We start from the raw sequence: 144179 nt of genomic DNA, 5'->3' as shown, positions 1-144179 counted from the left end.
ATATAAATAAAAATTTAACGTGGTTCGACACCTCAAAGCCTACATCCACAAACACTCAACAAGAAGTATTATCACCCAAGTGCAATTTTTCAGGCAAAAATTGCAAACCTTCTTACAATTTTTTACGGACGAAAATTGCAAACCCTTCATAATACAATTTTTTTGTGGACCAAAATTGCAAACCTTTCGTAGTGCAATTTTTCTAGCAAAAATTGTAAACTTTCCAATGACACCCAACTACTCAAGCCCCCCATATATCTAAGAGACCTATTGAGTTGTGGTGACAACTCCAAAACCAACATTTTACTTTTATAATACTTTTCTGTTGCTCTCTTATTTTCACATTACTCAATGTGGAACTTTGGTGAATACTCACTTGAGAACCAATATATATATATATATATATATATATATATATATATATATATATATATATATATATATACTTGCTTATCTATTATACCTAATTGTTGTGGGAAATTAACATGATTTAATTATTCTAGAATTTTCCTTTTTATCACTAGCTTACCTTGTTATATGTTTGTGTTGCTTGTGTTTTGATTTACTCTTTTGCAATGATCACTACAGGTGGGCAGACGAGGATACACCCATAGTGGAGAGTGTTATGATGTTGAGTAATGTTTTGACTCCTAGTTGTTGGTGTATAGGTGTTGTTTCTTTTTTTGAAAACTCTTAGTTATCCATAGTGGTATGTGTATTTTATATTATTATAATTATTATTTTGGATAACTGTATTAATATTTTATATATGCTTATAAGCATATGTTTCATTTCATCAAATTTTAAATGTTTTATTTAATAGTTTTATACAATTAAATGAGATGTCACAATCCTCATCCTCGTTTAAATTATTAAAATACTCATGGCCTATTAAGTAACCTCGCACACAGCCACACACACACATGCATACACACTACACACTTCCTATTTTTTACACTACATACTTTTTATTTTTTATTTTTTTAATTGTTTTGTTTGTGATGAAATTTATTCGCATCTCCATAATATTTTTCTTCCCCTTATTACAACCTTTATGCAATTATGTTCAAATCATGTATGTCAATTAAGTATTTTTTATTTCTCACATTTGAATATTTCTACTCTTTTTTAATACTTTTATTTATTGTATATTTTCTTTTCACATGAGAATGTTTTGATATTCTCAATTTAAGTGTTTAATATCACAAATATTTCTACTCTTTTTAAATACTTTTATTTATTGTATAAAAAAATTATTTTCTTTATTCTATTATTATTAATTTATATGTTTCATTTAAATAACTTTTTTGTTTCACTAAAACAATTTTTATTATTTCTCAAGTGTTCGACTAGGTTGATATTTGGAAAGTTTCTTAGATCTATAAGGTTTTTTTAATCTTATCATACCTTAACTCTACATTGGTTTTTCCTTTGTGGGATTTCATTCAATAATCTATCAAATTATTTTCATTTGATCATTTTTTAGTATTTTTATTTTTTATTTATTTTTATCATGTAGAATACTATTTTGACATAATAATTTAATGTAATTGTCATAAATATTTTTATCACCATCCAACATATATTGAAGTTCAAAAGATGAAATATGTATGTTAATTTTTTTTCACTTATTATTATTTTAATCTATGTTCTTTGTGTCAAGTGAAGTATTATAATTTTTATTAGTGTACAAAAAAAGATTTCATTATAATTTAAAAAATTGAAGTAAGCAAACTTTTAAAAATTTTAATATAAATATTTGTTTTCTTTTTATATTTTTTATAAAATATTTTTAAATTTTATCAACTAGGTAACATTAACATTCGCAAATTTAATAAATATTTTAGATCATAAAATTTTATTTGATATATTAATTTGAAATATATACAATTATAATTTCTTTTTTAAATAGATAATGAAGAAACAAGAATACACTATTTTTAATATTGAATATTAGATAATATTATATTTTTTTTACCGTAATCTTTTATTATTTTATAAAATTTAATTAATTGATATTAAAATAGTAAGTAAGTGAGTACAAGTATGAACATATACTATTATCTCTGGAGGAATTGGAAACAAAAATTTGATACCTGCCCACATTTAAAAGTAAAAATAAGGATACTGTTTTTTTAGATAAAAATTTAAGATGATAAAATCCGTCACCATCATAAACTACTTACAAGTCATAGTTTCATAAACACATTATCCCTACTCATAATTAATAAGTAAATAAATTATTAACTTAATAAAAACTCGATTTTAGCCTTACATTATTCATAACAACTTTTCTAACAAACAATGTGTTCAGTTACTACTAAAAATGTGGCCGGCAAACCTTGATGAGAAATAAGGTAAGATACTTTTTCCGAAAACTATTCAATATTCGTTTTAGAAATAAAAGTTAAAATGAGTATTTGTAATTTTATTTCTTTTTAGCGAACCATGTGAGATAAGTAAATTCACCAGCTCTTCAAAAATGTTTAATATATATATATATATATATATATATATATATATAAAATATAATATAATATAAAATAACTATAATTATTTTTAAGAAATAGCAAATAATTTAAAAATAAAAACTTTTTAAATTTCTAGATATTTGAAAACTTAAAACTAAAAATAACTCCAATAGAGTATAAAAATAAAAGAAAGAGGTAAAATTTCCTCTTCAAACTTTCATTAACTAAGACATACAAGCTGTTTTTACATATTTTTTTTTACAAACTTATTGTGTAATATATTAATATATTTGAAGATTATATGTTAATTAGATCATTTTTTGGTTGTGTATACTTTTATTATACCAGTTTACAATAAATGGAAACAAGATTTAGTATAATGAGAAAGAAACTGATAATATTCTATCAATATTGTAAGATAACAGTAGAAAATTTCTTTTTCTATAATTAGAAACTATTTCTTACAAAAAGAAGTCAGCTAAAACGAGGGATAAAAAATATATATCAGTGCTGATTAATTAATCCATAACTTATAAATTTATATCATACTATCATTCATTTGAAGAAGTTAAAAGAAAGGTGATAAAGAAGAGAAGGTTAGAATTAGAAAATTCGTTAGGAAGAAAAACAAAAAGAGAATTTTACAATGGCGTGAAAGATACGTTCGGAACATTCCATTACACAGGGTTTGGAATTACGTTGAAGCCACGCGCACATAAACAATAGGATTTGAGTTGAAACCACCACGCGCAGGGAAGCGATTGGTTGGAAGGCGAACAAAACGATGTAAAATTTCTCCAATAACCATCAATTCCGCGAGACGCGGCGATCGGATAAGGTGGGATCCACATTTTCTATTCGGTTTATCCATCGCCTTCATCACGTGCTTGCTCATGCTCTCCTTTTTTACCATATCAAACTTTGAGTTTAAATAATTTTTTTTAACAATACATGTATGTGTTCATAAGGTTAGGTTGTCATCATGATACATATTTTGTTAACAAAGATATAAAATTTAGATTATTAGTGTATATAAATTAATAATAAAAACTATATATTTTAGATTTTTCATAAATAAATTTTAAAACTGTCAAATATATATATATATATATATATATATATTTATAAAGCTATATTAATCTATGTATTATAAAATTCAATATAATTTTATAGAATAATTTAATTATCACATATTTTCTACAATTACAAAATGAAAAATATTGTATTGAAAATTAAAAATGTATTTTGATTTTTTTTTCCAACAAATAATCCTTAGTTAGATGGGGGTAGATTCCTTCTGTGACTACTCAGCAGCTCTAAAGTAGCTCTCGTATTACAAATAAATTTTGATTATAATATATTATTGATTGTTTCATAAATAATAAAAAAGATAAATTAATTTTTTTAACCTAAAATGATATTATTTCTTATAAGATTTCCTGAATGTGGATATAATTAATTATAATTTTTATTAGCGTTAATACTGACTGAGATTATTTCTAATAAGATTTCCTCAATGCTGAAATGATTTTATTGAATATTTTTATCTTAAAATTAAAATTAATTAACTGGCAAACCAATAAGTAGGTGGCTTAGTTAAAGTGAAATAGTGTTACACATGAACCTTTTTGAAAACTAACTATTATCTTAAACCTTTTGTTTTAATATATTTTTTTCTGTTTGCTCTATGGTCCCCTACCAGGCATGGTAGTCCATCAACTTCTTATCATTATGGTACAATTATGAAAATGCTTTTTGCAGGTGAGGACTAGAGGCAATAAAATTACAAGAGAAAAGTGAAAATTTTGCCAGCCACCACCCACACTGCCACAAGGATTTATCAGAGAGCCCTCTGTATAGAATATTTAGCAAGATGACACTGTTCACTATAGGACCAAAATTTTGTTTTCAGAAATCCAATTTCTGATCTCTATTTTGTCTTTTTCACACCGAAAACCGATCAAAATTTAGTTTCTAGATAATTGAGATGTAAACTAGTTTTTCTTTTAAAGAAAAAAAAAAGTAAATTAAAAAATTAAATAAACAAATAAATATACACAAATTAATATAAGATTAAGTTTATTTGTCAAGTTATTTATATAGCTGGAATGACAAGTTGATCATGTCCTTTTATATAAATGATTAATTAAACAAACTACTTCTATTCATAACATTTAACTAAATAGTACAATAGTGTTATTAATAACAATCTGTACATATACTTTTATAATAAAATAAAAATAAACTTAAATATTTTAAATGAATAATTCATATTCAATATCATCTACTCAAATTTATTTTTGTATATAAATCATTTTTGTATATAAATAATTGTTAATAAAATAGTTTGTATTAAAAAAGAATTTTAAAATAATATTATATTAATTTTGATTATTGTAAAATTATATTAAAATTTATTCAAATGTTTTTTCTAAAGGGACAATCAGTAGCTTAATTCTTAATGATTTTTTTAGTGCAGAAGGATAAAGCTGTAGTTTAATTTCTTAACAATTAATTTTTGTGTATTCTTGATAAAAAGTGAACTCTATTGCTTTATTATTTTGTGTGTAATGATATATGTATACTCAACTTTTTAATTTATCCTACTCAACATCAATAAACTATATCTTTTTATTAGGTATTGGATATAGGTGAGGTGTATGTATAATTTTTCTATTGCTTTACCAAGTATATATATATATATATATATATATATATATATATATATATATATATATATATATATATATATATATATATTTTAGAATCTGTTGTTCATTTGACAAACAAATATTTTTTACAACCTGTTATTTATTACAAACGTGTCCATTATTAACTAATATTGTGCACAGTTTGTTATTCAACAAATATGTGGTATGTGTCGAATGTTATTTTGAAAATATCTAATAAGAAAAAAGTAATGGAAGACATTTTTCATAAATAAAGACATGAACAAATTGATTTTTATGTGTATACACCAATCATTTGATACTAGAATACTCTTACAAGTGAGGGTTATGTATGTATCTATCATTTAATAAAACTAATTAGTTGAACATAAGAATGGTTGTACAATCCTTACATAAACAGATAGAATATATATAATCTTGTAATTTAATGGTAATTATGAAAAAAAGAAGGTGAAACTAAACTAATGTGTTAGTAGTTTTGTTCAAATATTGAAGTATTAGGGGATGTGCTTGATCAAACAATTATTATTAATTAATTAGTTAACTACGTGCATCTAAACTTTTTTTTTTCACTTCCATTAACTTATTGTTTTTTTTTTGAAAAAATAAAGTACTCTAATAGTTAAAATTTTCCTAAAGTTTATAAATCAGCGTGTTTATAAGATAAAGTGTTAATAAAGATCAAGAATGTACATGCATATAAATATAATATTTTGATAAGTCAATAAAAAAAATCAAAGCATATAAAATATAATTTAATTTCTCATAGTAAAAACGTAAAATAGACATAAAATATTTTTTAACAATCACTGTGTAAAGAGAACTTTCATCAAAATAATAAATAATAAATATCATACAAAAATAGTAAATATCATACAAAAGCGTATAAATTTAAATTTATATCATCACCATCAAATGTCAACCTAGAAGATTATGAAGTAACTTTTGAAGGAATAAATTTGTATGATTAAAATCGGATGAGATCTTCTCAAATTAAGATTTTGATTTAATCTTGTTAAGTAAACAGATTGAATTTTTCTTATAAGCATGATTTATGATATTATTATTATTATTATTATATGTTCATTTATTAGTATAGTTGTGGTGGATTTGAACGGAGTGTGGGAAGTACGTGGAGCTGAGTCAGCTAGGCACGCTCTTTTCTTCTTTTGCGTGTTGATTCCTCGTTGCAAGAGCTTCTTCGATTTCGAGCTTTGCAAACGCAATTGCAACAGATCCAAACGCGTACCTTATCCTCTTCTTTCTTTTCTTTTCTTTTCACCTTTAGCTGCCACTTACTTCCCACCACCCCCATATCTTTCCCCTTCCAATTCTCATTTTCTCCAACAACACCACTACCATTCATTTCACTTCCAATTATACCCTTTCTCACTCACATTCATGAACCAAAAAATCTTGCTTCTTACTAGGGTTCATCATTTTCTTATCCTCTACACCCACAGAATTGACCATACATTATCCATATGCACAAACAAAGCCAGATCCACTTACATCAAATGTATTTGCGTTTAGAGAAAACAAATAATAGATTCAGGATTAATTAATTAAGTAGTACTTGCTTGCCACCATGATTATGATTTGAGAGAAAAGATTGTTTATCCGAAATAAAATAGAAAGGGCAACACCTATCACCCAAAGGTTGTTAAAATTCGGGACACAACATGAGCCTTTTTGTGTCTTCAAGAATCGGAATTATGAAAGGTCATTTATGATGTGTGAGATAAAGAATATATATATTTTTTAAATTACTGGTTTTTTTTTTTTCTCCAGATAAAAAGGACCTGGTTGACAAAAGGACGGTAACGTGTTAAAAAAAACCCCATTAATTAATGAATTTGAAAAAGGGGTTTGCAAGATGTATGAATTTGACCATAATTGGATATTAATAAATTAAGAAAGAAAGAGGGTCTGAATTGTGAAATGTTTAAATTTTTAGATGAGAGAGAGAGAGAGGAGTAGGTGTTTGGTTTTGGTAAAATGAACTGTACTGTACTTGAAAACTTAGAATAAGATATTCAACCACACTTAATGATAAGGATGTGGATAAAGGATTCCCACTTCCCCATTAAATATCTAATATTTTAAACCAAATACCCACATGGCTGTATAAAAAGGGATAAATTAAAATACTCACAAAAAGGCAACAATAAAAAAATAAAGATAAAGCATAATTTAAGTTAGCATGGTCTTTAATTTTTAAAAAGTTGATAAAAGAAAAACTGGGTAGTGCAAGAGAGAGTTAACAGAAGAGAAGGGTATAATGGTGAAAGGGGAGAAAGTGAAAATGAATAAAAAATGGGGAAAAGTGAACCATGGTTAGAAAAGGGAACTGCAGTGAAGGTTGTTGTTAATGGACACATGAGTCTCTATCCATCTATATTTATATTCTATCCAACTTGTCAAGCAGACACAAATTAATTAAATAATTTAAAAAAAAAAATTATAATCCAGTGCCTTGTTCTACCGCAACAACAACTCAGAGATATAAATAAAAGAGAAAAAAAGAAAAGAAAAGAAAAATCTAGCAGTTGCCGTTCGCGTTTGTTCTTCCTTCTCCAAAACCGAAACCGAACTTCTCTCTCCAGAGTGTACTTTTGGATTTCTCTCTCATCGTTTTGCCGGAATCTCCTCTCCTCTCTGTAGCAGGAAAGGTGAGAGTCGGAGTTTGCGACTCGTGTGACCACTGGAGGTTATGCTGTTTGTTGTTAAGGATTTGGTCTGATCCCTGTTTTTTGAATTGATTTTCTTGGTCCTGGTTTTCTGAAGTGCTTGCAGTTGTGGTTTGATGGGGAACCGAAGGAGCCCGATCGTTCAATGTTTTGAATGCTCGTCTGCGTTTTTGTTTTGGTTTGTTTGAGTTTGGTGTTTCTAAGGGAATTGTGAAACGCGTCATTGACGGGATGTTTGAAAATGTGACTCTAGCTTGAATTTGATTATGAGTCTGGGAGTTCTGTTATCTTTGGGTTTTTCGTTATCTTGTTGGGATTTAACGTTGAGTCCAAATGGGTCTTTGATGGAATTTATTCTCGTCTGTAACAAGTTTTTTAAATTAAAAATTATGTTTTGAATTTTTTTTTTTAATTTCATGCTCCTTCTTTTCTTTGGTGCTTTGTTTGCTGTTATTTATTCACTTATTTATTTATTTCAATTTTTGGTGTTGGAAATGGAAATTTTTTCTCAAGAGATAAATCAAAACCAATTGATTTTCCTTTAAATGGATTTTGTTTGACACTTCGGCTAGACGAGGCTTCCAAGAACTTCTTCAAGAGGAAACTGATAGGATATAGTCCACCAATATATTTTGGTTGAAGTTTTGAGACCATTTGGTATTATTTTGATGTGGGGGTTATCATATTTGATCACTTGAAATCAAGGGATTGTGTTTCAGTGTTTCACAAATATTGTGAACTTGGATAATGATGCATGAAGTTGGATTTAGACTAGTTTTTTGTATTTTGAACTGTGGAATCAATTCCATAAAGATTAGTTAGTGCACGAGTATAGCATTATCTGTAATCTGTGCGGAATATAATCTGTTTGTATTTGGGTGTGTACCTATAGATAAGACAAAATGACATTATCATTTTTACAGGGAATCCATCTGCTTTTTCTGATATGGCGCCTCATGATTTGGGATGTACAGTTAAATCAAAAGAGATTTTTCTCAAACTGAATTGAAATTTTTTTGGTATATCTGGAAACTTTTTTGATGTACAATGCATTATGTTTCTTCTGTAGCGTTAGTATTAAATGCGCAATCTCTGCTCTCTCCTTCTGCATGTGGTACTGTTTGTCTTGTACCAAGATGGGAGAATAGCATAGTGAGGATGTGTATCTTCTGGAATAATTATATCATCTTGTGTGTTATTATAAGGGATTCATTTCACTTTTCATTTTTGGCCTTATTGTGCCTGATTCACAAGTATAATTACTTTTTTGCTGTTTTTTCTTTCTATACTATTTTTGAAGCCTGGGGAAAAATAAATGCTATCAAGAGTTTGCTGATGTTGATTACAGTAAATTTGTTTTGACAACAATGATGAACATCTCAATTCACATTAGCCTAACTGCTTTCTCCAGATAAATCCATGTGTCATAGAATTAGCATTCCTAGCTGACTTGTAACATCCTCGGGTTCTTGTTCAGCAGTTCACTTTTTAAACCACCTTGATGAATAAAGCTTTCATTAAAAGCTATTAATGAAGTAATTTGTGCTGGCAACTACGTTATAACCAAGCTAGTAAATGTTCCTGAAAGGAATTTGAAAGAGATTCTCATCAGATGTCTAGTGTTGTTGACACCATATGAATGCAGCCTTTTTCATTTAATTTACTTAGAGGCCATTGTAATATTATTTGTAGGATAGTTATTTGGAATCTTGCTTGATATTCATATTTATTATTGTTTATGGCAGAACTGATAGAAAGAATTGTAGAAAGGTACCCCTTGTCCCATATATGGCTTCAAGATCTTATGCTAATCTGTTAGGCTTGGCGAATGGGGACTGGCTTGATATTCCTCACACTCCAAGAGCTCTTCCAAGGGTTATGACGGTTCCTGGAATTATTTCTGATCTGGATGGTTATGGTTGTAATGATGGTGATTCAGATGTTAGCTCTTCTGGGTGTAGGGAGCGGAAAATCATTGTGGCAAACATGTTGCCATTGCAGGCTAAAAGAGATATAGAAACTGCTAAATGGGTTTTTAGTTGGGATGAGGATTCAATTTTATTACAATTAAAAGATGGTTTTTCTTCTGATACTGAAGTAATCTACGTGGGTTCTCTCAAGGTCGAAATAGATCTCTGTGAGCAGGATGCAGTTGCTCAGAGATTGCTGGATGAATTTAATTGTGTACCTACTTTCCTTCCCCATGATCTCCAGAAGAAGTTCTACCTTGGCTTCTGTAAGCAGCAACTTTGGCCTCTCTTTCATTATATGTTACCCATATGCCCAGATCATGGTGATCGCTTTGACAGAATACTTTGGCAGGCCTATGTTTCTGCAAACAAAATATTTGCAGACAAGGTCATGGAAGTAATTAATCCTGATGATGATTTTGTTTGGGTTCATGACTATCACTTAATGGTTTTGCCTACTTTCTTGAGGAAGCGATATAATCGGGTGAAGCTTGGATTCTTTCTGCATAGTCCTTTCCCTTCTTCTGAAATATACCGAACTTTACCTGTTAGGGATGAAATTTTGCGGGGATTGTTGAACTCTGATTTGATTGGCTTTCATACATTTGATTATGCTCGCCACTTTCTTTCTTGCTGCAGTAGAATGCTAGGTCTGGACTATGAATCTAAGCGAGGACATATAGGGCTTGATTACTTTGGTCGCACTATTTTTATTAAAATTTTGCCTGTAGGCATTCACATGGGTAGACTTGAATCTGTATTAAATCTTTCTTCTACATCTTCTAAACTGAAAGAGGTTCAGGAAGAGTTTAAGGGTAAGAAAGTAATTCTTGGTGTTGATGACATGGATATTTTTAAGGGCATTAGTCTGAAACTTCTAGCCGTTGAACATCTGCTGCAGCAGAATTCAGATTTGCAGGGCAAAGTTGTCCTAGTTCAAATTGTAAATCCTGCAAGGGGCTTAGGGAAGGATGTTCAAGAAGCAAAGAATGAAACATATTTAATTGCCAGGAGGATTAATGATACATATAGCAAAAATAATTATCAGCCAGTCATTCTCATTGACCGACATGTTCCTCGCTTTGAGAAGAGTGCATATTATGCTGTAGCAGAATGTTGCATTGTCAATGCTGTAAGGGATGGTATGAACTTAGTTCCATACAAATACATAGTCTGTAGACAGGGAACTGCACGACTGGATGAATCCTTGGGTAGAAAAAGTGATTCTCCTCGGACAAGCATGCTTGTTGTGTCTGAGTTCATTGGTTGTTCACCTTCTCTTAGTGGAGCAATAAGGGTCAATCCCTGGGACATAGATGCCGTGGCCGATGCTATGTATGCTGCCGTTACTATGAGTGATTCAGAGAAGCAGTTGCGCCATGAGAAGCACTATAGGTATGTCAGTTCTCATGATGTGGCATATTGGGCACATAGCTTTATGCAGGATCTGGAGAGAGCCTGCAAAGATCATTACACCAAAAGATGCTGGGGATTTGGTTTGGGCTTGGGGTTCAGAGTTGTTTCTCTCTCTCATGGTTTTAGGAAGTTGACGATTGACCATGTTGTTTCAGCATACAAGAGAACCAATAGAAGGGCCATCTTTCTTGATTATGATGGTACTGTTGTATCACAATCTTCCATAAGTAAAGTCCCCAGCCCTGAAGTCATCTCCGTCTTAAATGCTCTCTGTAATGATCCCAAGAATATAGTGTTCATTGTCAGTGGGAGGGGAAGGGATTCACTGAGTCAATGGTTTACTTCATGCCAAATGCTGGGACTTGCAGCAGAACATGGATACTTTTTACGGTATGTCATTTTAATGTTGGGATGATTGGGCAACTTTATATCTCGCTATCTGCCACCCTGTCCTTTCCCTCAAAAGAGCTTAACATGTTTTTCCCTCTTCTTTTATGGTTGCAGGTGGAACAAAGATTCAGAATGGGAATCAAGTCACTTGTCTGCAGACCTGGATTGGAAAAAGATAGTGGAACCTGTCATGCAATTGTATACAGAAGCAACTGATGGTTCTAATATTGAAATTAAGGAAAGTGCTTTGGTGTGGCATCATCAAGATGCAGACCCTGATTTTGGTTCTTGCCAAGCCAAAGAGTTGTTGAGTCACTTGGAAAGTGTGCTTGCTAATGAACCAGCAGTTGTTACGAGAGGCCAGCATATTGTTGAAGTTAAGCCACAGGTATTTTTCAAACTCTTTCCCCTGTATTCCTTAATCTTGAAACTCAGGCTGGAGTGGACAAAATAAAAAAATTTCTTTGCTCTCTGCAGGGAATAAGCAAGGGTTGGGTAGCTGAAGAGGTTATTCAGACCATGGTGAACGGCGGTAATCCACCAGATTTTGTACTGTGCATAGGGGATGATAGGTCTGACGAGGACATGTTTGAGACCATTTTGAGGACGGTATCACTGCCATCAGCTCCAGAGATCTTTGCCTGTACTGTAGGTAGGAAGCCTAGCAAGGCCAAGTATTTTCTTGATGATACTAGTGATGTGGTGAAGTTGCTTCAAAGCCTTGCTGCTTCATCCAATCCAAAACCCAGGCATCTTGCTCACTTTCAGGTCTCCTTTGAGAGCACAATTTGAGTTACAGACAGCATTATTGGTTCATTGTGCTACTCTTGCGAGGATTGTGAATCAATGAAATTTTTGGTTATTAATCTTAACCTGACAGACAAATGGTGCGACCGTGTTGTCCGGATCTAATTCTTTTTAGGGCTCCTGAACCGGTATGCGTGGCATGTGGAAGGCTTTTGTTTGATACTGCAATTCTTCTCTTGTACATGGTAACATCGACTGTTATATTTTCTGGTGCCATCGAGAGATTTAGTCGTGCTTAGAATGTTAGATCTTATGGCTGTCATCATGGACAATGGGGCACCGAAACTTGTATAGTTACAATACCTTTGTTGCAATACATAATACTTTTCTGGTTTGAGATCTCTTTAACTCGGTGGGTAGGGTAATCCATTTTTTCTGAAAAGTGAATGCAATAACTGATACCATCACTATCTTAACAAACTCTTTTGATCTTTTGATATACTTTAACGACAAAAGTTTGATTTTTACCAATTTTCAAGTAATAATACTGTTTAAAGCAGTGCGTCCGATTTCTTGAACGGATATTTATGGGCATGCAAGTTTAATCGTGAAGCAGTTCAATGAAGTGTTAATATGAATTCTTTCGACCATGTAAAGATTTTCTAAAGCTCAGAGGAAAATCTATTGTGATTAAGTTTATCGTGTTTCAGATATTCAATTTTATAGTTCTCAACTTAGAAATATCTCTGGGTAATGGTAGGATACAAAAGTTTGGTATACCTTAAGAATTTATACCATCACATAAAGGTTAATTAAAGAAAAGATAAATGTGTTAATTAAAGAAAAAATTAATATAATAATGCAATTAACCTATGTGATTAAAGTTGCAATTAACCTAACCTTGGATGGAGTATTTTACCGTTTGTTTAATGCTAACTTTTTCTTTAATATACACAATTAACAACTACTAAATACCATGTATGTACTCAATTATATTAATCATTAACGGGATTTTAAACAAAATTAATAAATTAAAGTTTACGTACAAAGTCTAAGTTTGTGATTTTTTTTATTGTACTAAAAATAACATACGGTAATATCTATTGTATTGAACAAATTATTTATCGTAATAAAATTTATTGTTTTAATAAATAAAATAATATTTTTAACTTGGTTATTCAATTTTTAAGAGATTTTGGAATGTTAAATGATAATATTTTTTATATGAATACTTTTCTTTTTAGACTAGATTCATTTTTCTTTAAAAATATTTTGATATTGCCTTTTGCTTATCTTAGAACATGTTACTTTCTCAACCAATTTAGTGTTTGTCTGGAATTTGATTGCTTTCTATTTGTATTGTTTAAATCTCTAGAATTTTAAAGTTTTCAAACTTTCTTTTTCTTGGTATTTCTAGAAGATCTAGTTACAAGTAAGAAAAACTATTCCAGATAACTTTTGTATTTGAGCTAGAAAGCTATGTTTAATTTCATGCATATATCGTCCTAAGGAGTGACTACTCTTTGAAAATGGTTTGGTGGAAATGATTTGTAGGTTAATATAGAAACTTAGGTACATGATATTTTAGAGTTATCTTTAGTTGATTTGTGAAAATTGAGGTAGATGAATCAAATTTTAAGTTGATGAAATTGAATATAAAATTTGTTGCTAAGAATATGCATGTATGAAGTTGGTGATCATTTTGACCATGTTTATGCATATATGAAAATTGTGAATTTTTTCGATTGAACTTGGCAAGTTTTGTTAAAATGAGATATGTACTTATATTTTTGGCAGGGTTGTGAATTGTTGAAAAGGGTTCTTACATTTTTTTTTTCTTATACTCGAATTAACAAAGTATTAATAGAGTAAAATAACAATAACAAAATCCTTCTTTTGATCTTGTGAGGTCCATTATATTATATATATATATATATATATATATATATATATATATATATATATGGATCACGCAACATTATTCAATTGGGTCAAAAATCTAAATCTTTCAATCTCTTTGATATTATATAACTCAATATCCACGTTGACATACCCTCCAATATCTTCTCTTCCTTTTTTAATAAACTAAATCAAATAATTTATCTTTTGGACTTGTCTTTTGTTTTTGTTTTTTTAAAATATTTTTTCTGAACTATTTTAGAAGAAATCATGAGAACAAAATAAGCTAAATAACGTTATATTACATATAGTTTTAAAAAGATTGAATAAATTTGCACTAAAAATCTTTGAAAGAAAATTGGATCAATTATAAAGCGGTTGTTGAATTTAAATTATTCAGGTTATACATGAGAAGGAGGTTAAATTGTATACCTATAGGATGAGATTAAAGAAATTTAATTTTTTTTTTTGCACATAACGGCACCAATACTAACATCATTGTGGTAGCTTGAAGACTCTGAGTATATACCATATCGAGTTAGGGGCTAATGTACTATGTATGTCCAACGACCACTTGGACCAAGATATACTCAGTCCACTTGTTATAAAGATATGCGATGTGTCTTGGTGTCACCATAACAACTTGACCGACACCATATCAGTTGAATCAACCTATATGGCAAATATTGCTAAGTTAATATTACAATCAAGGCATGACTATCCAAAGATTAATCAAGGTAATTACACTATACGAGGTAAATTAATTAAATTCATTATTATCACATTTAATATCATCTAACGCATTTGACTGACTTGAGTGTCAGAGTTTCTTTTGTAGGCACACCCTCATTGGGTTAAAAGGAAAAATGACCTAAGATATCTCAACCCAAAGGTGTGAAATTAGAGTTAGAAGCACATGTGTGTTAGTTAAACTTGAAAATTTTTTGTAAGTGAAATTAAGTGTAAAAAAGGTATTGCAAATATAAATAGATTAGAGATATAAAGTAGTGATTCAAAGTGTTTCAAAAATCAACTTTAATACTTTGTTTGAATTGAGAGATGTACTTGAGGAAGTGAAAAATGATGAATTTGAGACAAAAGAGAGGTGTAAGTGAGGTTGTTTAAATTAAGAAAAAGATAGTAGAAAATGTAAGAAAATTTTGTAAGTGATTTGATTTATGTGAATGATAAAACATGTTTTAATAGGAAAATTTTTGAATTGACCAAATTATCCCTTTGATAGAAATTATTATTATTGTTATTTATTATTAGGTTTAATTATGCCTTTGGTCCCCATTTTGGACTGGAAATCTCAAATTGGTACCTGTATTTTCGGAAATCTCAAAATGGTCCCCTTTTAACTTTAAAAGTCTCACTTTTGCCCTTTCCATCAAGTCTGGGCAAACGGCGTTAGGTGAACAGTGACATGGCAAGGTTGACCATTTGTTGAACAGTGACTTGGCAGGAAAACGTTGACGTGGAATGGGCAGCTGTAATTATATTATGTTTTGGGTAAGAAAAAATGTTAAATTAAATTAGGGTTTAGGGTTTTTATAATTTAAGGTGGGATAATTATTTTTCAAAAAAAACCCTAAACCTAATTTAAGGCGAAATTAGGTTTAGGGTTTTTAAAAAAGAAAGTTGGGGTGAAATTGGGGAAACTGTGGTGGAAGCTGTGGAGTGCGATCGCTGTCCTTGTCCATCGTCATCACGCGTGCAATCTGTGGATATTGAGTTCATCGCATTCATCTCAAACGCTGGAGCAATCTCAGGTTAGTGACTTTCCCTATTTTGGTTCGGTGCTTTTGTTGGGTGCATTTGTTCGGTGCCTTTTGTTTGTCGGTTGAAAAGTTTGCTTTTTGGAAAGGAAATGGTAGTGTTGTCGGTGAAATGCAGTGTATTATTGAATAGTGTGCTTATTTGAGCATGGGTCTGTGTCATAGCATGTGGTCCTTTATTTTTTCGTTGTGGTCCCCCTTTTTTGAAAGTGATATCGTGTATTTCTGTACTTTGTATTTTTTAATTTTTTTAATGTTTGTCTGTATATGAATATTATATAGGTGTAGTTGGTGAGTATTATAAATGGATGAGGAAAAGTTTGATGTAGTGTTCCATCACGGAGGGAAATTTGTGAATGAGGGGAAACTTATATATGCTTATGGGGAAAGTAGAACGCTTTCTTGTGACCCGGATCGTTGGAGATATTTTGAGGTCTTAAGTATCTTGAAAGAGATGGGATATGTTGGGGGGAATGATTTGTGGTATTGTGTGGGAGGTGGTTCGGTTTTGGAGGATAGGTTAGAGCTCCTAAGTGATGATCATGGGGCCATGCACATGGTAACCATTGCTAGGATACTTGGTGAGGTTCATCTTTTTGTTGTTCATAGGATGTGTGACGAACCACAAATAATAGAAATGTTGGAGTATAATGTTGGAACAACAGATGGTGGTCAGGTGGACGAAGTTGGTGAGTTGGGTGGTGAAAAAGTGGATGTTGTGGATAAGATGGGAGATGCAGGTCATGTTGAAGCTGAACCTGAAGGTGTTCATACTGTACTTGTTGAAGATGAACTTGTTGGAGGTGAACCTGAAAGAGGTGAAGGTGTTGAAGGTGACCCTGTTGAAGGTGAAACTATTCAACCTAAACCTTTAGAAGCTGAACCTTTAGAACCTCAAGGTTTAGAACCTGAACCTTTAGAAGCTGAAGTTGAAGAACCTCAAGGTTTAGAACCTGAACCTTTACAAGCTGAACCTCATAGGGAACATACTGTTGGTACAAGTGATAGAGTTGCTCATGTGGACAGTTGGAGTGATTCTGGCCATCATGGAAGTACTCAAGAGAGTGTTCATGGTATTCATGATGAAGGATTAGTAGATGTCTCCGTTAGAGATGGCAAACAAACCCGTCCCCGTGGGTATTGTCCGAACCCGTCCCCGTTTTAACGGGGAATCCCCGCATTGACTGGGTATGGGTATGGGTATGGGGAATCCCCGATTTTTTCAATTGGGTATGGGGATGGGGATGGGGATGAATATATCCCCGCCATAATACCCGTCCCCGCCATATCCTCATCCTCATTTAAATTATTAAAATATTTACAATTAATTAAGTAACCCTATATATATATATATATATATATATAGGGTTACTTAATTAATTGTAAATATTTTAATAATTTAAATGAGGATGATTTTTATTTTTTATTTCTTTTAAATATTTGGTTTGTCATGAAAATCATTTCGCATCTCCAATATATTTTTTATTTTATCACAACATTTATGTAATTATGTTAAAATGATGTATGTCAATTAAAAAAAATTATGTCTAACATTTGAATATTTCTATTATTTTTTAATATTTTTTTTATTGTATATTTTCCTTTCACATGAGAATATTTAATACTCTCACTTTAAGTGTTTAATAGCATAAACATTTCATTTACTATGTAATATAAAAAAAATTATTTACTTATTATTATTAATTTTTGTTTCATTTGAAGAACTCTTTTGTTTCGCTAAAATAATTTTTGTTATTTCTCGACCATTGAGTATATATGTTGATATTTGAAAAGTTTTCTTAGATCTCTAAGATGTTTTTCGTCTTATCATACCCTTAATTATACATTTGTTTTTCTTTGTGCAATTCCTTCCAATAATCTCCAAATTATTTATAAGACACACATTTGTTAATTTTTTAATATTTTTATTTTTGTTTATTTTCATCATATAGAATACTATTTCGATAAATTTTATCTAATTATTTTTTATTTTCTAACTCATTACAATCATACTTTAATATTTTCAATATAATTGTATAAATAATTTTTATTTACTACAATATAAAAATTTAATGTAATTGTCATGAATATTTTTTTATCACCATCCAACATATATTGGAGTTTAAAAAATACCAGATCTATGATAAAATTTTATTATGTTTATTATTTGTTCTTTGCGTCATTTTTTTTATCAAACATTGAGTATATATGTTGATATTTGAAAAGTTTTCTTAGATCTCTAAGATATTTTCATCTTATCATACCTTTAATTATATATTTATTTTTATTTGTGTGATTCCTTCCAATAGTCTCCAAATTGTTTATAAGACACACATTTGTTAATTTTTTTATATTTTTATTTTTTGTTTATTTTCATCATGTAGAATACTATTTCGATAAATTTTATCTAATTATTTTTTATTTTCTAACTCATTACAATCATGCTTTAATTTTTTCACTATAATTGTATAAATAATTTTTATTTACTACAATATAAAAATTTAATGTAATTGCCATGAATATTTTTTTACCACCATCCAACATATATTGTGGTTTAAAATATACAAGATTTATGTTAAAATTTTATTATTATATTTATTATTTGTTCTTTGCGTTATTTTAATCAAGTGATGTATTATAACTTTTATTAGTGTATAAAAAATAGATTCATTATAATTTAAAAAACTGAAGTAAACAAACATTTAAAATATATTTTAATTTAAATATTTTTTTCCTTTTATATTTTTTTAAGAATTTTTTTTCCTTTTATATTTTTTTAAAAATATTTTTAAAATTTATCAACTAGGTTTCATTAATGTTTGTAAATTTAATAAATGTTTTGGTTCTCATTAAATTTTATTTGGTATTCTAATATAAAATGTAAACAATTATAATTTATTTCAAAGTATTTGATATCGAAAAAATAACCATACTCCTAATATTGAATATTTGATAATATTATGTTTCCTTTACCGTAATTTTTTATTATTTTATAAAAATAATTAAAATTAATATTAAAGTAGTAAGAAAACGGGTACGGGTATGGGTACAAGATTATACCCGTTACCCGGTGGGGATGGGGATGGGATAAAAGTTTGATACCCGTTGGGTTTGGGTATGGGGATGGGGATGAACTTTTTTTACGGGGATGGGTATGGGATAGTGAAACTCGTCCCCGCCCCGCCCCGTTGCCATCCCTAGTCTCCGTTGATGCGGATGTGGAACACGAACCTCATAAATGGCAGGGTACTGTACCTGTTGAGGTGGGAAGCATTGGAGAGGAATTGGATGGTCTATCCACCAATAACATGGGTTCTGATTCAACAAGTGAGGAGAGTCACATCCCCCCTGTAATGGCAGATAGAGGTTTATCAGATAATGAGTGGCATTCAGAGGAATTGGACAGTGATGCACCTATTGGTGAAGGTGATCTTGATGACACAGATGATAGTGAGGAAGGTTATGGTAAATTTGATACATTTTCGATGCCCAAATCCATGAGTGAATATAAGTGGGAGGTTGGTACATATTTCGCTGAGAAGTCAGAATTTGTGGAAGCCATTAGGACCTATGCTTTGGAAAATGGAAGAAGTCTGAAAATTTTTAAAAGTGATAAAAGAAGAGTTAGAGTTAAATGTTTGGGTGCAGATGGAAAATGTCCGTGGTATGCATATTATGGATATATGAGTTCAATGAAGACGTGGCAATTGAGGATAATAATTGACCAACACACCTGCAGCAGAGAGTTCAACATTCGTTTAATTAATGCTAAATGGCTAAGTAAGAGATTGGAGAAGACTGTTAGATCCAATCCAAAAACCAAGGGTGTGGAAATTAGAGAAAAGGTTAGCAAGAAATATAACATAGGTATTTCTAGGTGTATGGCCTATAGGGCAAAAGCAATGGCTGAAGACAATGTTGAGGGGTCATTTGCAGAACAATACAAGAGGCTTTATGATTATGCACATGAACTTCTCAGAACTAATCCTGGATCAACAGTGAAATTAAAAGTGCATGAGAATGAAGGTCAACCTATGTTCTAAAGGTTTTACGCATGTTTCCAAGCTTGCAAAGACAGTTTTATGTCTTGCAGACCCATAATTGGACTAGATGGATGCTTTTTGAAAGGGAAGTATGGAGGAGAGTTATTAACTGCTGTTGGAAGAGATGGGAACGATCAAATGTTACCTATTGCTTTTGCTGTGGTGGAGGTGGAAAATAAGGATTCATGGACCTGGTTTCTGGAGCTCCTTATTGAGGACATAGGTGGGACACAATTGTGTACAGGATGTACTTGGATTTCAGACCAACAAAAGGTACATTGATATCTTCATTAAGCTTTTAGATCCAATTTTATAACTTAATTTCCTACTAACATTTATTTTCTGTCATTCAAACATCAGGGACTGTTACCATCTATTCAGGATCTACTGCCTGGAGTAGATCAAAGATTTTGTGTTAGGCACCTATATGCCAATTTTAGGAAAAAAATCCCAGGTAAAAATTTGAAGAGATTGATGTGGAAGGCAGCTGCATGCACACATCCAGAAGGTTGGGAGCAAGATATAAGGGACATCAAAGAGCTAAACGAAGATGCCTTCAAATACTTGCTGGCCATTCCACCCAGGTATGTTTTCAAAACTGTTATTGTGTGTAGTTGTCATTACAAACTGGGATAATATTAATGTAATTATTGTGCTCCAGGTTTTGGTCACGATCTAGATTCACAACAACTGCACAATCTGATACGTTGGTTAACAATATGTCTGAAGCCTTTAACAGTGTCTTAGTGGAATGTAGGGGCAAGCCAATAATCATCATGTTGGAGGAAATAAGGATGTACATGATGCATAGGTGGGCTAAGAACAGAAAGAAAGTTGCATCTTATGAGGGGAACATATGTCCCAAAATCCTGACAAGATATAACTTGGAAGCAAATTTGACAAGGCATTGGATTCCTAGGTAAACCTCTTTCTGTGGTTCTGATTTTGTTGTATGTACCCAGTTTTGTATAACCACTTATATCATCATATGCCAAAACCTTGCAGTTGGTCAGCAGACAAAATTTTTGAGGTGAGGCATGCATCACATGTTGGTGATAAGTTTGTGGTCAATATCGATGAAGCATCGTGCACATGCAGGAAGTGGAGCATCACTGGGATACCCTGCTGTCATGCCCTATCAGCCATGAGGTTTCTAAACATAGATGGAAAAGATTTCATCTCCACATGGTACAAGAAGTCCACCTACGAAGAGACATACACATCCATCATATACCCAATCAATGGCCAAAGGGTGTGGGAGGTTACACCATATCCAGATATTTTACCTCCTCCAAAAAGATCATTACCAGGCAGACCAAAAAAGAAGAGGAGATTGCAGGAATGGGAGCTACGCAAAGATGACACATAAATGACCAAAGCAGGCTTACGCAAGAGGTGTCGCATATGTAGGGAAATTTGCCATAATAGAAGACATTGCCCTTAAGCACCTGCAACTGAAGCACCTACTCAACCATCCCAGCCACAATCACAGCAACAAACCCCTGCAACTGAACCTGCAGCTCAACCATCCCAGCCACCATCACAGCAACCAACCCCTGCATTATCACAGCCAAGTTCACAACCTGCACAACCTTCTACTGCAGCACCAAGGAGTTCAGCTCAACATTCTCACCAAGGATCACGTGGGCGTGGAAGACCAATGATGAGACCAAAACTGAATGCAAGGAGGGGACGCATATGGAAACCCTGACTACATGTGCTTTCCATATTATAATGTTTTGTAGCTTTGGTCTGTAATTACCTTTTTGAAAAACAATTTAGGTACTACTGGATGAATATATTTTGTCAATCTGTGTAATTGGTATTTGGGGGACCACTTTTTTGTCCGTTTCAGTTATGTTGTAGTGGTCCACTTTATTCACAGATGTTAAACATTTGCTGCTGAAATCAAAATCTGACTACACCTTATTTATATATCAAAAGCTGTATTCATGTCCAATTATCATATTTAGTACTGGTGCATTAAAGGTTTCCTATCAATTTTAGTTAAACAGATACTGATATCATTCATTAGCTTTTTAAACCTTACATAAACAAAATCATCTACTACATTAAAGGTCTGCTTGAACAAGATACAACAAAATCTACCCCTGCTTCAAAAACATACAACAAAATCTACCCCTTTGGCAGGTCACACACTCATTCTAATTCACCAACAAAAATACACTAAAGATGTTCAATACAACGCAAAGACAGACCACTCCAATCAACAGTTTAACCCTTTTTTCTAATGAATTAATACATATTTTGATATCAGCAACTACTTCTTCAGACATCACGCAACTTCTTCTCATTTCTTGGGTATTCAAACTGCCACCAACAGCATGTTCTTCAATCTTCACATTGCCACCAAGCTTTTCTTCATTCTTCACATGTTTCCAAAGGTTTTCTTCAATCACTACAGTGCTTGCAGAACCCCCTTCTCCCATCCTATACTGATCAAACCAGCTGAAGTAATTGCACCCACCACACTCTTCACTTCCACTCTGATGCAAATATACCCTTAATGTCAGATTTTATCACAAAACACAAAAAATCAGACAAAAACAAAACACAAAATACAAACAACATTACCTTGAAGTTTGGACAGCCCCAAAACCTTTTTCCTTTGTTCTTGGCTGTTCTCACGGTTCTCAACATAGCCTTAGCACCACAATAACAATTGGGCGTCACATTGGAGCTTCTACACCCGCCTTCATTGCAATTGACGCTGCTCTTCTGCTTTCCTCCAACATCTGAACTTGAACAAGACCCACAAGACACACAACTGGCTACATTCATCACAGAAGAAGGGAGAAGATGACAACAAAATTAGGGATTCTACAATGCAATGCTGGTGGCTTAAATAAATAAACATTTCCACACCAATACACCTGTATTTGACACGTTTCAGTAACAAAAAGCCACCTCAGCAACCACAAACGCCGTTTGCCCAGACTTGACGGAAAGGGCAAAAGTGAGACTTTTAAAGTTAAAAGGGGACCATTTTGAGATTTCCGAAAATACAGGTACCAATTTGAGATTTCGAGACCAAAATGGGGACCAAATGCATAATTAAACCTTATTATTATTATGTTAATTATTACATTAGTATAATAATAATAATATTATTATTATTATTATTATTACGATAATAATTATGATTAATATTATTAGTAATAATGTTAGTATAAAATCAATTCGCCATGTATCACAAGCTCGAGAATCGATTACACTACCACAAAATTGATTCTCCACCAATTCTAAAAGGTTGAGAATAGATTCTCGACATATGAATGCCCGAGAATTGATTGTGTGGATCAGGAGAATCGATTCTCCTTTCACTGAAAATCTATAAGAATTGATTTTTTGTTAGAATTAATTGTTCAGCTTACTAATTAATCCTCAGATGAACTCCACTAACAATCAGCACACCAACTCCACCAACGACCACCACAGACATAACCATGTTCAACAAAAGTTTTCTCAAACACATCACCAACTTCAACTCTAGAGGAAGCACAACTTTCATAATGGGCACAAAGCTCTCATAACCTATGAAGCCCGGATATGGACAAAGATACAGACACAACACAGATATGGACATGGAAATACGACTAAATTGAAAAACATAGGACACAGGACACGACATGTATATACATATTAGTTTCAAATTTTCAACTAATACATCGTCAACTAACATAAAAATGAATCCAATTTATTTATCTAATATCCAAATAAGTGAAAAATAATGATCATATAAGATTTTTTTCCTTATTTTTTATAGTCATAATAGAAATTTATGTAAAAAATTTACAAGTTTTTGGGTTGTTTAGAAAATGATTGAATTTGTGGTTATAACATTGTGTTGGAGTCATGTCAAAGACAAAAAAAAAATCTTTCAAATTAGACATTTCACACTGACATGTGTGTGTCATACGAGACATATGAGTGTCGATGTCTGTTAGGGGTTTATATATACTTTCATATGAGTTATAGATAGTCATTGAGAGATTGTATATATATATATGACATTGTTTTTACACATATAGGACATTTGACACCACTTCTACCCCAAAACCTTAAGACTTTTATTATGAGCTTTTATTCTTATATAATGTTTAACTTTATTTATTATATCCGTTGTGAGACTTTGACTCATACTTGAATTATTCCCAACAGTATATGATATTTATCGTACACGAAATACGTCACTGGTATGGCTTGTCCGGGCTTCATAGCTCACAACCACCGTGTTTCATGGGTTTTTGCCACATTCATAAAAACATTATTTTACAACTTCCTCCTTGTTTCATGACAAGCCCCTAGAATAACATTCTTAGTAATCCTTTGCAAACTCCTCACATTATTTATCATCGACAGTAGTTAATTTCTTGTGAATCCCTAATATACCTATTACTGATCGTAATCATTCTTTTGTCAACCAATCACATTATGTGTATTGATGATTGTAGTTAACCATTCCCTTCCCAATATGTATATCATTATCCATAACCAATCCTACTTATCTAAATTTATAATATTATTGTTATTATTGAAAAAAAAATTGTAAATAAAAGATGTTTAAATTTTAATTTCTTATTGTTATGAAAAGTACATAATCTGGAAAGATAATTTGAAGAAAGTAAATATAAATTAAGAAATAATTTAAAACTATTATTGATTTGAAGTAGCTTACATTACCCATCACCATTAAAGGAGTTCTATGGCAATAGGTTAAGTGAATTTTGTAGTCTTTTATAATTAACTAAATCTGGTGCTCAAGAGTCATTCATAGAAGCCATACCTACCTAGTGTATACCAGTGATAGATTCTTGCCATTTTTTGTTTTCATGCAAAAAAAAGGATCGATAGTATGGAAAATGTAAAAAAAAAAAAACACAAAAAATAAGGTATGCAGTTCACCGTTTTCTTTCTTTACATTTGAATAGATTTGTGTAAAAAATAAATAAAATATCTTAAAAATCGTATTCATAATTTATTATATTATAAACTTTATACAATAATAATATAATTAATAATAATACTTAAAATAAAAATAAGAATAAATTATATTTTTGTAATATTTAATTGTAATTTCAATTTCATTTTAATATTATTTTTTTATTTATATTTAAATTTATATTACATTTATCATCAAGAGAAAAATAATAATCATATAATCATATAATTTGCTTTCAAATCTACTCAAATTTATCCCTTAATCCAAACTGAATGAGTCCATGGAAACCAAAGACATAATAACAAATTCCCTGACTCTTAACAATTTTTGGGAAAACAAATAAGCATTGCCTTTTTGTCTGCTACTCATTACAAGATTGAGCATTTGTACTTGAACATCTTTGTTTTTCCAAAATTCAGCAGCTGAATATATTAGACATAATGTGTTACAGTCTATAAGAAGGGATGAATGGTTGTGACAATGCAACCTAGCTAGTGCTATCTTGAGGCTCATCAAAACCTATTCAAGACAGGGCTGCATGTTTTATCACCTACAAATGCATCCAAAACCCCCATCAATTTTCTGTAGAAGAAAGACAATCACTTGTGTCCAAACATGATTTAGGAATGAGATAACCATTTGGTTTTTAATTAATACAAAAGACCTTCAAAGTTAAGGTTAAACTCATTTCCTTAATATAATATATGGTTTTTCCTTATATCTTCTGTTCTTATTTTAGCTGACATCTTAGTCCTGTTTTTGCATTCTGTTCTGCAGATACTATACTCTATTCAAAAGGAAAAATAACAAGCTTAATTTAGTTTAAACAAAAAAAGTGATTTATTTGATCTCGTTATTTCTTCTAAACAATTACCGTCATAATTAAGCAATGTAGAAACTTATCTGTACAAAACATGCAAACAGCTTTTTCTGTTTTGTTTTCTTCCATCTGATTCAATGGACATCCCTCAACTAACATGAAAGTTATGCTTTTGTGAGAGAAGAATATAAAATAGGGCATGTTATGGGTTTATGAAGACATGTGGTATAAAAATGTTTATGAAAAGTAAAGTAAAAATTAATGGAGATTAATCCAGAGTTGATGTTCCTTACCACTAAAATAAATATAAACAGTGTGAAACGTAGATATCACATGGCATGGCATCATTGCCAGCTTGCTCTGGTGAATAGAGTTAGATAATAAAGTTGCAGCCACTAACCAATACATAGTGTCAGGATGAGGTGCAGTCTGGGCATTCAAACAACAATAATGTTTCATGGATTTTTATTATTATCGTTGGTGTGTGTCGTAAACCAATGTGGTTGTTGTGGTTGTGGTTCTTTTGTTTGTGCTGATGATACCAGATTGTACCCTCTTACACACACCCACCACAGTGCAGAGGAATTTTGTTGCATCTTCATTTCATCTACAAATTAATCACTATGCTAATGATGTCACTCCTTGGCAAGAGATTTTTTAGTGGTCAATCCTGAAATAATCAGAGGGTGAAATTAATGAAGGACACTGACATTCATTGAATGTGTTGGCATGCAGGACCACTAATTTAACCAGTTTCATTTTACATTGAATCAACACTTGTCAGGTTGAAATGTGTGCTTAGATTGTGTTTTTCCCTGCATAAATATTGTCCACACGAACGTCATCGTATATCACACATGAAAATATTTTCATATACCATTTTGAGTGTTAGAATCAGGGCTTTGAATAATGGTTTGAAGTGCTGGTTCAACCATAATATCAATATGTTTGAGATCTTTGCAAGTGCAATTGTGGCCGCCACCATTTCTCTCCAACAATAGAAGATCCGAAAGAAATCATAACTATCCCTTCAATTTAAGTTGTTTGTTAAAATGCATTTATTGTACGAAAACAAGAATCGTTGTATAACTGAATGTAAGAAGCAATTTGTTTGAGTTTTAAAAAGATAGAGTTAAAATTGAGTGCAGAGAAAAAATGGCTCTAAAAAAAATTATAAATAGATTCGAAGTACGTTATTCTTTATTTATTATTACATTTTATTAAGACTGACGAATTAAATTGTTAATATAGATAAATATGTAGTTGGTTTAATCTCTTCTTGCCTTTTTTTTTTAAGTTAAATATGTTTTTGTCCTCAAGTGAATTTTGGAATTAATTTCTTTTTGGAACTTTATACCAATCTAACACTTTATCTTTAAAAATGTGTAGATTTAGTCCTTCTTACTAAATTTTGTAAATTTATTTGGACATTTTACACACATTTTATGATAATATTTGAGTTAATATTAAAGCGAAAATGTGTCGGTGTAAACAATTCAAATACTATAATGAAATGCGCTTAAAACGTCAAATAAACTTAATAAAATTTGGTTAAAAAGATTAATTCACGCATTTTAAAAGATGGAGGACCAAATTGGTCAAACATTTTGAAGAGAAACTAATTCCAAATTTCACTGAAACTTAAGGGACTAAAAACATATTTAACTTTTTTTTATAATATATTAATACAGTATCTATATGAATTAGTTAAAAAACAACTTCAAGCGCATAATTGGTTTGAAATAGTATATATGCAAGTTGGAGTGGAAAAAAGGTTTACGGTAGGGAGAATGCTTGGTCACTGATTAAGATATAATTAATAATTTTTTTATTTTATCATTTTTATATTGAGATTGAAATAATTAATTTTATTAATTAAAATAATATAAATTTATATAACAAATTTTATAAACACTTTAAAATTTATAAGGCTTTTACTAAAATATAAGAGAAAAATATCTTTCTGATACTTGATACTTGAAGAATATCTTGATAGAAGTTTGAAATGTTTGAAAAGTACAGTATTTAATTTTTGAAAAAAAAAAAGTCTTTTTGAAAATTATAATCTTTTTCAAAATCTTTTGTGATGAAAATATTGCATTCATTTGAAAAAATTTTCCTTTTCTTCATAATATATTGTCACCCGTTCAAATTAATTTTCTTTTTCATGTTTAATTACATTTTAAATTTTAATAATATTAAAATATAGTTATTTTATTATTTGATTATTTTTTTATTTTTTTATAGGTATGTATCAAATAAATTATTAATTAAAACTTTATATCACTTATGAATATTTTTATTCTTTAAATAAAGTAAAATGTGCACTTTTGTAAAATTTAAGATGTGCACTTTTGTAAAATTTAAGACATGTTATCAAAACACTGGTTAGCATAACCTTGTAGTAATGTTCTAAACTTATAACATGAATTAAAATCTTAATGTTTTGATGATACAATTCTCATTTGAATTTATTAGTTGTTGATTTTAAGATATAATGTGTATTTCGTTCTAGATTTCAGATAATTTTTCCTGTCATTTTATATGGGTCACGTTATCATATTGTTAGAAGTTTGATATTTATAATAATATATAAAAAAGATTTTTTCTTTTGTATTTATATTTAATAATACGAATTATATCTTTTAAAATATAATTATTTATTAATTTTTTTCAAAATTAACTGTTATTTTTATTTATTTTTTATAAAACAGATTTTTTTTTATTCATCAACAATTATTCTCTATTCATTTTATTTTATTTTTAATAAATATACATTTATTTTATATATTAACTTAATAACATTATACTGTTATCACTTATCAATATAATATCATTCATATCTAAAAAATATGTATACAAAGACACAATAGTGCCTGTATTTACGCTAATTCAATTAATAAGAATATAAATTATGCATAATTCTAAATTTTATGTCATTTATATGGACCACCGTATCATATTATTAAAACTTTGACATTCAGTTTATGGAAATGTAAAATGTATATAATTTTTTAACTTAGAAGATAAAATTCAATAATAAATTTTATAAATGTATATAATTTTTTAACTTAGAAGATAAAATTCAATAATAAATTTTACAAAAATATAAATAAGTACTCGAAAGAAAATATGTTACTGTTCCATACAAAAAACAGAGAAGGGCTCTTGTACCGACAAAAGTCAACAATTTGTTTTAACAAACACAACCTGGCATGGCATGTTACATATATCCTTGTATAGTTGTGCTTTTCAGTTCCCAATGATGTTGGTTTTTATTAACTATTCATCACGTTATTTCATAATTTCATTATTATAGTAACTTCATGCAACTAGTGTTTATTTAACAATTAATAAGTGAATTGTAAATAGAAGGCACAAACATTCTTACCAGAATAAAATTTGTGTAATAGTTATCGTTAATAAATATTTGCAAGTACTAAATACATATATTTGATTATTTGCTTGTAAATGGAGTATTATGGTATTTAACTAACGTTTACTTTTAATAATTATTAGTAAATCATATTTAAAAAAGAACAAACTAATTATAATAAATTTATTAGTGAAAAAAATAAATAAACGAATAATTGTTTAAAATTTGATATCATATATATATTTTTATTTAAATGTGTGAGAATCATATATTTTTCTCATAAATTTTTCCAAACTATATTATTCCTTTTTTTTAGAAAAAGAAAAACTTCTTTCTAAAAAACCTCCATTTTTATCTTCCAAATCTTTTATTAAGCTTTCATCTGTTATAAGATTCAACATCACATAATTAATCAGTGCCAAAAACTCTATTAAAGCTCCTTTTCAAATCTTCTTTTAGGTAAGTTTGAATTTTTGCTCTTTCCTTTATAAGAGGAATATGTTTCCCTAGCATGCAAGCTCATTCTTAGTTGCATGTTGTCTCTTTTAATTTTTAGTGAAACCCTCTCTCTTTATGATCTTAAAATTTTGTCTTCATCATTGATTAAGCTTTTGATTATGTAGATAGAATAACTTTTGCATGTGACACTGTTTTAGGGAGGAGAGCAAGGTTAGACAAACCTATTAGGTAAGAAAAGTTAATTTAATTGAAAATGTGAGATCTTATTGTTGAATTTTGATGAAAAATCTATTATATGAATATTGTAGTTATATGCTTGATGTATTTTGAGAGTAATTTTATGAGAAAGGTGATTTTGATGTACGCTGTTTGATTGTGATAATAATTTGAGTATTGGTGTGGTTAAGTAATTCTTGGCGGAAAGGTGATTTGATTTGAATTGTGAATTTCTTATAAATGTGATGAGAAAAATGTTGATTTGAACATCTTGATTGTGGTTGGTTTTGTTATTCAAAATGAAATGGGTATGACTGTGATCATAGGAAAGATTGACGTAAAAGAAAAAATACAAATGAGTGTGGTTTTAAGATGGTATGGTAGAACTGTTGATCTAGAAAAGTTAAAGAGTGGTTGTTAATGTATTCATATGAAATTGCATAAGTATGTAGGAAAGAGTTAGCCTATAAGATGGAAAAAATGAATGAACGTGACTTTGATGTTTGTATGGTAATATTATTGTTTGGATTTGTAGGAATGAATGTTTTTTATGTTATATGATGAGTTAGTTTCCTTACAAGCCTTATATTACTTAAGTACCTTAGTTTAAAAAGATTAAAAACATGTGAACTAGAAAGTGGAAACTTAGGGAGGATGAGAAAATACCCAAATTGCATAAAACAGGTTTGTTTGTTGCCTGATGTTGGGCAATAACTTTGACATTTTTCCATACTAGGAGTAGTTTATATCTTGCTAAAGGGTTTTCCTTGTATGCTACCTTTTATAATTATGATTATTTTCCATGTGTTTGACGATGGGTGTGTATGCATGACGATTTTTAGTGTGTCATGGTTATCAAATTGGTTATTTCCAAGGGAAAATGTGTTGGATCGAGCGCTTACCATGAAGCCAAAAACCATAGCTATTAGTTAGGGCGCAACTCTTTTTACTTAAGAGCATAACAGCCGAAGCGCCATAATTTGGTTGTGACTTGGCCCATTTGGCCTTACAACGGGACAATTAATGCCACATGCATCCAACAAACTCTCCATCAACAATTGTCCCCCTAGGGATTCCACACTTGGATTGTGACTTGGTCCACCTGACCTCCGCCATGGGATAATTGTGCAACCGACAACAAAATGCTAATTTAGGTTAAGTCCAAATGTATTAAAGGGGACTTGTTGTATGAGACTATCCTGACTTTACTAGTATCTAACTCACATATTGAAAGATCACTAGGTGGTGAGAGTTGAATGAGGCTTCACAAGGCAAACAGTGTGATATGAAATAGGATCATACTTAGGGAGCTAGTGAAGTTAACCTTGTCACTACTAGTTGAGATATATGATGTTTCACTTTAATTATTGTTGTAGAGAAGGAGGAGAGTCTAGATATTACTCTTTACTTTGATGATTGAACCTAGCTAAATGATTTTTTTATACATCTTAAGAAATTATTTTGACACACAAACACACACACACACTAAGCCAATTTGACCAAACTAATATATCCAACTAAAATACTAGTCACATCATATAAAAGTATCTCAAGTTAGCATCTAATTTTAATATTTAACAATTAGCAAACATTAAAAACCATCAAATAACATAATTCAAGTGTGATGATTGCAAAACTCTTAGAATCAAATTATCTAACTTATAATACCAATAGAAAATATAAGCTATCTTATCTTACCTAAACTAAGTTTCTTGATTCTGACAAAGTTCCAAGAGTTTTTACTCTCATATGATACTATGCCTATACAAAAAAACTCAAATCAATGATAGCATACTCTAACAATCCTATACAAACAGATATTCATCTTGAAACATTTTAAGTCACATGAAACGACTCTATACTCATTTATGTAGAACTTTACAAAATAAATAAATGTCTTATGAAGAAAAGTATAAAGGAACTTACTCAAATGAACTTTTGGTCGGCTATGATTTTTTTACCAGGCCTCATAATTCCTATAACAAACTCTAATTTTTAAATAGATAAACATGTCGATTATAAACTCAACGAGAAGTTGAAGAAAGAAAAGAGAGAAAAGTCTAAAGAGGTGATGGTATTTTAAAATGAACTTGAATAAACGATCTTTTATATTTATAACCTCTGCATTTTAATATTAAAAAATCAAGCTTCATAAAAATTACTTTTACTCCCAACTATTTTATGAGTTTTTACAATTTGGAAAAAATAATATACGATTTGTGGACTATTTAGTAATTTGTGAAGAATGTTGGAAAACTTGGATTACTAAATGGACTAATTGAAAATTGATGATATCTTAATTATTAAGTTAATTATAGCATAACTCACGTTGACTAGATTAATTTTTATCAAATTAGGTTATCCAATTCTTCTAACTTGGTTTAGATTAACTATTTACTTTTAGTATTTTAAATAAAGTTGTATAATGATTATGACTTATAATATTGTAAATTTTAATATCTTCTAGGATATTTTGGATATCAGGTAGATTATAATGAAAAAGCTCTTAAATTTTGAGCATACATTTATATTTTTATGAATTTTATTTGGTATATAACATATTAGGTAATTTGTTACGGTGATATGATTTTAAATATAGGACATGAATCAATTAAATTAGGCTAAAATCCTTATTTGATCCTTTAATTTGTTTCAAAAATTTAATTAGACCCCAACTTTTTATCTGGTTCAATTAAGTCTTTTAATTTTTTAAAATGATCCAATTTGGTCTTAATTGATGATGACGATAAATCATTAATGGTAAAGTGAAAAGGATTGCATAGGTGGCAGGTGTGTGCAACGTGGGAATGTAATTTGTTTTTTGATATGGATTTTTTATTTATAACTATTAGGGTAAGAATTGAGAATGAAAAGGGGGATTTTCTTTTATTAGGGCAAATCCTTCATTGTTGCACCTATGAAATCTTTCATGAGTTGGGGTTCAGATGTAATGATCCTTAAACCCTCCAACTCCACAAACAACTCAAATGCTCCCTGAAACCACTAATCATGTTCATTCAAGAAACCACATTTCTCTCACTCATTGATAGAAAAAACCTTCTAGCAACCTCAACTTCTCCATGCATAGCATATGCACTCACTAAAGAGTCCGGGGAGATGGGTGGGGAGGAAGAAAGCATTGACCTTAAGAGAACAAGGGAGTGGTGAGGAGTTTAGGAGAGAGAAAAGACTCTGATGAGGAAGTTGAGAGGAAGAGGTTATAGATGGGGATTTGGGAGAAGAGAAGGTGATAATGGTAGAGGTGGTTGGTGGCAAAGGAGATGAATGAGGTGATGAGGAACGGGTCATGGTGGCGCCTTGTAACCACTGTTTGAGCTTGATTTGAAGAGCTTGGTAAATGATTTTGCATGATGCTAACATTGCTTTCAAACTCCTCATTTTCAAGCATTTTGTTTGGGCCCAACAATGATCGACGACAAGCTCGTGGGGAGAAGAAATGGTGGACGACAAGCTTGTGTATCATTTTTAAAAACTATAGAACTTAATTGAATCAAATAAAAATTATGTAGCTAATTGAATTTTTCAAATGAATTAAAGGACTAAAAAGGACTTTAGCCATTAAATTACTTATGTATATAATTGGTATTTTTTAACATGTAATCAGTTAAAAATTAGTGACCCATTAGTATATCCATTAACCCATTATTATATTTATACTTGTATCTTCCTTGATTCAATGATTTTCTTTTCAAATCTCATTAAGAAAAAATTCTTTAAATTTTGAATTTATATCACAATAGATATTCTAATAAAATTAGAGCAAGATAAATATACATTAACAACTTTTCTTGCAAATAGAGATGTTAAGTATAATTCATGAGTTAGTTTCAACTCACTCCTAAATAAGTTCTTATTTTATTGACCCATTAAATGATTTTAAGTCTAACTTAATTCTACAAAATCAGCTTGTAAGGTAAGGTTTGTATCCACTTATGATATATTGTAAGTTGGCTTTATCTCTACTCAATGTGGGACTTCCAATACATCTTCCTTACATCGAGACATATACATTTCGAACATGGAACCATACATTAATGGGTGGTTCAATAGCGGATGGAATAATAGACCCAACAAACAAACAAAAATTTCACTATAGGATTGACTATAACACATGACTTTGATACTATGTTAAGAAGTAGACTTTAAACATAACTCACTCTTACAAAATCGACTTGTAAGGTGAGGCTTGCACCACTTATATATTGTGAATTGACCTATTGACCTTCTCTTTGTTGTATACAAACGTTATTATTCCATTTCAAAAGATGTGAAACGACATTTTAATGTTACGTTGCTGCACTCATAAATTTGCATTTTTCAGTTTGGATTTGGCCATAATGTTAAGAACCGTTTTGATTGTGGTTTTAAAAGATTACCGTTGCTTTCTCAATTGGCCATGGGTTTGCATGCTCCTCCCCCATCTATAAATAGATGTCATTTGCCTCTTCCAAAGACACACCACTTGAGCTTTCTTTCTTCTCTTCTATATCTTCTACTATATTTTCTAGTTCTTCTTTTCCCTCCTTATTTTGGGTCTAATTATTTACTCTTTCAAGAGTACTTTCTTGCTAGTTCTGAGATCCTCGGAAGATCCGAGAAGTTCCTGTTGTATCTTGGGGGGCTTGTGCAACACACCGTGGATAAGTCCTTAAGGGCATTGATTTTACACACCTCAGGAAGTACCTTTTGTTCATGATTTGTCTGTTATTTACAATAATCTTAAGGACTTATGGCTGACAACAACAACAACTCTACTACGTTGGAGAATCAAAATAGTTCCGGAACTCCGACCTTCTTTGCGAAACCATTTCCGAATGTATCAAAAATTGAGGTATTCTCTAGGCAGAACTTTCGACGCTGGCAAGAACGTGTGTCTACTCTTCTAGACATGTATGGAGTAGTTATGGCTCTCTCAACTTCAAAACTTGACGAATCCAGTGCCAAACAAGTTGAAGATTGGACTTATGCAAACAAGGTATGCCGACACACCTTACTTAGCACCTTGTCTAATGATTTGTTCGATGTGTATTGCTCATATAAGGAAGCGAAAGAAATTTGGGATTTGTTGATTCTCAAATATACTACTGAGTACGTCATCCGACAAAGGTTCGTCATAGGGAATTACTACCGTTGGGAGATGATCGAAGATAAAGACATAAAGATTCAAATCAACGAATATCACAAGTTACTTGAAGATATCAAAGCAGAGAACATACTTCTGCCTGATGAGTTTGTTTCAGAACTTTTGATAGAGAAATTGTCGTCATCCTAGAATGACTATAAACAACAGTTGAAACATAGACACAAGCAAATGACGCTTCAAGAGCTCATTACACACATCATAATAGAAGACACCAACAAGAAAGAGAGTGCTACTGCAAGGGCCAAAGCACCATCTGCAAAGGCAAACATGGTAGAAGACAAACCTACTTCAAAAAGGTACGAGAACAAACTTGATCACAAAAGAAAAAATAACTTTCGAAATTCCCGTCCCAATGGATCTAACCCCGTCTTTAAGAAAAAGGGTAATTGCTTCGTATGTGGGAAGTCAAGCCATCATGCACCTTAATGCAGGCGCAAAGCAAGAAACGACAATCCTTCTAAGGCAAATATAGCCCAAGGGGAAGATACTATAGTTGCGGTCGTTTCTCAAGTAAATCTGACGACCAATGTGAGCAAGTGGGTGGAAGACTCTGGTGCTACCAGGCACATCTGTGCAAACAGGAGTGCTTTTACCTCCTACATTAGTGTAGGGGATGGAGAAGAACATGTTTACCTTGGTGATTCCAGGACAACTCCAATCCTTGGAAAAGGAAAGGTTCTTCTAAAACTTACATCTTGGAAGACTCTGGCCTTGAGTGATGTTCTACATGTACCCTCTATCAGAGTTAATCTAATCTCTGTAGCATTACTGGGAAAAGTGGGGGTTAAAGTGTCATTCGAATCTGACAAGATTGTAATGACAAAAAAATAATGTTTTTGTGAGGAAGGGATATTGTGATCAAGGTCTTTTTGTACTCAATATTTCAGAAATTATAAATGAATCATGTTCTTCTGCTTATATCATTGACTCATATGATGTGTGACATGCTAGATTAGGACATGTGAATTCCTCGTATGTTATGAAATTGCAACGACTAGGATTAATTAATATGCATGATAAACAAAGTGGTAAATGTGATGTATGTGTAGAATCCAAAATAACTAAGAAAACATGTTATTCTGTAGAACGTCAAACAAAAATGTTAGGATTAATTCATACTGATCTAGCTAATTTAAAACAAACCATGTCTAGAGGTGGTAAAAATTATTTTGTAACCTTTATAGATGATTATTCTAGATACACAAAAGTGTACTTAATCAAACGTAAGGATGAAGCCTTTGATGTGTTTTTAACTTATAAAGCAGAAGTAGAAAATCAATTGAATAAGAAAATTAAGAGGATTAGATCAGATAGAGGTGGTGAATATGTTTTATTTAATGACTTTTATGTAAAAGAAGGTATTATCCATGAAGTAACCCCACCATATTCACCTGAGTCTAATGGAGTAGCTGAGAAGAAAAATAGAACTCTTAAGGAAATGATGAATGTCATGCTTATTAGTTCTAATGCACTAGATAACCTTTGAGGAGAAGCCCTTCTTACTGCATGTTTTTTACAAAATAGGATACCTCATAAGAAAACAGGTAAAACTCCCTATGAGTTGTGGAAAGGGTATCAACCTAATCTTAAATATCTGAGAGTGTGGGGGTGCCTAGCTAAAGTAATGTTACCCGATCCTAAGAAAAGGAAAATAGGCTCTAAAACCTCTGATTGTATGTTCTTGGGTTATGTTGAACATAGTGTTGCCTATAGGTTTCTTGTTCTTAAAAGTGATGTGATTGAACATAATACTATTGTGTAAACAAAAAATGTTGAGTTTTTTGAACATATATTTCCATTAAAGGTTAGTGATACATCTGAACAACCTATAGATACTTATAGTGATGCCATGAGTGAGGGTTTGAGAAGAAGTAAAAGGCAAAGGAAAGAAACTTCTTTTGGAGATGACTTTTATACTTTCTAGTTGAAAACGATCCAACAAGGTTTTTAGAGGCTACTAGTGCTCTTGATGCAAAACAATGGGATAAAGCTATTAAGACTGAAATTGAATAATACTTGGACCTTAGTAGATTTTCCTAAAGGAGCAAAACCCATTGGTTGTAAGTGGATCTTTAAGAAAAAGTATCACCTTGATGGATCTATAGATAAATATAAGGCAAGATTAGTAGCGAAAGGTTTCACTCAGAAAACCAACATAAGTTACTTTGATACCTTTGCCCCTGTGACTAGGATTTCCTCTATTCGAGTTTTGTTAGCTCTAGCAGCTACCCATAAGCTAGTGATACATCAGATGGATGTTAAGACTGCTTTTCTGAATGGTGAATTAGAGGAGGAAATTTATATGACTCAACCTGAAGGGTGTGTTGTCCCTAGTCAAGAAAATAAGGTGTGTAAACTTTTAAAATCTTTGTATGGGTTAAAACAAGCACCAAAACAATGGCATGGAAAACTAGATAATGTGTTACTTTGTGATGGTTTTTCACCTAATGATGTTAATAAATGTGTGTACTCTAAATCTGAAAATGGTGAATGTGTCATTATATGTTTGTATGTGGATGACATGTTAATTTTTGGTACATGCATTGATATAGTCTCTAGAACTAAATTGTTTCTAGGATCTAAGTTTGAAATGAAAGACATGGGTGAAGCCAATGTGATTTTAGGTGTTAGAATCATAAGGAAAGGAGATAGTATATTACTATCCCAGGAACAATACATTGAGAAACTTCTTAGGAATTTTGGATATTATGACTTTAAACATGTGAGTACCCCTTATGATGCTAACTCTAATTTAATGAAAAATAGAGGAGAATCTATTTCTCAACCTCAGTATGCCCAGATAATTCGGAGCTTACTGCATTTAATGAGCTTTTCAAGACCTGATATTGCTTATGCAGTAGGTAGACTGAGTAGATACACTCAATGTCCTAATCAAGAGCATTGGGATGCACTTGGAAGGCTTATGAGATACTTAAGAGGTTCAAAGTATGCCCAGATAATTGGGAGCTTACTGCATTTAACGAGCTTTTCAATACCTGATATTGCTTATGCAGTAGGTAGACTGAGTAGATACACTCAATGTCCTAATCAAAAGCATTGGGATGCACTTGGAAGGCTTATGAGATACTTAAGAGGTTCAATGGATTATGCCATTGAATATAGTGGATTTCTCGCTGTACTAGAAGGGTACAATGATGCTAACTGGATCTCTGATTCAGATGAGACAAAATCCACTAGTGGTTATGTATTCACACTTAGGGGTGGTGCGATTACATGGAGATCAGCCAAGCAAACAATTATTGCAAGATCAACAATGGAATCTGAGTTTGTTGCTCTCGAAATGGTTGGTAGTGAGGCTGAGTGGTTGGAAAACTTCTTAGCAAACATTCCTTTAGGAATGAAACCAACCCCATCTGTATCTATACATTGTGATTGCCAATCAGCAATAGTTATAGCTAAAAACAAAAACTATAATAGAAAGAATAGACATATACAATTGAGACATAATCTGGTTAAGCAACTGCTAAAGAGTAGAACTATTTCCATTGATTATGTGAATTCAAAACGGAATCTAGCAGATCCCTTGACAAAACCCCTGGGAAGAAATATGATTTTAGAAACATCGAGGGGAATGATACTTAAGTCACTTGCAAACAAACAAGTGATGGTAACCCAACCTTTGTGATTGGAGATCCCATGAATAAGGTTCATATGGGTAAAAACAAGTCACTTGTTAGTTCTGATAGCACTAAATTGAATTTTAAATCAATTATGTTCATTCCTATGGTGTGTGTGAAAGTGCTAAAAGCTGCATTTTTTAGAGGTTAAACTTTGTAAATTAAAATTCTATGTGGTGTAAGAATTTGAGTTTAAACAAAGTTTTAATGATTTTCATATCCCTTACGGGTAGTGTATGATTTGCAGCATACACTTGATGAAATCACCTATATGAATGTCAAGTATGGCCGTTTGTATGAGATCTTGGCATGATCTCTAGAGCACTCATGAATATCGGGCACACGCATGGCCTAATAAGCGCAACACAGTGTTAACAGCAAGGATTGTGGGGGTGTATTGTGATTAATAAACCACTAACACACATAAAGTGTTTTTGGTTCATATAGCTTGTTATACCATTTACACTGTGTGTTAAGTTTATATGTCTAGGACTGGTTCATATAGCTTGCTATACCAGCTCGGATGCATTAAGACCCATAATTTTCTTCTTCCAATCTTTCTTTTCTTATCTTTTGCAATGTGTGGGGGATTGCTGTATACAAACGTTATTATTCCATTTCAAAAGATGTGAAACATCATTTTAATGTTACGTTGCTGCACTCATAAATTTGCATTTTTCAGTTTAGATTTGGCCATAATGTTAAGAACCGTTTTGATTGTGGTTTTAAAAGATTACCGTTGCTTTCTCAGCTGGTCATAGGTTTGCATGCTCCTCCCCCATCTATAAATAGATGTCATTTGCCTCTTCCAAAGACACACCACTTGAGCTTTCTTTCTTCTCTTCTATATCTTCTACTATATTTTCTAGTTCTTCTTTTCCCTCCTTATTTTGGGTCTAATTATTTACTCTTTCAAGAGTACTTTCTTGCTAGTTCTGAGATCCTCGGAAGATCCGAGAAGTTCCTGTTGTATCTTGGGGGGCTTGCGCAACACACCGCGGATGAGTCCTTAAGGGCAGTGATTTTACACGCCTCAGGAAGTACCTTTTGTTCGTGATTTGTCAGTTATTTACAACAATCTCTAGTTAATGTGAGACTTCTAATACACTCCTTCACATTAAGGAATATACATGGGTGTGAGATTAAACATTAATTGATAGTCCAATAGTGATCTGATAGTAGGTGGAACAATAGACCAAACAAACAACAAACTTACTCATGACTTTAATACTATGTTAAAAAATGAACTTTAAACTTAACCCAATCCCACAATTCCTCTTAAAGTGGGTTAGAATCAGGGTCAAAATAGGTTTGACATCACTCCAAGACTTCAATTAATTCTTAAATACAAGACTTTTAGATTGGACCAAAAGTCAAATTGACTCTACTCGTATCAAAAGACAAATTGAATTAGTTTAAATTGATGAGTCGATCCAAATTAAAATTGAGACAAATTAACTAATTGAGACAAATTAACTATAACCAAAATTCAAGTCAAATCAATCATATACGTTAGAATGATAAATTAAACATGCTTTAATTTAATTTAAGCTCAATAAAACCATATTATGAAAATTAGGAGTGGGGGAAAAGTTTATTATAAAGATTTAACAATAGTAGCGTTCTTTATAGTAGTTATCATGTTAAGTATACGTTATTGGTTATTATAAACCGTTACAAAAGACAAACTTTTTTAATAAAAATAAATTGAATATAACATTTTACAATCTTAGAAAAAATCAAACAACAATTTTTTTTGTTAAAATATCTTTTTGGTCCCAATTTTCTTCAAGTTTTTTCAAATAAGTTCTAATTTTGGTTTTGTGTTCAAATAGGTCCCAATTTTTGTCAATTTTGTTCAATTGGGTCTTTTTTGCTAACACCGTTTAAATCATTAACGGCCATGAACAGTGACTGTCACGTGTCACTTTGTGGTTTTTTTGAATATTTTTATTTTTATTTTTATTTTTTTAAATTTTTTGAAATTTTTTTTAAATGTACACGTGTCAACCTAGGAGTGTGCCACGTGTCACTTCGTGGTTTTTTGAATTTTTTTAAAATTTTTTAAAATTTTTAAATTTTTTTTTAAATGTCCACGTGTCAACCCAGTAGCGTGCCACGTGTCAAAGTCTATGTTCTAAATTCAATTTGGTCCCTATATTTATTATTTATGTTCAATTAGGTCCCAATTTTTGTTAACATTAACCAATTTGGTCCCTCTCCAAATTAAAACCAAATTTAATTTTTATATTAAAATTCACATTTTTTATTAAATATTTTTATATAATATATTAAAATTCACATCATTATACCTTTGATATAAAAATTAAATTTGGTCACATCTTCTATAGGGACCAAATTGGTTAATCATAACAAAAATTAGGACTTAATTGAACAAAAATAACAAATATAGGGACGAAATTGAATATAGAATATTGATTTGACATTTGGCACACTACTGGATTGACACGTGGACATTTATAAAATAATTCAAAAAAATTAAAAAAATAAAATAAAATAAAATAAAAAATTCAAAAAAACCACAAAGTGACACGTGGCACGTTCATGGATTGACACGTGTACATTTAAAAAAAATTAAAAATTAAAAAAAAATTAAAAAAAAATTAAAAAAATTAAAAAAAATAAAAATAAAAATAAAAAAATTTAAAAAAACCACGAAATGACATGTGGCAGTCATTGTTCATGGCCGTTAGTGATTTAAACGGTGTTAGCAAAAAAGGACCCAATTGAACAAAATTGATGAAAATTGAAACTTATTTGAACACACAACCAAAACTAGGACTTATTTGAAAAAACTTGATCAAAATTGGGACAAAAAAAGTATTTTAACTATTTTTTTTTATAAAAACATATCCTTTTATAGACAATTCTGTCACATAGTATAATTGGTCAAACGCAGCTTAACTTCATGCAAATTTAATAAGTATTCACGTTTTGACGTTGTCCTAATAAGTTGATTTGAAACGTAAATTAATTTGTAATAATGACACCCAATTCTATGATTTGACAAATCAGAAGTCATGGTTTCTAATTATTTGTAGCTTTTGTTTTTCAACGGGATTCTTGTTAGACGCTGTATGTTTCGGGTTTAATATCGTGTATTAAGAAAGAAAGGTGAGTGTGATAGTAGTTTGGTTTAATTGATTTGCCCCGATTTAAGGGCACAAAATGGTAAAGAAATGGTTATGAGTGTATACGACTAATGGATTAAATTTAGAGATAAATTTTATGAAAATTAATAAATAATTTAATCATCTAATAGATTAAAAAAAATATTTTAATAAATAAAATTTGAAGATTATTAAAATATTTTTAATGATAAAAATAAAATAAAATAATTATTAAATAAATTAAAAATATTAAAATTTAACAAAATTTTAATTATTATATACATATATTTTCGTTATTATATATAAAATGTAAATAATAATTATTATTATATTAATATTTTATTAATTATTATTATATTTTATTATATATATATATATATATATAATTTATAACAATACATAATATTATATATATATATATATATAAAAGTTAATTAAATAATTAATTATTATTATTATTATTAATATATATATATATATATATATATATATATATATATATATATATATATAATTTGTGGATAAAAATGAGGAGACCATTATTATAGTGATAGAGCATAGAATTATCATGGAGAGACTATCACCTCATCAATTTTATTTTAAATGTTTTGGATTAATGGTAATGAAAGCTTAAAACGGTAAAATTAATGTAAATAATGGTAAATCTCAACCGTTTTGAAGAGATGATATTTGACCATTTAATCTCAAATTCATCATTGTTAATTTGCTCAAACTTTCTTGTGTCAACCTGTAATGAAAATTTGTCATCCCAAAATAGATTTACAAAATTTTGGATTAAATATGTTTTTGGTCCTTAACTTTCAATTAAGTAAATTTTGAAATTATTCAATTTCAAAATTTTAGATCAATTTAATGCTTCGTGTCTTCGAAATATGTGAATTTAGTTCTTTTAATCAAATTTATTAAGTTTATTTGACATCTCAAATGCGCGTTTCATAATCGTATTTATAAACAACTCAAATATAATCGTGAGATGCGTATGAAACATTAAATAAACCTCACAACATATTTGAGTAAAAGGACTAATTGCACGTATTTTGCCAGAGATGAATGACTAAATTGATCTAAAGTTTCAATATGGACTAATTCCACAATTTGTTGAAAGTTAAAGGACCAAAAACATATTTAACCATAAAATTTATGCATGTGAACATTGCTTTAATCCAAACAATATCATTTTTATCTTTTTTCCTTTTCAAATTCACTCAAATCCATTCTTCCAAATTCATCTTCAAATTCAAAGACATCCTTGAACTTGGTAAGTACCTTTTTCTGTTGTGCACATGCTATTTTTTTTTATCAAAATAAGATTTGATTTTATTAAATAATTTTGATCAAAACTTCTTAAAGTAAATACTAATGTTAATTATAAACGACAATAATAATGATAATCTATAATATACCTAGAACATCATGAACAATATTAGTGGTTTTATTTTGCTCTTTTAGGTTTCTTTTGCATTTCTATGAGGTCATATGAAAGATAAAAAATGTCATTTATTTTTATTATGTCCTTTTAGGTTATTGTTTACGTTTAGTCATCTCTCCAGTCTTGCCTTCTTTCAATCCTTGTCTACGTTCTACGCTTTCTCAAGAACTCAAAATTTCACATTGTATTATGATGAAAGTTCTTCCGGTATTCAACAATGACTTTCACGATTTTTAGATTTGTGTAATCCAAAAGTAACTCTTGAATTCTACAAAGGGGCAGTGGCGGTAATTTCAAAGGACAGGGTTCCCCAACGTTTTTAAATTTTTTTTATATATATTTTAAAAATATATTTATATATTATTTTATTATTTATATTAATTTAGTTTAATTTTATTTTTAAATTTGAAAATTACGTTTTTCTTTTTTTCTATTTATTTTTTATTTTTCTTTATTTGGTTTCCTTTTTTTATCTTTTTCACCTTTTTTTATATTAATTTTCGTCCTAAATTTCTTATATTTTCAAAATCAAATTACACCAAGGCAAAATTCAAGAATCAATAAACATTTTGGATTAAATATTTTTTTCGTTTGAATAAGTTGATTTTCTACCTTTTCTTTTTTGAAACCATTTCTTTTTCTCTTGTATGTGACTTTTCTACATTATAGGTAGATATATATTTGTTAGAGATAATAAAATCATGATCTAATTATCGATTGAACTCTTCTTTGTGTAGATAGAACTAGTTTTGACTTTAAAATTGAGTAAGGGAATAACATTATTAGAAATCTAATCATGTAGAAATTGTTAATTTTCTTAAAATATTGAGTCTTGGTTTTGATATTTAATTTGGGGTATTCATAATTTTATATATTCCAAAATAGGTGAGTGAAAAATTTATATTAGAAGAATCATAATGAAGAGTAAAAAAATTGTTTATTTGTTTAGAAAGAGGATTTCTGATAAAGATGAAAAAATGTATTTACGTGTCAACTAAATTGAACAACTTCATGAGAATCTAAAAATTGAAGGAAATGAAAAACAACTCTCTAAAGATTCTAGAATTACATATAATAAATTTTTAAAATTTTTAAGAATGTAATTTAGGGTAGCGTCCTGAAATTTGATAACATCCACCAAATTAAATTGAAGTATGACAGACTTCTATAAAATGGGGTCTATAAGATTTTTTTCTGTAATAAAAATAATTAATAACAGGTTGAAAAATAAGATAGAAGCTGAATTTTTAACAAGTAATATATGATTATTTATATTGAAAAGGGATATTGTAAGCTTTAGTTTTGATTCAATTATTTAAGATTTTAATTCATTGAAGTACTTTAAAGCATCAATCTAATTAAAGATAATTCTTTTTTTTTATTATTATTGTTGATGATAAACTTTATGTTTCACTTCTAATAATACCTTAGTGTCATTGAATTCTAATATCATATATGTTTGTTTTGAGTAGAGAAAATAATGTAAAAAAATGAATACTATTTCTTTTAATTAGAAAAAATAATTTATATATAAAAAATATATTTTGATTCTCTAAAATTTTTATTCAAGTTCTGTCATCACAAAAGAGCTTCTTTTACGAATGTATAAAAAATTATTATTATGTAACCCAAAATAAATTTTCCCATTTCTGAATTTAAAACAAGTTTTGAATTAGATAATTCAAAATAAAAAATATTTATAGGTCGTGCAATTCAAATTAAAAATTAACTTTTAAATATACGATCTAAAAATTTATTTATACGAAGAAATGACTTTTGGACTATGTAATATGAAAGTTAAAAAGATTACACACTTCGCATGTCACATAATTCCACTTTACAAGAAATTGATATTGTTTAAAAGAAAAGAAAATTAGACAATAAATTTAATAAACTTTTTTCTTATTTATGCTCAACTTTATATTTTTATTCAGAAGTTAAAATCACAATTTAATTTTCAACCTTTATTTATGTTACAAACATAACATTGTAATAATATCATTTTTGTTAACTATTACTGTCATTGTAAATATAATTTCTTTAATACTGTTGTCATCTATCATTTTATTATTGTAATCATTTTCACTACTCTTTATTACTACCAACAACATCACAATCTATTAATATTTATTATATGTATAAAACACCAACTTTGATTAATGTTTATTTTATTTTATTTTTCTATTGTGGTGTTATTTTACTTTTAATTTCTTAAAAAAATTATTACTTTCCTTTTTATACATACCATTTTAATCTTTCTAAATCTCTACAAATAAATTTTTAATTTATTCATTTCTAGCACCCTTTTATGTATTAACAGGACTTTTTCTAAAATATAGATTAAAAATGTAAAGTTTGCTATTTAAAGATCGAAAAAACTAATTTAACCATAAAAAGAATTAGAGGTACTATATAATCTGATAACTCAAATCAATTTGAATCTAAATCAAAATCCAAAACTCAAAACCCAGCAATAAGATGAAAGGTTCTCCAATCCAATCTAAATTAACAATCCAAACCAATTTAAAACTTTGTATTAAATTGGTAGAGATTCATTGATATTTATAATATTTATCCAATCCGTACCACCTATATCAAAATACTTTTTTTAATGAAGTTAAATAGACAAATTGTCTCTCATAAAAATATAAAGTGGTAAACTTTTCAACCAACACTTTAAAAAACCTGATGCTAAAAAACAGTGTATATTTAACACATCAAAATCAATGACCTTCTCTCTCTCCAACAGTGTCCCACTAATGCCTCTCCTTTGCTCTTATTTTATGCTCTGTACCTTTCATCTTCTCTCTCTTCAACCTTTTCTCCTTCACTCTTTTCATTCACTCAAAAACACACTCCCTTTCCTTTCCTCTCTTTTCTGTTAACACCAACATTACCCAAAAAAAAAAGAAGAAGAAACATTTCCATTTGCCTTCCTCTCTTCCCACTTCTCAATTAGGGTTCTTCCACCCATTTTCTTCACCACCATTGACAAACCTTGCATTCTCCGAACCCCTCAGCTTCGGATCAACTCAAATGGGTAAGTATCTTCTGTTATTAGCTCTCACTCTCCTCAACCTCGTACTATTCTCCACCCTTCATGTCTCAGCTGCACCTTCAACTACTTCTCCTGCAAGTAAGTCCCATTCATTTGTGCTCATTCTCGTGCTTCCATTCCATCCATGTTTTCTTATTTAGCTCATGAATAACTTTGTGTCTTCGCGGTTTCAGAAATTGTTAGTGGGTTTCTCTCCAATGCCGTGCCTGCCGTCACTAAGTGGGTGTGGTCGCTCAAGGCCACCACCAAAACGGGTATGGATCTGGCTCTGGTTTGGTTTTTGGTTATGGGTTTGTCCTTTTCTGCGGGTTTGGTCTTCTGGGTGGTCGTGGGTTATGTGGTATGAATGTGGGTTCTTTTGCAGCGGTCTCGAGCAGGTCGATGATGAAGTTCGAGGGTGGATTCAGTGTGGAGACTGTGTTCGATGGGAGCAAGCTTGGGATCGAGCCTTATGCTGTGGAGGTGTTGCCCAATGGAGAGCTTCTCATTCTTGATTCGGCTAATAGTAACATTTATAGGATTTCCTCCTCACTTTCTTTATGTAAGTGTCACAGTGTGGGTTTAATGATGACCTTTTGTTATAAGTGATTTCTGAAATTCACTTTATTATTCATTTGTGATATGATGGGGAAATGAAAAGTAATAGGTCTGTTTCTGTTATGGAGTAGGGAATTTTTACGTTAAGCTGCCTTTTGCTGGATTTGGAATGATTAGCTAGTTTAGGCATATCTAGCTTCTTTTCGTTTTGAATTCAATACCTTCTTTGCGTCATAAGGACTGTGTTTACTTAATGTGATTCTTAATGTCTAATGGTATAAGACATGTTCTCATGTCACTTCAGTTCATGATTATGAGCTGAATGAAGATGTATTACATGATTGTAATGCACTTTGAACACTGTTTCTATGGGGCTTGTCTTTTGTAATATAGTTGCTCTGTTATAGTTATAAACGCTTTGCATGTATGTATAATTGTACGGTTGTTCACTTGATGGAGATGGTGCCCATTGCTATGTGCAGATAGCAGGCCTAAGCTGGTGGCAGGGTCAGCTGAAGGGTATTCAGGACATGTTGATGGGAAGCTCAGGGAGGCCAGGATGAACCACCCTAAGGGGATAACTGTTGACGACCGAGGAAATATCTATGTTGCAGATACTACAAATATGGCAATTAGGAAAATTAGTGATTCAGGTAAAATAATTGTAGGTGATCCTTTTTGTTTGTTTGCTTGCTTATGAATGCTTGCACATAGTTAGTGTTTAGATAACTTTGAAGTCCTGTGTGTGTACTGTTATCATTGGTTCAGAATCTTTGGATTTAAAAAAGTGCAACATTAGAGTCAAACAAGGGAACCTCACAGTGAATCTTTCTGTTTCAGGGGTCACGACAATTGCTGGAGGAAAATGGAGCCGAGGAGGGGGGCATGTTGATGGACCAAGTGAAGAGGCTAAATTCTCTGATGACTTTGATGTGGTTTATGTTGGAAGTAGTTGTTCACTACTTGTCATAGACAGAGGAAACCGAGCCATCAGGGAGATCCAACTCCACTTTGACGATTGTGCCTATCAATATGGCAGTGGATTCCCACTTGGTAAGCTAACCCATACATGTTTTCTGTTGAAATTCTGTCAAGTGCTATTCAAATTTAGACTGATTATCTTCAATGTTTTACAGGGATTGCAATGCTTGTGGGGGCTGGCTTCTTTGGTTACATGCTGGCATTACTGCAGCGAAGGCTTGGTACAATTGTAGCATCCCAGGACGTTAGTGCTTAGTCTTGTCTTTTTCCTTCTCATGCTTTATCCTGAATGATACTCATGTAGACTTGTTTGGTAAAGAGAAAAAAATTGAGGGAGAGGAAGTGGAAGAGAATAGAAAGGAAAATAAATAGGTCAGAAATAGAGATCTTTTGGTTAAAGAGAAATGAAAAGGAAATAGAGCGGAAAATAATTTTTTTATATTATTTGGTTTAAAATAAAAATAAATAAACACATTATTTTATTATTCTTAATTAATATTAGCAATATTTATTTCATTATTAATATTTTTTGTTTTTATGATTGATTTTTTTATTTATTTGTCATTGTTAATATACTTGATTTATTTATTATAAATTTGTGGGGTCAAACTTTTTTTTTTCAATTCTTCAAATTTCTTTCCTATCAAAATATCCATTTTCCCTCTCATCTTTCCTCTTCCACACCATTCTCTCCTACCAAACTCGTAGTTATAGAACTTGATGAATGAATCTTAAACTCTGCAGTATTGTTTGAGGACTGCTGTTCTTAAACTATGCAATAAAAAGCATCATGTTGCTTCCACAGAGTTGCATAGAAGACCTATCTATAGTTTCAAGTTATTAATTTTCATTTGAACATTGCATTATTTGCATACTGATATAGCATACTATACTATAGATGCATGCTCTATAACCCATTTCTTGTTTCTTGTAGGCTCAGGTTCCGGTAATGGCAACATCTTCAGTTCCTTCAAGTCCATATCAAAAGCCGTTGAAATCTGTCAGGCCTCCTTTAATTCCATCATCAGAATATGAACCCGAGAAGCAGGAAGAGGGCTTCTTTGGATCCCTCGGGAAGCTTCTTGCGAATACTGGTGCATCAGTGGTGGAGATAATGGGAGGATTATTTCCTTCATTCAGACGAAAATCGCTAAGCCACCAGTTTCAAAGACAACCACTTCTCCAGCAACCTCAGAAGCAAGCAAATTCTTGGCCTGTGCAGGAAAGTTTCGTGATCCCTGATGAAGATGAACCTCCTTCAATCGACACAAGAGCTCCAACCCCTAGAAAAACCTATCCTTTCATGTCCAAGGATGCAGAGAAAATGCAACAACTTCGGCAAAGTCGTGCATTCTATAGTGGATGGGATGGAGATATGAATCAGCAGCAACAACAGTCACAACAGCAGCAACAGAAACACCATCATCGCCATCAGTACCGATCGGCAACCCCTCACACTTACTATGAGCAGAGCCATGAAACAACGAATGAGATAGTGTTTGGGGCAGTGCAGGAACAGGATAGGAGGCAGGAGTCTGTGGTTATCAAGCCTGTGAATTATGGGGAGCCACTGTATGACAGTCACAATGTTAGGTCCAGAATGAGTTTCATGGGCTATGGTGGCCACAGGTATTGAGTACATACAATTATTAGGAAGTTTAGATTTTAGAAGATGTGACCTAAATGGAGAGGGAAGAATGTAATGAGGTATAGGTAGTGGTATAATGATTTCTTTCAGTAAGGAGAAGTTGGTGATCATAATGTGAATTGTTTATTCAGTTTTGCCAAATGTTGGTTGCTATGGTGTCTAGTGTTAGCACCAACTCTGGCAATCATCATGAGGGGGGATGGGATCAAGAAATTTTGCATGCTATTTCTTCTAATCATCCTCGTCATGTTTAAATGTGCAATAGTTCTCTCAAAAAAGAAATATTGTGATTTCATTATTTCCGCTTTGTAATTGTTTTTCATTAAATATGTGCTTGTCATTTCCTATCACGGTTTACAATATTAACCAGATGTCCACTAAGTTCAACTACTTAGTAGAATATGACATGGTAAACAAGAACGTATTTATTTTTAAATTTCAGTGAGGCAAGATCGTAATATTCGTGGAATTGAGTTACTGAAGTGCTTTTAAGGATATTGGTTAATAAGTAAATAGTTAAAAGTTTTAGGAAGTATTTCAACCGTGTTTTTTAATTAATTTTTCTATAGGTTTGTTCTCAAATGAACATTGACTAATAAGGTTTCTAAATCAAACATCGTTAATTTAATTTTAGTTTCATTGATTCATTTTAGTGAAATTTACTTTAAAGTAAAATTTACCACAGTAAAATTAGAATATTATTTGCAATTGAAGTGAATTCGTTGTTGCTCTGTCTGAAAGCGTTGCTCAGCCAGCTAAAGTCTAAAGTTTGGTGACAAGAATTTTCAAAATCATTCCACACGGATTACGATATGTCGATGTGACACACACATAGAATTTCCCTGTGAAGTGAAAATGAAATCGTCACACGTCATTCAATTTTTAAAAAACAGGGTTAAGATACTGAGATTTTTTTGCGGAGAAAAAAGGCGCCTGAGAATACATTCAATTATAGCTTTTTCTAAGATCATTTTGATATTTATTTCAAAAGTTACATCTAAAATATTTTTTATTAATTATTAATAAAGTTCATGCTTATAATTTATAAAAAAATAAACGAAAAAATGTTTTATTCCAATTTAGAGTTGTTATTAAGCTCTCACAATAAACAATTTTCTCATAATCCGTGTGTAAACATCCTTAGAATACTTCCAGCTTTACACAATATTTTTGCTTGATTCTTGAACACAGTTTATCATCCTATAATTGACAAACTCAATAACTAATTGTTTTCCGTAGTAACTATACATTTGAGATTTCATTCCAAAGTTCAATGATATTTGAGAGGAGCAGAAATCCATAGTTTTCATGGTTACTGGCCATCATCACAAAGCACATAAGTAAAAAAAGATGGATGTTGCCATGTTGGTGAGAAAGTATATGCATGCTAGTTTCAAGATATAGAATTGTCATACAAAATAACTTCATCTACGCTTCACAATACCCATATTACAAACAGATGAGTCTGGATGGAGAACGTTATCATTAGGTGGCTCTACAATGCCCATGTTAGCCTTCACCAAGAGATCACCTTCATGGCACACATTCCTCCTTCCTATGCTATCATTTCCTCTGTTGAAGAATCCCTTGGTTGAATCTTCATCAAAACTCATCAAATCCTTCAATTGGTCATAGTACTTACCTGGTTTTGTTACCTCACCACTATTGCAGGCATCTAAATCTAGCAAAGACACAGACTCCAGATGTGGCCTTGGAGCAACTATGTTGATTCTAATTCTAGACAAGCAAACAAAATGTGAGAGGCTCAATCTCCAAAACCTCACCAAGATCGTGTAAACAGAGGAGCAACTACAGCTAGCAATTGCGCTTTTGGCGCCGTAGAAGAGCATCGGAGCTAGCTTCCCCAGACTGGTTAGGCAATGCTTCCATGTCTCTTTGCAACGGCAAGAATTGGGGCGTTTCTGTCTACACAGTTCAGTCGCAGAATGTGTAAGTAATTTTACTCTTTCACCATGCAACATCTTAACAAGTTGAGAGGAACTTACATTAGAGATGATGTAAGGGCGCACTGCAAACCCAATTACTAACCCAAGTAAACATGAAAGTCCTAATCCAAGAGTCCAAGTCATAACTGCACTTAGCCCTAAACAAAAGAGTTTTTTTTCCCAACATTAGAGTCAAATTAAAATATCTAGCTTAGAGAAGGCAAGGAGTGATTGAGCTAGGCAACACTTAATATAAAGCTCTTACTTTCAGATGGTTTAGATGAATTCTCACTCCAAATAGAAATGAAATCCAATTGGAAAAAAGAGAACATAACATATGAGTTGCTTTAAAATTACTGCCTCCATTTCAGATTGATTATTATTGTACTTGAAGAATTGTTTGGCATTTTCAGTTTTCAATGAGAATTAAAACTTTCATTCCAATTTTTCTCACAAATAAATACTGTTGTCTTCGAGTATTTAATAATCCACTCATAAAATTGAGACAGTAAGGATCTTTCAGTAAAATTGTTTTACTGATTTATTTATTCTTTTCTTAATCTGTGAAAAAAAAATTAAATGTCGATTAATTTGAAATGGAGAGGCTAGTGATCCTAAGAAAAATCTATCAGTAAAACAGTTGTGTATGACGGTAGTTGAATTTCAATAGAAAATATGCATGGGCAGGATAATTAAATTACCCATTTTTATAATGCTTTAGAGTTGAAGCAGCAAATACAGTAAAATTACAAAATATACAGTTTCCTCTAAAAAGATAAAAATTACAGCCTTAAACGTGAACTGTTCCCTTTCACTGTGTTCATGAATCATGAAATGTTTATATAAATATCACAAAATATACAAGTGTTGTAGCCTTCTTGGTGTAATAGAAGAAATCATTACCTTAGTTTGGGTAATGTTCTAAACTCTAGTACAAGATCCACACACTTACATCATGTAATATGTAATAACCTCTTCCAACAGTTTATTTTAGACCAAATAACCATTCAATTCGATGTATCATCATAATGTCAGTTAGCCTGGTGTTAATTCAAATTGAGAAGGATTTTTTTCTTTTGATAAACTAAGAAAGTGGAATTACAATCTTGACCATGACTACATTCAAATTTTAAATGCAATAGGGTATTGCAATGATGGATTCACTGAAATGTTCATTCATTCTACAGACTTGTTTATTTGTTTAAGATTGATTTAGTGAGAGATGCTTAAACCTAAAAAGAATAGAAAATAAAACTTAACAACACTACTTCTCTTCAACGTCATTGTTATTTCTATATCTTTCTATCACATCACATCTCTCAATTTATTTCTCCATATTTTAGTAGTGACATGATATGTGAACACTACATCATTCAAGACACTTCAGTAGCACTTAATTATTTTTGTCTCTTTCTTCTTATCACATGATATATTACTAATTGTTCCAACACTTTTCTCTCTAGGAGTCCACTATAGAGTGGAGGTGTCTACAATTATTTATTCTTTATTTATTTTTTCATTCTCTCTTTCTCTACCTTCTACTTCCTATACCTCAAAAATGGAATGTACACTAACCATTTTATAAAACCCAAAACCATAAAAAAGTGACAAAAACAAAAACACATACACACATGCCCCAAATTCTAAAATCTCACCAGATCTAGAACCATAGGTGCAATCCTCCTCCTTCAAACTAATCTGGCGGACCAATCGATGCATGTGATCTGACACCAGTAAAGCACACATCCCCGGAATGAAGGTCAGGTCAAAATCATTTGAAAATGATGCATTAAGTGCAGGGACATCCTTTGAGGTCGACTTTTCTGAGAAATCTCCTCCAGCAATTGTGGTCACACCTAGTCAAGATGAAATAAGACAGAAAGAATGTTCAACATTTCCTGATAATACAATTGACCTGATTCACCATCCAAACCATGCATTTAAAAACAATCATTAAAGCATTCTAAGAAAGAGTGAAAACTGGAGGACCACAACAAGTCCACCACTCTCAACAATTCACATACGTAATTTGACCCACACTTTGCTAGGCCCCCCCTCTCTCTCACTCTTTCCATGCAACTATGAATTTTACTCAAGTTAAGAAACTAAAGCAAATAATGTCAGTCGTAGTTGAAAAACCAATTGTTGATATTTCAAAAAATTCATGATTTGTTATGCCTTTTCATGAAATATTGAAAAACTAAAATGAATCACTTCAAATGAGTCAAATCCTACATCTATATATCGAAGCAGAATAGATACATTTCTAATTCCATCATGCAGTCCATACTTTCACGTGCAAAAGACAAACGTTGAGGAGTCTTAGCAACACACCAACCAACACATTCCTCATATCACATTTTATTTACTAATGGTTCAAATTAATTAGAAACTTCAAAAATCATACTCGTTAAAAATAACAAGTCACCAAATTTTATGATTTTCAATAAATTTCAGTTAATAATAAAGAATATATTCAAAAAGGTATGTTGCTGACATTTCTATGCAAACACTAGATGCAAAATGGAAGTATTCAAAGCATACCCTTGGCACTAATTTTCCTTATTGCACGGTTGTTCTTGTCAGCAACATACACATTCCCTCTAAGATCAAAAGCAAAGCTTCTGGGTTTATCAAACCGAGCAGAACCAACGTCCCCATCCAAATACCCCACAGAACCATCTCCTGAAAGCCTAGTGAAAACGATTTCTGCAACAGAATAACGAAGAATAACCACCAAAATTAAAGAAAAAATCGAAACTTTGGCACCCCCAGAAGACAAAAACGGGAGGGAAAGAACCTTGGGTAATGGGGAATTGCGCGGTGTAGAAAGTGCTGTTGACAGAATCGAGAAGGATGAGATCGGAAGAAAAGGGTCGTTGAAGGACGATGTAAGGGAATATGTGAGGCTTGTGGCCGTCGAATAAGGTGGTGACGGTGTAACCGTCTTCAGCGATGACAACATCTTTGCCCTTAACTGAAAAATGAAAAAGAAAACAAGAAGTGAAAAATGGAATTGGAAGAGAGAGGAAGAGCAAGAGAAAATGTTACCGTGTGGGAGGAGGAAGAGAGTGAGTGTGAGTAAGATAGAGAGAGCCATGACTCTCACACTTTGCTGCAAGGTCAAGCAGAAGTTTGTTCAAGAGGTTATATGTAGTATATAATAATATTCCTGTTAATGGTTCCTTGTGGGCGAAGTAGTTTACAGGAAAAGAAAAAGTGTAGCATTTTTGTAAGTTGCAACTTGACCCAAGAGTCTGTTTCCTCTCTGAAGAGTGCAAGTGCAACTCACTCCAATCAAGTTAAGTTTTTTACTAATATGAATTCAATTGTTTTTTGGCTAAACTTTTGTATTTATATTTGATTTTATAAAAATGGTATACATTTTTAGGTATCCACGTCAAGTATATTCATATGGCAAGTACACTCCCATATTAATGATAATAGCAATTTGTACTCGTTATGTACTAGAGCTCAATAGTCTAAACAACGTAGATCAATATTTTTTTTTTTCTTTTTAGTTTTACTCATAGATGATTAAAAGTTTAAAAATACACATCACAACTAAGTGAATCATAGACTCAACTTTCTATTCGTATTTATTATTCTAAAATTATTATTAAGTTGAGTGTTAGAAAGTTTTTTATAGGTGGATTTTCATGTTATATTTGAACTTGACCAAAATTTAATTCAGGAGAGTCTATTAGCTTGGAAGGAAAATTAGTTTATCTCATAACTTATCGAATTACATTTCACCTTCTAGTAAGAATATTTTATATCTGTCATGAAATTTAAACAAATATTTTTTAAACTATTCATGTTTATGGTTTTTACTATAAGTCAAAATATTATATCTTTTCTCTTAAGCATGTGTTTGTTTTTGACGATGTCTTGTTCACGATGATGGAAAGATAAATGCAAACTGTGTAATGCTTCTACTAATTTAAGACGAATTGGAGGCATGAATTTGTGAGGATTGAGCTTTGGATGACCCTCACACAAGTGAGGAGATTACCCCATAAAACCAACCTCATCCAGAGTCAATGACACATTTGTCTTGTATGCTACGTTAGAGACAAGGAGAGAGGAAAATTGTGTTGAGTGAAATGATTCATGTGAAAGCGAAAAAAATAGAAGGCATGAGAGAATCGATTTTCCTCATATCTATGCAGTAAGGGAATCAATTCCCTTGTATACTAATTTCACAAGAAGTGATTCTCATCTCTCATCCGTTATTAGAATCGATTTTATCGTTTATATTTTTAAAAAATAAAGTTGCATGGAGAATAGTTTTTTCACATTGTTTTTTCTTTTTCATTTTATGCTTTGGTTAGTGCGTTTGGGACTACTAGGTTAGGTTTTAAGTTTATATAAATAGCATATTAGATACTAGTATCTATATACTGATATGTTTAATAATAATAATAATAATCTAAAATTAAAATCTAAAATATTTCAATTACTCAATTTTAACAAATTGTTTAAAAAGTAAAAAAAAAAAATCAATTATAATTAATTTAAATACAACATATTTTAATTTCTCATTGTTAAAATTCGTTTTAAAGAGTTAAAAACCAAAATCTACTACAATTACAAAATAGAAAAGACAAGATAGACATTTAATAAAATGGAGGGAGTAAGAAAAAGTTATGGGATTAGGAAGCATGTGCCTCACCCACATAGCTAAATGAATAAAAGCATAGGACTATCAAAACTTGAATCCCATCCGAAAAATTGGATTAAAAGCCTGAAACAAATTGTGAATTTTCTCACCAACAATAAGCTCATAAATGTTTCTACTTTAATCAAAATTTTATAATATCAAAGATTAAAAATCGAGAGAAAGAAGGCTATATAACACAAGTATTTTTATAATAATTCAATTAAACTCCCCAGTTAATCTCGGTTCAATTTTCACTATTCAAAATCTTGACTTGAAATGCTTTTTGACAATATGGAAATCTAATACTATATATATTTCTGAACTAACAAATGAAAACTTCTTCTATTAAATAATATATCTGATCCAATTCAATTCAAAAATTTTATTCTACAACAAGAAAACGTGTTAACGTATCAATCAAAGACAATTTTCAACGTTCAAAAAATAATTCAAAATCCAAAAGTTATCTCACCTTTTTTTTTGTATCTCTCTCTCTCTTTTCTTCTCAGGTCTTTCTCACTCACACACACTCTAGACTCTTCAGCTTCTTCTCAATCTTCCTCTTTTCTCTGTTTTTCTCACGCGCACATAATACCTCTTCATCTTCAAACTTTTCTTTTTCGATTTCGCTAACTTCTTCAGATTTGTAGTTATTTTTGTGGTATCTCTCTGTTGGTCATTCTTTTCAGCGGTTTCAAATGAGAAGATATGGAGATATCATTTTTTTCCTAGATCTGAAGATGTTGTATCTCTGTTTTCGTTTGTGTTATCACCTTTCTCAAGCAAACAACTCATGTTCTTCTTATATTTTGTCATATCTAACTTTTCATGCGTTTTTTTACAGGTTTAAACCCATAAATCATTTTTATTTTGAGTTTTCTGAAGCGAACAACTCATATTCTTCTTATATTTTCTCAGATCTAACTATTTTTTGCTTTTTTCTACAGGTATAATATGTGTCAGTGAGACATGGTTTTTTTACCTAGATTTTGTTTTCATTTTTACCTTTTTCAAGCGAACAACTCATATTCTTCTTTTATTTTCTCAGATCCAACTATTTTTTGCGTTGATGGTATTTTTATTTTTTTTACATGTCTAATATGGTTCACTACGAGAGATCTAACTACAGGTCTAAAAAAACTTTGATCTAACTATTTTTGGCCTTGATGTTATTTATCTTTTGATTACAATCTTCAAATGAAGATTTCAAACACATGCAAGAGTCTTTCTTGCTCTACAACTTAACTGGTATGTATATTTTTTTCACCTTTTATTTTTACAGGTTTAAACACAGAAGTCATTTTTATTTTGAGCTTTCTGAAGCGAACAACTCATATTCTTCTTATATTTTCTCAGATCTAACTATTTTTTTCATTTTTCTACAGGTCTAATATGGGTCACTGCGACATATGATTTTTTTACCTAGATTTCGTTTTCATTTTGACCTTTCTCAAGCGAACAACTCATATTCTTCTTTTATTTTCTCAGATCTAACTATTTTTTGCGTTGATGGTATTTTTATTTTTTCTACATGTCTAATATGGTTCATTGCGACAGATCTAACTATAGGTTTTAAAAAACTTTGATCTAACTATTTTTGGCCTTGATCTAACTACAGATCTAACTTTTTTTGTTTCTAGGTAACAGGTCAGATTTTTCTTATATTTACTTTGATCTAATTGTTTCTTATATTTTTCTTCTGTTTACAAGCTTCAAATGAAGATTTTAAACGCATGCAAGATTCTTTTTCGTTGTACAACTTAACTGGTATGTAATTTGTATGACCATCTTCCTTTTTCTTTCCCAATTTTTCTGTATTTTTCCACCTTTTACAAGCAAACCGTTCATCTTCTTCATTTTTGTAGCTTCATCTATGTTTTTGTCATTTTTTTTTCGTTGATGGTATTTTTACGTAATGCATTCTATTAGCAGATCTCTTTATTTTTACCCGATTTTCGTTTTTATTTGGACATTTTACAATCAAAGAGTTCATCATACACTATTGTTTTTACCCATAATTCGTTCTTTTTCATGTCAGATCTTACATTTTTACCCACTTTTCATTTTCTTTCATCTTTCTAAATCAAACAATTCATCTTCTGATATTTTTACATTGATTTATTTTTACCCGAAACATTATTTTTAGTCTTTTTCACCATGGGCATTCCCAGAACAATTTAAGAACACTTTAATTTATAAATAAATTTTAAATGACCGTTTACTCAATGAAAACCATTTAGTTTACAAAACGTTTTGTATTCCAACGCCTTAAAATACTGCTTCGAATTATCTTCAAATCAACGTATCAATCAGTATTCAAATGCATTAAATTTCACACTGCTCGAGATAATGATGAATAAATTGTTCCATCATCTGCCACACGTTATAATTATTCAACTTTTTCATATTCCAATATTAAATACCAAATCCTGAACCAAATCAACAATAGAAAATTCATCTTCTGATATTTTTACATTGATTTATTTTTTTCCAACTTTCTCAACAAAACATTGAATGATTTTTCTTATACTTTTACGACGCTTCATAATTCATTTTTGTTATTTTATGATTTATTTTTAAATTCGTATTTATTAACCTGTCATTTATTCCAAAGCAATTGCAATAATTATTATACAACAGACTGTCCAGTATGTACGGATACTTCCAACAGCTATGACTTCTCCAATTATGTTTATATATATTCCCTATGTTTACCAAATTCAAAGTCACAAATCTGATTTTTCTACTGTTACCCATTTTCTTCTCTTATAATTCTTCTTCATCACCAACCTATTTTCCTGCAATGGAATCCATGCCCACACCACAATCCATACTTTCTGCACAACTGGTTGGCGGATTCATTTCTATGTTTTTGAAAGACCAGGTATATTTTTTTATTCCTTCTCATTTATTTTTGTTGTTTATATTTATTTCCTTATTCTTAACTTGCTAATCTTTTAAGGAGTTTGGACACGTCGACCGAGTGTTCATAATACGCTATTGGAAGGACCTTGGTTCTAAATGGACCGTTGTTGATTACCAAAGTAATGTTCACCATGTTACCTACAACATGGATATTCACACTCCAATGATTACCCAAGGCTGAAACCAATTAAGATCTTTCTATGCAGATCAGTCTAACAAGTTTCTTGTGTTAAAATACGTTAGAAATTCATCTTTCGTAATCCACATCTCTACACGTTCTGTAGACACACGAATCAAGACCAACTTCCTCAACAATGTTGCCATCCGTCGTCCTCTCTCTATGTCAAACTTAATCCATTTTCTAGTTGAACTATCCACATGCTATTGTCAAGCAAGGCACCTGGTTAGTTCTTATTTTTTAATATTATTTAAAATTTACATTCTATTTTAATAATTAATATCTCTTCATATTATTTTTTTAGTATTTGAAAAAAGAATTTGCGAGTTATTTTGAAAATAGTGGACTTTCATCTGTTGTTTTACATGAACCAAGGGATGAAGTCGAGTGTAAATTGATAATAAGACCTAGGTCTGTTAAGATAGGATCTGGCTGGAAAGACTTTTGTGCTCTTCATCAACTCTCTGCAGAGGATCACCCTGAATTGTTTTTTGAAGTTAAAAGTGAAAAAACAAGCAGAAATATCAAAATTCTTTATCCATTATTTTGGTATTAAAGTTGAACATTTTGTATGTCATTTTGTTTGAACTTCTTTATATATATATATATATATATATATATATATATATATATATATATATATATATATAAAAGAAGATTTCAATTGGACTCTTATTTTGTATGTAGTTATTATATATCTGAATATATATGTTCTATTTTATTCACTTTTAGTATATGTATTTTCTTTTTTTGTTATATATTTTGTTCGACTTCATTTTAAAATTATTCATTTTTTATCAAATTAATGGAAACCATAAGTTTTCAGTCAATATAAATAATTTTTAATTAGATATTTAATTAATTAACATTAATTAGCATTCCATATAAATTGGAAATTTAAACGTCAGTGAAATACAATAACTATTAGTTATTAATTATTATTAATAAAATCATATAACTTAAACATTATTTATAATCTTTTTTGCCATGGGCATTTCCAGAACAATTTAAGAACAATTTTTATTTATAAATAAATTTTAAATGATCGTTTACTCAATGAAAACCATTTCGTTTACAAAATGTTTTGTATTCCAACGCCTTAAAATACTACTTCGAATTATCTCCAAATCAACGTGTCAATCAGTATTCAAATGCATTAAATTTCACACTGCTCGAGATAATGATGAATAAACTGCTCCATCATCTGCCACACGTTATAATTATTCAACTTTTTCATATTTCAATATTAAATACCAAATCCCGAACCAAGAAACGGTTCATTTTTTTTTAAATCATTATGTTTTTCACTTCTCAAGATAAAATTGATTGCACTGTCCAGAGTTATCAACACTTCTCAATAAGATAATCATGATTGCTCTACATAATATTATTATCACGAAGACGCTTTGATCACCGCTACCTCTCTTCACAGTGAAAGAACGCAGCTATGTCTATAATTTACAACTTATCTTCTTTTCGTCATAGTCATCTTTTTTCATCTGTGTATATCAGATTTCAAGAAGTGCTTCTCCATTACACAAAGGTATGCATGTTTAACTTTTACATTTGTATGAACAACACGCTTTTATGACCTATGCTTCTCTTCATCATCTTCTCTGTTTCATCATCACCAACTTCTTCTCCATTACAGAAAGGTTAACATGTTAAACTTTTACATTTTTATGAACCATAACCTGTTTTTACCTATACTTCTCTTCACAGTCCATATCAAAATATTTGTTTCATGATCTTCTCTTTTTCATCATCATCATAACCATCATCTTCTCCATTTCGTCATGTTCTCTGTTTTTCAATGTTTCTAAAAATGTTTATACGATCCATTAGATGACGACGACACAATGCATTCTTGGTGATCAATCCATACTTGCGAGCAAGTGGAAGGGTGGATTCTTTACTATGTTCATCGAAGAACAAGTTTTTTTGAAATTCATTACTTATAAATTATTAACCATTATTCTTCTCTGTTTAAATTTAACTAATCTTTTCTTGATGAACTTGCTTTTTTTTTCAAGGATTTTGGTGACGTCAACCGATTGTTTGTCATTACATTAGGTTGTGAACTGGGTCCATGTTGGACTATTTCTGATAACAAGGGTCATGTGTACCATGTTACCTTCAACATGGATATTTATAATCCGAGGATTACTGATGGCTGGTGTGATATAAGAAAATTCTATCACTTAAAACCACTGAAACTATGTTACTTAAGGCATACTGGAAATTCTGCTTTTCAAATACACTTTTACAATCACTGTTCAGAATCAACTTTGCAAAAATTTCTAAGTCATGTTCGATCAAATCTTCCACTGACAACGTCAAAGTTAATTCATTTTGAGTTCTGCCTTTCTAAATACAACTGCAAAGCAAGCTTTCTGGTGAAGTTTGTTACCTTTTTTTTTATATAATCTATATACCATTCTTTATGGCTTCTCTTTATCTTCACTTTAATAAAAATTCAATTTTATTTAATTTGTTTTCTGCAGGATTTGAATTCAGACCTATGTAAGTATTTTCGCAATAGTAATTTGTCATACATTGTGCTTTGCGGTCCAAAAGCAGAAGTGCAATGCAAGTTGTTGATTAGAGCTAAATCGGTGAAGATAGGCAATGGATGGAAAAAGTTTTGTGAACTTCATGGACTAGAGGAAAGAGATTTACACTTCTTGAGGTTGACGGTGAAAAAGCAAACAAGGATGTGAATGTGCTGCTTAATATATATGAATATTATCATCACCACTGAAATCATCCATGAACAATATTATTTTAACAGATTAGTTATCTGTACTTTTTTGTATGAATTATTATGGACTTTTATTATATATATATATATATGTGTGTGTGTGTGTGTGTGTGTGTGTATTGTGTGTGTGTGTGTTTAAGTATTGGTAAATCCAACTTTTGAAATCTTATTTAATGGTAACTGCTCCATATCTTCTTCCATATACGAATATCTTTGCCAGTTAATTCATGTTAGGAACCAAAATGTCATATCATTGATTTTGCCTTTTTAAAATAATTCTTATATTTTAAAATATAACACCAGAAGTTATTTCATATACATCTCATTTATTAAAATTTCAACCACAAGTTAATATGATTTTATAAAAGTGGAGTGATATGACTTTTTACATTGCTCGAGTACCTTTATATATTTTCCACCACATTTTTTTCTGCTGTACCAATCCCTCATATCATTACATTTTTTTATTATACGAATATAATTTTTTATTTAATTTGATATTATACATTATTAAATCAATGCATCCAACACATTTGTCTTCTCCAGGAAGTTTCTTGCAGTATTGAGATATCATCTATTTTGTTCTCATCAAGTATATTGTGAACTACACTTCTTTTTTCACTTTTTGTAGAATTTAATTAATTATTATGCAGCCAAATTACTTTTCACTGGCAAGACTAGATTCTTACAAACCATCTTCCACCAAAGGTATGTACTTCATTTGTTTTTGTTAACAAATATAGTAATACAAGAAGCTATGCAGTTCATATGTTGTTTTGTACATAATTAGGGTTTGTCCATTTCTTTTGTAATTCTGAAAATACATCTTCGCACATTTCTTCTTTATTCAACTAATGGTTCAATGCTCAATACATCACGCCAAAAGGTAATGTTTTCATTTAAAAGTAAATTGTTCATGGTTCATCTTCATCAGAATGCTTTTTGTATTGATTTTCCTTTTCTATGAAACCTGTGAATAAATCAATTGGAACAAATTACTGGTTTCTGACATCAATAGCTGTTTTTTGCAGTTTTCACCAAAATATGTTAGTATGAATTCTGTAAATGTAGGTCAAAAGTAGTTCTTTCTATTAACATCGTATGTCTATTACTCCATGTTTGCAGACTACTTATTGCTTTTGTACTTCTTGCTTTCTTTAACCATTTCAAAGTTTTTACTCCAATAACATATAACCTTTACCTTTTCAAAAATTGTGAAATCCATGTTGTCTTTATTCCTTACCCTTCTTTGACCATCCTTTCACCAAACAAATATATATTACTCTATAGTTGTTTTGAACCTTTTATTTATTTGTATTTATTTTAGTTGTCTGAATTAAATCTTTTTATATTAATTTTTTCTTTGTATCTGAGTATAAATATGTCACCAATCTAATACTCACTTTTTTACTTCTCATTTTTTCAATATCGTTGTTTTGAGTTCAACATGTCTCTCTCTGAAGTTCAAAAGCAAAGCCAAAATGTAAGGGAAGTTACTCCAGAAAAGGAGAACTAGAATATCATCGTTAGGATGATACGTTCATGGTTTATTCCAGATTTCAGTAAACAGAGGTGTCCCTTCTCCATGGAATTGGTTATTCAAGACAAAGAGGTTATTATTCTTCTAATTCTTTACCATCATTGTTATGAACAAAATATGTGTATCTTAAACATATTTATATTTATTATATTGAGCTTTTTCTGGGTTCTAAAATACATCATTCCATCAAACGTACTCTAATTTACAAATTTCAGACTGAAATTTCTAAAGGGCATGTTTATGCCATCCAAAATTTCAGTGTGGCTCCCAATTCTGGAATATACAGAACTACGCACCACCCTTATAAGATTAATTTCCAGTTTGGTACAAAAGTTAGTTTGCTTCATGGTAACTTGGTTCCTGATATGAAACCACAATACACACCTTTGTCCTTATTGACAACCACTGGATTTGATACTGATTATTTAGTTGGTAAGTTAATATTTTTAGTTTTTCTACCATTCATATTTTTTATTTATCAACATTTATTTTTACCTTATATAATATCACATTTATGAATTATTATTTAGATATCTTGGGATTACTGGTCAGAGTGGGGACTAAAAGAGAATTGCAAGTTGATGGAAAGACAACACAATTAAATGTCATTGCAATAGAAGCTGATGGGTATTTTATTTCTATGCTATACTACATACCTTTTTATTTCTGTTTAAATAATGATTTCACATAACATTTATTGAATGTTTAGGTTTCGAATAGAATGTACTTTGTTTGGTATTCATATGGATGAACTGAATGTATTTCTTTCAAGTGGAGAAGTATAAAATGATGCTATAAGTATATAATTTGCGAAATTCAAAACTTTTCAAGGTAAACTTCTGTTATTACTTTTATACATTTGTTATTACTATTTATTCCATGGTACTTTGACATACACTATCATTTTAAATTTAGATAAGGTTCAAGTTCAAAATTGTAAGTTCTGCACTAGGATTAAGTACAATGTTAACTTCAATGAGGCATCTGAACTAAAATCAAGGTAATATTCAAATTGTTCTTCATTTTATTTAAACTTTATAATTTTTTATTTAATCCTGTTTCGTAACTTTTAATTTGTATTGCACAGAATGTTTGAGAACAATGAATCTCCCTTTCAAGGATTAACGCAGCTCTCTCAGACTTCCAAACATACTGTGGAGGAAGAATTTTTAACTCTTACACCTAGGACGACCATTCAAGGTCTTAAAGATTGTAAAGAGGTTAAAATGACTTATAAATTGTTACATGAAATTTTGTTGTTCACAATACCTGTTTTCATTAATCTTTTTATATTGAAAGGTTACCACTTACATATTGTTGGGAACCATTAAGCATATTTTGGGTGAGGATGATTGGTGGTATACTGCTTGTCTTTGCAACAAAGCTGTTTATCCAGATTCAAAGATGTTCTTTTGCGAGAAGTGTAATAAGCATGTTATAAAAGTCTTTCCATGGTTAACTTTTTGTGTATTAAACTTAATGTCCATTAAAATATATGATTATACTTTAAACTTTTGTTAATCAATACTGTTATTCATTTTACAGATATAGGATCAAGATCCGAGTTATTGACTCATCTAATCCAACCACATTTATGCTGTTTGATAGGGATGCAACCACCATTTTCAAAAAAAGTTGTGCTGATATGTTAGAGACTCATGATAAGGTATACTCTTCAATATATCCACTTATATATATACATACACAATGACAGTTGGATCACTCTTTCTGAATATGATATTAAATTGTTTTGTTATCGTAGATGAATGCTTCTGGAAATTTGCCTAAGGAGTTTGATCAGTTAGTTGATAAAAGTTTGTTGTTTAAAGTTGAAAGTAGGAACGATCACACTTTCAAACTTGAACAGTCTTTCAGAGTGAAGAAAGTATGTGTTGATGATGATATCATTCAGAAGTTCAATGATTCTTCGATGAAATCTGTGGTAATATCTAATTTCAAATATAAATTTTACATTCAAGATTTTACATATATTTTAGTTCTTAATCATTTCATTTTCTATACCTTTTTGAAGGATGTTTATGCTGGGAATGATGAGTTTAGCAGGCAAAAACAACATGTAGTCAATGAGTCCACAGTTGATATTGCAGAGGTATAGAAATGATCTAAATTTTATTTTTTTGTTAATGATCCATTATTTTATTAATGTTATTTCTTTTTAACATGTAATATAGGATTTATTAGTCATATTTACCAAAGAAACAATTGAGTGTGGATCCCAATCACCTGACTTAATCAAAGATAATGCAACGAATGATGATGGTAACAGTTCACTTAAGAGAGAATTTGCAAAGAAGACTGCATCATTTGAATCCATTGAAGAAGACAGTGTTCCTTTGAAGCTGCTAAAAAGAAATATTAAGAAGGAAAAATCAGTTATTTGAGATATCATTTTAGTTATAATATTTGAAGACAATTTGTTTTATGTTTGATAATTTGGGACTATAATATGTCTATGCATGGATCTGTCTTTAATTTCATTTGAACTACAACTTTTTTGTTAAATTTTATGATAACTATATTATGCGTTTATTATGCTTTTATTTGTTACAATTTGTATACTTATATTTATTTCATCCGCTGGTTTGTAAAATATTGTTGACATTTTTCAAGTTTTGTCAACAAACATGACTGCCAGCTACATCAAAACTTATCAAAATTGATCTTATTTTGTAGCATAAATTCATGAAAGTCATAATCAAATAACTTTTGTGAAAAAGGAATTTAGAAATTTCAATTTATTATTTATATTTATTTCCATAAATGACATATATCTTTTTAAAAAAAAAAACGAATTTATAAATGGTCATTTCTTATTTACATTCCTTTTCATAAATAATATATATCTAGCAAACCAATTAAATGTTGACAGATTTTAAGTTCTGATAACAGAATTGGCTGTCATACACAAATTTGAATTATTTCTCTTTTTAATGGTTACTAACTTTAATATTTCAAAAAAAATTTATATATATATATAAGTAAAATTTAATATTTCAAAAAATTCGAATCAAATATTATATATTAACTATATATATATATATATATATATATATATATATATATATATAAATCTAATGTATGTTGTTACTTTATTGTATCACCGATATTTTATATTATATATAAATATCTAAATTTTATTATATATTATATTATATTATGATATTATGATATTATGATATTTAAAAAATCTTTAATAACGTCTGCCCGTTTTCCCAAGACAGTAATAATTACATTATTGTTTGCAAATCTAATTGTAATCGCCCTGTCTTTTAATGTGGGATTTATCTTCTATAAATATTCATCTCCATTCTACCATCAACATCGCACTTAAAGATAAGTTCAATCATATTCTTCATTCTTCCAACTCTATTTCTACTATCATTTTGAAAGTTCAAGCAAATGGAATACAACTTCAATGAAGAAGAAGTTATTAATAGAATGAGTAGGTACTAGTTCTCTATTATTCACCTTCAGGACGAGGTACGTCTTTGGTAAATATTTCCATACATTTTTTCTTTTACAAAAATTCTTCTACTCTTCTTATTTGTGTCACGGATTTCAAATGATATCCTCATTTTGTCTTTAACTAATCTATGTTGTTGTTAAAAAAATTGTATCTTTGGAGGCTGTTGGGTTTGTGGATCGTGTATTCGCCATTCTTTATGATCAAGATCTTGATCGTCAATGGACTTTAACAAATGTTGAAGGCAATAGACATGTCGTCACTTATAACAAGAATTTACAGAAACCAATGCTAATTGGAGGATGGACTGATTTAAGGGACCTTTATCAACTACACAATAACCACACTATTTATTTTGGATATGTCAGTCATTCTTGCTTCCAAATCATTGGTTTTCCAAGTAAATGCAAACCTTTGTCTATTGGACGTTTTCTTAAAAGACTTGAAGTAGATGAACCACTTTTCAATGGACCGAAGTTGCATTTTTGCATATTTCTGAATCCAAACCAATGCCATGCTAGCCATATGGTGAGATTCATTTCAGTTACTCGGTGGATGTTTATTTGATATTTATATTTATGTCTTCTAATTCTTTTAAAACATTGAATCCATATCTTAAATTGATTATTAGTTTATATTTAATTTTTTAATTTTATTAAATGTGTTAGGATTTGCCCGCTGATTTTGGCAGTTATTTTCGTCAAGGAAGATTTAAAAACATTTTTCTTTATGGACCGCGCAAAATAGTGAAGTGCAAACTACTCTTGAGAAATCATCTAAAGAAGTCTAACAAAATTGGAAGTGGCTGGAAGGAATTTTGTACTGCTCATGGATTTGATCAAACTATTGACTTGGTGTTTGAAGTTGACCAGATGAAAAGCAATCAGAATGTCAAAGTGCTGACATATTGTAATCTTTAATTTACAGTTTGTTTTATAGTGTTATTTGGAACTGCCGAGTATAAATAGTTTTGTTTTTATGTCTGCTACTTATGTAGTTGTCAACCTACAAGTTTTTATATTTTCAGCAATGCATATGTATAGTTCTATTTTGTTATTAATGAAATTTCTTTGAAGATTCTCTCAATTTCTATGAACGCCAATAAAAAGTTTATTGTCAAACTTTAATTAAACATTGAGTTAAAGTGAGACATATTATAGTATGTTATTAAAAAATATAATGATTTCCTTTTATAATTTAAATAAAATATGCATGATGATATTCACAGATTAAAAGTAGGAGGATGGATTTTGGTTTGTTATATATAATTATTATATATTTCATTGTTATATTAACAAAAAAGCAATATTAATTGAACTTCTTTTAATGTAATTATTCAACTTCATTTGCGATTTATGTTTTGGTAGTCTACATTATCTTTTTAATCTTTATGTATGGATGTATGTTGGTTTAGGATGTGCAGACATTGATTGTATGTTATCATTTCCAGACATAATGAAATAAAAATTGCAGATACTTGCTATGAAATTGTCCTCTTTGTTGTACTATATATAGTACTGCATAAAAAAGACGTGTTGTTGTACCTACATAAAAAGCAAATGTTTTGTTAGTTGCAAGAACAAATCAACTATGAAAGAGCTGCTATATATATGAATGATTCTGATCTATTACCACTCAGCACTGCATGCTCTTTCTAGTTTTAATCTTTGTCTACTGCTAAAAACTTTTTGTAGTCTTACAAGTGCTTCCTATCACAATTACAAATATTTTTCTTTCCACAATGGTGATTAGAGGTACAATCTCCCAAAAAAAGTTTAAGAAAGACATTCACCAATATAGTAATAAAACAGAAAACACTTTTGCATCCACTGAGTCAACTTATCTTTGTTTTTGCTTCTTCCATTGTCACCTTTGAAAGTATTCCATATTTTTTTTTTCTGAAATGGAGGAAAACGATTGTAAAAATGCAAGGTACTGAAGGGATTTGGTGCTACAACAAAGGTTGAATGCAAGAAGTAATCAACATTCATGTAAGTTTCTAACATCTCACTTAAATCATTTGACTTCCGAATGTCTTCATCAAACATTTATTTACAAATTCTACTTTTCTATGTTTATATGTTTTTGGATGTTGCAGATTTCAAAGAAGAGAATGCAAGAAAAAAAACTAAATTTGCCAACCATTCTTCTCAAAGTATTTGTTTTCTTTTTATAATTATATTTGACAATGTTCATTTGGATTTTAACTTGACAACACAAATGCATAATCAAATATCTTTGTTGTTGTAATGACAGATAAAAGAACTCAATCTGAGAAATTATTTCAGAACACTATCCAAAGGAAGCCATTACAAGAGTTGGATCTTAGTAAGTATTCTTTTTTTAACCTATTTCTTTACACATTGTTCTTACATAAATGACTAAAGTATTGTTGTCTATTGTTTTACATTCAATGCTTCCACAATAATCCTTTTTCAGATCTTCAGAACAACAACAACAACCTTCACAATATCAATTCAATATTTCAGTCAACAATTGGTAAGTTATCTTTCTTGGTTTTTCAATATTATTAATTCAATATCATTTTAAGAAATTATAAACAAAGCTTCATTTCAATGCAATGCCTGAAAATAATATATCAAATTCTTTCATTGCTTTAGTTGAAGATCCAATCCAAATAAACTTAATGACTTCACAATCTACAGTTTCTACTGTAACATACAATACTCCTTTCGGTAAATTTCTACATTCATCTTAATTTCTTATATACCTATTGTAATTGGATGAAGATGGCGAATTTTAAATTTCTATCAATGTTTTTTAATGAGTACAGTTGTTAGCAATAACAGTTAGAGAAATTATGGACAAAATAGTTATAATTGCAGTGCAAATAAGTAGGTTCTTATTCATATATACAAATGTTCATACTCACAATGCCAATGAATGTAATGTAATTATTTTAACAATTATTTTGCATAGGTGGCACATCTGAAGTTGTAAATGATTCATATTCTGTCTCTAACAATGAAGTTGAAAAATATCCTTTTCAAGTCATATAATCACTTCAAAACAGATTCACTCTTGATGACGAAACAACAACAGAACAACATTGTTCAGACACAACAAATGATGATTCAACAACAATAACACATGAAGGTAATTCAGATATTTAATTCCTAACTTATTGATGTTTGTAAGACCCGAGAAAATTAAATAGTTATTTAATTAGGACACGTAATAGGAACATTTAAAGTAATTAATGTGTGGAACTATGACGTGGAAAAGTATTAGCTCAAATGGTTGAGAGTACTTTGGTTATGTGAGAGGACTTGGGTTCAAGTCCTCTGTATGCCAATTGTTGTTATTTTAATTATGCATTTTTGGTTACATATTGAATGCGTGACGTGATGGTAAATTGTTAAATCTGTATAAGTTATCATAAAGGTGAATTGGTTGAATTGGTTGCACTCTTAACTTGGTAATTGATTGGTGGTGGGTTCGAGTCTTGCTAAGAACCAAAATAGAGGTTTCATTTTTGGATTACTTTTATTTTCTCATGGCATTGGAGAGGCATAGGAAACCCTAGCTGCAGAGGGAGGTATTCAAATGGTTGAAAGTTTTATGCCAAGGGTAGTTGTCTAGTCATTTGGCATCTGAAAACTCATTTTTGATTTATAGTGGGAAGGGGGCACTTAAAGGGATATAATTGTGAGAGAGAGAGCTGGAAACTGAGAGTGAACTGGGCAGTGACGTTTTTGTGGTTAGGCACGAACAATGAAGAGAATTGAGGGTGGAAGGTAGTGTGAGAGTGCAAGAGAAGACTCGGGGAAGGTCGGGTTAGTGAAATCATCAAGGATTCGAGTGAAGAGCGAGAAATCCAGGTTAGCGAGTGAAGAGCCATGTGTAAATGTATGAATTTCCTCTCTGTCTGATGCTGTTTTCACAAAAATTCTGGGTTCTCGCCCAGAAACCGCCTGGCGGGCATAAAGGTGCCGCCAGGCGGCACATCAGTTTGACTTAAAAATGTTGTTTCTGCTATGAACTGCCTGGCAGTGAGATTGAGCCGCCAGGTGATATATGTTGTACTGACACTGTTTGATTGAATTGTGTTGTATGTTGTTTCGTGTTGATGGCCATTAACTGTTATAATTGCGAGGTTTTAAAAGACCCAGATGTTCTTGATGTTCTGGATTAACGGGGGCGTCATAAACCAGAAAAGTGTTGTTCTGGTATGGTGCCTGGCGGTACATTGATACCCGTCAAGCGATGGATTTAACAGGAGAGCGCACAGTACTGAGGTGCGCATGGCGGCACGTCGAGCTCCGCCAGGCGGTGACGAGGAAACAGGGGCACTGGCACAACGCTGGCGCCTGGCGGTGAGTGGGTACCGCCAGGCGATCTGGAACAGTTTCGCCTGGCGGCGTGTGGGCCGAGCCAGGCGGAAAAGTTGTTGTTCTTTGCTTGGTGTGTTGTTTTAATTAACAATGATGCTTGCTTGGATCGGGAGATGCTGTGCCATGAGCGGGTAGGTTCATTGATGGTGGATGACATGTGATGATATGAGCCGGGAGGTTCATATCCAGTTACTCTCACGTGGGGATACGAGCGAGGTAGGTTCGTATGTTCCGTGCTCACGTTGAGAGATGCCACGTGCGGGGAGGTACGAGGCTGGTGGATCACATGTGTTGGACTACGGGCGGGCATGTCCGTAGAGCAGGACTACGAGTTGGGAGGTTCGTAGGGCAGGACTACGAGCGGGGAGGTTCGTAGAGGTAGGACCACGAGCGGGCAGGTTCGTGTGAGCATCATGTTCCCGAGTCCAAGGCTAACCTGTTGTGTGATTTGAAGGCTACAAAGCCTTGGGGGTTTAAGGTCTTGGCCAAGAATTAAGTAGAATTAAGAAGATAGGTATATGATGTTATCTTGTATTTTATATACCTATTATCTTATTTTCGCAGCTCACCCTTTCTTGTTTGTGTGTTTGTGTATAGCGATGATCGTGTGATTCGTTACACGGGAGCAGATGTTGACATAGGTGGAGCTGATGATATCCAACCGACGGAGTGAGGGCTAGCTTTGGGGATTAGAGCTAGGATTTTTCCCTCATGTATTTATTATATTTTATTATGAATATGGACTTTTGGAAACTTGTAACACTCTGATGTTTATATTATAAGTTTTGGCGTGCTATTTAATAAAATTTAAATTTTTACCGCGGTGTGTTTATTATTTCGACGACTTTTGAGTTAATTTATTTATTATATTTTTTATTTTAAGTAATATTCCTTAGGAATGTTACATTTGGTATCAGAACAAACGTTTTGATGCTTTTGAGAAAACTGGGGAGTGAGCTGACGTTTGTTATAACTGTGGGGGGAACACTTACGGAGGGATTGTACTAGACCTGCCAACAGCGAAGGCGGCAGTATGAGCACTCGCAAGTGCTATGCCTACGATCAGCCGGGACATTTCACCAACAGATGTCCTAATAGGAAGACTACTCCAGTAGCACGGACTCCACCATCTTTTTCTGATCGGCCGAGAGCAGCAAGTCGGGTTTTCGCCATGACTAGTACTGAGGCCACCCGGTCAGGTAACTTGATTTTGGACCACTGTTTTCTTTTTGGTAACACCGTGTTGGTATTGTTTGACTCAGGAGCTTCACACTCCTTCATATCCCATGACTGTGTGGAGAGATTGGGATTGTCTACTCGTGATCTGGGATGCGAGTTGATGGTCTCGACACCAGCATCTGGACAGGTTTCAACAAATCTAGCCTGTGTTGGATGCTTGATGGAGGTAGAGGGCAGATGCTTGATGGAGGTAGAAGGCAGACGCTTCAAGGTGAATCTAGTTTGCTTGCCCTTGGAGGGATTGGAGGTCATTCTGGGAATGGACTGGTTGTCTATCAACCATGTGGTACTTGATTGTGGACGGCGCAGGATTGTGTTTCCAGAAACAAAGGGGATAAAGTTGGTGACGTCTGGAGAGGCAGTGAAAGAGATGAAGCAAGGATCTACTTGTTTTGTGATAGTAGCCCAAGAGAAAAAGATGAGCACCAAGGAGCAGATCAGCAGAATACCGGTGGTGGATGAATACGCCGACGTATTCCCAGATGAGATACCTGAGTTACCACCCAGCCGGGATATAGATTTCTCAATTGATCTAATCCCTGGAGCGGGTCCAGTGTTGGCAGCTCCGTACAGAATGGCACCAGCAGAACTAGCAGAATTGAAGAAACAGATAAAAGACTTGCTAGAGAAGAGATTCATCCGACCCAGTGCTTCACCGTGGGGAGCCCCGGTGTTACTAATAAAGAAGAAAGACGGTAGCTCTCGGCTGTGCGTCGATTATCGACAGTTGAATAAATTGACGATAAAGAACAAATACCTATTGCCGAGAATTGATGATTTGCTCGATCAGCTCAGAGGGGCAGGAGTATTCTCCAAGATTGACTTGAGGTCTGGCGATCATCAGATCTTAGTCAAGCCAGAGGACGTCCAGAAGACAGCCTTTAGATCGAGATATGGACATTACGAATATGTCGTGATGGCCTTTGGAGTAACCAACGCTCCGGCTGTTTTCATGGATTCTATGAACCGCATTTTCAGGCCCTATCTGGATAAATTTGTGGTGGTATTTATAGATGATATCCTCATCTACTCTCGGAATAAGGAGGAGCATGAGGGCCATTTGAGAATTGTGCTGGAGGTGTTGAGAGAACATTGGTTATACGGTAAACTGTCCAAATGTGAATTCTGGTTGGACGAGGTGCAATTTCTGGGGCATGTAATTTCTTCGCATGGTATAGCAGTGGACCCGAGCAAGATTGAGACAGTGTTGAAATGGGAGAGACCTCAAACTATAACGGAAGTCAGAAGCTTCCTAGGGTTGGCTGGGTACTACAGGAGGTTTGTGGAAGGGTTTTCTAAAATGGTGAGTCCATTAACTCAACTCACTAGGAAGGATCAATCCTTCTCATGGACTGATAAATGTGAGGAATGCTTCGAGGAGATGAAAAGGAGGTTGACTACAGCTTCGATCCTAATTATTCCAGATACCGGTAAGGTGTTTGAGGTATACTACGATGCATCCTATCAGGGTTTGGGTTGTGTACTAATGCAGGAGAAGAGGCTGGTAGCCTACGCTTCTAGACAGTTAAAGGTGCACGAGAAAAATTACCCTACCCACGACTTGGAGTTGGCTGTTGTAGTGTTTGCCCTTAAAACATGGAGACACTATTTGTATGGCTCCCAATTTCAGGTTTTTAGTGATCATAAAAGCCTGAAATATTTGTTCGATCAGAATGAGTTAAATATGAGGCAGTGGCGCTGGATGGAGTATCTCAAGGATTATGATTTCGAGTTGCTTTACCACCCTGGTAAAGCTAATGTTGTGGCGGACGCCTTGAGTCGGAAAAGGATGCACATCTCAGCTATGATGGTGAAGGAGTTGGAGTTAATTGAGAAGCTCAGGGATATGAACTTGGGTATATAGCTGAGTGAGGATTCCATCAGATGCGGTGTTCTTACACTGACTAGTGACGTATTGGGAACTATCCGTGATCAACAGAAGGATGATGCTGAGTTACAACAATTTGTGAGTTGGATAGGGACTGAGAAGGGGAAAGATTACATGATTGGGACAGATGGTATCCTCAGGTTCAGAGATAGAGTCTGTGTGCCTGGGAATTGGAGACTGAGGAAACAGATCATGGAGGAGGGCCATAAAAGCCGTCTTAGCATACACCCAGGTATGACTAAGATGTATCAGGATTTGAAACAGTCCTTCTGGTGGAATGGAATGAAGGCCGACATTGATGACTTCGTGGCATCGTGCTTGGTATGTCAGAAGGCCAAGATTGAGCACCAACGACCAAGGGGTACACTTGAGTCGTTGGATATCCCTCAGTGGAAATGGGATAGTATTGCCATGGACTTCGTAACTCATTTGCCGAGGTCTGCGAAGGGGCACGACTCAATCTGGGTAATAGTGGACAGGTTGACGAAATGTGCTCATTTCCTTGCTATTAATCATAAGTGGTCATTGGACAGATTGGCTGAGTTATACGTGCGGAAAGTGGTCAGGTTGTAGGGTGTGCCTGCCAGTATAGTGTCAGATAGAGACTCAAGATTCACATCTCACTTTTGGCAGTCTTTACAGGCAGCGTTAGGGACTCAGTTGAGGATGAGTTCTGCATACCATCCGTAGACTGATGGGCAGTCGGAGCGTACCATCCAGTCATTGGAGGATCTTTTGAGAGCTTGTGTGCTGGATCATATGGGTAGTTGAAGTGAGATGCTTCCATTAGTGGAGTTCACAAACAACAACAGTTATCACACCAGCATTGGTATGGCTCCATATGAAGCATTGTATGGGCGGCGGTGTAGGACGCCATTATGTTAGAACCAGGACGGGGAATCATTGGTGTCGGGTCCCGAGTTTTTACAGCAGACTTCTGAGAAGGTTAGAGGAATTCAGGAGAGAATGAGAGCCACGCAGAGTAGGCAGAAGTCATATGCCGACAAGAGGAGGCAACCGTTAGAATTTGAAGCTGGGGATCATGTATTCCTCAGAGTGACCCCGACGACGGGCATTGGGAGGGCCATCAAATAAAGGAAGTTAACTCCGAGGTTTGTTGGGCCTTTCCAGATCTTAAGGAGAATTGGCGCTGCGGCTTATGAGATCGCTTTGCCACCGCACCTGGCGAATCTGCATAATGTATTTCACGTTTCCCAGTTGAGGAAATACATTGCAGACCCATCGCACGTTCTGGAGTCAGATGACATTCAGATTCGGGAGGATTTGATGGTGAGCACCAGACCAGTGCGAATTCTAGACTCACAAGTGAAACAGCTACGAGGGAAGGTGTCGCAACCTAAATCGCGACCGGATGACGAACTAAAATAAATTCATTTGGAAAATAGACATTTGAAGTCGCCATCATAGTTTATTCTGGAAAACTATGGAAAACCATAAAAATAACATAAAGTCCACGAGAACCAAATTTAGGGTCCGGGAGTCGGTTACGCGTAGGAAAGGTATTAGCACCTACCGCGCCCACCCAAAGGCGGTACCTTTAATTAAATTTGCAAAAGAGATGTGTTTTTTTTAAATATTTATTTTTCCCAAAAGTAAGAACATAAATTGAACAAATATATTTTTGAGTGAAAAGGACCCGACAAGGATTAACCTTGGTCCTACGTATTCTCATCAAAAATGAGAAATCAGGGCTACGTAGTTCTTGATAAAATTGTTCGATTAAATGATTTAATTTTTGAAAGTTGTCTTTTGACATATTAAAAAGAAATGTCGTGCGACGCGAGCGGTCGATTAGACATCAAACACCTCTTTATAACTTATTTATTAATAAGAAAAAGAGTGTCCTGTGACGCGAACGGTCAATTAGACACCAAAAACATTTTTAATATTTTTGCATTTTTAAAGTGTCGTACAACCCGAGCGACCGATTAGACACCAAAATAATTTTTGTATTTTTATATTTTTAAAAGAAGTGTCATGTGACGCGAACGATCAATTAGACACTAAAATAATTTTTATATTTTTACATTTTAAAAGAAAGTGTCGTACGACGCGAGCGGCCGATTAGACACCAAAACAAAGAATAAAGAAAATAATTTTAAATTTTTATTTATTCTTATTTTTTTGAAAATTATTTTAATTTTTATTTCAATTTAAAATATTTTTATTATTTTTTAAAAAATGACGTGATTAAAATGTGAAATTTACTTAAAAAAAACGCGGAAATGTGATACATAAAGAAAAACGCGGGGTGCATAAAGTAAAGCGCGGGGTGTATAAAGTAAAGTAAACACATTATATCTAAGAAGAAAAATAAAGGAAATGGGTGTGTGCTTAGTGAAAACGCATATACGTAAAGTAAACTAAAACTTAATGTAAGGGGTGTGGGGTTATTACATTGGGGAGTGCATGAAGCAAATAAATAAACAAAATTCAATATTAAAAACAGGGGTGCATAAACTGAAATATGGAGGTGCGTAAAGAGAAACTTAAATACGCTAAACTTAATTAAACAAACAGGGGTGCGTGAGTTAATTATGGAGGTGCGTGAAGAAAAGATGAATCTGCCAAATTTAAAATACAGGGGTGTACGAATTATTTATGGTGGTGCATGAAGAAAAGAATCTGTTAAGTTTAAGATACAAGGGGTGTACGCATTAATGACACCATTCTATCACATACACTTAATAAAAATACTAAATGGACATATGAACATAAAGCAAATAAGGTTTTAAAGTTAAAAACACTACAACAACTCACGCATGATTCCAAGTTTAATATAAGCATATTTTACTCACGATTCCAAAATGATTAAAAAGAAAGTAGGTCCCGCACATTGTAGTCAAATTGGATCATGAATTGGACCATGCTGAATGTAGTATACACTTTTAAAAAAAAAATGTCAAATCAATCAACATTCTTAGAACAAGTTGAAAGCCAAAAAAGGGGTTCAAATAATTTTCATAAACCAAGTTAAAAGACCCAGCCAAAAGTGGTACACTCTTACTGAAAAAAGGGTTCAAACAAGATTAACACATCTATTCTCCATAAAAATCTCAACTAACCTCAAAATACCCTTAAGATGAATCCATCTAAAACCAACACACACTACTAAGCCAAATGAAACATCACGTAACTCATCTCCAGACACAAAACATCAACGTAATTAAACAAATAAAAACCGAGAACAAAATCCAAAAACTTAAATGGTAAAAGTAGTGGTAAAACATCAATGAAAAACCTGAACAAATATCAAGTAGTATTCATAACACCGACAAATATTGGAGAATGAAAATGAACCTTGTAGGCTAACCTTGTATTGGAAATAGACTTAGATCATGAACTCCAATGACAAAAATGATGAATGACGACAATCAAGAACAATGCCACCGAGGGTTGGAAGAGGCGAATATAGGATTAGCGGATTATGGACAAGACGATAAGAGTAGCACGAGAAGAAGTCCCTTCCTGGATTCCCCCAAAAAACCAATAAAAATAAAATCCCCTTTTTCCCCCATAAAACTTTTTCCTTTTTTCCTTTCTTTTCCTTCCAAAAACTGAATAGAGGTTTTGTGCATGACGTGATCAGAAACCGTTCCCTCCAATCCTACTAAAAAAATCGTTTTCATTTTCAAATTTTAACTTTTAATTTCTGAATTTTATTAATTAATAAAAAAAACGAAAATATATTTTTAATTATATATATATAAAAAAACAAAAGATTATTTTACTTTAACGCTTAAAAAAACATAAATTAAAAAATTTTATTATTATTTTTTTTAACTTTATTATTTTTTATCTTTTTTATGTAACACTTATTTTTGAATATATATATATATATATATATATATATTATTTACTTTATTATTTTTTATTTTTTATTGTTATTTTTTTTATTTTATTATTATTGTTATTTTATTTTATATATTTTTATATTTTTTATATATATTTTATTTTTAAAACAACCTTATTTGCCCGGACGAATTGAGTGTTGACAGAAGGAAATCAGGACCGTGAAATTGTTGTGGGATGAGACTACTCAGGAGATGACCTGGGAGATGGAGGATCGCATGAGGCAGTCTTACCCACACTTATTTCTTGGTAAGTCTTATTTTCGAGGACGAAAATCTTTAAAGGTGGGTGTAATGTAAGACCCAGGAAAATTAAATAGTTATTTAATTAGGACAGGTAATAGGAACATTTAAAGTAATTAATGTGTGGAACTATGACGTGGAAAAGTACTAGCTCAAATGGTTGAGAGTACTTTGGTTATGTGAGAGGACTTGGGTTCAAGTCCTCATTGTATGCCAATTGTGTGTTATTTTAATTATGCATTTTTGGTTACATATTGAATGCGTGACGTGATGGTAAATTGTTAAATCTGTATGAGTTATCATAAAGGTGAATTGGTTGAATTGGTTGCACTCTTAACTTGGTAATTGATTGATGGTGGGTTCGAGTCTTGCTAAGAACCAAAATAGAGGTTTCATTTTTGGATTACTTTTATTTTTGCATGGCATTGGAGAGGCATAGGAAACCCTAGCTGCAGAGGGAGGTATTCGAATGGTTGAAAGTTTTATGCCAAGGGTAGTTGTCTAGTCATTTGGCATCTGAAAAATCATTTTTGATTTATAGTGGGAAGGGGGCACTTAAAGGGATATAACTGTGAGAGAGAGAGAAAGAGAGAGAGCTGGAAACTGAGAGTGAACTGGGCAGCGACGTTTTTGTGGTTAGGCACGAACAGTGGAGAGAATTGAGGGTGGAAGGTAGTGTGAGAGTGCAAGAGAAGACTCGACGAAGGTCGGGTTAGTGAAATCATCAAGGATTCGAGTGAAGAGCTGGAAATCCAGGTTAGGGGAGTTGCTTATTGTGTTTATATTCGTGATCGATTAATTTTGTACTGCCATGCGTAAATGTATGAATTTCCTCTCTGTCTGATGTTGTTTTCACGAAAATTTTGGGTTCTCGCCCAGAAACCGCCTGGCGGCAGTTTGACCTAAAAATGTTGTTTCCGCTATGAACTGCCTGGCGGTGAGATTGAGCCGCCAGGCGATATATGTTGTACTGACACTGTTTGATTGAACTGTGTTGTATGTTGCTTTGTGTTGATGGCCATTAACTGCTATAATTGCGAGGTTTTAAAAGACCCAGATATTCTTGATGTTGGCACGAGTTAAATTGTCATTGGGGTAGAGAAGAGAGGAATCGTGAGTGAAAGGAAGGAATTCGATGGTTATTGAATTGAGTATATAATGATGTGTCTGGAAATCTAATAGGGTACAATGAGTGGTATGATTGAGAATGGGTCTAATAAGTTATGTTAAACTGATGGCGCGTTGTTAGAAGTGAAAGCGGAATCAAATTCTGAAATTTTTGTCTTGAGCACGGGTGCAGAAATCTGGGTATGGTACCCATGATCTGATGCACCGCCTAGCGGTGGATAATTGGCCGCCAGGCGAAGTGTTTTATCAGAGTGGTGTTGAGAGATCTGGAGTGCGTCTGATGGAGAATAAAACATGAGAGAAGTATAAAGGAAATGTAGGATGGATTGTAGATCGAATAGGTGAAAATGTGAGCAAGAGTTGGGATTAGGAAACTCTAGGTCTTAGTATGTTAGTTAAGGAAGAAGGGAGGATGGAAGAAGGCAAAAAGAGGGAAGAAGCATATGAATTGGGCATGAGAGAAGTACGAGACCGGGAAGTTAACAAGAGTATGTGGTATATTTAAGGGCGTGATAAAAGGTAATTGTAATGCTAACAGTTTCCTAGGGTGTATGAAGTTGTGATTTTATGTTTAAAGCTCTTGTTAAATTAAAGAGGACTTAAATGAGTGGATTGATCGGGGTAAAGCACAAGTATTTGGTTACATATGATAGTTGTAGATTCACCTATGCGGGGGTTTGATATTGGGGTTCTCACGTGAACTTTGTAAGTGGGTTATATGCTAAACTGGATTAACGGGGGTGTCATAAACCAGAAAAGTGTTGTTCTGGTATGGTGCCTGGCGGTACACTGATACCCGCCAGGCGATGGATTTAACAGGAGAGCGCACTGTACTGAGGTGCGCATGGCGGCACGTCGAGCTCCGCCAGGCGGTGACGAGGAAACAGGGGCACTGGCACAACGCTGGCGCCTGGCGGTGAGTGGGTACCGCCAGGCGGTCTAGAACAGTTTTGCCTGGCGGCGTATGGGCCGAGCCAGGCGAAAAAGTTGATGTTCTTTGCTTCTGGTGTGTTGTTTTAATTAACAATGATGCTTGCTTGGATCGGGAGATGCTGTGCCATGAGCGGGTAGGTTCATGGATGGTGGATGACATGTGATGATATGAACGGGGAGGTTCATATCCAGTTACTCTCACGTGGGGATACGAGATAGGTAGGTTCGTATGTTCCGTGCTCACGTTGAGAGATTCCACGTGTGGGGAGGTACGAGGCTGGTGGATCACATGTGTTGGACTACGGGTGGGCAGGTCCGTAGAGCAGGACTACAAGTTGGGAGGTTCGTTGGGCAGGACTACGAGCGGGGAGGTTCGTAGAGGCAGGACCACGAGGGGGAGGTTCGTGTGAGCATCATTTTCCCGAGTCCAAGGTTAACTTGTTGTGTGATTTGAAGGCTACAAAGCCTTGGGGGTTTAAGGTCTTGGCCAAGAATTAATAAGATGGGTATATGATGTTATCTTGTATTTTATATACTTGTTATCTTATTTTCGTAGCTCACCCTTTCTTGTTTGTGTGTTTGTGTATGGCGATGATCATGTGATTCGTTACACGGGAGCAGATGTTGACACAGGTGGAGCTGATGATATCCAGCCGACGGAGTGAGGGCTAGCTTTGGGGATTAGAGCTAGGGTTTTTCCCTCGTGTATTTATTATATTTTATTATGAATATGGACTTTTGGAAACTTGTAACACTCTGATGTTTATGTTATGAGTTTTGGCATGCTATTTAATAAAATTTAAATTTTTACCGCGTTGTGATTATTATTTCGACGACTTTTGAGTTAATTTATTTATTATATTTTTTATTTTAAGTAATATTTCTTAGGGATGTTACAACGTCAATAAATAAATTTTTTAAATGATTACTTACTTCTCATTTTACTAATATTGAAGGAGATAGTGCAAGTAGTCCAGTTACTAACGAATTGCATTGCAAAGGGGAGTTACAAGGTAATGTGACACACAATTGTACATAATTTCAGAGATAAAATATGCATTTCAAGCTAATGCTTTATGTTGATGTTTAGAACTACTCAATATTGGAGAACCTTGCTTGGAATGCCAATTCTATAAAGCTCAACTTTGGTATGAAGAAAGAGTAGAAAAATGTAACACATCAAAGAAAGTTAAATTCTCATTCTGTTGTTAAAAGGGAAAAGTGCAAATTCCACTATTAAAAAAACCACCTAATCTTCTTGAAGGTTTGTTAAATGGTGTAGATCATAGAAGTCAATTATTTTTACAAAATGTAAGAATATACAATAGCATGTTCTCATTTACTTTAATTGGTGGTAAGATAGATGCTTCAATGAACAATGGTTCTGCTCCACCACAATTTATTCTTAATGGACAGAACTATCATCGTATTGGAAGTTTATTACCAGAACATGGATCAAAGCCAAAGTTTGCACAACTGTACATATATGATACTGAAAATGAAATGAGTAACAGACTGAAGCATTTCAGGTTAGTTAACAGGTCAAGTAATTTGCTTAAATGAAATATTTAAATACATTTGTTCACATGTTTTCTCTTTATTATGTTTTAGGTCAAACAACAAGGAATCTGATAAAGATCAATCATTGGTTGCTGATTTGATTCAAATGATTGACAATCACAATGTTCTTGCTAAATCTTTTAGAAGAGTAAGAGATTTGTCATTGTAACATATGGAATCAGATTTCACGCTAAGACTATTTAGAGGTAGAAACAAAGACCCTAGAGTCTACAACACACCTTCATGTGATGAAATAGTTGCTCTAATAGTTGGTGATTTTGGCAATATGGATGTAGACAGAGATATAATTGTCAAAAAATGTTCTGGTGAATTAACAAGACTGCATGAAACTCACACAACTTTCATTACACTGCAATATCCTCTCATGTTTCCATATGGAGAAGATGGTTATCAAGAAGATATTCCAATAAGAGAATCTCATTCAAGAAGTAAATCCAGGGTGAGAATTAGAATTTCTTTGCGAGAATTTATTGCATTTAGAATACAACAAAGATCTATAGAACTTGGAAATATTGTGAATGCATGCCGATTGTTCTAATAGTTTTTGGTTGATTGCTATACGATGGTGGAAGCACAACGATTGTCTTTCATTAGAGCTAATCAAAAGTTAATTCGTTGTGATATTCTTAATGGATTACAAGAGGCTGTTAATAGAGGAGAGACAGATCCTTCTTTAATTGGAAGACGTATTGTATTGCCTGCTTCATTCACTGGTGGTACCAGATACATGTTCAACAATTGTCAAGATGCTATGGCAATTTGTAAAAAATTTGGATATCCTGATTTGTTCATTACTATAACATGCAATGTGCATTGGAGCGAAATAAGAGACTTTGTTTTAGCGAAAGTGTCATCACCTTCAGATAGACCTGATATTGTATGTAGAGTCTTCAAAATGAAGCTGGATGAAATGATGACAGATTTAAAAAAAAGGACTTCTTCGGAAAAATCATTGCAGATATGTTCTATAGGAAATAATATAGATTATATCAATATTTATTAAATTAAATTTTTACAACTATTTTATTTGTTCTGTTATATATGCAGGAATGTACATAGTAGAATTCCAAAAAAGAGGTTTACCTCATGCATATATACTTTTATGGTTGGATGGAGAAAGCAAATTGAAAAATTCAACTGATATTGATAAAGTAATATCAGCGAAATTGCCCAATGCGGATTTGTACCCCAAATTGGAAAAAGTTGTAGCAAGTTACATGATTCATGGACCATGCAGACCTGTAAGATATAATTCACCATGCATGAAGGAAGGAAGATGTTCTAAATTTTATCCAAAAAAATTCGCATCTTCAACTTCAATTGATGAAGATGGATATCTATGCTATAGAAGACTTGATAATGGTAGATTTGTTGAGAAGAATGGAATTAAGCTGGACAATAGAAGTGTTGTTCCTTACAATCCACCCCTTCTAATGAGGTATCAAGCTCATGTCAATACAGAGTATTACAACAAGACCAATTCAATAAAATATTTGTTCAAATATGTCAACAAAGGTCCTGATAGAGCTACTCTTAAAATAAGCAACAACTCTGCACAATCTGACAAAGAAACCATTATTGATGAGATCAAGAGGTATTATAATTGTAGGTATCTATCACCATGTGAAGCTGCTTAGCGAATATTTGCTTTTGACATCCATCACAGATGGCATGCTGTCCAGAGATTGACATTCCATCTTCCTGGCCAACAATCAACTTTGTTTAAAGATGATGATGATATTAATGTGGTCTTCAACAGATACGAAAATGCTAACACAATGTTTCTAGCTTGGTTTGAGGCTAACAAAGTTTATACATAAGGAAAAGAATTGACTTATTCTGAATTTCCAAGCAAATTTGTGTGGTTTGCTAAAGAAAAAGAATGGAAACCAAGGAAGAAAGGCTACAACATTGGTAGACTTACTTATATTCCTCCTGGCTTTGGAGAACTTTATTATTTGAGGATATTACTGATCATTCAAAAAGGTTGTATTGATTATGAAAGCATTAAGACCATTGATGGGAAATTTTATGAAACATACCAAGAAGCTTGCTATGCTTTGGGATTGTTGGCTGACGATAAAGATTATATTGATGCAATAAAAGAAGCAAGTGAATTTGCTTCTGGGTATCAACTTAGAAGATGATTTGTTACTTTGTTGTCGATAAATACAATTTCTAAACCAGATATAGTTTGGAATTCTACGTGGAGTATCTTATGTGATGGAATTTTGTACCAAAATAGAAAGGAGATGAACTCACCAGGTAATTTATATTGTGATCTATTTAATTGAATAGAAATATAATTTTTAATTGCATTATTTTGTTCATGCAGGTCTTAAAATTGAGACTGCTGAATTACAAAAAATTTGTCTCATTCAAATACAGGAAATGCTAATGTCAAATGGTAGATGTTTGAAAGATTATCCTTCATTACCTCAACTTGATATTTCAGATCTACATACATTCAATAATAGATTTATTGTTGATGAGCTGCAATATAATAAAGAAGAGATGGCGAAACAACATGACATTTTGTTTAAAGTACTGAATGATGAACAAATTCATGTATATCAGGATATCATAACAGCAGTTGTTTCAAAGAAGGGATGATTCTTCTTTTTATATGGCTATGATGGTACATGGAAAACTTTATGTGGAAGACATTGTCAGCTGCTCTAAGAAGCAAATGCATGATTGTTTTAAACGTAGCATCAAGTGGAATTGCTTCTTTACTACTTCCTGGTGGAAAAACAACACACTCTACCTTCTGCATCCCACTGTTAATTAATGATGAATCAACTTGCAACATAGCGCAAGGTAGTCTACGTGCTAAACTTCTGATGGCAACCAATTTGATTATCTGGGATGAAGCACCAATGATGAATAGAATGTGCTTTGAGGCATTTGATAGAACACTAAGAGATATTATGCGAAATGTTGATGATGCCAATAATGACAAACCATTTGGTGGCAAAGCAGTTGTCTTAGAAGGTGACTTCAGACAAATTCTACTCGTTATCAAGAAAGGATCTAGGTTTGATATCATCAAATCAGCAATCAACTATTCAGAGTTATGGAATTGTTGTAAAGTGCTAAAACTGTCCAAGAACATGAGATTAAGTACTACAACAAATACTCAAATAACCAATGATATCAAAGAATTTGCTGATTGGATATTGAAGATTGGAGACGGACAAATGGATGTAAATGAGAATGGTGAATGCATGGTTGAAATTTCAGAAGAGCTGCTGATTACAAATACAAATTTACCTTTATTGTCATTGGTTGAATTTGTCTATCCTCAATTTGTGGTTAACATGATGAAGCCTAATTATTTTGATGATGGAGAAATCTTGTGCCCAACTAATGATTTTGTAGAGCAAGTAAATGATTTCATGTTGTCTTTATTAGGTGGTGAAGAGGTGACTTATTTAAGCTTAGATACACCTTGTCAATCTGATGAACAAGATGAAGTACAATTTGAATGGTTTACATCTAAATTTTTAAATGATATCAAATGTTCAGGGATACCAAATCATAAACTCAAGCTGAAAACAGGTGTGCCAATTATGCTCTTGAAAAATATTGATCAAGCGAAAGGTCTTTGTAATGACACAAGACATTATATTTTCATCATATAGGTTATTAAATATCTCAAAACCCCTTGTTATTACAAAAAATATTACATTTATAAAAATCCGTGCGTTACTAGGGTAGAAAGACTAGTTTATTACATCACTAAACTTGATGACCCTACTCATGTACTACTAATAAAGAAAAACAACAAAAGATATTATCTCTATGTGAAAAAAGCACATTTAAAATCCTGATCTTTAAGTTCTTGAAACTACGTTTTTTTTTCTTCATCTAGAAATCTTAGATTCTTTAATAACCTTGTAACCTAGTTGTGAACCTAATATTTGAATTCGTGCTCACATTTTTTCACTCTTTGTAGTACGTGTTTGTGATAGACCAAATTAAAGTTTTACTTTCATCTCTCAAAACTCTTTTTTTATGGACTACAAACAATGATAATCAGTTTTATAAAAATTATTATTGTATTATTTAATATACTCAATTGATTGACGAGATTATACATCATTTACTCATTTTATTTTTTTGAAAAAGCCAAATTATTGATTATTAAAAGTGAATAACTAACTTTGTGAATACTTACAACGGTTAGTTTACCCAGTGACCATATAATTATTAATTCAGTTATGACAATAAATTCATTTGGTCCCGTTTCGAAAGCATTATTTTACAAAAACGCGTTTAAATTTATTTTATATATACTTATTCGTTATTTAACACTCATTCTATAAAAGCATGATCAAATTAAAAATTTGAAAATTATATACTTTTTAAATTGAATCATTAGTTTTCTTCACGAGGAAGCATGCAAATCCAATTTACTAAATTGCGCGTTCTAAAAAAACGGTTGGATTTCTAAAGGCTAGATGTAAATGTTCAACCAACCTAGTCCCCTTCATTTATTTTCTTCTTTTTCGTTTCTTTTTACAAAATTCATATGCAACAATGTTGCCATAGCGCATTGCATACGAGCGTTGCGAGTGAGTGAAAGAAAGAAAAAAGAACGAGAAAGAAAATTCAGAGGCTCACACCAAAAACGCTACTCAGATCCAATTTCTTTTTCACTCTCAGATCGAAAACCAAATAAACTGGATCCGCTCGACTTCCGATCATGAATGCATTCTCTTCTCCCGCGCGTCTGAGGTATGTAATGCAAATCACGGTCTTTCTTTTGTTCTTTCTTGAGGAAGAAGCATTCTCACTCTCAGAAGAACCTCAAAATTTGCGAAATTGTTTGTCATTGATGCAATTGGCAAAAGATTAAGTTGATTAGCAGATTTAGTGTCTAGATTTTTTTCTTTTTTTTTTCTTTCATTAAGTTATATTGAAGATATTGCCAATTGCCATTCGCCTGATCCTATGCCGGTATTGCTTAATAATTGTTGTGCATGTGTCATTAGAAGGGGTTTTTTCCATATGCTCTCTTTGTTTAGAATGTGAGGTCTCTGGATAAATTAGTAAGTATTTATGAGAAAAGAAAATACGAAGATAAAATGAATTAATTTTCTTTCATGAGTTAAAATCAGTTCTTGCACCCTTTCTTTTGGAGAAGTAAGATGATAGAGGTTTTCCTCTACAAGTGTTTGTGAAGAATTTTTTATTTGCACGAGGTTTATCTATTAAATTTCCTTGTCTGCTCATAATTTGTTTCAAAGGCTTATCCTTGATGGATTGGGCAGCACTCTTGTTTAATTTGGTATTTTGTTTGTATTGAGATTCTCTTCTCCACCCTTTCTATGATAACTTTTGCTGTTTCCATACAACATTATATAAGAAAGTTGGAATTGCGGTGCAGCTATGTGGTCACACCGACTCAAATACTATACTTCCTTTCTATAAGTCGTGATTGTGTGCTTCGCTGTCATTCTGTATTCGTGAATGAAGTTTTTATATGGTAATCAAATGCAGTTAGCATGTAGTTAGTTCTTTTTCAAAGATATAAATGTTTATTATGTATTTTAAAATATTAAAATATTATCAGTATCTATTTACAATCTAATTCATATCCCTGCATTTAGGGACATGATTCGGGCCATACGTGCTTGCAAGACTGCAGCAGAAGAGCGTGCTGTTGTTAGAAAAGAATGTGCTGCCATTCGTACTTCTATAAATGGAAATGATCAACACTATAGGCATCGGAATCTGGCCAAGCTAATGTTCATCCACATGCTTGGCTACCCCACTCATTTTGGTCAAATGGAGTGCCTCAAGTTGATAGCATCTCCTGGATTTCCGGAGAAGAGAATGGGTTACCTTGGTCTTATGTTGCTTCTTGATGAAAAACAAGAAGTTCTAATGTTGGTCACCAATTCTTTGAAACAGTATCCAATTTCATGTTATTTTTCATTTGTTTTTTCGTTCCTTAAATTTTGCTTTCCTTTCTAAGATGCTAGCAACATTGATGATGGGATATAGCACCCTTAGCTAAGTCACAGAGATCTTAATCACACAAATCAATATATTGTGGGACTTGCTCTTTGTGCTCTAGGAAATATTTGTTCAGCAGAAATGGCTCGTGATCTTGCCAAAGAGGTTGAGAGATTACTGGATTTTCGAGATCCTAATATACGGAAGAAGGTGAACTTTTCATAATATTTCATACCCTTTTATTCAAAATTTTATATCTTCATGAATTTTGAAACTTGATACATATATTGGATATTCAGAGTCATGCATTGATCTATCCTTAGGAGAGGAAGACAAACCATAAATGCTTTTATGGCTTAATAGTGTCTCCTGTACATAATGACAATAACTTGTTCTTACTTCAAGTAATTAGTTTTGGAACTTCTTAATAGAGTTCACCACATAGAGGGAAGGGAGAGAGAGCGATAGAGGATGTAGAAGTTTTATATTTATTAAGGGTGAAATTCTTAGTCATTTATGTTTTGATGATTTACATTTTGGTATTTAAGTTTTAAAAGTTTCAATCTAGTACTTTATGGTTTTAAAAATGTTCATTTTGATTATTTTTATAAAAAACATTAAATATGTGTTGATGTGTCCACTAACAGGGTCTTAAAAGTATCAATATGATACTTTATGCTTTTAAACATGTTTATTTTAGTTCTTTTTAACTATAACATTTGTTGAATATAGAAAAAATAAGGTTTGAGATTAATATTTCTTGTGTATAAACCACACATAAGGTAATTTATTAATTTATTTATAATAGAGAGAGGTACAACTAAATAGAGTAACTAAAATTAAATATAGTAAATAGAAAATATTGTTTGATATTATAATTAACAATATCTTAACAATATCAAACAATATCTTAACAATATCAAACAATATCTAACACCCCCTCGAGCTGGAGCATACAAATCATATGTGCAGCTTGTTACAAATATAATCAATTCTAGGCCCCCGTGACTTAGTAAAAATATTTAATATCTGTTAACTGATCACTTGAGTTAACAAATTCAGTCTTGATGTCTCCAGACATAATCTTTTCCCGAATGAAATGACAGTTAATCTCAATGTGTTTGGTCCTCTAATGAAAGACAGGATTAGAGCTAATATGAAGAGCAACCTGATTGTCACACACGAGTGTTATTTGAGTGACATCTCCAAATTGTAACTCTCTAAGCAATTGCTTGAGCCAAACAAGTTCACATGCAGCTGAGGCCATAACTCTATATTCTACACTAGATCTTGCCACAATACTTTGTTTCTTATTTTTCCATGAGATGAAGTTACTACCAATGGAGACACAATACCCAGATGTAGATCTTCTAGCAGAAGGAGATCCTGCCCAATTAGCATCTAAATAACAAACAACTCTTGTATGATTATTAGAACCATATAACAATCATTTTCCAGAAGATCCTTTAATATACTTCAAGATACGAATGAATGCATTCCAATGATATTCACATGGAGAATTAAGAAATTGGCTTACCACACTGAATGCAAAGGAAATGTCAAGACGAGTAACTGTAAGATAATTTAATTTTCCAACCAATCTTCTATACTGCTCATGATTAGATATAGGCTCCCCCTGATTTGGTAGAAGTTTAGTATTGAGATCTATGGGTGTATCAACAAACTTTGAACTCACCAACCCAATATCCTCCAAAATATCCACGACATACTTTCTATGAGATATAACAATACTATCATTGGACTGTGCCACCTCAATACCCAAGAAATACTTAAGTTTGCCAAGATATTTGGTCTGAAAATGGTGACAAAGAGGTTGTTTCAACTTAGAGATGCCACACATAGGATAATCTATTTATAATAGAGAGGTACAACTAAAAAGAGTAACTAAATAAATAGAGTAAATAGAAGATATTGTGATTAACAATATGTAACAATATCTTAACAATATTAAACAATATCTAAACAATATCTAACAACATTAAATAGGTTAACGAACAAGTAACCAACTATGCTAACCTATTTAACATTTTGGTTGAGAAAGATCAAAATGAACTCTTTTAAAACAAAAAGTATTGAGACTTTCAAAACTTAAATGTACCAAAAACACTGAAACATAAAGGAGAAGTAACATTTAGCTTTTATTTAGTGCAGCTGATACAAGAAAGATGTAGCTATTTATAGTGCAGAAAACTTAGACAGAAAGCTACTGAAGTCTAACTAATTGCTGACTCAGTAGGTAGCAAATCAACCGAAACTCTTAGGGTGCTATTGGTAGAAGGGACATTTTTAGCTTTCCGCCAATTGGAAATCGATAAAGTATGGTTCCCACGTTTCGTTTACCTTTTGAAAGGTAACATTACCAAGAAAAAAAGGTTTCTCTAGAATGGATTTTATTTAAGTTTCCCACAATAATAATTCCATGGAGAGGTGGGAGACTATCTTTCCCAAGAAAAATTAGAAATTTTACTGAAAGATAAACCATGTTATTTTTATTAAATCTCTTAATTTGGTATAAATTAATGATGATTTTGATAAATATTCCCAAGAAGGCTTTTCTCCGACCAAACAAAATTTAGTCATTCATTGTATTCATGATTACTAGGTATGAAAACATTTCTTTCTACCAAACTCCCTCTAGCATAAAGTAGCTGCACGATGAAAACTATAACAAAAAAGTATCTGTGTAACAAAATTACTATATTACCCTTTTACTTATCTGCTACTATTCTGCATGAATTTTGCTTATTCCTTAAATCTTAATTTATTGTTATGTGTTTACTTTATGGATTCTAAGTGTTGAATATTGAGAAAAACTGTATAAAGTTACTCGTGTCTAAAGTATACATAGGGTGAATGTATTTATAATAAAGAGTGATACAAGTATATATGACAACCAAACATAAATATGGTAAATAAAAGATATTGTAATAAATAATATCAACATCATCTACTAATATAAAAAAATTTCTATTTTTCCTAATAAACAATAGACGCTATGTTTCCCTAATTATGTACCAAGTTTGTTACAAATATAATCAATTCCTGAACTCCTTAAAGACTTGGTGAAAATATCTGCTAACTTATCATTTGAGTTAATGAATTCAATCTTGATGTCTCCAGAGACAATCTTTTCTCGAATGAAATGGCGATCGATCTCAATGTGTTTGGTCCTCTTGTGAAAGACAGGATTAGAATTGATATGAAGTGTTGTCTGATTGTCACATATATGTGTCATTTGAGTGACATCTCCAAATTGTAATTCTCTAAACAATTGTTTAAGCCAAACAAGTTCAAAAGTGGTTGAGGCCATAGTTCTATACTATGCTTTTGCACTAGATCTTGCCACAACACTTTGTTTCTTGCTCTTCCAAGAAATCAAGTTATCACCAATGGAGACACAATACGCGAAAGTAGAGCTCTATCAGAAAGAGATCTTGGCCAATCAGCATTTGAATAACAAACAACTTTTGTATGGTTTATTGAAACCATATAACAAACATTTTCCAGGAGATCCTTTAGTGTACTTTAATATATGAATGATTGCGTTCCAATGATCTTGACATGGAGAATTAAGAAATTGGCTCACCACACTGACTGCAAAGGAAATGTTAGGATAAGTAACTGTAAGATAATTTAATTTTTCAACAAATCTTCTATACTGCTAAGGATCTGAAATAGGCTCCCCTTGATTTGGTAGGAGTTTGAGTTTGTCAATAGGTTTTGAATTCATCAACCCAATTTCCTCAAAACTTTCCAAATTATACTTCCTTTGAGATATAACAATACTATCGTTGGATTGTGCTACCTCAATACTCAAGAAATATTAGAGTTTGTCAAGATCTTTGGTTTGAAAATGGTGACAAATGTGTTGTTTCATCTGGAAGATGCCATGGTGGTCATTGCCTGTAAGAACAATATCATCAACATATACTATCAAATAGACACATCCAACACTTAAGTGACGGTAAAAGACCGAATGATCTGCCTCACTTCAAGTAATACCAAATTGTTGAACAACGTTGCTAAACTTTCCAAACCAGGCCCTAGGAGACTGTTTAAGGCCATATAAAGATTTGCGAAGACGACACACTAATCCAAAAGACTCCTCCCGAGCAACAAATCCGAAAGGTTGTTCCATATAAATTTCTTCCTGCAAATCTCCATTGAGGAAATCATTTTTGACATCTAGTTGATAAAGAGACCATTGTTGAAGAGAAGTCATGGCTAGAAATAAGCAGACAAAAGCCATCATTGCTACTAGAGAGAAAGTATCACCATAATCCAATTCAAAAATTTGTGTGTAGCCTTTGGCTACAACTCGAGCTTTGAGGCGATCAATCTAACACTTGGATTCCTAATAGTCCCTCCTCAGCTGTGAATTGTTTTTTTTTATAATGGGTTTTTACCACAATAAGATATACTTGTCCCACCCATTTATCCTAATACATTTCGCCTCTAACCCTACCTATTGTTGGCTCTTATCACAACTAGACATAATTTTCTCTATTTGAGTCGAACACCAAGACCATTAACTCTGATACTATTGGAATTTTTTTAGTAGATAAACTCGGGAGATTCACTCTCACTGAGGTATAAGTTGCCCATATAAAAGACCTGATGCTGCCTTCAACATAACACCTTAAAGCTCAATGTTTATGAGTCTTTCTTTTCTTATATCTCACTTATCAAAGAGTCTAATGGAACTCCTATCCTCATTCTACCTATACATAGATCCTATATATAAATTTCAACCTTGAATATTTGGGTGTGGATCCTTTGCGTGTGTTCATAGTAAAGGAAGGGAAAAACTGGATCCTAGGACTGTCAAATGTGGTTTTGTAAGATACTCAACTCAACTAGGCAAAAGGGATTAATACTATCATCCACCATCCAAAAAATTTTGTGTTAACTATCACCTTCAATGAATAAGAGAACTACTTCAAGCAACCTCATCTTAAAGGGGAGAATATAAGAGAGGAAGATGAGTCTCTCAGGCTTCCAAATATGACATTTGAGCCTACACTTAAACCTCTTGGACCTACAAAAGCTACACCCGAACCTACACTTGAATCTGCACCTCAATTTCCACCTAAGTCCGCAACTAATGGGGGTTGAAAATTTGAGAAAAATATGGTTTATTCAAGGAGAGAAAAGGTCATTCCAAAATCTGTCCATACCAAAGAATCCAACCTACCACCATTATGTGAGGTAACTATTTCTAATCCTATAAATTTTTGTAATTGTAATGAGTTTGTATATGAAAATTTAGAAGCATAGGTGGAGCAAAACCTTGAGCATCTGATTGCCCTTAGAAAGGGAATGAAAACATGAACCCAAAAGAAACCCATCCACTTTACCATCTATCAAATTTCCAGTCCTTTGAAAAATTATCCCTTACACATAAACCTTTCTCACGAACCTAAATTTATAACCACAAATTCCTTTATATCTAAAGCATTATCTGATAGGAAATGGAAATAAGCCTTAGATTCGGAAATGGAGATGTTAAATAAGAATAGGACTTGGGAACTTATCACCTTACCAACTAGAAAAAAACCCAGTGAGGTGTAAATGGGTATAACTAGTGAATATTTGGCTGATGGGTCTATTGAATGTTATAAGGCATGATTTGTGGCCAAAGGATTCACTCAAACCCATGGAGTGGATTATTTGGAGACATTTTGCCTAGTTGCTAAGGTGAACACAATCAGAGTAATATTGTCATTAGCAACAAATCATGATTGGGATTTGCACAACTTGATGTGAAGAATGCATTTCTACACTGAGAACTTGATAAAGAAATATATATGGAGCTACCCCAGGCTTTAAAGGGTATCTAATGAACTATTTGCTAGTTATAAAAGGTTTTTGTGGGCTGAAACAATTTTCTGGAGCATGGTTTGCTAGACTCACCAAGGTCATGATAAATATGGGTTATAAACAAAGTCAAGGGAATCATAGCCTATTCATCAAGCATTCAGTTTTAGGGGGAGTAAAAATATTGCTAGCGTATGTTGATGATATTATAGAAATTGAGGATGACAAAAAGGAACAACAAATGTTAAAGTCCATGTCTTGCCACAAAATTTGAGATTAAGACAGTAGGAAGACTTAAATATTTTTTAGGAATTGAAGTGACTCATTCCAAAAAGGGAAACTTCCTATCTCAACAAAAGTATGTTGTTGATTTGCTTAAAGAAACATGGAAGAAGCCTACAAACCAACTAGTACTCCAATTGATCCAAACATGAAGTTAAGAAGTGCAAAGGAGGATTTTGTAGTGGACAATGAAATGTATGAAAGACTTGTTGCAATACTTATTTACTTATCTTACAGTAGGCCAAACATTGATTTTGCTATGAGTCTAGTAAGCCAATTTATGCACCAACCAAAGGAGGCTCATTTACAAGCTGCTCCTAAAATTGTTTAGTTTTTAAAAGAAATTGTAGGAAGAGGAATTTTATTTAAACGAAATAAGAGTACTAAAACATATATGGATGCAAGCCGTGCGAGGTCAGTTGTGGATAGGATATCAATTACTAGATATTGTACCTTCCTTGGTGGAAACCTAGTGACTTAGAGGAGCAGAAAACAAATTTAGTAATCAAATCAAGCATTGAAGCGGAATTTCGAGCAATGACCCAAGGAATATGTGAACTTTTATGTCTGAAGATTATATTCGAAATCCTAAAGATGAAGTGGGATGAACTTGGTTATATTGTCATAATAAATCTGTAATTAGTATAACTCACAACTGAGTGCAACCTGATAGAATTTAATATATTGAGGTGGGTAGACATTTTATCAAGGAAAAGCTAAACAATGGCTTGATTAGCACCCCATATGTGTCCACTCAAAATCAACTTGCAGACATACTCACCAAATGACTAAATTGAATGAACATTGAAAAAATTATATCCAAGCTGGGAATGAAGAAAACTTACTAACTAGGGGTGGGGGGGTGTCAGAATTGTGCTGCTCATTATGTATTTTAGAAAGTTTTTTATTTTATCCTTGCTAGACTTTTAATCTTTATTACAAGTGTATCTTGCTGTTAAAACTAAGATTATGAATTTGAAAACAATCCCATAACGACATGGATTTAGAATTAATTCTATATTTCCTAAAATAAACAACAGGCTCATGTCTTTATAGGTCTCGTGACCTCATTATTGTAATGTAGAAAAAATGTATTGTTCTTTTTAAATTGATATTGGATACACATACAAGAGGTTCTTGTGCCGTACTAAAATTACTTGGGTCCATCTTTTGTATGATTTATAATTTTATGTTTCACACATAAATTCCCCAGGTATGTTTTAGAGTTGATGAAGGGACCACTTTAGCCTACCCAATCATTTTCGAAAGGAAAATAACTAGAAGACATACATCGACACATATTTAAGTGATATGTTAGGAAAAAAAATACAATTGCCAAAACAAATAAAAATTTCTTTTTAGTTTGTATAAATGATACATACATGAACGTCTGATCCAACCCATTCCTACCTCTTAATTACTCCCTCAATCTCTACCGTTGTTAATCCCTCCTATAGACCTTAAAAATGATCTTAATATTGTAGAGTATATATAAAGATAAGTTATCAAAAACTAAAAATGTCTAGCAACAAATTAAAGTTTATTTCAATGCCATAAAACATAAATGAACATATTAAATTATTATTTCAATGTTGTTATAATTATTACATTTATGTACTATCATTAACCTTAAGTATAGGGTGTAGAGTGTTGGAAACATCATATAGCCATATCTAGTTCTACACCTAGGATTCTAGGGCAGTCCCTTAGTCTTCTATGTATCCTTGTATCAGATTTTCATTATAAATAAAAGTAAGTGAGAGGGATTATTTAAGCCCTCTAATCATATATTTTCCGGTTTTAATCTTAAGTTGGTATCAGAGCGGGTCGGTCCCGCTCTGCCTGTTTGTGTCATCTCCGACACTGTTTTTTCCGTCTGCTGCCGGCGACCGTTGCCGGCCACAGGAGTTTTTGCCGGTGACCCTTGGATCTGGAGCGTCTTTTTAAGCGATGGCCAACCCCACTAGTGTCGGAGACAAGTTCTCATCCACATGCCCCACGCACCCAATTTTTGCCTGTTGTTGCTAGGCGCGTGATCACAACCTGCCGCCTTCTGCTCATCAGAACTCCATCATGTCGATGCGCTAGACGTTGCTGTCCCTGTTTTGATTATGTTCCAACATGGTTGAAAGTCACACCTTGTGAAAAATCCCCTAAAGCTTTCATTTTTTCTTACTACTTTCACACATTCTCGCTAGTTTCTTGCTTTTTTTGTCAAATAAAGGCCATTGAAAATCCTATTTCATTCTCTGGAAGCCCCTTATTAGTTTTGAGAAGCTAAATGGACAAAATTATCTAATGTGGACTGCAACTGTTGAATTGTGGTTCCTTGGCCAAGGTTATCATGATCACCTTGAGCAAGATGAAACCAGCTGAAAAATATGAACAATGGAAACAAGCCGATTTCCCTCTGTGTGCCTTGTTGTGGCAGTCCATGGAACCGAGATTTCTTAGGTCTCTTAGAGCTTTCAAAACATGCCACTCATTTTGGAAGAAAACTCAAAACATTTGTGCCAATGTTATCCAGTGTCTCTACGATTCTGCCAACAAACATGAATCACTCAAAATGACAAACCATGATATGGTCTTCTGCATGAGTGAAGCCCAATCAGCTGTGGAAGAACTGAGGTTGTTCTTGGAAGTCGGATCTTTAGTTTTAGGTATTTTGTTACATTCATGAATGAATATTTAAGAAGTACTTGGGTTTATCTTATGAAAGACCATTTTGAATTGTTATCCATCTTCACATCTTTTTTAAATGAAATCTAAAATCAATTCGGTCACATAATCAAATTCCTAAGAAGTGAAAATGCCAAAGAGTACTTCTAGTATGATTTTTCTGTCGTTTTGAGTTCACATGGTATATTCCATCAATCCACTTGTCCTCATACACCACATCAAAATTGTATAGCAGAAAGGAAAATAGACACTTGGTTGAAACTGCTAGTACCTTTTTTGCTTGGTGTCCATCTTCCTGTCCATCACTTGAGAGATGCCATCTTAACTGCATGTTTTCTTATTAACAAAATGCCATCCCTCTCCCTCAATCATAAGGTCCATTTCTCCATTCTGTTTTTAGATAATCCTCTCCTTTAGATTTCTCCTCGAGTTTTTGGTTGTGTATGTTTTGTTCATGATATTTCTCCATGGTTTAGACAAGCTTTCTGCTCGCACTATCAAATGTGTCTTCCTCTATTCATGAATTCAAAAGGGGTATCGGTGTTACTCTTCTGAAACCATGAAATAGTACATGTCTGCCAATATTACATTATTTGAACAAACTCCTTACTCTCCATCTGTTTTAGATGTTCATGTCATACAACAGATCCTTCTTATTCCTATCTGAGTCTAGTATTTCCCATGTCCTTGTCACTCCAAGTCTTAATCAAGGTCCTCTGAAACTACCATCTCCACATATTGATATCATCTGACACAGGATCCTGGTGGATAGTCTAGTTCTCCAAGATAATGGTGAATCCCCCACTTTAGATCCTTCTCCATCGTCGCTCAATACCATGTCTCCTAATGAAGATAATTTTGGTTGTCCCATTGCACTTAGAAAGGTACTTGTTCTCCTCGAAATCCTTATCCTATCTATAATTTTCTTAGCTATCACCGATTGACGCTTCCCTGTTGTTTCTTTTTATCCTTAGTGTCTTCTGTTACTATTCCCGAAGATGTGAAGGAAGCACTTGATCATCCTGGATGGCGACAACCCATGATTGCAGAAATGCAGGCTCTTGACCAGTAATACTTAGGAGTTAGTGTCCCTTCCATCTGGAAAAAAGACTGTTAGATGTCGATGGGTTATACCATTAAAGTTGGTCTTAATGATGCGATTGATCGTCTTAAGGCCCGATTAGTTGCAAAAGGGTATACTCAAGTTTTTGGCCTCAATTATAATTGTTAGATATTGTTTGATACATTATCTCCCGTGACCAAGATTACTACTATTCGCCTCTTCTTTGCCGTGGCAGCAATTCGTCATTGGCCCCTCCATCAATTGGATATCAAAATTGCCTTTCTTCACGACGACCTTGCATAGGAGGTATACATGGAACAACCTCCTGGGTTTGTTGCTCAGGAGGAGTCTAGTAAAATATTCTAGTTGCGTCACTCTCTCTATGGTCTCAAACAATCTTCACGTGCTTGGTTTAGTTAATTCAGCTTAGTAGTTCAAACTTTTGGGCTCAAACCCACTGAAGCAGATCATTCAGTTTTTTATTGGAATACCCTCTTGGGAAATGTGTTTATCTAATCATCTATGTTGATGATATAGTCATTGCAAGAAATGATGTTGCTGGAATTCCTCAATTAAGGAATACTTGTGCAAACATCCTTCTCCAATCCGTCTCCCCGAAGCACGCTCCTGTATAACAAAAGATTTGTTATCAAAGGTTATTGAACAATTTAAGGTTTTGGTTAGCTAACTTAAGGAAATTAAATTGAAAGGACAATTAGGAACAAATAGGACAAATTTTAGGTTTAGGGAAGGAGACATGTAAAATTGGCTCACTCCCTTTGAGAAAGTTCTAGAGCCATTGGCAAAGGTTATGAAATGTTGTTTTTCTTGAAAGTAAATGGTTGAGAATAAGGAGGTATTACCAGATATGTGATCAGAAGCACTAGAGTCAATTACCCATGAATTTTGACCTTCCATGGATTGAAAGAGGCAAGCTGTTGATGTACTTGGAGCTTAAGATGATTGTGCCAAGCTGTTGACTTGTCGTAGATATTCTTGATACTCATCCTCAGTGAACTTGGATTCAGTAGTTTTTGCCTGACAGACATTGGCTGTTTTGGAAGAAAAACCATGAAAGAAGTAACAATTTTCCTGGGTGAGACCCATCCTTTTACAATATATGCACTGAGGACGCCCGTGACCTCCACGTCCGCCTCCTCTACCTTGAGTGGCGACCATGACAGATGGTTCCACTAGAGCAAGAGCTTCCTAAGTTTGAGGCGTTGGGACACGAACCATGCGTGTGATCAAGGTATCCATGGAAGGGATCTCATGATAGGTCAAAAGTTGATATCTAATATGATTAAAGTCTGGATGAATAGCGCGAAGGATCATCACCATATAATACTTGTCAAACTTCTTCTTCATTTCATCTAAAGAGTCGACTTCTAAGAACATCCGCAGTTCTTCCACAGCTGATTGGGCTTTATTCATGAAGGAGATCATATCATGGTTGGTCATTTTCAGAGAAGCCAACTTGTTTGCCGAATCATAAAGGCATTGGATATCATTGGCATAGATATTCTGAGCCCTCTTCCAAAAGGAATGACAGGTTTTGAAGGCTCTGAGGGACATCAAAAGTCTTGGTTCCACTGATTGCCATAGTATAGCACATAGCTGGAAATCTGCCTGTTTCCATTGTTCAACTTTCTTAGAAGGTACATGGCTTCTATCTTTCTCAAGGTGGTCGTGATGACCTTGATCAAGAAACCACACCAAGATAGATAATTTTGGCCATTCAGTTTCTCGGAAGTAATGCAAGGACTTCCAGAAAATGAGATAGCACTTCCGGTGGCCATTATTTGACGAAAAACAACAGAAACTAGCGAGAATGTGTGAAAACAGGAAGAAAAAACGAAAGCCCTAGAGTGATTTTCACAAGGGGCGACTTTGGACTTCACAGAAATGGAGTTTCAAGGGGCAGAACAGGGAGAGGAGGTTTCGGCGAAAGCTATGGAGGTGGCGGAATCACGTTCCGAGCAGCAGACGACAACATGTGGACTACATGTGCCTATTCACAACTAACAAAGGCGAGGCGTGTGGCGGCGCGTGGATGGGATTTTGGTTCCAGCATCGGCGGGGGTGGCTGTCACTCGGAGAGGCGCTCCAAATCCAGTGGTTTCCGGCAAAAACTAAGGTGGCCGAAGACGGCAGTCGACTGCGGACAGTGACGAACGGTGGCGAAAATGTCAAGGAAGAGAGATTGACACGTTGGACAGCTACAAACAGAACTAGATAGTAGCAAATGAAGCTGGACAGTTGCGAGCAACAATGACAAGTGCTGTCGGACAAGAAGAGATGGAAACCAGAGCAGGATCAAGCTGCTTTGGTACCAACTTGAGATTAAAACTGAGAAATATATTTTCAGAAGGTTTCAAAAGATCCTTCTCATCTTCATATATTTATATTGAATAATAGCTGGTACAATAGGAAGATGGAAAGCTAAGAGACTGGCCTAGACCGCTAGGTATAATGATTATAGATAACTCAACACTCAACTCTCTACTTAAGTCCTACTGACTACACTAGCTGAAATAACTATTTCAGCGGTATTCCTGTATCAGATTTTCATTATAAATAGAAGAAAGTGAGAGGGGTCTTTTAAGCCCTCTAATCGTATATTTTCCGGTTTTAATCTTAAGTAATGTCATAAAACATAAATGAATATATTAACTTATATTAAAGTAAAGAACTAAAGAATTGTTTATATATGTATGTCTGTATATAACATTAGAACTATTTGGTGATTTCATTAGTCATTTTTTGATGACCCACAGAGTGGAGTATAATCTTTTTGCCCTTCCTTGAATGTACTCTGAATAGTTTTTTGTTGTTGTCTCCTTCCTTGCACAAATTAATTCTAAACTCGGGCCTGAAAGGAGAGATCTCCTAGAGGATCCCTAAATAATTGAAAAATTGCAATACTCCCAAGGAATATTTTGTTTGATAAGTAACAAATTTTCAAATATATTTTATTTTTCAGGGAGTAGTTTTTAAGGTACATCAACTATGATGCTTTATGTTCGAATGACTAACTATATGCGGAGTATAATATATTCTTTCAATGTGTTGTATTAAATGATAACACTTACCATATATATATATATATGGTGTCCTGTTCTATACCTTTATGACATTACAAATATAATTTTCAAGTATCACCACCCACCTACTGAGGACAGGAAGACAACAAAGGCTCCAATGGGAGAAGTGGGAGATAGTCCAATTCAAAGCGTTAGTGGAAGCCATTGAGAAACTTGAAGAGAAACCACTGCTAAATTCCTGTTCAATGAATCACTAAATTTTAGTTTTCTTGTAGAGCTCAATAGCATCAATTAATTCACGTAACTAACCTCAACTTCTGAGAGCTTGGTTGTTGGTATATATTTATGTATTATTTTATTATCTTATAATACCAAAGGTAGTTTCAGTGTTTTGAGATCATGACATCTTAGTTGGTTTTGGACATCAATTTTATCCCCATTCAAGTGCCAACTTTGTTCAATGTGTTTTTGGATGTTTCTACTACAACTACTATTATTATTATTATTATTATTATTATTATTATTATTATTTTGAGTAGAAGTCTGCCTCCCATTTGCTTAATAATTCTAGTTATGTTGTAATTTAATATGGAGTTCTGAGTTATAGGCAACACCTTTCCCAATTTTTTTTTTAAGTTTTTATTGTTCATTTTGATAAGCTGTATACTCACTGTTATATAGGCAGCATTGTGCTCTGCAAGAATCATAAAGAAAGTTCCAGACTTGGCCGAAAATTTTGTTGGCCCTGCTACTGCCTTACTAAGGGAGAAACATCATGGAGTTTTGATCACAGGGGTTCAGCTTTGTACAGATTTGTGCAAAATTAGCTCAGAAGCTCTTGAGCATGTTAGAAAGGTGTTTTTCAGTCTTTCTTATAATTATTTCTCTTAGCTAATGTATTTTCCTCCACCTACTAGTTAGATTAAATGTAGTAATTTTATCCACTATAAACTTAGCACACCAAAATCATTCTGTACTGCAGTATCTACATGGATACACTAATTCTCAATCTTGTTGCTCCGAGATAGTTAAACACAAAATACATTTTTTATTTTACTTAATGATAGTTCGTTATAAGAATTTTAAGGTTTGTTTAGTTTTAGAAAATGTTTTATTTTCACTTTTAATCATTGTAGTCAGTATGTAATAAATTAAATACCCAAATTGATCCGGAAAGATGAGTGCGGTGACTGCTAGATCCCTACTTAAAATTTGTCTATAAATGAACCTTTGAAAGATTCATTTGTTTGCATGTAAATGGGTAATTAAAAATTCATCTACTTCCATACAAGTCTTTCATATCAAATATAAAGAGAAGTTTAATATTTGATCCGAAGATTCAACTTTTCTTTACCTTGGATACGAGGGACTTAGTGCAAACAATTGAATCTTTCAAGGGCCTATTTACATGAAAATTTAATCAAGGGCCTATCAGTCAATGTACTAATCTTTCAGGGTCAATTTAGGTATTTATCTATTCATGATAAGATTCAAGCAATTTAATGTGATTCCAATAGTGGGAAAAAATGAATTACATTGGTGAATTGTTTGTTATCATGAATCACTACATGAGTTGTGGAAGTGTGGTCACCGTACACCTTGTGTGGTTTTGGAACAAAGTGGGTGGCTTTTGCAACAGGTTAGGTTGCACTGCTGGCTGGTTGGGTTTTGCAACTGGATTAGAATATAATAGGAAGAAAAGTAGATCAAATTAGAATCTCATCCTTTCCTTAAGTAATAAATTGAATCCATGAAAGGCTTGAATTAATGATTTTATCAACACAAGAACAGATATGGATTAAGATTGCTATGAGGCTATAAGAATCAGACTAAGTGTAACATAGAAACTTAGGAACACATGAACCGAACACAATAAAAGGAAAATGTGGTGAAGACTTATGACATGGAAGAATACACCACTTCAACGACACATGAGAAAATACCCACTAGAATCCCGTGATATGAAAATAAGACTCAAATAATGAGAATCACTCTCACAAAAGAGACAATGCTCTAAAATAATTCTCTCAATTTTATATACCAAAAAGTGATTTATAAAGAGGAGATAACTATTTATAGCTTTTGAAATAAAAGAGAGAGGGATACACTCAATCCCTAATTTGTGTAGAACACATAGTTTTATACGTTTATAAATAGGAAAGTACAAAGAGATGGGCCAAAGGCCGTTAGATCTAACACTACCCCTCAAGAAGGTACATATAAATTGTAAGCAAGTTCATATAAATCGTATATCAAACTTATTACCAATATAATAAAATTTATAAGACTTGAATAATCCTCACTTTATAAGTCAATTTTGTAGGATTGAGTTTGAAACTAAGATCATATGTTAAAATGGGAATGGGGGTCTGTCTTAGATAATTTGTTGGGCCACTTGCTTGGGGATTCTCTTGGCCTATGGCCATGGATACGTTGAAAGTTCCCTTAATTGTCGCCAGTCCTAATCTACCTTAAGTGCAACCTATTCAAATTGCTTGCAAGAAGGGGCTACATAAAGTGGGGCTGACCAAAAAGAAAGGCTGAGTGAAGTGTCATATAATGGAGCCAATTAAGATGTCAATTATATTTAGGTAGTTGTGATTCCATATGACTATAGATATGTGCCTAGTCCAATAAAAAACTAGATGCAGGCTAAGTTCGTGCTTATAAGGCTTGTACAATCTTCATCTTACAAGTTAGTCTTTTGCAGTTGAGTTCGGTCCTAAGCTCAAATTCTATGAATTATTTATTTATGTAAGCCCATGCAAACTAGGCTCATATGCACAACTTTACATTATGTTTCATCTTAGGGTGTTTTATTTGTAATTTTTGCTACAAATTTATTTGGCCTAGGTCAAATTTTGTTGTATTAAGATACAATTTGAAAAATTATTGTAGAAATGCACGGATGGTTTGGTCAGAGTTCTAAAGGATTTAGCAAATAATCCTTATTCACCAGAGTATGATGTTGCTGGTTTCATGGACCCTTTTCTGCATATCAGATTGCTTAGACTGTTGCGGGTATTGGGTGAAGGTGATGCAGATGCTAGTGATTCTATGAATGACATACTTGCTCAGGTCAGTGTTCAATGTCAATTTTATGGTTTATATTTTGTTTGTACTGCAGAAATGATTGAAAATGGCATTTCGGTGTTGTTCTGTTAATAATCTTGTTGAAAATTGTATACGTTGTTCGGAAAATTTCCGACTTGTATTCAATTCGATAAAAGCAAATTATTTTGCCTTACGTGCCAAGACAAACTAATGCAAGTGTGTTAATAAAGGAATGAAAGGAAACTTTTTGTTTCCTTGTTGTTTTGGATAATGACCAGATCTTTGTGAAGTTTGAAAAAACTAGATTGAACAAGGAACAAGAGAAATTCAGAATGCCCAGTGTTTCTAAGGATCGAAGTCTTATTTTAGCATTGTTTGGTTTTATACTTTTTTTTTGTTCAAAATTTTAGATGCAATCGGCATCAAGTCTTGTGAATTTTGAGGAGTATAGATCAGATCGCAAAGCATCCAATGCTTTCTCCCTCTTTGCTACATTTTTTCTTTGCTATTTCTTAATTCTCATGTCTCTCTTTGTTCCTTTTTGGCTCTGCTGTTAAATCATTAAATCTATTTCCTATTTTAGAATTAAATTCATATTTAATTTATTTTCTTTTCTTTCTTTTTTCGAAAGTGAAAGTTTAGTATGCTGCTAGTTTGTTTCCTAGAGCTTTTGTTACAGAATGGATAATATTTAAATTTCAAAAAGTCTTTGAAGCTCTAAAGGATGAAAGAGGGAGAACTTTGTTCTTGAGGAAATGGATGCTTTAGAAACAGGGTTTTAAATAGTAGGCTACAGCGCCTTTGTGGTGGCATAGTAGCGGGCCTGCCACTACTTCTGCACTAGACTAGATATTTTTGGTCACTCTATATCTGCACTCTCCAAGGAAGAAGCATTTGACTTCTGTAAATCATATTGCTATCTCAAGGTACTCCTATATAGTAACCATATATGAACTTGAAAGAATTAATATGAAAAAAAGAAGTTATTTATTCAAATTGATTCATTTGAAATAATATATCAGCGTCTATATGTAGAAAACTCTAATCCTAAAGTAATAATTACACAAAAATCTCTAAAATCTTCTACTAGCTTCTAACAATTTGTAGTAGAACATTTAATATCCTACTGACAACATATGACCTAACCTTAACCATATGTGTCAATTGCATTTTATATCAAAACCATCTCATATTTTCTCATAACTGCATTTGGTTTTATAAAACTGATTCTACTTTTTAAAAACTGGTTATATGATCGGTCAGAAGCCTAAAGCGGTTTTTAAAATAAAAGAACTAAGAATTTTGGCCTTTAAAATGGTTTTATGCTTTAATAGTTGGTTTTGGCTTTTCAAAAGCTTGATTTTTTTTTTATCACATTTTAACAGGAATTTATTTGAAAGTTCAATAATCTTAACTTTAAATGTGGCTGGGAAAATCATGATTAATAGAAAGCTACAGAAACTAGTGTGGTATTTATAATAATTCCATGATTGCTCACTGAACAATACAAAAGCACATTTTAGGGAAGCTATAAAACAGTAAGCCATATAGTTAATTTGGGTCCATGTAATAAGTTCTAAAAGCATATTTTAAGGAATCAAGTATTTAAAATAGACTTAAATATGTTAATAATCCCTTAAACTTGGACTTATTTTAGTCCTCCAATTTTTCTTTTGCCCTTTTTAGTCCTCTAAATTTTTGAAAATCTGGTTAGAGGGAGGTTGGTTGGAGTTGTTCGTCTTGTCTACGCAAGTACTCTAATTTATAATGAAAAAGGGATAGGAATAAACTCGATAACTATAAACGGGAATTATTTTCACAAATATTTCCCTATTTAGTATAATCAAACCATATCATATCTTCCTATCTAATATAATATAATCAAATCATATCATATTTATATTTCCCTAATTAATGCAACCAAATCATATAACTAACACTCTAGTTCTTGTCCCTATCTATTAACACCATTACAAAGGTTGATGATGTGGCAACCTATGTGCTCTTTTGTTGTGGTTTTTGTCAAACAAAATGATTTGAGTGCAAACAATAAACATATGAAATCCCTTATAATTGATCGAGAATGTTAGATATTGTTAACATATTGTTAGTTACAATATCTTATGTTAGTTACAATATTATGTGTATGAGCTTAGCTCATATTTTCTTTATTATTGTTCATTATAAATATATTACTCTATATATATATATATATATATATATATATATATATATATATATATATATATATATATATATATATATTCTACAAGGGAAATTAACCCTATACCTAATTTTCACTACTTTAACAGAGAACTTGAAATCCCTAAACCTGAATTCAATCCCCAATCCCATATCTGCCATTGTTTCTAAGCATGAGTTATGCATGTTCGCTTGGAATGCATAAGATTAGAGTGGAATAGGGAATTAACAGGAAAAAAAGGGATTTTGGCTGTAGTTTGTCATTGGAGCAAATCTCCCTTTCCTCGTGACTCAAGCCAAATACGTTGTTTATGACACTTCGCCTCACCACATTTACTATTGCTTATTACAACCAGCCAAGTTTTTTTCCTCTCTTAATTTATGGTCATTTATTTAAATTGATATTTCTTTTAGGTGGCTACAAAGATTGAGTCAAATAAAACCATTGGCAATGCCATCTTATATGAGTGTGTTCAAACAATAATGAGCATTCAAGATAGTGGTGGCTTACGGGTTCTTGCCATTAATATTCTAGGAAAGTTCTTGTCGCACCGAGACAACAATATCAGGTTTGTTTCTATGTAAGCTTTTTCTATAAAAAATGTAAATAAGGAGATCATAGTTGTACAACATCATGTTTTTATTTTAATTAAGGCTATTAAGTGTAACTAATATATGGGCCCATCTCTTGTTATCTTCTTTGTATTTGATAGACTTATATATACATGATCCTATGATATCTTGGTATCTTCTTCATATCTCGTTTGTATTTCATACACTTTTATATATATATATATATATATATATATATATATATATATATATATATTATCCTCGGATAGACATATAGAGAGAGATTATTTTTTTCTCTTCACCATATATCTCAACACGCTATGTAAAGCCTAGATTAGACGTGTGCCTTCCCAGGGGACCCGTTGTTCATTGGTGTAAGATTTTTCCACAATTGTGTTTCATTTCGATTCCAGCCTCTTTTGTCAGCACTTTTTCCATTGCAATTGTAATTCCTCCCGATGACATCAGGGATGGGATCTCCTTTGAAAGTTGATCACTGATCCATCAGTCCCACATCCAACAGAGCAGTGACACTCCCTCATTCTTGTTAGTGTGTCCTTCTAGCTAGTTTGCTAGCCACCACCCATGGTGCCATGTCGGACATCCTTTTTGGCATCAATCACTGGTGCCAGTCTCAGCTTGCTGTCTTCTTTCGCAATTTGGTCTAGTTTATAGGATTGGAGGCCAATTGACCTTTCTCACCTTATTTTAGTACATTTTTGTCGCACGAAGTTGTTTTTCTCTCTCCAATGTGCAATGGCTTCTCGTAGTGGTTCTCGGTCTGATTCTTCCATTTTTACTAATTATGTCAATGTTCCCTGTCCATTAACAAGTTAGACTTGTGACACTTAGGCAAGCTTTCGCTTAAGGAGTAAAATTATGTTGATCATCTTACTCAAACAACAACCTCCATGGATGAAAAAGACCGCTCTCGCTAGTCTTATAGTGATTCTCATCTCTATAGTGTTCTCAAGTCAACTATCAATCCTTAGACAAATATTTCGTACCCATGAGACACGTTTTGGGGTCTCAGACTCTACGATTGTACACAAATGACACTCAAAATCTTTAGGATCTTTGACAAAATTTCTTGAATGTTGTTGTTAAGAAGTTGACTTTAAATCCTAATTCAACCCTACAAAACCGGCTTGTAAGGTGAGGCTTGCACCCATTGATATGCTTTAAACTGGCCTTATCTCTAAGAGATGTGGGACTTCCAACACTCCCTCCTCAAGCCGAGGTATATACATTTCGAGCGTAAGACTAGACATTAATGAATGGTCCGATAGTGGCTCGATAGTGAGTGGAACAATGGACCCGACAAATATCAAATTTCTCTAGGACAGACTCTAACGCACGACTCTGATATCATATTTAATATATTAAAACTAGGTATATGATTAATCTCCCTTGTGTAGAAAATACACATAGGGTAATGTATTTATAATAATGAGAATGTGGGCTTAAGCCTAAATAGAAAAGAATATGTAAAAATAATATAATTAACATAGGAACTATTCTATCTCCACTTGTGATTCATCAAAATTGGTATCTTAGCATGATGATAACAACCGTTCTTGCATACTTGTCAAGAGTCAACTCAAATGTTTGATTTGCCTTGCATGGTCGTCTTGTTTGATTTGATGTTGTTGCCCAAATTGTGCCATCTCCATCTTTTGCTTCAGACTCCACTTCATCTGAAAGTTTTGATTCACCTGCGATCTTCCATGAGTTCATGAAAAGGTATGATGAACATCATCGAATGTCTGGTTCCACTACTATACACACATAGGCCCTTTATTTGTTGGTCTCACTCAGTCCACCTCTCTCGATCCTTAGGTTCTCAACTCTAGGGCTTTTTTTACCATTTGTCACCATGACCAATGGTTCTCGAGCCTTCCCTCATGGTGTTGGTACTACTCATCTTTTATCTTCATTTTCCACTGACAATGTTCTTTTGTCTCCTTGGATCTCTATTTAATTTATTACCCATTAGTCTTCTCACTAGTTCCTTTGATTGTTTCATGTCTTTTGATAAAGATTATGTTTTTTGACCAGATCGAAGTTTAGGATAGATGATTGATTGACACCGGATGTGACTCTTATGGCCTTTACCATCGTTGAATCTCTTCTCATGCTAGCTTGACTATGGATGGATGAGGAAAATGATGAACATTAGTGAATGAGTAGAGTCCATCAGGGTCGACAACTCCATGAAGAAGGACCTTATTCGTTCCCTAAGATGTAACAAGACACTTATCAAAATGAAACCCAAAAAATAGAATTATCCTTTGCAAATTAACAGACACTTAATGAGATTTTGGTAATGGACGAAACATGCAACAAATGATTTAACTGAAACAAGACAATAGAGTCATAAGGAGAGACAAACAAAGAGGAGCCAACACTGGAGATGCTCAAAGCTGCACCATTGCCAATGAAAATTTGGTCCGGTCCATCAAATTCTTTCTTTTGTTTAATATTTAGAGGCTCACAAGTGACATAGAAACCAACACCAGAATTTGGTATCCATGAAGTGTTGTCTTTACCTTGAATCAAGTTTAACAGCTCTATACGTAATTGTCTGGCATGAGACTTGGTTTGAAGGTTGAAATACTCATGAATCTTACAACTGAGCACTTTGGACATAACAGACTGAGAAAGAGTAAACTGCAACTAGACAAGAAGAGTCTGATTTTGAACCTCCTAGGTGTCATATTCAGGTTTGACAACACAAACCAGATGATCAGATTCCGTGAGATAACGTGTAGGAACCACACGATTAACAACAAATCATTGCAATTTGTGTGATTTAATTACTGGTTCAACATATTGTCTCACGTACAAGTAATTTGAATCATCAAACTTTTCAGCTATGAAAGTAGGGAACGAAGGCGAAGCCATGAGAAAAGTACCAAGCAATCAATAAAAAACAGTGCAAGCAAAAAGCACGAATACGAGGGCAGACAAAGAAGAAATCGCCAATTAAAGAAGACTGACGAGCACACATAAATCGAAAACAATTTAGCACAAATCGGTGCGAAAGAATAAAACGCAACGACTACGCGAACGAGATGAGGAACAATCACTAGCTGAGACAAACGTGAACAAAGTGAAAAGGGAAGGAGAGCACAAACGACGAAATGACGAAGTCAAACAAACCGAACAAATAGAATCCGCCAGCGCAGTTGACAACGAACGAATTCACACACCAAGGAACTCGAACAACGAACGCAATCGATGAATGAAACTCACATTGAACTAATGCGGAAGCAGAACAATTGAAGCAACAATCATCAAGTAACTAGGATAGGTGGAGAAAAAGCTCTAGTTACCATGTTAGAGAACTGGAGCAGAGAGGGAAGATGAACAATGAATAGGACTATTTCATTAATCTCAAAAATCACTTAAGGCATGTATATGATAAACTATTTATAAGACACTGGTTTCCGTTAATATTAAGATAACCTTACAACTGTAACATATGAAACTGCACATAATAGTAGAAAATACATTGTAGTACAGAACTCAGAGAACTGACTTAAAACAAGTTGATTAAAATCAACTCTCAACTATATTATTCTAATACTATAGAAAGAGGACCCTTGTTTTTCATTAGATAGAAATAATCAATACAAAATTGCCTTTTCTTCTCTCTCTCTCTCCTCTTTAAACTTCTAATATCAGAAAACAATTTCATGCACTGATCTGAGAAGGACACCAACTTTGGTGGTGTGTGCTTGTTGGAGAAAGGAGGGCTGAAGGCGTTGAATAAAGACTCGTAGTGGTCGTGTGAATAGTGTTGCGAAGGGAAAAGGAAACCTAGCTCTATGATACCATAAAGGATTTCTCTGCCGTTGTGAATTGTGTGTTTAATTACACAAGTAAATCCTTTAATTATAATCATTTCAAGTGTAGTAGTATAAGGAAACCTAATAATGACTAATGATGGCGAATATCCCTAATTATTACCTTTACATATTTTCCAACTTACTAAGATCTAACGTTTTAAAGTACTGTTTTGACATGATTGGTATTCAGTTATATTAATGCTATTCATTGATTCTCTAGGCTTTATATTTATTCCCTCCATTATTTTTTAAAGAACTTTGTAATTTTTTGCTTTTTCTTGTTGTATTCATTATTGAAGTGAATTGGAATCTTCAAACTTATCCCTTCAGATACGTGGGATTAAACATGTTGATTAAGGTTGTCATTGCGGATGTTCAGGCAGTGCAGAGGCATCGAGCAACGATTCTGGAATGTATAAAGGTATTTATTAATTGAGCATATTTTTCATCCTATTTCTTCCTATTTAATGGTGAAACTAAGCTTTCTTTTGCAATATGATAAGGTAGTGAATTGACTTTTTGGTTTAGGATTCTGATGCTTCAATTCGGAGAAGAGCCCTTGAACTTGTTTGTATTCTGGTGAATGAAACTAATGTGAAGTCCTTAACAAAGGAGCTAGTAGACTATCTGGAAGTCAGTGATCAAGATTTCAGGGTAGACCTTACTGAAAAAATTTGTTCAATAGTTTCAAAGTGAGTCATATAGGTTCACAATGGTATTCCTTCTTGAGTGAACTCGTATTATTTTTATCATTTGTATTCTTCGCGTGTTTTTTTGTGGTGGGGTTAGCAAGCTAGAGTTGCCTGTGTATTAGAATTATGTGTTTTAATATTTATTTGTTGTCATGAAATGATTTTTTGGCACATCATGACATGTCAATATTTTAAGATGGTTTGTTTTGTGGAATAGGTTTTATTATTGTTAATTATTAATTATTATTAGAAACATCATAAACTTTTTCTGGGTAACACTAACAGTAATAAGCATCTTATTTGACCTTGCAGATTTTGGGCAGTTTCATCCTTTTCATTTCTTTTTGCTAAAAAAGAGCAATGTGCTAGATTTCACATAGGCATTATATATGTTCGCCTTCCTCAGTTTAGAAGTTGTAACTACAATCTTTTGCCCCACATTTGTAAAAGTATTTGGTTTATTAGTATTTACTTATTTGTTCTTCAGGTATTCCTCAGAGAAGATCTGGTACATTGATCAAATGCTCAAGGTTCTGTCTGAGGTATGAATATAAGAAACAAACTTTTGTGGTGAATTAACATCTCGATGTGGAAAAACTGATCAATTCTAGTTTATTATGGTATTAATTAGTATTTTTTTTCTTTATTATAGTTCAGGTTTTTTCTTATCGCTACAATTGGCATGCTGCAATCAGGGAAAAAATGATTGCTGTGACAGCTTGTTATGTTGTCACATGGGTTTTTAACATTTAATGTTTGCACAAGGATAATTTTGTACTACTAATTTCATGTATTTGTACCACTACATAAATTTGATGTATTTTTTTGTTGTGATTTTTATTTTGATACTTGTAGTGTCCATATTAAGTCATTTTATTCAGTTACACATCTAGTGCAAATTGTGATCTTTATGCTATACTAGTAGGCTGGGAACTTTGTGAAAGATGAAGTATGGCATGCCTTAATTGTTGTGATAAGCAATGCTTCTGAACTTCATGGATATACAGTAAGAGCATTATACAAGGCATTTCAGAGGTCAGCTGAACAGGTGCTTTTTTCTGCTTTCACAAACTCTGTTTATGCTTTTGATTTTCTTTTACTGCAATTGATTTAATTTCATTGCTTAATATCTTTCATCAGGAAACTCTTGTTCGCGTTGCAGTGTGGTGCATTGGAGAGTATGGTGACTTCTTAATCAACAATGTCGGAATGCTTGATGTAGAAGATCCCATAAAGGTGAGTGAATGGTTTCTTCTTGAAATGTTGTACATAATATTTAACTTGAATAGTGAGAGGGAATAACAGAATATTTTATTAATTACAATCATGCTAATTACATTCGCAAGTCCTTTATTTGTAACGAGGACATTCCTAAAAGAGCAAATAAAATCTGCTGGAATGAATGTGGAGATTCTTACGAAGGATATCTCAAGTTCCTCCTTATAGGCTTTCATATCAGACATTGAAAAACAAAATCACAAAACAGAGACGTAACAAAGAGAACCTGTTCGACAAAAGAACAAAAGAGTTGGATCTACCCAATTTGGAGCCAAATGAGACATGACCACCACTTCGAATGTGCTCAGGAGGTTCCAATGACCCTGTTTATCTTTGAGGCTAGTGGGCTTTACCAGAACAAGGCGCATGTGTCAATATTGGTGGTAGTGTGTGACGATGTGTGGCAAATCTAATGACGATGCAATTGTTGGCATTGTGATCGCTGGCGAGGGGCATAACTTTTTGGTCCATTGCTAATTTCAATAGTTCTGGCGAGCAACACTGGTAGTGTATGTTAATGTGGCAACACTGGTATTATTTTATTAATAACATTCATACTAATTACATTTTATCTCTAATTGTAATAATCAAATTCTTTAAAATAAGGAAATAAAAATACGTTGAAATGAATAGGAAGATCCTAAAAATATTTTTGCTAATCACTATGGAGATATTGAAAATATTTTTGTCCTAATAATATACCGCTATTCACAATAGAAATGCTACTATAACTTGTCTTGAAATGAGTTTTTCTAAACCAGATATGCCACTTTGTGTCCCAATCTTATAGAACACTGAGTTGTTGTAAAAAGGGAATCTAAGACATATTAAAGGAACTCTTAACTACGGTCATCATTTTCTACTTGCTCCATACATGTGTTGTAGATTGGGCATCAGATCTGGATGATTGGAGATTTGCTTCAGATGCTTCAATATTTTGGACCTGATTTCTTGTCTTGGTGGTCCGAAAAGCAAATGGTTGTTGCTAGATCTAGTATTTCAGTAGAATGTAGAAGCTTGGCTCATATGACTGCTAGTTGCTTGGAGTCAGACATTATTATGAGAACTTCAAGTTTCTCACACCACTCTTGTTGTGTTTTGAGATAATATAAGCTTCTTCATGTAGTGATCAATGTTCCAACATTCTCACCTAAGCTCTTTCTCCAACTAGATTCAGTGTTTTGCGTTTCAAGCTCGATTGATGGAATCAGGGCCTTCTCCTCACTCCCTCGGAGCTTTCATGGGGTTGGTTATTGGTGTATAGTTTTAGTCCTTATATCTTTTCTTGCTTGTACAACTGTAGAGGAATTAGAATATTCTTTTCTCTGCACAAACTAACCTGTTAGTCAATTCGATATTAGTTGCTTAGTTTGTTATGTGTTTGCTACTTAGATCTAACTAACTTTTAGTTACTTTCTTAGCTTTTCAGATATAAATAAATGTACCTATCTATCAATTTGTAAGTGGCTTGAATTATTTTTCCCGATGAGCCAGTTACGGAGTTCTCGATGTGTCTTTTCCTTTCTTCATGAAAGAAATGTAGCTTAGTTTAAAAATGATTGGACTATTGGCTATTGATGTGTGTAAGACGCATTGCCTATAATGTATATTGTAGCGCCTAGGAAATTCTAGGGGATTTATCTTTCATTACATTCTCATCTTATTGTTTTTTTTTTCTAAATTTTCATCCTTCATTTGTTTCATGCAAGCAGGTGACTGAATCAGATGTTGTGCATGTTGTAGAGATGGCTTTAAAACGCCACTCATTGGATATTACCACAAAAGCAATGACTTTGGTTGCCCTATTGAAGCTATCTTCACGGTTTCCTTCTTGTTCAGAGTATGATATTCCTCTGTTGATTTGGTTGTAGATATCTATCACATTTACTTAAAATAGTAAATTACACTCTTTTCTCCTAAGACATGCCAGTATTTTATTGTTGTTCCCTATATGTTAAATACACACTTCCCTCACTCTAAACTTTGGAAGGAAGAATATTTTATTTCTGATAAGGAATAATTAGGTCATTGGACCTTTATGTACACAAGCCTGTGAGCAATTATGGAAATATTAATCAACTAATTCTAGGGAGACAAATCCTAGTCTTAACAACAATTAATCAGCAGAATAAAATTTAAACTTTTCTAAAATACATTAAGTAACAATTTTGACACTCCCCTTCAAGCGGGTGAATAAATGTTTTCCATTCCCACCTTGGGTATAATTCTTTCAAAGTTGATACAGTTCAAACCCTTTGTGAGAATATCTGCAATTTGATTTTGAGTGCACACGTATGGAGTGTAAATCAAGCCACTGTCTAGCTTTTCTTTGATGAAATATCTATTCACTTTAATGTGTTTGGTTCTATCATGCTGCACCAAATTGTGGGCTATACCAAATGCAAATTTATTGTCATAATATAACTTCATAGGTTCATCCCACCTTATCTCCAAGTCTTCCAATATAGTCGTTAGCCATAGAAGTTCACATATTCTCCTTGAGCCATTGCTCTAAATTCTACTTCAGCACTTGATCTAGCCACCACATTTTGTTTTTTGCTCTTCCAAATCACCAAGTTTCCACCAAGGAAGGTGCATTATCCAGTAGTTGATTTCCTATCCACAACTGACCCAGCATAATCTGCATCTGTATATGCTTCAATACTTACACTCTTGTTTCGTCTAAACAAAATTCCTCTTCCTAGGGTCCCTTTTAGATTTTGAACAATTCTAAGGGCAGCTCGTAAATGTGCTTCGTTTGGTTGGTGCATAAACTAACTAACTAGACTAACAACAAACGCCATGTTTGGCCTTGTGGGGTACAAGTAAATAAGCCTGCCCACAAGTCTTGGATACGTTTCCATATCCACTGCAATATCCTCCTTTGCACTTGCACTTCCTAACTTTGTATTTGGATCAACGGGAGTATTTGCTGGTTTGCAAGCTATCTTACCTGTTTCTTTGAGCAAGTCAGTAATGTATTTTTGTTGAGATATGAAGATTCTTTTTTTAGAATGGGCCATTTCAATTCCCAAAAAATATTTCAGTCTCCCTAGTGTCTTAATCTCAAATTTTGCAACAAGGCATTGACTTAACTTTTCTTGCTCCCTTTTATCGTCCCCAATTACTATAATATCATCCACATACACCATTAATATTGTAACTCCCCCTGAAACTGAATGTTTGATAAATAGAGTGTGATCACCTTGACTTTCTTTATAGCCCAAACTTGTCATGACTCTAATGACTCTTCCAAACCATGCTCTTAGGGATTTTTTTATCCCATGTAGAGCCTTTTTTAGCTTGCAAACTGTTCCAATAGCAACCTGTTCATCATAACCAAGAGGTAACTCCATGTATATTTCTTTCTTCATGTTAGATATTGTTTGATATTGTTAATCACAATTTCAAACAATATCTTCTATTTACTCTATATTTATTTTCAGTTACTCTTTTTAGTTGTATCTCTCTCTATTATAAATAGATTACCCTATGTGTGATTTATATACAAGGGAGATTGATCTTAAACCCTATTTTCTCTATATTCAACACTTCACATCAAACTGTTGTGGGACCCTATCATGATATGCTGCTAGCAGCAATATTACTCTGACCATATTCATCTTAGCAATCAGGGCAAAAGTCTCCAAATAATATACTCCATAAGTTTGAGTGAACCCTTCACTTGAAGAGGTTTTAGAGAAATGAAACAGTGAAAAACTATCACTGTTACTGTTTTACCATTGTTTATATAAGAAAAAATAGGCATAATACAAAGAGTCATCAGTCCTAACCCTAACCCTAAAGAAAGGATCCCATACATGATAATAAAAAAACATTACATTTCAACACTCCCCCTCAAGCTGGAGCATATAGATCATATGCTCATATAAATTGAATTCTAGGCCCTTTTAAAGATTTAGTTAGAATGTCTGCAAGTTGTTCATTAGAGCCGACAAACTCAGTAACAAGATCCTTGGATAGTAATTTCTCTCTAACAAAATGAAAATCAGTTTGTATATGCTTTGTTCTCTCATGAAACACCGGATTGGAGGCAATGTGAAGGGCTGCTTGATTGTCACAACATAACTTCATCTGCTCATTTTCACAAAATTTCAACTCTTGAAGGTGTTGTTTAATCCACACTAGTTCACATGTAGCTAGAGCCATAGATCGATATTCCGCCTCTGCACTAGATCGAGCAACAACACTTTGTTTCTTACTTTTACAAGAAACAAGGTTCCCTCCAAGGAATACACAATACCATGTGGTAGATCTTCTATCAATTGGACAACCAGCCCAATCTGCATCACAATACGCTACAACTTGAGTACTTCTCTTGTTCTCGTACAACAATCCTTGTCCTGGGTTCCCTTTTACATATCTGAGAATGCGAATCACAACATTCCAATGATCAATGTGGGGATTTTGCATAAATTGACTTACAACTCCCACTGGATAAGAAAGATCAGGTCTTGTTATAGTAAGGTAGATGAGTTTTCCAACCAACCTTCTATATCTCTTTTGATTTGAGAAAAGTTCACCTTGATCTCTTGTTAACTTTTGATTTGAGTCCATAGGGCTATCAATGGGCTTGCAATTTGTCAGGCCTGTTTCCTCCAAAATATCAAGAGCATATTTTCTCTGTGCAATGATGACACCTTCTTTTGATTGTGCCACTTCAATGCCAAGGAAACATTTAAGACGACCCAGGTCTTTGGTCTGAAAGTGGCTAAACAAATGGTTCTTCAATTGAGCAATTCTAGTGATATCATTTCCTGTGATAACAATATCATCAACATAAACCATAAGATAAACACATTTGTCAAGAGAAGTATGACCATAAAATACTGAATGATCCGCTTCACAACGTTTCAATCCAAAATTCTGCACAACACGACTAAATTTACCAAACCAAGCTCGAGGAGATTGCTTCAAGCCATAGAGAGAACGATGTAACTTACAAACTAACCCAGACTCCCCCTGAGCAACAAACCCAGGAGGTTGCTCCATGTATATCTCCTCTTCCAGATCACCATGAAGAAAGACATTTTTAATGTCCAACTGATACAGAGGCCATTGGCGAATGGCAGCCATAGCAAGGAAAAGACAAACAGAACTGGTTTTAGCCACAGGAGAAAAAGTATCACAATAGTCAAGGCCATAAACCTGAGTATACCCCTTAGCTACAAGACGGGCTTTGAGTCGATCTACAGCACCAGTAGGACCAACCTTAATAGCATAGACCCATCTACAGCCCACCGGCTTCTTACCAGGAGGAAGAGAGACAAGTTCCCAAGTCCCACTGTGTTCAAGTGCCTGCATTTCATCAATCATGGCTTGTCGCCATCCAAGATGACCAAGTGCCTCATCAACATTCTTAGGAACCTTAATGGTAGACAAGGAGGAAACAAAAGAGAAATATGGAGGAGACAAACGATGATAACTCAAAAAATTATAAATAGGATGTGGATTACGAGTAGAGCGAATACCTTTTCGAAGGACAATAGGCCAAGTATGATCGGAGTCAAGAGAAGACGAAGAGGATAAAGGATCCATGATTCGAGAATCTGGTGGAGAAGGATTTGAGTCCCAGGGGTCTTCAGGCAAGGAAGGAGTCCTTGGAGTGCGACGTTGATATGTGAGAAGAGGTGGTTGAACAATGTCATTGTCATTTTGAGTGGGAGGTTGAGTTTCAGGAATAACCAAGGGATCACAGGATGGTAAACGAAGGACCTGTTGAACAGATGAATTCTCCTCCATGGAGGACAAGAAAAAAGGTGTGTCCTCAAAAAATGTAACATCAGCAAACATATAATACCTTTTGGTTGAGGGAGAATAACATTTATACCCTTTTTGAAGGCGAGAATATCCCAAAAAGACACACTTAATAGCCTTTGCAGAAAGTTTATCAAGACCTGGAGAGACATTATGAACAAAACAACTACATCCAAACACACGTGGAGAGACACGATACAAAGGATCATTTGGAAAAATTATCGAGTGAGGAACTTTATTTTCAATAGAAGAAGAAGGCATCCTATTGATTAGAAAACAAGCAGTAAGGACTACATCTCCCCAATGATGAACAGGAACATTAGTATTCAACATTAGAGAGCGTGTAGTTTCGATAAGGTGTCTATTCTTTCTTTCAGCTATGCCATTTTGTTGTGGAGTGTGAGGACATGTTGACTGATGTGAAATTCCATGGGAAGATAAAAATGAGGAAAACGCAGCAGAAAAATATTCCTTAACATTATCACTTCTGAGAATTTTAATTGTGTTCCCAAATTGGTTCTTAATTTTATTAAAGGACACAAATATGGATAAAAGTTTAGATCTTTCTTTCATTAGATAAACCCAAGTACAATGAGAGAATTCATCAATGAACGTTACAAAATAGTTAAAACCAAAAGAAGTGACACGACTTGGTCCCCAAACATCAGAATGAATAGTAGAAAAAGCAAAATTACATTGTGTTTCAGACTTTTTAGGGAAGGAATATCTAACATGCTTTCCTAACTGACACGATTCACAATCTAAGGCTTGAATGTGTTTGAGACTTGGAACCATCATCTTCAACTTGGACAAACTTGGGTGACCCAAACGATCATGCAAAAGTTTTGGGGATGAAGTTGCAAAACAGGATACCGAGGAGCTTGGTTTTAGGAAATAAAGTCCCCGTGACTCATGTCCTTCTCCAATCAGACGACCCATACCATGTTCCTGTATAGCAAAGGAATTAGCAGTAAAGGTTACAGAACAATTTAAGGAACGAGTCAATTGACTCAAGGAGATTAAATTGTAAGGACAATGAGGAATGTACAAAACAGAGTTTAAATTTAGTGAAGGAGATAAAGAAACTTTGCAACAGTAATAAAATGAGGAATTTTGGGAGAGGAAATGGAGGAAAATGAGGAAATGTTACCAGAGACATGATCAGAGGCACCTGAATCAAGAATCCATGGACTAAGACCTTCCACAGATTGAGAAATGCATGCAGTTGACATTGAAGAGGATGGGCCAGGATTGTTGGATTTCTCATATTTGTACCTCAAAAATTCTTGGTACTCTTCATCAGAAAATCTAGATTTTGAATGATTAGACTTGGACACATGAGCAGCTTTATCAGGAAAACCATGTAAGGAATAACACTTGTCTTGGGTATGACTCATTCTATTACAATATGAGCATTGAGGACGCCCACTTCGACCACCACGTCCTCCACGGTTGCTCCGACCTCCTCCTTTTCCTTGTGGTGCTACCATTGCTGATGTTTCAAAAACATCAGTTGAACTTTCATCTTTGACCAATGTAGGTACACGAAGAAGTCTAGTAACTAAGTTGTCCACTGAAGGAATTTGATCACCAGCTAAAACTTGATCACGCACATGATCAAAAGTCGAGTGCAGGCTCCTCAAAATTAAGACCATGTAAAACTTTTCAAGTTTTTTGTTGATATCGTCTAATGAATCAGCCACAAGAAAACTCTTCAATTCTTCTACTGCAGCCCTAGCCTTTCCTATATGAGAAACCATATCATGATTGATTTGCTTGAGTGAGGCTACTCTTTGAGTTGCATCAAAGAGGCGCTGAATGTCGTTAGCAAAAATGTCTTGTGCCCTTTTCCAAAAAGAGAAGCATGTCTTGTAAGGTCTCAAAATGTCTAGGACCCCTTGCTCAACCGATTGCCATAAAACAACACACAACTGAAAATCCAATTTCTGCCACTTAGGTTTCTCTTCCTCTGAAATAGTAGAGACCTCTTTTTCAAGATGATTATGATAGCCTTGACCAAGAAACCACAACTCCACCGAAGCTGACCAAGAGGAGTAATTTTTCCAGTTCAGTTTTGCAGAAGTAATAATAGGAGTAGCTAACAGAGAGGGAGCCATTCCAACCGTAGAAGCCATTAAAAAAAATTTAACTTTTGAGGAGAAACCGTAGGTACAAGCTATGGCCACTGAAACAGAGAAATAAGAGCACAAATAGACCCAGGAGGCTTCGGCGAGTCGAACGACAGTGGCGCGGCGCGATTCCGGTGCCGAGAAGGCGGCGCGTGGTGAACACGTGCTTGAAGGCCGCCAGAGAGTGGCGGCGCGTGGCGGCCCGTGCGGAGGATTCCTGGGACGTGACTTGCGGGGATGGGTTGCGCTCCTCGAGGCGCACCTAACCCTGACTTCGTCGGAGTAGACACGCCAGCGGCGACGGCGGACGGTGGCGAAAGACGGCGGACGGCGACAATCACTGTGACAAACAGTGAAGAGGAACCAGAAAAGATGTTCTGGCTCATGGGTAATCCTTCTTTTTGGCAAAAAGAGTTTAGGACAAACTTAAAGTAGTTCCTGGCATTGTCCGACCTAATCCTCTTAACATTGAGTCAAATTGGTTTTTAATCAATGAGACAAACCGAATGAAAATAGAGCTTACTTCAGATTTTTGCTTCTCCTTACCCTTTCTATCTTTCCATGATTTAGGTGACCAACCTCTTCACTATGTCCATTAGCAGTGGAGGTTTTTCGTGTAATTTCCAATAATTTTCCCATGTGTGTGTGGCTTGTTGTAGTAGGTACGCCAAACTTCCTCATGTTTTTTCTCCGTATTGTGAAATCCATTTTTCTTTTGATTAATAACCATGGTTGTTCCTTCTTCAACTACCATTGTTGGGGTTTCTAGCATCAAGTTTTGCCTGCTTTCTTCACTCCGAATGATAGCTATCACTTTGTTAAGTCCTGGGACTTTCTCCTTTCCTAGAATTTGGATACGAACTTGATCATATTCAGAATTTAGGCCTACTAGAAAATCATAAACCCTATCCTTTTCGATGTAATATTTAAGGATCGTTCAATCTTCTGAACACCTTACTTTTATAACGTGATAGTGATCCAATTCCATCCATAGAGACTTGAGTTGGTTGGCATATTCTTTAACAGATTTGTTTCCCTGTTTGGCTCCCAAAGTTTTTCACCTTTACATCATATATTTGTTCAATATTCTTTGCCTTGTAATAGGTTTGCTCCATCGCTTCCCAAATTTCCTTTGCTAATTTAAGGAACATACAAGTATCACTAATTTTTGGTACCATTGAATTCCACAACCATGCCGTGATCATGGAGTCTTCTTCGTCCCATGATTTGAACTTTGCATATGTTTCATCAAGGGCATTATCAGTAAGGCGACTACCTTTTCCTTTTCCCTTCAGTATGGTCCTGATGAGTTGAGACAATTTAAGATAATTCTTCCTAGTTAGCCAATAAGCATAATGAATATTCTACGATTCTTCAACACTATGTGATTTTTCCCATATTTCAGAAAGGGATTTCTCAGTCTCAACCATGGATGAAGATTGGGATAAGAGAGGAAGACAACAATGAAAGTATCGAGACTAGCAACAATGAAGGCTACAGTGAAAAAACAAAGGTAGCGATGACAATTGCAGTGAAAATAGAGTCAACGATGAAGGCTATAGTGAAAAAAAAAATAGAGGCAGCGATGAAGGCTGTAGTGAAAAACATAGTGGGTCAAGGTAGCAGCGGTGACTGCGATTTAGGGTTTTACGCTATGGTCAAAGACTCCTAGGATCAGGAGTTCTGATACCATGTTAATAAGTGGACTTTAAGCCTAAGTCAATCCCACAAAACCGGCTTGTAAAGTGAGGTTTGCACCTACATATATATATGAGGTTTGCACCTACATATATACTCTAAATTGACCATATCACTAGTCTATGTGGGACTTTCAACACACTCCCTTCACACCGATGTATATACATATCGAGCATGGGACTAAACATTAATGAGTTGTTCGATAGCGGGTGGAATAACATGCCCAACAAACAACAAACTTTCCTACTAGGATAGACTCTAATAATGACTCTGATACCATCTCAAATTTAGAAGAAGAATATTTTATTTCTGATACAGAATAATTAGGTCATTAGACCTATATGTACACAAGCCTGTTAGCAATTATGGAAATATTAATGAGCTAATTCTAGGGAGACAAATCTCAATAAATTATGGGACTTATTCTAGAAACACAATCTTAACATTAACAACAAAGAACTAGCGGTGATTGAAAATAAAATTTAAACTTTCTTGAAATACATTAAGTAACAATTTTCACACTCACCTAACATATTTGGTTATATGATATTATTTTAAACTTGTTAATGTTTCATTAATTTCCATTAAAATAGTTTATTTCTAAAATGTCCTTTTTAACCCGACCATCTCCTAAGAGATGCAAGTTATTACACCTAATATACTACACTTCACTTTATTTTGAAATTTTTCCTTAGAAACAATTTATGACCTAAATATCTTTTACAATGTCGTACCTTATATTTTATGGTACATTTTTCTCTTTTCTCATTTTAAGATATATAATTTTCTTATTTAATAGATGAAACTTACATCACAGTTTTCAACAATTTTTTTTTCTGTAAAATATATAATAGTTTCTATCAAAGAATATTCTTTTGATCAGAAAATCATTTGTTAATACGTTTTTGCTCTTTTTTTTTACAAAATTGTATGCTACTAAATTATTTTTGTTTTTATAATATATTTTTGGTTCTAAATTCTTTCTCCAATGTACTAACAGCTAATTTAGTTAGACATTTTTTTCCTTCCAAAGTGTTTACTTTGCTTGCAGCGCCTTAGGAAAGAGAAACAATGTTGATGTGTATATAGGAAACAATGTTAGGACATCGTGTGAACAAAGGATAAATTTGTAAATTAATTTTTTTATAATGTAGTTAAAAAATATTTTGAAATCTTTTTAACATTATTTTTTGGTTATAAGGTAAATGAACTAAACTGCGTATTTCAACTATAGGAGATGTGAACAATGGCATAAATACTTGTTCTCTCAAGGGAGGGGAGTGTAATTTACTTTACTTTTTTCCTGCCTTTACTTTTGATGAATGCTATATTATATTTTAGTATAACCCAGCAGATCCAGCTCAAAATAGTAACACTTATGGCCTGATCAATCCCATATGCCTGTGTTTTCATCTCTAACAAAACATGAATCTTTTTCGTCCATGTATCTACACCCCTACACATCAAATACTTATATACCTATGATAAGCTCAAATCTTGCTTGTATGTAGGAGAATCAGGGAAATAGTCATTCAGTACAAAGGGAACTTTGTGTTAGAATTGCAGCAAAGATCCATAGAATTCAATTTGATTATTGCAAAGCATCAAAACATTAGGTGAGGTTAACCAATTTGTATGTATAATATATTATTTCAAAAGCTTAAATTGCTACTATACCCTTAAGTGGGAAACCCATATAGGGAAAATATTTATCATCGTGCAGGCCTACACTTGTAGAGAGGATGCCAGTTCTGGATGAGGCTACTTTCATTGCCAGGAGGGCCGGATCTTTGCCAGATGCAGCTTCAACACCTACAAATCGAGTAGCCAAAGCTGTGGCTCCTATTGTAGATCTCCTCGATATAAATTCAGATGATTCTCCTGTACGTGTACCAAGCTCTTCAGGTGGTGATCTTCTTCATGATCTACTTGGTGTCAATATTTCATTCGCAGCTCAACAGTCTGGTTAGTGTTTCTGGTGTATCTTATAAATTATCATAATGCTTCTATAAATAAAGTGTTTGTACCTAATAATTGTCGTCATTGTTTATTATTCCATAATTAAAAGGTAAGTAGCTCTATTTTTTTATCGATACGGATTTGACAATTTTATTAGGTAGAAAAAATATTGGTTAAAATATCTTTTTGGTCCCAATTTTCATCAAGTTTTATCAAATCAGTCATAATTTTGTTTTTGTGCTTAAATAGGTCCTAATTTTCGTCAATTTTGTTCAATTTGATCCTTTTTTGCTAACACCGTTTAAATCATTAATGGTCATGAACAGTGATTGTGTCATATGTCGCTTCATGATTTTTTAATTTTTTTGATTTTTTGATTTTAATTTTTTTAATTTTTAAATTTTTTTTTTAAATTTTTTTATAATGTTCAGGTGTCAACTCAGCAGCGTGTCACATGTGAAGTCATTTTATATTCAATTTAGTCCTTTTATTTGTTATTTTTGTTTAATTTAGTTTCAATTTTGTTTAAAATTGAGCAATTTTGTCCTCTCAAAATTTAATTTTTATATGAAAGTTATAATGATGTCAATTTTAATATATTTAATAAAAAATGTGAATTTTAATATAAAAAATAAATTTGGTCTCAATTTGGAGAGAGACAAAATTGATTCATGTTAAAAAAAATGGGATTAAATTGAATAAAACTAACAAATGTAGGGATCAAATTGAATAGAAAACATTGACTCTGACATGTGACACGTTGGTGGGTTGACACGAATTAAAAAAACAAAAAAAAAAAAACTACGAAGTGACACGTGGTGATCATTGTTCATGTGCTAATGATTTAAACGGTATTAGCAAAAAAATACCAAATTAAATAAAATTAACGAAAATTGGGACCTATTTGAACATAAAAACAAAATTATTACTGATTTGACAAAACTTAATGAAAATTGGGATTAAAAAGGTATTTTAACCAGAAATATTTTGGAAGAGCAGAAGAATGCAGAAAGATGACAAGACACCTAAATCCTAAGATATCAGTCACGTAACAGAGCATGCCAATCAGTTTGTTAGTAACATCCCTATAGCGACCATGAGCAGCTGATAAAAGGAAGGATAAAATACCTGTCCCAATTGTCATCTATAGATGAAAAAGCTCCCTTGAAAACTCTGGCATTCCTTTCCTGTTAAAGACGTCAAAGAACTGGAAAAAGACACTGCCAATAATCTTGGCTCCACAAAAGCCAAAAGAACTAATGTTATGTTAGATTTCATCTTAAAACCAATTGAAATTAAGCAAAGTTGTCCAACAAATATATAAATTGCACCCAATGTTAGAGATATTTCTCTTTTCTGTTTACTGTGAAATATAAACTTTTCTGTTTTTTCATTCATAACCATTGTAATTCTTCGATCTATATATAAGAGTTACAACTCTTTTTAGCATGCACGTATTCTTTTTAGTGTCAAATATCTCCCGTATCAAGAGCTCAGTGATCCATGCCTTTAGAAAATGTTCTACCTCCTTTTGCCGCTTGTAGCTACTCAGGTGATACTTTGCAAACCCATAATGCTGCTCCTGATGGTGTTTTATGTAGTCTTTGTTCCACTACCAACTCCTGTTACAAAACGAGGTGGGCAGAGAACTATAATTGTGGAATAATTTTCCTCGATTATTTGAGGAATTTGAGAAGGAATAAATATCCTAATTAAGAAAATAAATCTCCTGAAATAAAGATCCTAAACCAGGAACAAATATGTCAAATAACTCTTAATCCCAATCACTTAATTTGAGGGATTTCAAATAATACTATATTTATTTGTCATTCCCAGCTTGCTTATGAGATTGTTGATGATTGAGCTATTAAGGGTTTTCTTTAGCACATCAACTACATGCTCCCTAGATGGATTGTATACATGCATATTAGACCTTCTTCTAATTTTTCTTTGATGAAGTGTCTATCTATTTCAACTTGTTTTGTCCTGTCATGCTGGATAGGGTTATGTGCATTGTCTATTGTAGACTTATTGTCACATTAGAGCTTCATGGGACTCTCCAAATTAATCTTCAATCCGTTTAACATAATTTTTATCCATAAGAACTCACGTATTCCTTGAGCGATTGACCTGAATTCTAATTCAGCTGATGATCTAGTCACCATGTTCTGTTTTTCACTCCTCCATGGCACTAGGTTTCCGTCTAAGAAAGTACAATATCCAATTGTTGATCTTTTTGAACAGAACTCCGTTTCTGGGATTTCCCTTCAACTATGCAGAATCCTGGAAGCAGCTTGAAGATGACATTCCTTCAATTCATGCATAAATGGGATTAAGCAATGTTTGGTGTGATGTGTGCGAGATATATTAACTTTCTAACCAGTCTTTGGTACATCTTTTTGTCTACCATTGGTTCCTTTTCAGTTTTACGTAGCTTGTGATTAGGATCCATTGGAGTTGATGTGGGTCTGTACCTAATAGTTCTTGTCTCTGCCAGCAAATCAGTTATATATTTTTGTGTTTTCACTGCCAACATATTGAAAGTGTTTTCAATCTACAATAAATATATAAATGTGTGAGCAAAACATGTCTCATCAGTGCGATGATAATATCATTATCACATGTACTTTATTTTTATAGAAGTTCAACTCAATTCAATCCAATGGGTCTCGTCTTATGTCTCAAACTAAATACATTCAGGATCTTCTTGCCAAGACTAACATACTTGAGGCTAAGCCTTTTTCTCCCCCAATGATTTTAGGCTGTAAACTCTCTAAACAAGGTTTTGGTTATTATCTAATCCATCATTTTGCAGATCTGTGATGGGTGATATTCAATATCTCACTATCAGTTGCCAAAAATATGGTTATCTGTTATCAAAGTTTGTGAGTTTGTCAACCCCTCTGTTAACCTCATTGGACTACTGTAAAATGTATACTAAGATATTTAAAGGAAACACTTTATTATGGTATCTAAATTATTCCCGCTCTTCCTAATCAACCTATAATGGTTAAAACTTTTTATTATGCAGACTGGCATGTTGATGTAGACGATCGTCAATCCGCTTCTAGAGCATTATATCTTGGTCCTACTTTAGTTTCATTGTTCTTAAGAAGTAAAATTTAAATTTAATTCAACCCTACAAAACCGATTTATAAGATGAAGTTTACACCCACTTATATACACTGTAATTTGACCTTATCTCTAGGCATATGGGATCTCCAACAATTGTGATCTCGTAAGCAAATATTTTTTGCTAGATCTAGTACAAAAGCAAAATGTTGAAGTCTTGCCTTTGCCATCACTTAACTTCTTTGGATTCAAATGTTACTTAGTGAATTGCTATTACTCATTGTGCTCCAGATGTTTATTTGACGATCTTAGTGTTGTTAAACTTTCTCATACCCATTCTGCATGGCAAGACAAAGCACATGGAACTTGATATTGCCAAACAACTAATTGTTCAATGTATTTTCTTTTTCTCATATCCAAGCTCGCGGTGGATCTCACCCACCTTGAGTTTGTGGAGGGGGTTAGAGATATTTCACTTTTCTGTTTATGGTCAATTATAAAACTGACTTTTTTGTTGTTTCCTTCATAACAATTGTAATTTTTTAATCTATAATGGATTTCTGTTACAGAGAATTACAACTCTTTTTAGCGTGTACACATTCCTTTTTTAGTATATATTTTTTCATTCAATACCCAAGAATTGAGTTAGGTAATATGAGACTTCCCAAAACTCCCTTCATGGATGCCCGCCAGGACAAGTGAGCCTATCACAATAGGCAATTACCAAAATGAGATACAGACTCTAATCATATTAGATTTCATCTTAAAACTAAATGTCGTTAAGCAAAGTTGTCCAACAAATAAATAAGTTGCTATGAGGTAGATGATGAGAGACTTCCCTACAAGTCAGTCGTTTTTTAATTTTAAAAATATCACAAAAGTTTTCTATTTTATGGGTTTAGTTTCATTGGCCATAAGTAATTACTGTAATTTGTAAAGTACAAATTGAAATGTGAAGCTTGCTTTTCCCGAGGAAAAACCAAGACATGCGGTTTTTTGTTTATCTTGGATTTTTGTGTGGAGTAGTGTATAATCATTGTCTCCTTTATGATGAATTGTTCAATTTAACATATTCATATTATCTCTGACATTTACTTTTGCATTTTTAGATGCTACTCCACCCTCAGAAAATGGCACAGATGTTCTCTTGGATCTGTTATCTATTGGATCGCCTTCTGCACCAACTAAATCACCTGCACAAAGCAACTCATCTACAATAGACATATGGTCCCCCCAACCAAGTAAGAAGTCACCACTTTCACCATTAGATGATCTGTCATCACTTTCACCTTCTCCTAGAACAACTTCAAATGCTGGAGCCGCTCCTTTAGTGGATTCATTAGATGGTTTTGTCCCCAGCCCACCAACAGAAGGTAAACATTGTTTAGTAAGCAGGTGATTTGTACCTTGTCCAAGTACTAATTCCTCGTTCTTCTCTTGTCTCGTATAGACAACAATGAACTGGTTTATCCATCTATAACTGCATTTGAGAGTAGCTCCTTGAGGTTGGTGTTCAATTTCTCAAAACAGCCAGGAAACTTACAAACTACGAACATTCGGGCTACCTTTACAAATTTGACCTCAAATGTATATACAGATTTTGTTTTTCAGGCTGCAGTTCCAAAGGTATGCTACTTAGTATGCTGTTCAGTGAGAGTTTCTACATGTACTGTTAAGATCATCATACTGAGGGTGTTTATCATATAATATTTGTCTACGGCCTTTCATAGTTTAATGATCTTTATTATTATTGTATTAGCTTATGGCTCCATGCATTTCTAGTTGCTATGGAAAAATGTTTTCTCATTCGTTTATTTGACACATAGCTGTAATAAGATTCCTCTATGTTTTTGGGACAGCAAAACACTAGGTAGAGCTGACTATGACTATGACTGTAACAAGAACTTCTAGCAATAAAATGTCGCTGAATGATATCCTATTTATGTGTTTAGTTGTTCCAATTTTTGGGTGCTAAATATTTACATTTTGCAAATCATGGTTATCGTATTTCTCGTCTCCTTACTCTTTTTGGTATTTTCAGTTTCTTCAGTTGCACTTAAATCCAGCTAGCGGCAATATCCTCACTGCTAGTGGAAAGGAGTCCATCACGCAAAATATGAGACTTACTAATTCTCAACATGGAAAGGTAGATTTCCCTAATTTGTTAAATTTTATGCTCTACAATGTGCATTATGATTTTATATACAAATGCTTCTTGGAGAAGATGTGACGGCTAGCAATTATTTTATTTCAGAAGTCTCTTGTCATGCGCATAAAGGTATCGTACAAAATAAATGGCAAAGAGACAATGGAAGAAGGACAAATCAATAACTTTCCTCGTGAGTTATGAGGAATTTTTACGCACTTTAGTCTTTTGAGGAATTTTCATGATCTATTCTTTCATGAGGTCTCGGTACGGTTCATGCAATTAACTGGGATCACTTTTTGGGATCAAGTTGTGGTCTGTTTGGTGGCTTCACATCTTCCATTAGTACAGAATATTCCTGCATGAAAAAGTCAATCTTTTTCCCTTTTTTTTGGTTTCGAGGCAAAGAGTATTTGCATCATGTTGAATTCCATAGGTGCTAACTATTTTCTTTGAAGGTGCTTCGGTCAATGCGTTTCAGGCTATAAGTGTTGCATGTAGTTTAATATCTCATACGGATTTAAGATACTAGTCATATTTGTTTATCTATCTATTGTAATATGTATGTAAAAGATCAGACAAGGGTTTTAATGTTGATATCTAGCATAGAAGTCAGAGTGTGGATTATGCTGTTGACATCTCAATTATTAATTTTGATTATTTTAATGCTCCATTTATATATCTAGCCAGCCTTTATACTCAGGATCATATTATTTCTAGTTAAAAGAGTGAAGGTGTGATCTATTCTCAAGTATTTCTACTTACTTTTTATTCCTCTTCATATTTTCTATCAAATCAATTAAATTACTCAACTTTCAAAACATTTTCTTTTCATTTCTCACTTATTTTTACTTAACTAAACATATAAAGATTTAATCTTATTTTTAACTATTTTTTTTTCTTGACTTGCTTTTTTTTATTTCTATTATCTCTACTTCTTTCTTATAAACTAACCAGTTAGTTCTTGATAAGATGATAACAAAATGTTTAGTCTAAATATACAACATATTCCACTAATATGGAACTAAACAAGATGTGTAAAGTGAATTCAAATTAGGTTTAATTTCTCCACGAAAGCATATTTATGACATGTAATGTGGATTATTTTCCCTTTTAAGTCAAGCTGGTCTTATTACACAATAAGAACATTTTGAAAGGTGTTATTATTCTAACAAGAAGTAGTGAGTTAAGTTTTTCCTATATCCAAATAGGTGCATATGGTCCTTCCTCATCACGGTGAGAATGTTTAAAGATATCCTAGACAATTTTAGAGTTATAGATTAACAAGAACATTAAATAAGAAGAGATTAAAAAAAATGTGTTATATATATTTTTAATAATATTCATGTAAGCTATCATTGTGTACTTTAATATTTCTACTAAATTAACATCCCACATCACAAGTTATCATATGAAAATATTATTAAAAAGAAAATAACAAAAATATGAGGGGTCAAAATACAGAAAACTTCAGGACTAATACAATGAAACCCCAACGTCTAAACCTCTTCCTTCTCGGCGACGGAGGCAACAGATTTGCACAGCGTTGCTTCACCTTCTAATTTTCTCTCTTTTGGATCTTGGACCCCCTAACAGATATTCATGTGCTGATTTCTCTGATTAGATAAGTAATTCAGAACTTGTTATTCCCTCTTCAGGTCCTTTTTTCACCTGGTTGAACAGGAGAGGGGGAATCACAAAATTGACAGAAGGTTGGATATAGCGTTTTGTAATTTTTCATGCCTTGATGTTTGATCCAATTGTAGATATCAAGTGTTGCCTTGTTCTTGTTCTGATCACCATCCCTTGTTGCTTTCCTTGTCCTTCCTCTTTTAGATTTTTTAAAATGTTAAGAATTTTATTCAGGAGCCTTGGAGGGAACCTATGGTTGGTTGCCCTATGCTGGTTCTCCAAAAGAAGCTGCAGCGTTTGAAATCTTCTCTTAAAACTTGGAACAAAAATGTTTTTGGTAATGTTAATAAAATGGTCTTGGAAAAGCAAATAGACCTTGACCAGATTCAATGTCAGCTGGAATCCTCTTAATGTTGAAAAAAATGAGCTTATGACTAAAGAGAAAAGGTTGATGGAGGAGTTGGATTTTGTTTTGGATTGTCAGGCAAGTTTCTAGAAGGAAAAAGCTAAGATGAGTTGGTTTAAGATGGGGACAAAAATATGGCTTTTTTTTTCATTCAATGGTGAAAAAAAGAAGCAATGCTAGTACCATACAGAAATTAGTAGATAATGGGCTAAATCTGGATGATCCAAGTCAAATTGAAGACATATTTTGGATTTCTATACCAATCTATATGTTGATATTGCTTAGGCTAATTGCTCTTATTTGGAGATGCAGAATTTTGTCTCCAAGAATATTCCTAGCTTGGTTACCGATGAGGAAAATCTGATGTTGATCCAATGTCCGGAGAAACAGGAAATTAAATTAGTTATGTTTGATCTTGATGGTGATAGTTCATCGGGTCCTTATGGGTTTGGTGGTTCTTTTTATTAGGCATGTTCGGATATCATTGGTGATGATGTTTGCAAGGCTGTGCAACAATTCTTCAAAAGTGGTTGGATCCTCCCGGGATGAATTCTAATATTATATCTCTAATTCCTAAAAATTTTGGGTGGAGAATATTAAAGATTTTAGACCAATTGATGTGGCTAATTTTAGATTCAAAATCATCTCTAAAATCTTGGCTGATAGACTAGCTCACATAACTAGTAAAATAGTGTCCCCTAATCAAAATGGCTTTATCAAAGGAAGACAGATCAAGGATTGTCTTTGCGTTACCTCAAAGGCTATAAATCTGCTGCCTAAAATTGTTATAGGAGGCGATGTGGCTGTGAAGATTGATATCTCTAAAGCATTTGACACTCTTAATTGGCATTTTCTGCTTCAAGTTCTGGAACGTTTTGGCTTTCACAGGACTTTTTCTTTACGGATTTTGGAGATTCTTAAATCTGATTTTCTTTCCCTTAGAGTGAATGGCATATCGGCCGGTTACTTCTCTTATGGAACAGGTGTGAGGCACGGTGATCCCCTGTCCCCCTATTCTTTTTTGCTTGGTGAAAGAGGTGCTTACAAGAGGTTTAACATAGCTAGTTCAGGAGAAAAGGATTTTGGAGGACTTTGCAGGGGAAATGCTAGGTCTTTAAGGGCTTGGGGAAATTTCTTGAACCTTTATTGCTCAACTTACGGAGAAGTGATATTTTGATGTACAAAACATGTAGACCTAAAAAACTTTAGAGGTAAAGGATGAAGAAAATAAAATAGAATGAAGTATTATTATCTAAAATCGAACAAGATATGTGATTAATAAGATAACAGGTAATAAAAATAACACTACCCAAAAACTCAAAAAATTGAGGAACCTCACCATGAATTTAAAGATTGCGAACTATTTTAATAAGATGTTTATTTTTGTAGTTAATCATTCCTATTTTGTTAAGGTGTATATGCACGAAAAATTTGATGTAAAATTCATGCAAAGTGATAAATTGTTACTTCACTAAATTTTAATAGAAACATCAAATTGCGTTTGAATTTCATTAATAGAAAAGATTGAAAGCGGCGCTGGCTGACGGTGGATCTAGCAACAGAGGCGACAAAAACATTCTTAAAAAGCCTTAGGCTTTACGTACCAATATAATAAAACTAGTTTCGAAATTAATAAAGAAAATATAGACTAAATTCAAAATAATAACAATAGAAGTTCAAAATAAAATAGAATATATATAAGAATAATAAGAATAGAAATTGAAAATAAGATAGAAATAAGATACGTTTTTGGACTATTTATTAAATTTGTGAAGAATCACATCTTAAAATATCATAATCAAGCCATAACACAATGTTGTTGTAAACAAAGCCGTGCTTCTCTTTCACCACCTCAAACTCAAACTTCCAAATACTATTATTCTCTTTCATTCAATATCTCTTTCACACTGTAACTTGCTTTAAATATATATATATATATATATATATATATATATATATATATATATATATATATATATATATATATATATATATAAATACACACAAAATTGGGGTATGTGTCAAGGTTTTTATCATCTATTTATGAGTTTTAGATTTAGCAAATCCAACAACCGATCTTAAAGTAAGTCCTTTTCTTCCTTTTATTAGTTTTCATAATTTCTAATTCTATTTTCTCCAATCATGATTTTAGGTTGTTCAGTTGGTGATGAGCTAACAAATGTGGCACATTATATGTCAATAATTTTGTGGTTGAGAACCTTTCAATTTTCTTGCATGGGCCCAACACCAAGGCCCATTAATTTGTTGCCTTTAGTTGGTCCAACAGGTTGACAAAATTGCAAGATAACCATTTAGATTTTTCGTCCAAACATTTAGCATTTCTACATCAATTCCTAATTTGTCTCTTATAAGTCTTAAATGTATTATTTTCTGAGAAAGATGATTTATTTTTTCTCATCAGATCCTATGTCCCATAATATCATATTATTTTAAAAATTTTGTTTTAATAATAAAATATTATAAAATCTATATTTCTGTAATTTTTTATAACTTAAAAATTAAGACTCAAGATTTTATACCATATTCAAATCTTAAATTCAAGATCCTAATTAATTGATTGAGCATTATCATATCACCCAATAGAATTTTAATTTATCTCTTTCACATAGTAGATATTTAATTTTGTATGATTAAATTTTATAGCAAATATATATTTTTAATGTATAAATATATTACAACTAAAATTTATGATAAATTAATAATTTTTAAAATTTATAATTATATTTTTGAATTACATGAATAATTAAATTATTTTGAAATTTAATTTAGAGAAAGGTGAAAAGATATCATGATTAAAAGAGATATATGGCTAAGAAAGTGAAACATACTAATAAAGTTAAAAGAATAATAAATGAGATGATTATGAGAAATTAATTTAACTAGTCCGCATATAGCGTGAAATACACATTAAAAATAAATAAATATGTATGAAACCAACGTATATTCAACAAGAAAAAAGAGAAAACATTAAAAATATGAAATTAGTGATGTAAATCTCAGTTTATAATATAAAACTAAACTTATGAAACGATCTAGTTTAATACATATAGATGTAGTAAACTCTTGATATAAAACTTAAACATCTTATATATATATATATATATATATATATATATATATATATATATATATATATATATATATGTATGTATAAGATTCATGCGAGTGTAGTTTTTCATCATGTGCCCACTACACTTTTTCATATATTTATGATTCAGAGTCTAGTTTTGCAACCTGTACTTGATACCAGATAATATAATGTCACACAGTCAAATCAAATCAAATTCATGGGCCATTATGCTTTATGTTTTCTTGGTACTAATATTTTTGCCATAAAGTTCTGTCACTACTTTCAAGTTTCTCTTGAAGAACGTAGCTATAGCTAAAAGGAAAATTACATTATAAGAATAAATAATTAGTATAAATTTCAACCACCAACAGAAAAATTAATAACACCAAAACTAGTAACTTGGATTATGAAAATACGCATTTATCTGAAATCATTAGCAAAATTGCAAAAGACAAATGTGGAATAATTGTGTTTGGAGCACCAACAGGAAAAAAATGTAATCATGTCTGAACTGATGAGAAAATGTCTCCACCTCACTTTTCACTCATCTTGTCATCTTGGCAATCAAATGTTAAACCCACCAAAAAGGACAGCTTCTACAGAGACACAGAGAGAGTGTTCTTGTTTCTTTTGCTTCTTTTTAATCCATGGCTTTGATTAAAGTAAACCTCCAGAGAAAACCAAACCATCCAAAAAGCAACACCCAATTTTGACTTCACTTTTTAACCTTCCTACTCATGCCAAGACATTGTTGCTAATAAAGACCACTTTTGTCATACTAATATAATCATGGCCCACACTCAAATATTATGTTTGAAATCATGTGCTCTCATTGTGGTTTTTGCAAACCACTAATCTCTTTCTCACTTAACAACTACTTATTATTTTTCTCATGTATAGCTTACCAAGAGCTTCACAGGTGAAAAAAAAAACAGATGGTGTTTCTGATAATCATTATGGAAAATTACAAGTGAAGGGTAAACAAACAGAAATGGAACTTTGTATAAAAGGAATGTTTTTCCTTACACACACTCAAGGATGATTCTTATTTAAAGGGTAATGTTTGATTGAATGTTTATGGCCTAATTTACAAGTATTTTACCAATAGAAATGTAAAATCAGGAGTATGAAAATTAAAAAAGAAATGGTGAAAAGGAGATCAAAAGATGACTCATTTGAAAATGTGTAAGAACCCCAAAATACTGAGTTGCTTCATGTACCTTGAGCTCTATTCATCCATGGCAAAGCTGCAGGGACAAAAGAACCACCCAAATGGTTTTGTGGTGAATTTGATACCTTGTCCTTCCTAGACCATTGCCAGATCTTGGAAACAGAAAAGCTTTCACCTTTCCTTGCAATGTTGATTTTTTTGCCTTCAACATCACCTTCAGTGGAAGAATTCCCACAATGGTCCAATCTACCTTTGAATTGTCTCACACTGCAACCACTATTGGGGCACAAAGCCACTTGCAAATCTGAATCAGCAACAACATATTGGAAGGACCCCATTGAATAGCATCTCCTAACATCCAAGTTACTGGTACTGCTCTCACCCCCTTCTCCATTATTTGAGCTTCTAAACTTCCCAAGCCTCACAGAAAACACCCTTTTCCCACTCATTATGTGATTTTCTGCATGTTTGTTGAAGGAACCAGTCTCTGCAGCAACACTGCCTGAAACCCCATCTTCCTCCCTCAGACCCTCAAAGTCATAAACTGGGTTTTCAAAGCCTGCCTCATCATAAAGACTCCCTCGGCAGAGAGGGCAAGTTGAATTTGAGAGCAGCCATGTATCTATGCAATCAATGTGAAAAGCATGGTTGCAAAGAGGCAGCAACCTCAGCATGTCTTGTTCTGAGAACTGGCAAAGACACACTGCACAATCAAAAGGCTCCTTCAAACCTATTATGTCTTTGTATAGGAAAACTGGGAGAGCATCTATGAAGGCCTGATCTAGGCCTGAATCATGGAGATGAAACAGCTGCTGTAACTGTCTCTGGTAAGGGTCAGATTCCGACATGTCAGGGTACCTATTGGACTGGGAAATTGACGAAGAGGACATGTGCCTTATGAGGAATCGAACCAGCAAGTGAAGGAGACCAGAGATGAAAAACACAATAGCTAGAATGACAATGATGAAAACAATTGCAGGGCTTATTCTGGTGCCAGATGAAGAAGACAGAGGAGGGGGAAGTTGTTTCTTGTACTCAGAAGTGTAAGACAATGGCGCAGAAGAAGAACAAGAAGATGGAGAAATACTAGTGGGGTTGCTCATAGCATCACTGCCATCGCAGATTTGAGAATCAAACCAACTCATTTCCTAAGGTATTTGCGGTGTGTCTCAGTATACCTCTTTGTTAGAACAAAGTTATTGTCTCTGCATCTCTAGAGACTCAATTCAACCCACACATTGAGGAAAACAATCAACACACACATCACCCTTACACTCAAAAAGACAAAAATAAAATAGTAACAAAGATTGGAACCTCAGGGAAATGAAAGAGAGGAAAAAGTCCAAATAAGAACATGCTTACTGAAATTTATGTTGCTCTTTGGAGACCGGAACTGTGGCAATTGCAAGAGCAGAGAAACATGGTAAAGAAAATTTTAAGGTTGCTGTTGACGCACCTCAAGTGTTGGAGCCGTTCTGAGCTGTTATTTTCAGTCTCATGAACGAGAAAGGTGGTTTTTTTTTTCTAAAACCCATTGGGTAGAAGGTTGATAGATCTAGGATGCATAGAATAAAGATCTCTTTGAAATTCTTGGGTAACTTTCTTTAAGGCCCAATCAAAATTGAAAAAATTGGTGCATTGAATCTACGTTGTCATTAGACAAAACTTGCAAAAAGTCCTCTACGGTAAATGTGGATAGACCTCAATGTCAATGCTAATAATGGACTACTACTGTATCATACGGCCCATAAAAGAAGAAAAAAAAAAAATGAAAACTAGCTGTTAGACTTTGATGTCTTTCTTAGCTTTGAATATCATCATCATTTTGAACAAATTCTTCCCAGACACTTATTATCTCACCATATCTTTTCCAAATTTAAAAACATTGAATTTACTCTATTTATATCCTTCTAATTTTTTTCGGTTTGAAAAGGTTGTAATATATATATATATATATATATATATATATATATATATATATATATATATATATATATATATATATATATATATATATATAAAGAAAAATATATATTAAAGATAAGATAATAATGTATAATAATAAATGTTAGCCATTATGAATAGTATTAATATCTTACAAAATAAATAAATTAACAATTAATATTTACAATAAATGGTTGACAACTACATTAATTATAATAATTGATAATGTTAGAACGTAATATTGGATGCACAAATATGAACAAATTAATTTTTTTTAATTATATGTATGTATAAAATATTGTAGAAAAAAATTGTTTGAAAAATAATTTACATATGAGTAATGATTAGAGGGAGATGTATGTACATTTTGTTTAGAAGAACAAGTGAACTATATGGATAAATGGTTGTTTGCTTATATGATGCCCGAAAATGTATCAATTTGTATAGACCCTCAAAATTGAGTGTCATTCATGCCCAAGTTATTAGATTTGACAGGAAAGTTATCTTGGCATTTGATCATTCTTCATTTTTTTTCTTTGATCACAACTTCACATGCAAATATGTTTCAATGCATAGGCTAACTTTTATTTTTCTCGAATACCATTCACGCACAAAGACTCATAACTCAAAACCAGAAACAAGAAGATGGTGAAGGAGGGTGGGGCATAACAATGGATCAAATTCAAATTTGGACAAACTTGTGGATAACTCATCTCTTATTCTTGTCATTCTCCAAGATAGGTTTTTCTTCAACTTTAACTACCATGAATAAGGATATCTTTGGTAAGCTAGCCATTATAGTTTGTTGTTGTAACATGATGGTTGGTTGTTATTCTTGGATTGTTTCAACTACATAATCCATTATGTAGTTACTTCATCATGATTGATTGAGTTGACATGTTTAGTGTGTGTCTCACAACAAAATTTGACATGAGTGATGTTTGATCCATGTGTTCGTGGAAGTTAATGAAAGGGTACAAAGTATAATGTTTTAATACCTCACTAATTTATGTTAATAAGTATTTATGTTTGTCACTGCATATGTGTTTATATAATTCATCGAAAAAGTAATCTAACAAATTGATTCCTCCATAGAATGTTAAAGAATTAATTGAAAGACATCATGTTTTATCATTTTTTTTTATGCTTTAATATGTTGAATTTTGTTTGAAAAGTACTGTAGTTTTATTTATGAATAGATATTGTACTATGTTGAAATAATTGTCAGAAATGCTATTTACCTATAATTGATTAGGTGCGTGCATGTATGGCCATAACCAATTATGTCACTCTAAATAATTGATTATGTTTTGATTTATTTGCTTTATTCCTCCAAAATATATATATATATATATATATATATATATATATTATAATTGTAAATATAATGTCCGAGAGATAACAAAATATATTTTATATTTTATTAGGTTCAGTAATTTTTTATTAGATTACATATGTTTTTCGTCTTTATATTTAGACGTAAAATTTTGGAATTTGTTACTATATCCAAAATTTTAAGTCTTTGAACTTTGAAAATAGATAATATAATGGTTCTAATATAATCATGTAAAATTTATTTGATATATTAAACAACATTTTAGGTTAACATTTCATGTTCAAATGTTAGCCTTCAACACTATTTGACATATAAGAAAAAAGAAAAGTTCACGTTATAGATTAAGATAATTTTAAAAAATGTTAAATGTTTAAGATTAGTGTGATTTTGAAATTTTAACTTGCATTATATGCTTTGATTATCACAAAATCGAAACATAAAATATCACGGTAGCATTTTGATAATTATTGTCAACTTTTCTGTTCCCCAAACCCAAAGCAAAATTTGGGTTTATGCTTCAATTAATAAAAACTCCCAAAGAACTTATAAACTTCAGTTTTACAGATCCAAAGTAATAATGCCATGGGGAGAATGGAATTTGACCTCGGGTGGCTGTTGAACCGAGGCCATATGGTAAATTAGGAATTTCAAAAATGCGATTGCAGAGTTCTTCCTCTTTTAAGTTGAGCACCTTCGCTCCGCACCTCTCTCTTTTCCTCCATCCACGTCACATCAAGCCTGGTTCCACCGTAAAGAATGTACAGTAGAGATATGTGAGTTGATCCGTTGGAGATCAATAAGACAGACTCTAACACAGAGAAGGAGTGGAGTCGGAACTTGCAGGACTTGGGTAGGGCGGCAGTGTCGTGGCCCTTGAACGAGACAACAGATTTGGCTCCTGGGTCTTGGTGAACAGAAGAAGAAGAAGTGGTGTCTTGGAGGGGAAACTCGAGTGTTGTTGGTGTTGCAGCAGGGAACGACTTGTGTTTGTGGGTGGGTTTTACGATGCCAGGGATCTGGTGGGTGGTTTGAGAAGTTGCAATTTTGAGTATGGAAAATTTTGAGTGGGTGCTTGAAATTATCTTTTGAGTCTGGTGTGGGAGGTTTTACGATGTCAGGGATCTGTAGGACGATAAGTCTTTAATCCTTACGCAGCCATTAGATTTGTTCCCTTTGCTCCAAGAATCAGCATCAGAAGGCCTAAAACCATAAGGAGAGTGACAAGGGTCACGAGCTTTCAAGTTACATACGGCCTCGGTTGCTACACAATCCGAGCCAGAAAAGCGAACATATGGCTTCAGTCCACATTCGAAATAAAAAGTTGATCCTTTTTTGTCTCATCTTAATATGCTTCGATTTTAGAATCGGAGCATAAACGTAAAATTAGTCAAAGCTAAATCTTCTTCCTGCACAAACAAATTTTAATTTTGCATAAAAGTTTAATGACTAAAAATATATTTAATATATTTTATTTGTATATATAGTTAAAATGGAACATTGTGTTGATTGCAATATACATATTTTTGTGTTAATTGTTTTTAATTTATGATGTAGGAGTTGGGGGTTACAAGACCAAAATCCCAAGTTGACCATGATATTCTCAAATTCTAACAATTTTGACACAGAACACAATTTATACAAACTATGTGCATACATAACAACAGAGTTAAATTTAAAATTTGTTTGACATTTTTTTTTTCTTCATGTCATTTTAATTTCAAAGACTTCAACATTCATTGTGCCTTTAAACAATGTTTTTGGTGATATTTCAAAGCACTATTCATACAAAATATATCTAATAACAGTTTATATTGTAATTAGAAAACAACATAAACAACATGTGGAGAAATTAATGAAAATAAGTTGTTTAACAATATCCATATGTTGGTGTCTGAGAAGCGATGCTACGGATATAAGAGTTCACTTGCGAAGACCAAGCAGGGACTTAAGCAGGGACAATCCTGAAACTGATGATGCCACGCTTCTGATATCATCGTCCACAACGGAAGCTTAACTCGGGTAGGAATCACTTGAAAGAGTACTCTTGATATCATTCTCTACCCGAGAAGAAAAACTGGATATTCTTGAATGTACCATACGAGTACTCTTCATATAATTCTCTATCCGCGAGGCATAACTGAGGTAAGATAATTCGGAATTCTGCATCCCTGAATGAGTAGATCTAATATAATTATCCATTGTAGAAGAAAACGTGGGCGAGGCATAACTAGCGAGGTAAGATAATGTGGAATTCTGCATCCCTGAATGGCTAGTCCTAATATAATTATCCACTATAGAAGAAAAAGTGGGCGAAGCGGAACTGGCTAAGTAAGATAATGTGGAATTCTGCATCCCTAAACGGGTAGTCCTAATATAATTATCCACTACAGAAGAAAAATTGTGGATGCTACCATTATTAGCGTAATTGGTGGTGTTATTTTTAACGCTCCCAATTCGCGAATGATGGACTCCTGGTTTGCCTGAGCTACGACTGTTGGAGCTGCTTTTCTTGTGTCCTTTCTGAGAAGGATTCCGAGAAGGATAAGAAGAGTTCTTTTCCATTTCTAGGATTGAAATACGATCGAAGACAAGAGAATGGTGTGGTTCGGGCAATGATCAAAGTCCCTGCAATGCAATTACAGTGTAGCTACTTTTATAGTATATATACTCGTCTCCTCCATTCATCAAAACCCTATTTTAACCGACAATATATATTAATTATTTTATACGTAAATTCTCTCCACTTGCATCTATCTTTATTCATATATTCATGACTTTTTCAAAGGACAATGAAATGTGTTAGACCACCAAATTTTCATAATTTTTTTTTATAATTTTTGATGACATCTTTTCATTGGTTTAGAAATATAAAAAAAAATAAAAAAATAAAAAATGAAAAACAAATTAAAAAATCAAGTTGTAGAAGAAAGATGTCAAAATTTAGTTGTTAAAAAATCATTTTCTTTTTCCAAAACAACCTAAAGTGATTTCCCATAAGTTGATAATCACAAAATTTTAGTTTAATTATTTAATTTATATTTTAATTAAATATCTTAATTAAATATTTTATTATAATTGATGCTACAAATTGCATATATACCTTTATTTAAAAACTCATGTGACGATTTTTTTTTCCAAAAAGAGAATGTATAATAGTATGAATGAGCGTAAGATTTTACATTTTGCATCTCTTCCACCGACCTTTTGATAAGAACTTTAGAAGGAAAAAAAAAATGAAATACATAAGGTTAATATTAATATCAACCTAACCTTGTATAATTTGCCTCCGTAGCTTGCTTTAATTGACTATAGTTATTATTTTCCGTAAGTATACCATTTCAATGTCAAAGTCTCTTAGTTTACATAATTAAGTATCACAAAGCAAAGGATGGCGGCTGGATAATATTATTTTAAAATAAGCTAACTATAAATTCGATTAATACTATAAAAAAATCTTTCATTAACAACCAATTTTAGTGACAATAAATTATTAGTAATTATAATGACTAATTTAGATACCAATTTATAAAATAAAAAATTATTAATAATTAAAATATTCACTATTATGAATAAAGATTTATAATTGGTATCTAAAATGGTCTCTAAAATTTAACTATCAAGATTTTGGCTATCAAAGACATTTATAAACTTTTCATCTAACATTAGCTATCAAAATTTTGTCTACTCAAAAAATTAGTTTATAAATTAATCTTTAATTATAATTTTTTATTTTGAGCCAAATCACATTTTCCGAAAACAAAGAAAATTTCAGAAATTGATAACAAAAAAAAAAAGATATGGGCATAGACTCTATGGAAGTTATGGAAGTTGTTCTAACAAACGAAATTGACAACTTCTTTTATTATTTAGTAAGAGAATCCTTTGACCAAAATTACAGGAATTGATCGAAGAGAAACATTTAGAAATATATATATATATATATATATATATATATATATATATATTTTGAAATACTCTTTTAATTTGTTATTTTTTATTTTATTAATGAATATTGATTTGTGATAAAAATATTTACAAATAAAAAATATGAATCAAATTAATTAAAAGTCAAGGAAAAGATGAAATATTTATTGATGAAATTATTGACTTTATTGTTGATTATGTTAGTAATCAATATATTTTTATTTTATAAATTGATATCTAAATTTATTATTATAATAATTAATAATTTTTTTTGTATTAAAATTAATTATTATTTAAGAAGTTTCATTTGGTGTAATTATTTATATGTAAGAAGGTATATAAAGGTTTTTAAACAGAAAAAAAAATATTATTAGTCAAAAGACGATCGTATACAACGACACGAACTGAAAATTTAAAACGTTGAAAGATAAATACTCAAAACACGAGAAAATTAATTTCTGAAACCACAATAATATATTTTCTCTTAGAATTAATACCAGTTTATTTTAGCCTAACCACATAAGACACTGACACCACTCTCAACCCAAAACCTTAAGGCAATGGGTTTATGGGTCTTTATTCTTATATAGTGCTCTACTTTCTCAATTCTGGTCAATGTGGGACTTAGACTCACACTTGGATTCCTAATAGAGTGGAGCAACTTTAGTTGTCTTCATTTCAAGGAGTTTTTTTTTTTTTTTTACATAAATAAAATAAACAAAAGCATACAAAAATTAAATATTAATTTATATGAATTGGATGTAATTTGGGCCGTCTTGCTCTTTGGATAGCTTCGTTTAACCAACTACAGTTATTATTTTACTCAAATAAAACACTTCAAAGTCTAACCTTCGTTAATTACGCGCACAGACCACTTTCGCTAAACAACGTTTGTTTGTTTTGTTTACTTAAATATTCGTATAACCTTTTTTTTTCAAAACTAGGCCAAATTAAATTACTTGTGGAAAGTACCGGGAAACACGCAACCCTAATTTAAGAGAAAAAAAAGAAAATAAAATTTAACGACATTTGATAATGTTAGGAATCCAAGTGTGAGTCTAAGTTTCACATTGACCAGAAATGAGAAAGTAGAGCACTATAT

General features: G+C 32.8%; 6 protein-coding genes and 3 pseudogenes across 10 annotated transcripts; 5 read left to right on the top strand and 4 right to left on the bottom strand.

Annotated features, from left to right (window-relative positions):
* The first annotated feature begins 7651 nt into the window (after window positions 1-7651).
* On the top strand, window positions 7652-12771 carry LOC114179398 (putative alpha,alpha-trehalose-phosphate synthase [UDP-forming] 10). The gene is made up of 4 exons (XM_028065726.2): window positions 7652-7833; window positions 9597-11627; window positions 11742-12015; window positions 12105-12771. The coding sequence occupies exons 2-4, from the start codon at window positions 9640-9642 to the stop codon at window positions 12417-12419; spliced, it is 2577 nt and encodes an 858-aa protein (XP_027921527.2). The 5' UTR covers window positions 7652-7833; window positions 9597-9639; the 3' UTR covers window positions 12420-12771.
* A 33288-nt stretch (window positions 12772-46059) lies between these two features.
* Window positions 46060-49833, top strand: LOC114175646 (uncharacterized). Its single transcript, XM_028060415.2, has 7 exons — window positions 46060-46447; window positions 46543-46623; window positions 46734-46910; window positions 47389-47559; window positions 47747-47959; window positions 48043-48131; window positions 48822-49833. The coding sequence occupies exons 1-7, from the start codon at window positions 46348-46350 to the stop codon at window positions 49521-49523; spliced, it is 1533 nt and encodes a 510-aa protein (XP_027916216.1). The 5' UTR covers window positions 46060-46347; the 3' UTR covers window positions 49524-49833.
* Window positions 49834-50900: 1067 nt separating this feature from the next.
* LOC114175861 (NHL domain-containing protein) lies at window positions 50901-54692 on the bottom strand. 2 transcript variants are annotated; one of them, XM_028060698.2, is made up of 6 exons: window positions 54533-54692; window positions 54282-54458; window positions 54026-54190; window positions 53137-53337; window positions 51542-51639; window positions 50901-51457 (listed from the first exon to the last, which is right to left on the bottom strand). In XM_028060698.2, the coding sequence occupies exons 1-6, from the start codon at window positions 54579-54581 to the stop codon at window positions 50960-50962; spliced, it is 1188 nt and encodes a 395-aa protein (XP_027916499.1). In that variant the 5' UTR covers window positions 54582-54692; the 3' UTR covers window positions 50901-50959. The 2 variants fall into 2 exon arrangements, with proteins under 2 accessions (XP_027916499.1, XP_085526807.1); XM_085670681.1 differs by having other exon boundaries at window positions 51102-51461.
* Window positions 54693-63539: 8847 nt separating this feature from the next.
* LOC114175441 (uncharacterized) lies at window positions 63540-65950 on the top strand. The gene is made up of 11 exons (XM_085670438.1): window positions 63540-63620; window positions 63764-63980; window positions 64079-64175; window positions 64258-64271; window positions 64464-64548; window positions 64636-64768; window positions 64848-64954; window positions 65094-65214; window positions 65311-65490; window positions 65581-65658; window positions 65741-65950. Exons 1-11 carry the CDS (start codon window positions 63540-63542, stop codon window positions 65948-65950), a joined length of 1323 nt encoding a protein of 440 aa, XP_085526564.1.
* A 16406-nt stretch (window positions 65951-82356) lies between these two features.
* On the top strand, window positions 82357-85915 carry LOC146887858 (uncharacterized; annotated as a pseudogene).
* An 817-nt stretch (window positions 85916-86732) lies between these two features.
* Window positions 86733-130254, top strand: LOC114178647 (AP-1 complex subunit gamma-2-like). 4 transcript variants are annotated; one of them, XM_028064665.2, is made up of 18 exons: window positions 86733-87011; window positions 87887-88189; window positions 88304-88445; window positions 101823-101996; window positions 104040-104219; window positions 106812-106966; window positions 111152-111242; window positions 111350-111513; window positions 112001-112055; window positions 112439-112561; window positions 112654-112749; window positions 114504-114631; window positions 123908-124012; window positions 124120-124361; window positions 128537-128800; window positions 128878-129053; window positions 129469-129573; window positions 129685-130254. In XM_028064665.2, exons 1-18 carry the CDS (start codon window positions 86980-86982, stop codon window positions 129775-129777), a joined length of 2628 nt encoding a protein of 875 aa, XP_027920466.2. In that variant the 5' UTR covers window positions 86733-86979; the 3' UTR covers window positions 129778-130254. The 4 variants fall into 4 exon arrangements, with proteins under 4 accessions (XP_027920466.2, XP_085527668.1, XP_027920465.2 ...); XM_028064664.2 differs by having other exon boundaries at window positions 86737-87011; window positions 129682-130254; XM_085671542.1 differs by lacking the exon at window positions 123908-124012 and having other exon boundaries at window positions 86735-87011; window positions 129682-130254.
* On the bottom strand, window positions 119402-120720 carry LOC146887857 (uncharacterized; annotated as a pseudogene).
* Window positions 121265-122128, bottom strand: LOC146887856 (uncharacterized; annotated as a pseudogene).
* A 4852-nt stretch (window positions 130255-135106) lies between the features above and the next one.
* Window positions 135107-137524, bottom strand: LOC114176710 (RING/U-box superfamily protein). The gene has a single exon (XM_028061837.2). The coding sequence runs from the start codon at window positions 137016-137018 to the stop codon at window positions 135915-135917; it is 1104 nt and encodes a 367-aa protein (XP_027917638.1). The 5' UTR covers window positions 137019-137524; the 3' UTR covers window positions 135107-135914.
* Window positions 137525-144179: the final 6655 nt, after the last annotated feature.

The sequence above is a fragment of the Vigna unguiculata genome, chromosome 3 (assembly GCF_037176805.1).
Source record: "Vigna unguiculata cultivar grain cowpea cultivar isolate G323 ecotype 2 chromosome 3, ASM3717680v1, whole genome shotgun sequence".
In the NCBI taxonomy this organism is placed as follows: Eukaryota; Viridiplantae; Streptophyta; class Magnoliopsida; order Fabales; family Fabaceae; genus Vigna; species Vigna unguiculata.
The sequence above is the reverse complement of the archived record's forward strand: the minus strand, read 5'-3'. Positions and strand labels throughout refer to the sequence as shown.

Excerpts from the sequence above, each read along its gene's own strand:
- LOC114179398 (XM_028065726.2), top strand. The coding sequence starts at position 9,640 with ATGGCTTCAAGATCTTATGCTAATCTGTTAGGCTTGGCGAATGGGGAC. Across the intron at positions 11,628-11,741 it reads GAACATGGATACTTTTTACG|GTGGAACAAAGATTCAGAAT; the intron begins GTATGTCATTTT and ends TTATGGTTGCAG. Across the intron at positions 12,016-12,104 it reads TTGTTGAAGTTAAGCCACAG|GGAATAAGCAAGGGTTGGGT; the intron begins GTATTTTTCAAA and ends TGCTCTCTGCAG.
- LOC114175646 (XM_028060415.2), top strand. The coding sequence starts at position 46,348 with ATGGGTAAGTATCTTCTGTTATTAGCTCTCACTCTCCTCAACCTCGTA. Across the intron at positions 47,960-48,042 it reads TGGCAGTGGATTCCCACTTG|GGATTGCAATGCTTGTGGGG; the intron begins GTAAGCTAACCC and ends AATGTTTTACAG. Across the intron at positions 48,132-48,821 it reads CAATTGTAGCATCCCAGGAC|GCTCAGGTTCCGGTAATGGC; the intron begins GTTAGTGCTTAG and ends TGTTTCTTGTAG.
- LOC114175861 (XM_028060698.2), bottom strand. The coding sequence starts at position 54,581 with ATGGCTCTCTCTATCTTACTCACACTCACTCTCTTCCTCCTCCCACAC. Across the intron at positions 54,191-54,281 it reads GCAATTCCCCATTACCCAAG|AAATCGTTTTCACTAGGCTT; the intron begins GTTCTTTCCCTC and ends ATTCTGTTGCAG. Across the intron at positions 51,458-51,541 it reads GCCCTTACATCATCTCTAAT|AAACGCCCCAATTCTTGCCG; the intron begins GTAAGTTCCTCT and ends CTGTGTAGACAG.
- LOC114175441 (XM_085670438.1), top strand. The coding sequence starts at position 63,540 with ATGATACGTTCATGGTTTATTCCAGATTTCAGTAAACAGAGGTGTCCC. Across the intron at positions 63,621-63,763 it reads TGGTTATTCAAGACAAAGAG|ACTGAAATTTCTAAAGGGCA; the intron begins GTTATTATTCTT and ends TACAAATTTCAG. Across the intron at positions 64,549-64,635 it reads GCATCTGAACTAAAATCAAG|AATGTTTGAGAACAATGAAT; the intron begins GTAATATTCAAA and ends TGTATTGCACAG.
- LOC114178647 (XM_028064664.2), top strand. The coding sequence starts at position 86,980 with ATGAATGCATTCTCTTCTCCCGCGCGTCTGAG. Across the intron at positions 106,967-111,151 it reads CACCGAGACAACAATATCAG|ATACGTGGGATTAAACATGT; the intron begins GTTTGTTTCTAT and ends TTATCCCTTCAG. Across the intron at positions 112,750-114,503 it reads ATGTAGAAGATCCCATAAAG|GTGACTGAATCAGATGTTGT; the intron begins GTGAGTGAATGG and ends TCATGCAAGCAG.
- LOC114176710 (XM_028061837.2), bottom strand. The coding sequence starts at position 137,018 with ATGAGTTGGTTTGATTCTCAAATCTGCGATGGCAGTGATGCTATGAGC.